The sequence below is a fragment of the Lissotriton helveticus genome, assembly GCF_964261635.1.
Source record: "Lissotriton helveticus chromosome 1_1 unlocalized genomic scaffold, aLisHel1.1 SUPER_1_unloc_1, whole genome shotgun sequence".
NCBI classification, from domain to species: Eukaryota; Metazoa; Chordata; class Amphibia; order Caudata; family Salamandridae; genus Lissotriton; species Lissotriton helveticus.
In genome coordinates this window covers 4,841,069-4,985,247 of record NW_027611648.1, presented here as the reverse complement: position 1 = coordinate 4,985,247, position 144,179 = coordinate 4,841,069, and the positions used below count along the sequence as shown (strand labels likewise).

The 144,179-nt window shown below is 45.7% G+C and overlaps 1 protein-coding gene and 1 long non-coding RNA gene across 2 annotated transcripts; both read right to left on the bottom strand.

Moving 5' to 3' along the window:
* Window positions 1–31,332: 31,332 nt before the first annotated feature.
* LOC144805426 (uncharacterized) lies at window positions 31,333–33,054 on the bottom strand. Its single transcript, XM_078671984.1, has one exon. The coding sequence runs from the start codon at window positions 33,052–33,054 to the stop codon at window positions 31,333–31,335; it is 1,722 nt and encodes a 573-aa protein (XP_078528110.1).
* An 811-nt stretch (window positions 33,055–33,865) lies between these two features.
* Window positions 33,866–97,127, bottom strand: LOC144805417 (uncharacterized). Its single transcript, XR_013605515.1, has 4 exons — window positions 97,065–97,127; window positions 63,642–63,820; window positions 34,351–34,519; window positions 33,866–34,201 (listed from the first exon to the last, which is right to left on the bottom strand). It is a non-coding gene; the product is annotated as an uncharacterized LOC144805417 (long non-coding RNA).
* Between the last annotated feature and the right edge of the window lie 47,052 nt (window positions 97,128–144,179).

The following is a 144,179-nucleotide window of genomic DNA, read 5'->3' as shown; positions in this document are numbered from 1 at the left end:
ATGTGCTGTGACGTTTAATCAATATTACGTCACTGTTTTCAGAATTCGATCTCACTGATAAACAGATCAACTTGGCACAAAGGGGAGCAGACAATACGGTGCTGAGCATTGAAAAACTAGAAAGATTGCCATTTACTGTCGCTGAAAAGCCAGTTATGGAATGGATTATACATGGAACAATCACTCTGCCTGTTACAATTTTCTATTTTCAATATTGCCTACAACATATACCAGCAAGCACATATAAAAGGTTGGGTAAAGAATACATCAAGACATCCTGGGAATTGCCGTACACATACAGATGTTGGAGTGGGGGTAGTGAAGTGTTTCTTAGCGGGGAAAATTGCGAAAATGTACCAAGCCGTTCTCTCCTATGTCAGGGTATAAACTTACACGGGGCCTGCAATAGTTCCTCTAAAAACTTATTCTGCCACCTGCAAGGTTCACCAGCCGCGGTGATTGATCCAATTTTTGGACAACTCTCAAATGGGAGTTACCTTACGTTGAATGATCGCAGCTGTTGTGGCATGTTGCCAGGCATACCATATCTAGTAACTGTGTCAGCCAGGGTCACTTGCTGTATGCAAGTATTGTTTCCTAAAACCAAGACAGCCGGGAGTCGCCACTTTGGCCTTCACTGAACATCTCTTCTATACAAATTGATACTTTAAGCAGAATGAAAGCCATTCTTTTTCAAAAAACTGTGCCACCGACCTCGGTCAAAGAAACCTATGATCTGCAAGTCGCAAGGACTTCTGCAGAGTTACATGCCCTCTTAACTACAAATTGCCCTATACATGTCTCAGAAATGTTAAGTCGTATCTTAAACATGTCTGATACAAGTGGTTTTGTACATGTATTTAAGACCGTATTTTCAGGACTGTTAGCAACTTTTGAAGCAGTCCTAGTAATATTTCCAAACTTTGTGCACTCTGTGTTTGGCGGATTACCTCTCATTTTGGGACTCACTGCAGGAATACTATTTTTGCTCCTATTGCTGCGATATGGCACGTCATTTCACAAACGACACCTAGTTCTCCATGGAGACAACTCTACTAGCAATGAAGTGTCGTGAGCGCATAGTCCAAATGTTGTCTAAGAGAATTAAATACCACATGGTTTTTGTCATTCAGACCAATTAGGCAAGATTGGATCCTACCTGTTCTACGCTGGCTGCTATGCGGAGAAGAATGAGCGTTAGACACATGTCTCACACTCCCATCAGTCATGCCAACGGATGTTGATACTTTGCTTGAACCAGTAACGGCCCATGCACTGTGTTGTCCCCAGCGGCTACCGATTCTGATGACGGCATTCATTGAGATCTCACAGACGCAAAATGCTACTACTGTAATTCATGAATTTTTATCTTGTGTTCTGATTAACTTGGACATATTATATTTATCAATATGTAACTTGGAAGATGTTTTTCTTTTATAAAACCGAATAAAGTTTGTTGATAATAATCACTAGGGGATTCATTTACAGGGTAGCATGGTATCCCTCACAATAACTCCAGGAGTCACAGTCCACACAATGTACATGCTTTGTTCCCCCTACTTCCAACCTTACATATACCCCAATCACCTGCCCAAACCTCTCCCTGCTGATGCCAATGTGGTCCTCCCTCATCCCACAGACCATATTTTTGGCCCCTTTGAAACTGCCCATACAATAAAAATGCTGCAGTTGTAAATACATATCAACTACCATTTGTTGTGTTTGAAACATTTTATTGAATAATAAAACCTAATAAACATAAGCTGATTATTAAAGCAAAACAAAACATCAGTTGCCATGCACATAAAAGACAAAAGTAGTACATAAAAATCAACATACTGTAACACAGCAAAGTTATGTAGAGCACAATTCCTAATTTCGGGCACTCTTTAAAGTTCAACAATAGAAACGTTCATAAAGAACAGGAAAGGAAACAAAGAAGGTAGGATACAGTGATTTCATTAATGTAATGCTTCCTACATATAGAAAAACAAATACTAATTATTTTGCTTATGCAATAAAGTCCTCACATTAAAATACTAAGGGAAATATATTGAACAATGAACATTTCATATGTAATTAGAATTCAATTTGAATATTGTATCCTCCTAAGCATAATTTGACTCATGATTACAACCTGAATGCTTCCTGGAAAGGAACCACCTCATGGGGTTCAAAATCACATCTTTTCCAATAATATGATTCAAATGATAACCTTGAAATGTAATTCAATTTGTTGATTTAGTCAATTTTGGAGATCAACAATTTGAATTATATACAACATCCATACACTTTTGTAAAATTGTCTCCTAAACGTGAATTCCATCCACTTTTTGATTAAACACTTCCCATTCCAGCAAGCATCACAAGACCACTTGTTGTTATCTTCCCAATAAGTGATAATGTTTCGGCTGGCAACAACAATAAATATGTTTAGGATTTTACCATGCCATTTCTGAATCATGGTGCACAATAAAATTTAGGAACAGAAGGGCATCTTTTGGTGTAGCATTCTTTAAGGCTTGAAACTAGAATTCCTGATTTTTTGGACATGTAAATGTCATATTTTTGAAAGAATTCTAACAGACCCAGCACAAGCTCACCGAAAAATAGAAGATGACTGAATTGTACTTAGAGAAAATGTGCTGATAAGTAATCTATTGATGTAAAATACAGTGGTCATGGCAATGCTTATAGATCTAATCTATTCAGATTTTAACTCCATAGTTTGTTCAATAAATTGACTGAGCATAATACTTGAAGGTCCATCTCTCAGATCAGATCAGTTCTAGTACAGTTTTAGTTGCGATAACACTAATAGAGATCATTGATAAATAGATTTTAAAAGCCATGGGTGCAATTGATCCTTGGTCTAAATCTAGATTATTGTCTGCAATAGAAACCAGTACAAACAGATCCAATCTAAAATCATTGAATATGTTTATTATAGGGGTTTGGAGTAAACCCAGAAGACACACATTGTTCCTGAAACTCAGAAAATGTATCTAAAGATTATGATTACATCCTATTTTATGTCCAGAGACTGCTTTAGCTGCTTTCCTGTTTAAGTGACATTTGCAATTATATTTAACAAAACATTAACGCTGGATGTCAGAAATTCTGTCTTTAAGTACTGTGTAATAGTTATGTGTGATGGTTTTTATTTGATCTGAAGCAACACTAACACTAAATAGGTACATGCACCGGTTATCATCCAACTAAATTATTAGCATACTTAATTTGGAGGGAATTGAGAAAAATGGCCTCATGTTTTATTGTTAAAAAAATCTACTGGTTCAGTAATTCACAGAGTTTGCAAATGCTAAACCCCTTTTTGAAATGTACTAAGCCCATTTAACAATTCAGAATTTGGAAGGGGAATGTTAATAGTGTCTCTTCTGAATATTTAATACATTGTTAAGGTATGTATTGAGTTTTGAAACCATATGTGGACTGAAAAACAGTAACAGGAGGTAGTAACCTAAGGGAACATTTGTGAATATGAAAGTAAAATGAGGTGCATTAAAAATGCCTTTATTTAAAAGCTATCACAGACAAAGTGGTGTGCTGACTCTACAAGCAACCACTTTTTACCAAATGGATTACTAGTACATGAACCTCAGTATTTCCCATATTGCTGAAATTTAGTCTCTAATATTTTTGTAATGTTGTGTAAATATTTGTTCCTGTTAGTTCACCTTTCAATATTGTCATGAAATGTACCTATTATTTTTGTCAAACATATTGAAATATCTTTATCACAATGGTTGGGGCATTCTAAAAAGTATTTTCACTCTCTAACTTGAAACTTCCTAAGAAAAATATTGACGCCAGTTCCTGGTTTCTCCTAGATCATTTAGCTTTCTCACTAAAACAAGCACAATATTGATTTGAGAGAGGTGGTTATTGTAGTCATACGCACTCGGGTTAGTTTAAAAAAGACCAATTCCTTAATCTTTAGAAATAATACTTGGAAAAGTTTATGTTCAATAATTTACTGATAAAGATCAACTAATTTCTTCTACCTTGTGGTATCAAAAATATGATAGAATTGACAGACTTCTCTTCTAGATAAATCCAGGTTTGAGAAGTTATTTAATGCGATTATCAACTTTCTGTCTTTTAAACATGTTTTGTCAGTGCACAGAGTATTTTCCCTACATAGATCACAACATTTCATGCAATTATCTGTGCTTGAACGAACAATGAAGGTGTTAAAATGCATTTCTACCACAATCAAGAAACCCTTGGGTCTATGACGATTACAGTTGCAAATGAAGACCTAGCTAAGATGAAATATCCCTTTAAAAGGATGATTTCCCTCACCCACCATAGTTGGCACGCTTCCTTATTGGGAATCTCTTTGCACCATGAAACAACCCACTCACTGAGAGGGAGGAGTTCAGGCATATTTTGTTGTAGAGAAAGGTATACTAAATATCACAATAATGAGCTCAGGGTAGTGGGGGCAGCAGAGTGAAAGTTAAAAGTTAAAACTTGCTAAAGGGTATGTGGTTTCCATTATTTGTAGGCCCCTGGGCCAGGATTAAAAACAAGGACACTGTAGGAGAAATATATATGCACTGTTAGAGTCAGTAAGAGGTCAACATGTTTCAGCCTATTAACCCTCCTAAGAGGTGTTTGCGGCATTCTTCAGGACTTAATCAAAAGTTGTGCCGCTCAATGTACTCAATCAATAACAAGCATTGTCATAGCCAATAGGTCTCGCCTTTGGGACCTTATAAGTGTTTAGCCATGCATATTCAGTAACAATGTGAAAAAATTACTATTAAAAAAAGAAGCCTATAAACTAACTAAGCTAGACGTGACTTTATAACTGGTTAATCAAACGTTTCTGGAGGTTTAGTATATATAAAAAACTCCTTTTTTCTATGGTGTGTCATATAAAATTGATGCTCTAAATTTTGGTAAGAGTACACAATGTCAAAAAATTCAATACTGCTTTTATATCAATTTACCTTTGAAAGCTTGAAGTGAAAGACAATTCTAAGTGGCATTTGGTTATGAGTAGGCGCTAATGACTATTTCTGGATGACAATGTAATTAGCATTTTTTGTATAAGATGTGTTAAAAGTATGGGTAGGGAAAATGGCTATTTTGGCCAAAGGCTCCCCTTTCTATATGCATGCTAGTTTTAATTTGTAAACTGAATCACAATTTGTTATGTGGTACACTGTAATGTTAGATGAATCTGTTTTACCCTTCTGATAAGCAAGGGATGACAATGAACTGTTTTTTCGTCCCTGGTTTTAAATGGATTCAGGTTGGAACAGACAAGCTGTTGGTTGACTTTACCTCAGAAAATGGTTGTTTCCCGCATGCTGGTTTCATGCGACTTAAATCCCTGCAGTGGAAGAGGCGGCTGCATGCCTGCATATATGGCCAGATCAGTACTTGGCTGTTTAGGTTCTCCAGTGGGGCTAGAATAGAAGCTGTTAAGGGCAGGGGCTCAGCTTCCCATTGGTGCAGCTGGTGCAGTGGCACCAGGTCCCAGATGCCTTAAAGGGCCACTGATCCCTGATAACTGCTGTTTGTCACAGTTCAAACAGAGGCCTGAGGGGCCCACAGAACAATGATTATTGCTGTTTTCCACAGTCCAAATAAACGGGAGAGGTCACATTTCCTTTCTTGCCTTGGGGCCCAGGGCACACTGGCTAGGCCACTGGTTAAGGATGCAGTGGGGAAGAGGTGGCAAGACAGGTGGATTATCTAAACAGCTCAACGATGACTTCATGCCTGGGTATTAAAGTATTCATTACAATTAAAGACTGAAGCAGGAATAGATATCATAATATAGGAAGGCCTATGTACAAATGCAACTCGATTAGCGGCTGCCTTTAACTTCTCACTTATCACCTCTCCTAATTTACAGTTTTATATTAGATGCAGACATAAATCGTGACCTATGAATATGTTTATCTATCTTTAGGTTCAAATGACCCATCTTTTCCATATGCAAGTATCAGACAGGTCGGACACGCCTAACAGCTTTGAACTTGATAAAGCCACATTAATCACTGGTCTTGAAATGCAAACGGCAGCATTAGGCACGCAGAGGTGTATTCTACGTAATCTCATTATGTTCAGGATATGGGAGAGTGTTTAGGGCATAAAGCACTTTGATGAAAACATTTCTGCAAACATAGAAATTCAATCTTCCTTGTCCTACCCTAGTATAAAAGTAGTACCACATTCTTTGTATACCTGAATGAAATAGGCACACAAAATAGTACCGTATTTAAAGGCCCAGTTCAGAATTACATGGAAGGTGCACTGTCCCAGACTACACAACGGTGCAGTTTTCAGTGGGTGCTATCATCCCACACAGGGGGAGTACACCAGATTATGATGGAAAAAACAGGTGGTGCCCCAACGTAGGCGCAGTTGTAAACCACCAGTCTGCTTACATAGTAAAGCGTCTGGCAGCTATTAAGTGAGGTGGCACGTTTTCCCTGTAGGTGGTTGGGGTCTGTCACCATCCTGTCAGGTGGGGGTATACATAAATGCGCCTCCTGACTGCTTGTTTGTCTTTTTGCCTGTGTCAATAATACATTGGAGTCCTTGGGGGAGTAGTCAATTTGTATTCATGAAAGACACTTGTGTTTCTCGGGTGTTTAATCCCCAGATGATGCCTGAACTGTTCCCCAGTGGGCTATTTGTATATCGTATTGAATTGTATGTTCTTATGAGGACTGTTAATAATAATAAAAAAGATTTAGTGAGTGTTTATTGCCCTCTATGTAACTCTACTTCTAAGCACCTTGTACAGTCATCTGCTCACTTACATTATGCTTATTATGCTTAATATAAATAGTGCACAATTTAGGCGTTTGTGTCTGCCTACAACGTGGACATGATACAAATAGCAGTACCTACAAGGTGGATGGTACAATTCAAAAAGAGTCTAAGATACTCCAGCACAGATGAATTTGCATCAACATTACGGGGCATCAGTCTTGACGGCAAGCCAACTTAAAACTTATCAGTATTGTATACATTATTATCAGAGACTATACTTGCCTTTTGGATACAACTTTACAATGGAATTTTATTAATTTGTGTACAGTTGTGTGTATACAATAAAACAGCCTCCCCACCATAATTGATCTGTCTATTCATCTTGTTGGGATCTGGAGTAGCATGCTACTCGCCGAAAAGCACTTCAACACTTCATCAGGGGTAGCAAGCGCTATATAAATGCAAAACTTTCCCTCTTCTATCCCCCCACAATCTTTTTTAACCCAACAAACAGACCAACATATCCAGCTCTCATATACATTTTATATTTCCCTATACTAATTCACCACTAATCATTTTTGGATCCTGGAGTAGTGTGCTACTTGTCGAAAAAGCGCTTCAAAGTTCGTATGGGGTAGTAAGTGTTATGTAAATCTAAATACATTACAATTACTGTTTACATCGGGCTGCACTAACACGAGGATAGAAGTAGAGTACGGATTAGAGTTTATCTGCCCAGAACAAAGCATACTACAGAAAGTGTGTGAACAGTCTATATGTTGTGCACCTGGCAGAGAAAAACACAGCAGAGGTGAGAAGAAAGTAGGTAATCTGATGGTCAGACCTATGTGGAAAGAGGCAATCACTTTGGTCAGAAAAGAGGGCTTACACGGAGGACTACTTTGTTTGGATGGACAGCAAGAAAGGGAGGTCTGAAAGATAAGCCTGAAGCTCACTCATCCTGCAAGCAGAGGTGATGGCAAGCAAAAAACTGTCTTCTAAGGAGGCGAAGAGGACAATTATGTAGGCGCTCAAAGGGAGCACACATAAGATAAGTGAGGTCAACTCCCACTAGGGTATTACGAAAGGAGAAGGAGGAAAGAGATGAGTAATGCACTTCAGAAATCTGTTAACAATAGGATCGAAGGCCATGCTCAAGAGCTCGGGGTACCAGACTTGGGACTGATCGCGTTTGATCTTCTTCAGCAATCTTGGCAGAAGTGATACAGGAGGCCGCAACTCCACTCGCAACTAAAAGGGTCGCCGAGCGAGAGCCGCTTTGGAAACTCTAACACGCAGAACTGCTGACATTGAGCGTTCTCTTCGGTGGCAAATAGATCTAACCAAGGCTCTCCCCACTACTGAAAGAGACCTAGCACGACCTTCGAGTGAGGATGCCATTTGTGATCCATCATGCACTGGTGGCTGAGTTTGTCCGTCCTTGCGTTCAGTGAACCTGTTAAGTGTTGAACTACCAGAGATATGCCCTGATGTTCCAGCCATGTCCAAAGGCGAAGAGCCTCTTGACATACGGGCCACGACCCCACCCTGCCCTGTTTGTTGCAGTACCACATGGCGGTGGTGTTGTCCTTGAACACCTGCACCACTCTTCCTTTGACAGAAAGAAGGAATGCCTTCAGTGCAAGACGAATCGCCCGGAGCTCCAGAGAGTTGATGTGGTGCCTGGACTCCGCCAGAGATTAGAGGTCTTTGATCTCCACCATTCCCATATGGCTGCCCCAACCCAGGAGTGACGCATCCGTCACTACTGTGAACTCAGGTTGGGGAAGGTAGAGGGATCTGCTGTTGACCCAATCCTGGTTCGTGAACCACCACTGCAACTGACTTGCAGTCCCCTCTGAAATCTGAACGTCATCGGAAAGATTCCCCTGGTGCTGCGCCCACTGAAACTTCAGGTCCCACTGCAGAGCACGTATATGCCATCTGGCATGATGCACCAGCAGGATGCAGGAGGCCATGAGGCCCAGCAGGCTCAGGGTCATTCTCACCGAACACCAGGATGGAGGCTGAAACATCGGTATCATAGCCCCAATATACTGGACTTGCTGCTAGGGTGGATAGACCCAAAACTGTGTTGTGTCCAGAACCGCTCCGATGAAAAGGAGCTTATCGGATGGAATCAGGTGCGACATCAGCACGTTAACTGAGAGCCCCAGGAAATGCAGGAAGTCCGTCGTAGTCTGGAGGTGGGAGCCTTCAACAGCCAGTCGTCAAGATAGGGGAAGACTGGAACCCCTGATCTGCGCAGATGAGCTGCGACCACCGCCATCACTTTCGTGAACACCCGGGGGAGGGGGGGGCTGGTAAGGTCAAAGGGAAGCATGGTAAACTGAAAATGCGTGTGGCCTACCGTGAACCGTAGGTAATGCCGGTGGGCAGGAAAGACGGGGATGTGAAAGTAAGTGTCCTGCAAGTCCAACACTACCATCAAATCTCCAGGGTCGAAGGCAGACAAGGCCTGAGCCAAGGTTAACATCTTGAACTTCTCCTATACTATAACAAAAACAAACTGCAAACATCCGGGCCCAACACTAGGTGGCCATCTATGCACAGTGTGTAATCTGCAGCTCATATGCCTCGAGCATAGTTGTTTCCCGCATGCTGCTTTCATACAACTTAAATCCCTTCAGTGGAAGAGGCGGCTGCATGCCTGCAGATATGGCCAGATCAGTACTTGGCTGTTAGGTTCTTCAGTTGGGATAGAACAGGAGCTGTTAAGGGCAGGGTCTTAGCTTCCTATTGGTGCAGCAGGTGCAGTGGCATCAGGTCCCAGATGCCTTAAAGGCCCACTGAACCCTGATAACTGCTGTTTGTCACAGTTCAAACAGAGGCCTGAGAGGCCCACAGAACAATAATTATTGCTGTTTTCTACAGTCCAAACAGAGGGCAGGGGTCACATTTCCTTTCTTGCCTTGGGGCCCAGGGCACACTGGCTAGGCCACTGGTTAAGGATGCAGCAGGGAAGAGATGGCGAGACAGGTGGATTATTTAAACAGCTCGACGATGACTTAATCGCAATTAAAGACTGAAGCAGGAATAGATCTCATAATATAGGAAGGCCCATGTACAAATGTAGCTCAATCCGACAGTTTGGGAACGCCTAATGGCTTTGAACTTCAGAAAGCCACATTAATCACTGGTCTTGAAATGCAAATGGCAGCATTAGGCACGCAGAGGTGTATTCTACGTAATCTCATTATGTTCAGGGTACGGTAGAGTATTTAGGGTATAAAGCACTTTGACAAAAACATTTCCGCCACCTTAGAAATTCAATCTTCCTTGTCCTACTCTAGTATACAAGTAGTACCACATTCTTTGTATACCTGAATTTAATAGGCACAGAAATTTTACGGTATTTAAAGACCCAGTTCTGAATTACATGGAAGGTGCACTGTCTTAGACTACACAATGGTGCAGTCTTCGGTGGGTGCTATCATCCCACACAGGGGCGAGTACACCAGATTATGCTGGAAAAAACATGTGGTGCTCCAACGTAAGCGCAGTTGTAAACCACCAGTCAGCCTACATAGTAAAGCGTCTGGCAGCTATTAAATGAGGTGGCACATTTCCCCTGCAGGTGGTTGGGGTCTGTCACCATCCTGTCAGGTGGGGGTATACAATCAATGCGCCTCCTGACTGCTTGTTTGCCTTTTCGCCTGTGTCAATAATACAGTGCAGTCCTTGGAGGAGTAGTCAATTTGTATTCATGAAAGACACTTGTGTTTCTTGGATGTGTAATTCCCAGATGATGCCTGAACTGTTTCCCAATGGGTTAATTGTACATGGTATTGAATTATATGGTCTTATGAGCACTGTTAATAATAAAAAGATTTAAAAAAAAAAAAGTACAGTGCAGTCACAAGAAAAAAGGTTTTCCCACATTTGAACGTGGCCATGCCCAATGCAAAAGAAAGCATGCCCGCTTAGAACCTCTTCTACGTGATCCACACTACATGAAGGGCTATGTAAGTGTCTGCAGCCTCTTCTGTAGAACAAAAGCCAAAAAGCCCATAGGACGCAGAAAGAGGGTGCACCCCGATGCTTCATTATGTACGAGGGCCTTTGCTGTTCATCTGTACTAAGCGAGTGAGAGCGTTAGTAGAGTGTTTATTGCCCTCTATGTCACTCTACTTCTAAGCACCTAATACAGCTTGTACAGTGGTACTGTCATCTGTGCACCTACATTATGCTCAATATAAATAGTGCACAATTTTGGCGTTTGTGTCTGCCTACAATGTGGACCTGATACAAATAGGAGTACCTACAAGGTGGATGGTACAATTCAACAAGAGTCTTTGTTTTCAAAACACAACACCTGACACTTTGCACTGAGAACTTTCCTACGACATGAGAGAGTGTGCTTTGAAACTTTCATATCTTTAACACGAATGCAACATTCTTTACGTTTTCATAACAAAACAAAAAAGAAAAGACGTGCTTTGTGCAAAAAAGATTCAAGTCAAACAAAAAGGTAGGTTCAGGGACCCATTCCTGTATACAAGGAACACGCTGCCTCGAAACAATTACAGATATAACAACCGTAGGGTCAGAGACCCATACCTGTACATGGGGAGCCAGCAATCCGTTATACCACGGCTGATGGAGGACGGTGTCCAGAGCAATTGCTGTTGCTTGTATAGAGGATCCGGGGCTCGCTAAAGCCGAATTTGGTGTGTGGCTACTCACTCAGGTTGTATAATCGCATCACTCTGATGCAGTCACGAGCCGCGAGTACTTGGGAAAGGTAGTTTCATGCCGGCAGCATGAATCTGAATGAACGCGCACTAAATGCTGAAGGCTTTCGTGCCTGTCACACACAGCCACTTCTTCCCGTGGAATAGAATCACTAAAGACGGACCTCCATCGAAGTTAAATGCAAACACCACAATGTACTGGCATGTGTTTTTAAAGGGTCAGAGGTGTATACCCAAGGGCAGAAGACCCATTAGGAAAATAAGCACACCCCCGAAAACCAGATTGCCCATAGTAGAAATGAGTGATGGGTGTGTAAACCATGTCCTTTGTACTACACATGTATCCTATTGCAAGTAGTCAGCACCTTATGTCTAAGGGTATAAAGATGTAAGTGCACCCGAATCAGAGTGCCCAATGTTGTATGGATAAGTGTAGGATGTTTGGACCATGTCCAACGGAAAGTTTGTTACAGGTATCTGGTGGTGGTAATCTTCTTCTAAGCTTATGAGAATATAATAAAAATAAAGATATATATGAAAATATAGAAAAGAACAGGCAGTGTCCCTCGCACATATTCTAAGGCACCTGGTTATCAGGAGCCATAGTTCTATATGGTTAGTCATCCGTATTCTCTTGTATGTTAGGTGACCGGTGGCACTTCGCCACACACCCTGAAAAATCGCTCACGTGGAAAAGGTCAAGTCTAATGGCGCCCCCTCCGTCAGGGAAGGGACAACTCCCTTGTTTCTATTGCAACCAATGGAGATTTGGGACTATCTTACATGGACATGGGAAAATGGTGTTTAGGCCTGTCCGATCCCAATCACTGCTTTTGCTCCCATGGTTTGTCTGTGCCAATTGGGATTGCAGTTATATGTGTGTATCAACGATATTTTGGTCATCTGGCGAGGTGAAGATCAATCTATCACTACCTTCGGGAAATCGATTTGAAAGAACTAAGAGTGTGGCATGCCAATGAGTGCTTCCACAACAACTTCAAGAAAATATTGTCTTACCTTATAGGCCCTATTAACGACCACAAACAGCATTTTCATAAAGTAAACAATTGGTTTAATAAGGAATTCAGACTTTCACGTAGATATCGGTGTAAGGCACTTTGCACAAAGGACATTTCAGAAATCAGTCTGGGTGGAGGTACAAAAGGGCCCCGGCTCAGGCTAAGAAAGAATGGGAGGAAGAAACACCAGCAGCTTACCTGAATTTCTGGCCGACGGGCATTGCCGTGAGGGAAACGGCGGGACGACAACACGCCGGGAGGCGTCCAGTGTAACCGGACCACACTACCCAGCACGCCCTGTGCCTGCAGCGCGCCCGTGACGCGCAAAGAGCGCCCGGAGGCGCCAGTTAAAGCCTGACCCCCCGGGAGCCTAGTGGGGGAACACCAGCAGCTTACCTGAATTTCTGGCCGACGGGCATTGCCGTGAGGGAAACGGCGGGACGACAACACGCCGGGAGGCGTCCAGTGTAACCGGACCACACTACCCAGCACGCCCTGTGCCTGCAGCGCGCCCGTGACGCGCAAAGAGCGCCCGGAGGCGCCAGTTAAAGCCTGACCCCCCGGGCGCCTAGTGGGTGAACACCAGCAGGTTACCTGAATTTCTGGCCGACGGGCATTGCCGTGAGGGAAACGGCGGGACGACAACACGCCGGGAGGCGTCCAGTGTAACCGGACCACACTACCCAGCACGCCCTGTGCCTGCAGCGCGCCCGTGACGCGCAAAGAGCGCCCGGAGGCGCCAGTTAAAGCCTGACACCCCCTCTCGCCCCGCGAGTCGCGCGCGGGAGCGACCGGGAGAAGCCCGGGACAAGGGCGGGGCCGTCTGTGGCCGTCAGGGGCCAGAAGAGGCCGGGCAGGGCCACCCACCTTGGTTCGAACTGTGAGTACCTGCAGGATTGGTATTGAGGAAAGACTGCTTTCTCCCATCCGTTTTATAAACTAACATTTATTGAGACTTTGTTGAGTAACCCCAAAAATGTCAGTCCAAAGTACCCTACCAGATAACTATTTATTGAAAGTAGTCTCTAGGATCAACAGTGACAGAAGGAAATCACTGGGGAAAAGTACTGTTTCTGACCTACCACTGATCCAGTCTGCTGATTCTAACAATTGTAATAATCCGGACATTAGTATCATGGAGACGGACGCCGTAGCGGAGCTTGACAATAATAGTATAAATTTTATAAATGTTGATCTAACTATGGTCCCAGATAATTCGATAAGGGGGGACGATGAAACATGTGATAAGTCTGGGGGGACTCCTCAGCAATCTGGTAGGGCTACCAAGTTTATGCGAGCCTGTAGGAAAACGGCTCCTAAACGAGGTAGCCATATTACTAGAAAGAGTAAAAAAGACCACACTCATATGGAGCTTACTGAGGAAATAGGATCTGGGGGTCAAGATAAATTTGTTTCTATCAAGCCTGACCAAATTGACCTATTATTGAGTACAATCTACAATAAATTTAATATGGTGGTAGAGCCTTTGTTAAACAAAATAGGAGACCTACAGGCAGAAGTAGCTAGGTTAAGAAGCGCGGTGGACCAGCACGCTGATAAACTGGAAAAGTCTATATTGCATATCAAAAAGCCAGCGTGCACAGCTACTGTCTCCACAAAAGATAGGGTGCAGTTATTACCTACAACTAGTGCCCCCCCCACCAACACCAGGAAACACCCTCCTAAAGAGTTAACTGTATTGTCACCTACTGTGACCCAGGAGGTGGGTAGTTCTTCAAGGCAACCAAATGTTGGGGAGACAAGTTCTACGTCGGGTAATACACATAATGATAGACCTGCATTACCAGCCCCTAAGACAGCACCGGCACCAGTGGTATCAGCACCTTCAGATGCCACAGGGGGGTCCAATGGGGTACCCATACGGACATCCAGGCGTCCAGTTGATCTTCCATCTGATTGTGTACCCTACGTTGTGGTTTTAACCAACGTCCCAATCTTAACCCAGCCCCCAAATGATTACGAGACGGCGGAGTCTTTGAGGAATAAAACAATTTCCTGGTTAAGTCGACATTGTGGCTATCCAGTTGGCTACTCTGATCAAATCATCTCTATCAGAAGAGTCAACTGGATTGGTAACACCAAAAAAACCTGTGGGGGGGATTGTGTGATTATTAATTTTAAGCACCCGCAACATGTTGCGACTGTCTTACTCAGAGCTGCCGCAATAACGCAGTCAGAGACTGAAGTAGTCGCTAGACCACTGGGCTACTTTTATAACCATTTAAGTAGGCAACCTCCAGCCAGTTGTAAGGAGAGGGTAATGAGTAATTTTACCTATCCATCTCTAGTAAATAGACCTGAGATACCTAACTTCTGCCCTGGTCTACAAAACGGCTTATTTACTCCACCTATGCAAATGGGGAATACTATGTTAGGGGGGAATAACCCGTTAATACATACCCCCAACCCATTTGTATCTTTTGGTAGTACGCCTTTGTTTGATAGTGGAATGGTCTACCAGGTCCCAACTCAGAACAGGTTTCAGTCCCTGAGTTACTTAGACCAAAACGATTGACATGAGATTGACCCGTTACGGGATGCTGTAAATAGTACTTTTGATGAAGAAGTAATTTTGTCTACAGATGTATTGGGTAACGATGTGAGCTTAGACTGTATGTCGATAGGGGGTGATGTCTCAAATTTATTACCTAACATAGAGCTTTTTAATTCAGAGAGTAACATGCCCATACTCAGTGTTGAACAGCCTATTATAAGCCAAGAGAGTGAGAAGGTAATTTGTCACATTGTCAGCTGGAATATTGCTGGATTAGCGGCTAAGGAGGACATGTTGGGATGGAAGGACTTTATGCATCTATTCAGTATTCTTTGTCTTCAGGAAACCTGGTGCAAAAACTTTAATGGCATCGATGGTTTTGTATCATATGAGCTTCCAGCAGTACCGTCAACCCATGGTAGAGCTAAAGGAGGGTTGCTGGTGTTGATCTCAGTTAAATTACCCATCACAGTGAAAAAGTTTGTTAATGTGGGGGCTCATTCACAAATTCTATGGCTTACATGTGAAGCTGGCAGAAATATACTTCTGATTAATTTTTATAATAATATATTTGATGGCACAATACATGTTGCAACTAATGAATTAGACATGACATTGAATAACCTTGTGAAGAATTTTATGTTTAAAGTATTTTATTGAAGCAGGGTGGGGTAGGAAACAACAGGGTAAGGAAAGAAACAAAATAAACCACAGGATCTGCACAATCGGTGTGTATGAGACAGCAAATACAGCAAAGCAGTTACATCTTTTCAATAAGCTTCTTTCAACTCAGGAACACAGCTTTCGCGCCTGTGGTCACATACAAATAATGAGGGGGGGGGGGGAAGGAAGGACGGGGGAGGGGAGAGGAAGAGAAAAATAGGGGGGGCAAAGAAAAAGAAAATAGGGGGGGGGGAAAGAGGGGGTGAAGGGTGGAGAAGCATCCCCGCTCCAAAAACCTACCTAACCATACAGAACCCCCCCAACTTCCATACCCCAACCCACCCCCTGTACTGTGCCATTACCATCAGCTCTTTCGTCCCTCCAGTAATCCCCGCTGTACAATGCCCGCCCCGTCCGATCAGACAGGCGGGTCCGGTGGCGGCGTCAGCCGTAGCAACCTAAGATATCTGGGACAGGTAATCTCCCGAAACTCAGAGCACAACAGGCTATGAAAGGGCGCCCACAGTTCCTCAAAAGTATCAGTGTCTCCCAGGGCTACTAAGGACATCTTCTCCATTCCAAGGACATGCCATAACCTATGCAGCCAGCCAACTACCGAGGGAAGTGTGGTAGAGCGCCAATGTATGAGAATATTTTGCACCGCTGACCCCAGAGCAATCGCAATCTGTCTACCCCTCCTGGACCTGAGTGGGTACATCAACCCATTTGGCAATCCCAGTAGAACATAGGCAGGGAACCTCGGCAGCTCTATCCCAAAACATTTGTCCACTTCACCCAGGACCTCCTCCCAATAAGGAGCCAGAAGGGGGCATTCCCACAGTATGTGTGTAAGTGTACCAATATTGCCACAGTTGCGCCAGCACGTCCCCGGTATTGCCCTGTCCATCTCGTGCAGTTTCTCCGGGGTGCGGTACCAATAGGTCGAGATTTTGGTGAAGGTCTCCGTAAGACCCATGTGATAGGCCGAGTGGCGTGCGCGGAAGGAGATGTGGTCCCATTCCTTGTGGCTCAACACTCGCCCGAGCTCCCGCTCCCAACGTTCCCGTCCAGGGTTGTGAATATGAAAGGAGGGGGGCTGCAGCATTTTATACAGATCTGAGATCAGTTTAGCGTCCGACGTGCGAGTGATTAACCAGCGCTCATACACCGTGATCTCCCGGTTTGCCGTATCGCGCACCTGGGGTTGGAGTGCCCAGTGACGCGCCTGCATGTATCGCATGCGTTCCGCCTCTGGGAGGCCGTAATCCCGCCGCAAATCCTGGAAGGGGACAACTCCCTCAGGGCTGTACAAATGATACAAGGTGCAGCAGCGGGCCGCCCGCCATCGCTCATAAGCACCGTGCTCCATCCCGGGGCCGAAGTCCGGGTTGCCAATGAGCGGCGTAAAGGGAGAGGGGAAGGTAGTAAGCTCATGCCTAACGGCCACCGAGTCCCACGTCCGAAGCGGGACCCGCGTCACCAAAGACGCGTAGAGGTTAGGGGGTCGATGGGCCCGCTTCAAGAATGGTACTTCCTGTAGCGTCCTACCCGCCACCGCCTGGTCCTGGAACAGCCAGTGCTTATCAGACTCCCACCGACTCCATTCCACCAGATAGCGGAGTTGGGCGGCCTGGAAATATTTCCGCAAGTCCGGAATCCCCAGCCCCCCAGAGTCGGGCGCGAGCGTAGCGATGCTCCTCTTAATCCGCGGCCTGCGGCCCTGCCATACAAACCGTGCGATGGCCGACTGGGTCTCCGCGAGCCACCCCGCTGGGGGCTGGAGCGGCAACGCCCTGAAGAGGTAAAGCACCTGAGGCAGGAGGGTCATCTTCACCGCGGCCACTCTGCCCAACAGCGACAACGTGCCCTTATCCCACCGGCCAAGTTCCTCTCTGATTTTCGTGCTCAAAGCCGCATAATTGGCCGTTACCATCGCCGGGAGGGAAGGCGCCAACAGGATCCCTAAATATGGAATCCGGTCCTTGGACCAGCTCAGAGGGTAAAGCCTCTGTAGTTCCGCTCTGGTGGCGCTAGCAAGCGAAAGGTCAAGGGCGGCTGACTTCCCTAAGTTCACCTTGAAGCCCGCCGCTTCGGCGAATAGGTCCAATTCCGCAATGCAAGCCGGTAGCGACCTCCGCGGGTCGTCTAATGTCAGAATGACATCATCTGCGTACAGGCTAATCGCATGATGGAATGCACCCATCTTGACTCCGACAATGTCGGGGTTCTGCCTAACCCTCTGAGCAAATGGCTCCATGTAGAGGGCAAAGAGCAAAGGGGACAGTGGGCACCCCTGTCTCGTACCCCGTTCAATGGGAAAGGGCCGAGAGCTGCCTCCGTTCACCCGGACCACCGCAGATGGGAACCGGTAACAATTGAAGATCAGATGACGGAACTTCTCACCTATCCCGAACTTGCCCAGGACCTTCTCCAGGTAGGGCCAGTGCACCCTGTCGAAGGCCTTCTCCGCGTCTATGGACAGGAGCATCCTCTCCCCTGGGATCCTGGAGGCCTTCTCAAGAATGTGGGTCACCCTCTTTGTATTGTCTACTGTTTGCCTGCCAGGCACAAAGCCCGCCTGATCCGGATCAACCATGCCCGGGAGATGCAGTGCCAGACGTGCCGCTAATATGCTGGTGAATACTTTCAAATCCGTGTTCAGCAGCGAGATAGGGCGGTAGGACCCACAGGCGGTCCTGTCCTTGCCCGGTTTCGGGATCACGGAGACCGTGGCCTGCAGAAATTCGGAGGGGATGGCGCCCGGCTCCGCAAAGGTGTTGAAAAGGCGGGTCAGCAGAGGCGCCAACTCCTGACAGAAGGTCTTATAAAACAGAGGGATAAAGCCATCCGGTCCTGGGGCCTTACCCGGTTTGAGCCGGGATATCGCCGTGACCACCTCCTCGACCCGGATGTCTCGTTCCAGATACTGAGCCTGATCTGGCGTTAACGACGGGAGCGGCACCGATTCTAGATAGTCCACCTCAGCCTGGGCAGAGGAGGTTTCTCCAGTGTAGAGGGCAGCGTAAAAGCTGCGAAAGACGTCTGCTATTTGCTCATCAGCCGTGACCAAACCTCCGGCCGAGTCAACCAGTTCCTTCACTCGGTGCTGTTGGTGCTGCACCCTGAGTTTGTTGGCCAAGAGCCTCCCGTACCGATCCCCCCCCGTGTAATACTTGTGTTTCAGGCGAAGCATCGCATACTCCGCCCGGTCCATGTCCAGGGCAGCCAAAAGTTTCCTGGCTGCCTTCAGCTGCCTCCAAACCCTGGGGGCCCCCGTCCTATGATGAACCTGTTCCAGCTCCCTCACCTGCCGGGTAAGCTCATCCCTCTTGAGCTGTCGCTCCTTATTCTCAGCCGAGGAGATAGCTATAAATTCGCCCCGGAGCACAGCCTTCAGGGCCGCCCACTGTGTCGCGCGAGAGGTGTCATCGTTATCGTTCACACTCTGGAAATCCAAAATGGCCGCGCGGATCTGGTCCACTGTCGACCGCTTATGCAATAGCGTGTCTCGGAGCCGCCAGACTCCTCTCGGCCGAACCACCGGTGGCAGAGTGAAAGCACCCTCCACCGGCGCGTGGTCGGAAAGAGAGAGGACCCCCATATCTGCGTTCGAAGCCAAAAGGAGCATTGGACCCGACACAAGTAGATGGTCCAGTCGCGCATAGGACCTGTGAGCATGTGAGAAGTAGGAGTATGCGCGGGTGGTGGGGTGAATGTGGCGCCTCATGTCATGCAGGTCCAGCTCCTCAAGTCGAGTTCGAATCGAGCCCGAAAGCTCACCCAACTGGTGGCGCCGCTGCACAGACCTGTCCATTGCCGCATCAAAGACTAGATTCAAATCACCCCCTAATACTATGTGTCTATCAGAGGTGGATGCCATGTCATCTAGTGCCCTGTGCAAGAATTGGTCCTGGTGGTCATTGGGGCTGTAGATAGTGCCAACAGTCAGTACTAAACCCCCCACCCTGATCCTATATGCCAGAAGTCTCCCCTTCTGTTCCGCTACTTTGTGCAAGACCTCTCCCCTGAACCCCCTAGAGAACAAGATCGCCACCCCTGCCGTCTTAGAAGCACCAGAGGAGAACAGCTGCGTGGGGAACTTGGGGGTACGCATCCTAGAGCAGTCCTTAGCCAGCAAATGGGTCTCCTGCAGCAGGCAGACATCCGCCCGGGAGTTCTCCAACAAAGATAGCACAGCCCGCCTTTTAACCGGGTTATTCAACCCTTTCACATTTAGAGTGATCACTTTAAGAGCCATCAAGGAGGGGAATCAGTGGAGCACACATCAAGAAGCAGAGCCCAGCAGGCAAACATGGAAGTCACCACACGAGGCCTCAACACAGTGCAACTACGAGCGTCCCCATGGCACAGTACAGTCCCCGAACCCCAACACCCCGCAACCGGAAAAGCCCCCCCCTCCCCCCGGAACCCCACACATCCAAATCCACACCACACCCAACAACAAGCCCCCCCGCTAGTCCCCAAATTCAAAACATCCCCCCGTCGGTCCCATTCCCGTACCCCACTTCTCAAACTTTGCAAAAAAGACATTGTCCCAGCCCGGTCCTCATAAGACAAGGCCGTGGTAAATCAGTCTAGTGGACGTCCAGCCACCACCTCCAGCACTCGCCATTCCTCCCCGCCCTCCCCCTGAATCCCCGCACCTGCAAGAAGAAAAAGCTAGAGCAGACTCCCCCCGGAGTAAGTTCAGGCCGTCAGGGCCACTTCGCCGTTCGCCGCCACTCTGGAGGCCTCCTGGATGGCGGACGCCATGTCCGCCCGGATCGTGGGCGAGCCCGGTCGCTCCGACGGTGGAGAGCTCCTCTCTCCCACCTGCTGCCATCCGTCACGAGTGCTTCGTCTACGACGCGGTGCCGGGGTGTCCGTATCAGATGCTGTGAGGCCCAACACCGCGCAAACATCCTGGAGGGACCGGAGCTGGTGCAAAGTACCGTTCCATCGAAAAATCAGGCGGAAAGGATGCCCCCAAGAGTACTGTGTCCCTTGCTCCCGGAGGAAGTCGGTAGCGATCTTGAACGATTTTCTCTTTTGCAGCGTGACTGTAGATAAATCCTGATACAGGGCTACAGGGTGGTCTCGGAAGCGGAAAGGCTGCTGCCCACGCGCTTCGCGGAGGATCCTCTCCTTCAGGGGGAAGTCCGGGAGGAAGGCCAGAATGTCCGGGGCGGGCGCTGTGGCTCTGCGGGGGCGACCCACCCGATGTGCCCGGTCTATACGGATCCGAAAGTCTTCCGACTCCCCCAGAATTGCACGAAAGAGGGCCACCAGGTATGCAGTCACGTCTTCACCCTCCTCGCCGGACGGCACGCCACGGACCCTGATGTTATTCCGCCTGGATCGATTTTCGAGGTCCTCGGCGTGGGCCTGCAATTCAATCTGTTGTTCCCGCAGCCGCAGGACCTCCTGCTGCAAATGGGTGATCTCCTCGTCTCTAGAGTGGCCAGCTTCCTCCACGGTGTTGACACGCTCCCCCAGGGAGTCCATCTCTCTCCGTACTTCACGAACCTCCCCGGCCACTTCACGCTTCAGCGTTTGAAAGTCCTCCCGCAGGGAACTGAAGAGCGACTCAAGAAATGATCTTGTCACCGGGGGCTCTCCGCCATCTGCACCCCTGGCCGGGGCCGGGGAGGTCGTGGTGGGCTGAGTTCCTCCACTACGCAAGGCGCCGCGCCCCAGCATGTCGGGCAAGGTCAGGTCACCCCTTCTCTGTCCTCTAGCGTTCGACATTTCAGCTGTGTAGGGGACGTCGAGGTTGTCCGTCCGGCAAAGAGGGCAGCCGCGCCGTCGCAGCTATACACCAGACGGGGGCAGCGCCACACCAAGAGCACCAGGAAGGCCGAGCCGCCAGGCCGGAGTTCACAAAATGGCCGCCCTGTAATATCAATAGGCCAACGCCCAAGAAGGAAGGCCTATCCTCTGCTCGGGTCCGGTAGCGAGAAATCCAGCCGGTAGGCAGACTCACGAGGCGATGGTCGCCGGGGTCAGCAATCCCGGGGGGAAGATCTGCTCCAGGAGCACAGTGCCACCACTCCACCTCCAACGACCGGCCGGAGCGGCCTCTCAGGACGAGCCCCTTCGATCCACGGACCAGCGTAGCAGTTCGATGCCGGCTCCGCCTCCGCCTATCTCCTCCGCTCAACTCCGCTCCCCGCATCCGCCGCTGGCCGGCTCCGCTTCGCTCGCGAAGCCGCCGTCGACTCCCACTCCGACAGCACAGGCACTTCAGCGGGCCTCGCACAGGCGGCAGAGCACTCCGTCAGGTTCTGAAGCCCGGAGGTCTCGCGGCTCCCGGCTCACACCCGGGCCGCTCAGCGGGCTCCGACCCAGGCTATTCCGGACAGGATCTCACCCCCAACGGGGCTAACAAAGCTCAACAATCGATCCACACCTCCACCGGGGGCTCCAGGCTCAGTTACCGCGTGATCCGGGGGGGAATCAGCGGTTACGAGCGGCGCAGGATTTCAGGGGTCCGAGAGCTCTCGGCGAGTGCGACCTCTCAGCCCGCCATCTTGGCCACGCCTTTGTGAAGAATTTTAATGGAGTATTTGAATTTATTTTTGTGGGGGATTTTAATGTCTCTGTGTGCCCACTATCTTCTCAGAAGGTTTGCGGTGTGTATAACCGTCTAGGGGATGCTGATGCCCATTTCCCTCATCATACTTATGGGGAAACTCTGAACAACTTTTTGATACAGTATGATATGGAAATTATGGACCATGTTAAAAATGATGTGGGTGAAAATATTCCAACTTTTAAAGGAAGAGGCGCTAATACCATCATCGATTTTATTTGCATGTCATCAACCCTTGCTTCGTTATGCCCCACGCCTAAGGTGATTGATATTATGTTAAGTGATCATAACTGTTTGGTTACAGAATTAACTTTTTGGAACAATGTTTATGCTCGTGAACAGGGTAACATTGTTAATATAGAACCCCATAGACCGAATGGGTTTAGATTGAGGTGGAAGGGAGAAAAGGCGGATATAACATCTGATTCCATCATTTCTAGTTGTCTGAGGGAAATCACGGCAATACTAGAACAGGATGACACCTCAACTGACAGTATTGACCACTTTAACAGAATTAATTCCACCATTAACAAGAAGTTTACTAAAGAGGCTGGGTCCAAGAAAAGATGTCAAAGGGGCTGGTTTGACCATGCTTGTTCTATTGCCCGGATTGATCTTAAAGAGGCTTTAGCAGCTAAACCAAGGGATAAGAACCTGGTGGTTCAACTTAGACAGGGATATAATCTGACCCTTAAACGCAGAAAAGCTGAGTTACAGCAGAAAGCGTGGGATAACCTCAGCCAAGCAGCGGATACGAAGAACTGTACCCTGTTCTGGTCCACGGTGAATAGCCCATTCATAAAAGATGATAAGGTGCCAGAACTCACATCTAATGTGAGCATGGAATCCTGGATCCTACATTTTTCTAATATTTTTGATTCTAGTAATACAACTAATTCCCATGAAGAAGGCTGGCCCATCTTTGCCCTAAGTATTACTATAGATGAAGTCATGGCTAGTATAAGCACCAGTAAAGGAGGAAAAGCCCAGGGTCCGGATGGCGTCCCCATAGACGTATATAAGACTGCACCGGAGATTTGGGGCCCAGTGTTGACCAAAATCTTTAACGCAGCCATCTGTTGCAAAATACCGTCTACCTGGGAAGAGTCAATAATCATCCCCATTTATAAAAAAGGTGACCGGGGGGATGCAAAAAATTACCGACCAATATCCTTACTGGACTCATCTATTAAAATTATGAGTAGGGTCCTCCTAGTAAGACTAGAGGAGTGGGCTGAAACCAATGAGATTTTAAGCAACTGCCAATTTGGTTTTAGAAAAGGCCGTGGTACCATTGAACAGTGCCTGAATTTAGAGCTTTTGGTAGGGAAATACACCCAGGCCAAAAAAGGGTCGCTTTATTTATGTTTCGCTGACCTAAGCAGCGCTTTTGATTTGGTAGACCACGCTATTTTATGGGTCAAATTATTAGAAATGGGGGCACCAGAAGGCATTATATATTTCCTTGCCCGCTTGTACGAAAAGCTCCGCACCAGTGTCCGTTATGGACCTAATGGGGAATGTACGACCAAGTTTAGGATAGGAAGAGGTATTAGACAGGGGTGCGTTTTAGCGCCCCTGCTTTTTACTCTCTTCATAAATGAGGATGATTCTGTCCTGCAGACAGTCGCTGCGGATGCCCCTAGAGTAAATAATTTTAATATACCTGTACTACTCTATGCGGATGACGCAGTGTTACTGTCTAGGACTCCCCTGGGTCTTCAACGTTTGATTGACCGTTTTGTACAATTTATTCAAAGCAGGAAACTGGTGATCAATAAGTCTAAAACATATGTAATGGAGTGTGGACTGGGAAAAAGTAAAACTAAAGGTAAAACCCACTATTTAATCGATGGTGAATCGGTTAAAAAAGTTGAACATTTTTGCTATTTGGGAATTACTTTTTCTAATAATGGGAGCTGGGCCACTGAACACAAAGTTATCAGAACAAAGATGATCAGGAGTGCCAATGGGGTCTTCTTGTTTGCCAAGAAGCTGGGGAATAGACGTATTAAAGACATGCTAAAAATTTACCAATCGAGATGTCTTTCTGCGGCCCTTTACGGGGCTGGCATCTGGGGTGTGTCATCCCCGAGGAGCCTTCAGGTAGAAGAAAATATCTTCCTGAAAAGGCTCCTGTGTTTGCCCAAGTCTACCTCCAACTCTTTGGTTCATAAGGAGACAGGGATCTACACCCTAACTGATATGACCATGTTAAGGCCCCTATTATTATGGCGCTCAATTTGGCTTAGCGACGGTACCTCATTGAACAGAGCAATCATCAAGGATTGTCTTTTATTAGACCAGCACTTAAGGATCCCTTGGATTAAATATATTATTGAATGTTCTCAAAAGATTTTCGGGACCAATGTGATTAATGATCCGTACAGTGTCTCGGATATCTCCAAGTCAATCATGAAAACAACTTTTATGAAATACTGTGACGAAAGGCATTCTCTGGAGGATTCTAGGTTATCCACATGTGTACTGTACAATAGCATGAATGAATTTATTGGATTTAGTCCGTATTTGTCACAAGTTACTAGAGTTTCGCATCAGTTTGTACTAACCAGAATGAGGATGGGTATAGTACATTATCTTGTTGCGTGCCCTAACATTAAAACGCGCCCTATTGGCCCATGTAAATGTGATAACAAAACGGAACAGAGCACTAAGCAATTTCTTGTAACATGCGAATTGTATAGGGAACTACGGAAATTCTACTTGAAGCCTATGCTAAACAGATTTGGAGTAAGAACTACTACGGATGCTATGAGACTGCTTTTTAACTTGATTCATCCGGACATATGCTTTTTTACTGCTACTTTTATACTTAAAGCTATTAGCGCCAGGAAAAGTATGTGTTTTTAATATATGTAAATATTTTTTAATTATTTATTCCATCCTCCACTGGATATTTTGTATCATGTGTTTTCTTTAATGAAATATGTATTTCAATATATTATGTGTATTTGCAACTGTATGTGCTTTTATGGACATGTTTTTTAAATGTTCTGAATAAAGCTTTATGAAATGAAATGGGAGGAAGAAAGACGACAGGAACTCAAATTGGCTCGCTTTCTTAAGAACTCCACCAGGTTTTGGGCACTTGTAAAGTGGAGGGGAGAGAGGACTCTGCTTCACCTCTGCAAAAAAACATTTCTCCCCAGACCTGGGTTGATCATTTCTCCAATCTTTATTCAGTCACTCCTTTTAATGAGCCGGACACTATGCTGGGGACTGTGTAAACAGACAACTCTATAGCTGTAAACAACAAAGGTACCAGAGGGTCTCAGGTAAATGTGCCCATAAACACAAAAAACCAAACAAGAACTCACCCTTACAACCAGGTTATGACACAGAGAGCTCTCCGTGGATGAGGACAAATACCCATCAGTCACCATTCGGATCCGCCCTTCATCATTTGGGATTTTATCCGTACCACCCGTCAGAGATTGTTGGTACTCTCCTAGGAGGTCAACCCGGTGGTAGGGGGTATCCTCACTGGAGTAAAGAAACGACAGTGTGGTATACCACTCGATGTAGGTGAGTGGTAGAAAAGATGGGACTGGGGTGTGCAGTGCAAAAGAAGGTGTGAAGGAAAAAAAGACCAAAAGAAGTGGGTTTAAAATTGGTTAAGAATAAGCACCAAGCCAAGATTTATTTCAGTTGTGCTTACCATACCAATGTTAAAAACAGTGCGCCCGCTGACTGTCTAATTATGTGGACAGCCTCAGGACAATATGGTCGACTAGTTTCAGCAATTAAAGGACTGATTTTGTCATTGCTTTCTTCAGGACCAGATGGCCAGGACGCCGGCCAGGAGTACCGACGGTTAGAGCGGTGCTTCATTTTTCCCCTGAGCCACTGCCAGGTGGGGTGAGGCCATCTGACCTTACATGTTAAGTGATTTGCACAGACTGTAAGGACACCCAGAACGTACAGGTGACTGTTTGCACTTGTTTTGTGTTTCTAGGGTGCAACTCTTTTCACTTGGTGTAGTAGCTTTTATTCTTAGTTTTTGGTCCCATCCCACACTGAGACTCCCATTAGGCGCTTCTGAAAATACACATACTGCGGTATTTCTCATGTTCAAAGGACACAATATTGATAATTATATATGTCTCTAGACAACTTCTTATTATAAAAGTGCCTCTAGACAACTTCTTTATAACTCCTGAAAATCACAGACTGTTTGACATTCGTGGGAGGTCCTGAGAAGTACCACCGGGATAGCTGTCCAGGACACCCATAGTCAGAAACTACATGGTCCTTTTAGACCTGGTCTGCTCTGTTGTGTTTTGAATTAATATCTGGCCAGGGCCTGCATATGTGATACAGACCTGTTAGATAATGAACTCATAGGCCTCTGTAGTTGTTCACAGTGGTGGTGAGTGGACAATGGCAGTGTCCCTGCTGCTTTTACAGCGCGAGCACTGGCGCTTTCTGTGATTCACGGGTGATGGTATTTTAAGCTGATTGAGCTCATTTTAAATAAGTGTGGGGCATTGGGAGGAGAGCGATTAGGCTCCCTCCGTGTGCTGCTATTCTTTGCACTTTAATTTTAATAACTTGTATTGGGGGCATTTCGCACGGCCGAGGTCTCCTACCTGAAGGCAGTTGCAATCACGGCACGCAGAAGGGCTGGGCTCGTCTCTCCTTCCCGCCTCGTTCTGAAGCCGGTGATTAGCACCGTTTGAGCAGGGGGCGTGGAAGGTCCGAGCCAGCCACTTCCAGTGTGCAGAGGAGGACGGGCAGCGCTCTAGTTGTTAGGACGCTGTGGGGGGATAAAAGGCGGATGTTGAATCGACAGCGCAGCGGGCGCGACGGAGGCGTGCCTAAGTCGCACCTAAGTCAAGCCCGTCTGCGCCCGTCCGCGGTCGAGTGCGGGCCAGGGCCATATCCCCTGCCCCAACGGGAAGGCCCTTAAATTGGAGTAGGTCGCAGCTGCTGTCCCTCCATAATGCCAACCCAAGCTCCTGCCTGCACAGTATGAGGGTGGAGGAGAATGCGGGTTGTGGGCACTGTCATTTTGCCTACAACTTAGAAACATAAGCTGGATGTTTACGATTTGCACACTGAGAAGCAGTGGGATCTCGTGTTTCTCACGGTGACTTGGCTTGATGATTGCTCGGCCCCTGATGTTATGGAGGCGTTACTGGAAGGCTACACTATGATTAGGCCGGATAGACCTACCGGCATAGAAGGGGGGGTAGCTATCGTAGCCAAGCAACGCTTACGATGCCACTTAGAGTACATCGCCATTATGGATAGCGAGGCGGGTATTTTTACCATTAAGGTGAATGATGGCTACACTATGAAGGGCCTCCTGATTTATAGACCCCCGGGCCCTCTTGCCAGGTTTGGGGACAGCCTAGTAGAAGGCATTATAGAGGCTGCGCTGCGCAGGGATAAGTTCCTGGTGCTAGGGGATCTTAATATTTGGACGACCCCCGGGATAGAGCCGCCATGGACCTCTGCCAAGAATTACGTGCCCTTCAGTTAGATCAGAAAGTAAAAGATCCCACCCACCAGTGAGGCCACTTACTGGACCCCATATTTGCCAACTGGGGGGAAGTAGATGCTCTGACTCCTATACCTATACCTATTCCCTGGTCGGACCATCACCTGGTACCTTTTACCATACGGATCCCAGGGGTTAGATTACCAGAGCCAGCTCCTTTGAACCACCCGAGGCGGAGATGGGCCACTTTCTCCCAAGCTAAGTTCAGTGCGGCACTTATTAGAGGGGGGAGTCCAGGGGGGGATGATGTGGAAACACCTAACACTAGCCTAAGTATGCGCATTACCGAGGCGCTAAACTGTACTGCCCGACTCTCCCTGGCAAAATTGGGTTGCCGTACTCAAAAAACGGCCCGTGGTATAGTGATGAGCTTCGGGTGGCTAAAGCCGTACTTAAGCGCCCTGAAAGGCAGTGGCGGGTGGCATTTGCCACGCATGTCAAGGAGGAATATTTAACTGGGAGGCATGCTTATCATGGGTTAATTAGGAAGGCATAGGCGCTACTGATGGCGGTGGAAACCATACGCCAGGGGGTGGATGAGGGCCAGACTATGGCTCTCATCCTTTTGGACCTAAGTGCAGCATTCAACACTGTAGCTCATACCACCTTGCTACAGTGTCCGAATGATGGAGGGATATCAGGGGCTGCGCTTGAATGGATCCAGTCTTTTTTGACAGGGAGAGGCTTTCAAGTTCGACAGGGAGACTGCTACTCGAGGGAGATTGGTTTGGGCCAGGGCGTGCCTCAGGGCTCGTCCCTGAGCCCAACCTTATTCAATCTATATGTCTCCCCGGTGGCGTCCATCGTCGAAAGCCACGGCCTGCACATAGTGCCTATGCAGATGACACGCAGCTGGTCATCTCCCTATCGCCCGCGCCCAGTCTAGCGGCAGACAGATTCAGAGCCTGCATGCAGGAGCTGGCTACCTGGATGTCCGCCAATTGCCTAAAGTTAAACGGCAGCAAGACTGAGGTGCTCGTGGTGGGGGGGGCCTGTCTGTTTGGTCATCGGCGTGGTGGCCACCCTGTCTCGGGGATGCTCCCACACCCTGCCAGGAAGCGAAAAATCTTGGGGTGTGGTTTGACGCCGATCTGTCTTTTGGACCTCAGATAGGCCGTGTGGTGGGGGTATGCTTCGGCATCCTGAAAAGCTGCAGAAAGTTATCGATCTTCTTCCAACGGCAGCCCGAAGGACGCTGGTGCACACCCTCGTCCCATCGCGCCTGGATTATGGCAACTTGCTTTATCTGGGGGCCACTGGAAAGGCCATTAACCGCCTCCGGGTGCTGCAAAATGCAGCGGCCCGCTTGGTCTTGAAGCTTCCTAAAAGATCGGCGTCTAAGGCAGCCCTCCAGGCCCTTCACTGGCTCCCAGTAAGGAGCAGGGTTGAGTTTAAGGCTCTCTGTACGTGCCACCGCATTTTGTGCGGTAAGGCACCGGCTTCGCTCCAGGGCCTGGTCACCCGGTATGCGCCTGTGCGCGCTCTGCGTTCCTCCTGTACAGGGCTAATGAAGGTCCCCAGGATAAAAAAGGCACGCATGGGGGGTAGGTCCTTTAGATATCTGGCCGCGAAAAGCTGGAATGCCCTACCACTGGAACTTCGCCTGGAGCCCTCTGAACTTGGCTTCAGGAAGAAGTTAAAGACTCACCTCTACACGCAGTAAGCCGGGCCGACTTGGTGGCTGTGACTCTGTTGATTCCACTCACTACAGCGCGGGGACACGCCGCTGCGCGTAACCAGGCGCTCTACAAACTTCCCTTATTATTATTATTATTAGTGCGCCTGGGAAGTGCTTCTTTGAGTCTCCGCTTGTCACTTCTGTAGCAGAATGACGGCGACACTGAGCTGCATGTTGTCTCCTACTCTGCTTTAAAGTTGAAGGACCCAGTCTGGTGTGTGGGAAATATTTACAAGGTGAGGAATCTGCAGGTAAAGGAGTATCGACCAGAAAGAGCGTTATCGAAGGCAAGTAACTGGTGTGTTATGTTTTCCTGCTGTTGTATATTATCTCATTTTGGGTGGTGAACTCCGCTGGTAGAGTTTTCCGTACTCCGCGGAGCTCACATAGTTCCTAAAAACTCCGCTCCGTGGAGCGTAGCAAGTTTTTTTCAACGCTCACACTCTTCAACGCTATGTGCTGGAGCGAGGAAAATCCACCTCCTGATAAGATTTTTCCTTGCTCGCGCTCGCCATGGTCTAGTTGGCGAGCAAAATCAACCTCCTGGCGAGATTTCTCAAAGCGGGTCGTCGGATTTCTCAATGCAAGTGGTCGTGGCCGGTCACACCACTCGCATTGAGAAACCTTCCTTCGCATTGACCAAGCTGCCGCTTGAGTAGAAGCAGCTGCACCCTCTTGTGCTGCACATGGTGCCTTTCGCAATTATTTTTACAGGGCGGGACAAACAACAGGAGATCAAAATCACCACGAACGGCATGACCCTTACGCACTCCGATGCTTGCGGAAATCTGAGTAGACCGCCAGAGTTTTTTTGTCACTTTGCGAAGTTCTTCATTGAGGAACTCCGCATAGGCTTAATCTTACCATGAAAATATAGATACCAGTCATATGTTAAGAAACAAGGGTTAGTAGAAACATTTTGGGTGGAGTAAAATTTAAGACATTAATATTGTGATTTTTATGGCAATTAGTTGATTTTTTCAAGCACTAACACTTCTCTGTGTTAAGTAAAGACCTTGAGAGTTTTGTAACTTTCAGATACTCAAATTGTGGATTCGTTGCAATTAAAAAATAATTCCAGGCCTGAAATTTCTTTGGAGGTTGCATGCGGGCAGCCTAAGTTATCCTGCAAGAGTTTCTTGATGAATCCTATTGCAACTACAATATGTGCTCTCTCATGTAAAGTCAGGTTGTTAGAAGCTTTTCTGCAACTCAAGATACGCCTTACTTTTCACCTGGTGTGGATGCATTTCTCATGTTTAGTGAGATCTCCTTTCTGAGTAAAACGTTTCTGGCTTTCCCCTCCTGTATATGGCTTTAGTCCAGTGGGAATTCTCTCTTGTGAAGTGACATTGTATTCGAGACTAAACCTTATCTGACATTCAGAACACACATAAGGCATTTTTCCCCCGTGTGAGTTCGCTCATGTCAAGTGAGAAGTAATTTGTGACCAAAACTTTGCTTGCATTTCGAGCACTCATAATGTTTTTCCCCAGAGTGGGATCTCTCATGAAGCATAACTCTGTCTTTCAGATTCAAGCTTTTATGGCATAAGGATTTTCTCCAGTGTGGAGATTCTCATGGTGAGATAGCGTTTTTCTCTGCAGCTTTTCTGGCATTCAGAGCACTCATAAGGTTTTTCATCAGTATGGAGTCGCTTATGGTTAGTGAGGCTGTGCCAATCAAATAGGAATTTCTGGCATTCACCGCATTCGTAATGTTTTATCCCCTGTGTGCATCTGCTCATGTAGAGTGAGATTGCGTTTAAAATTGATTCTTTTCTGGCACTTGGAGCACTGAATAATTTTAATGGTGTGTTTTCTTATGGCGCTTGTAACCATCTCTACCTCTGAATCTTTTCTGACATTTAGAGCACTGATAATTTTTTTTCTCTAGTGTGGATTCTCACATGTTCAGTGAGATGAGATTTTTGGCTGAAACATTTTAGGCATTCAGAGCACTGATAAGGTTTTTCCCCAGTGTGGATTCTTATATGCCGAGTGAGACGGCTTTTTACACTGAAACATATCTGGCATTCGGAGCACTGATAAGGTTTTTCCCCAGTGTGGATTCTTATATGCTGAATGAGACTGATTTTTTCACTGAAACATTTGTGGCATTCAGAGCACTGATAAGGTTTTTCCCGAGTATGGATTCTTATATGCTGAATGAGACTGATTTTTTCACTGAAACATTTGTGGCATTCAGAGCACTGATAAGGTTTTTCCCCAGTGTGGGTTCTTATATGCTGAATGAGATTGCTTTTTACACTGAAACATTTGTGGCATTCAGAGCAGTGATAAGGTTTTTCCCCAGTATGGATTCTTATATGCTGAGTGAGACTGTTTTTTTCACTGAAACATCTCTGGCATTCAGAGCACTGATAAGGTTTTTCCCCAGTGTGGAATCTCACATGTGCAGTTAGAAGTGATTTAAGTCTGAAATCTTTTGGGCATTCAGAGCACTGATAAGGTTTTTCCCCAGTGTGGGTTCTTATATGCTTAGTGAAACTGAATTTGTTTATGAAACATTTCTGACATTCAGAGCACTGATAAGGTTGTTCCCCTGTGTGGGTTTTTATATGCACTGTGAGAAAGTGTTTTTCACTGAAACATTTCTGGCATTCAGAGCATTGATAACGGTTTTCCCCAGTGTGGATTCTTCTGTGCAGTGTGAGACTACTTTTTGTACTGAAACATTTCCGGCATTCAGAGCACTGATAAGGTTTTTCCACAGAGTGGGTAAATGCATGTTTATATAGAGTCGATTTGAAACTAAACCTTTTCTGGCATTCAGAGCACTGATAAGGTTTTTCCCCAGTGTGGGATCTCAAATGTGCAGTTAGAGTTGATTTACGGTTGAAATGTTTTGGGCATTCAGAGCACTGATAAGGTTTTTCCCCAGTGTGGAATCTCAAATGTGCAGTTAGAAGTGATTTAAGTTTGAAATGTTTAGGGCATTCAGAGCACTGATAAGGGTTTTCCCCAGTGTGGGTCCTTGTATGTTCAGTGAGTCTGATTTTGTAACTGAAACATTTATGGCATTCAGAGCACTGAAAAGGTTTATACCCAGTGTGGGTTCTGATATGCCGAGTGAGACTGCTTTGGTCACTGAAACATTTCTGGCATTCAGAGCACTGAAAAGATTTTTCCCCAATGTGGGTTCTTACATGCCGAGTGAGACTGCTTTGGTCACTGTAACATTTCTGGCATTCAGAGCACTGATAAGGTTTTTCCACAGAGTGGGTTAATGCATGTCGAGAAAGACTTTGTTTGTTACAAAACCTTTCCTGGCATTCAGAGCACTGATAAGGTTTTTCCCCAGTGTGGGTCCTTGTATGTAGAGTGAGTCCTCCTTTGTCACTGAAACATTTCTGGCATTCAGCGCACTGATAAGGTTTTTCACCAGAGTGGGATCTCATATGTTTAGTGAGTTTAGATTTACGGCAGAATCTTTTTTGGCATTCAGCGCACTGGTAAGGTTTTTCCCCAGAGTGGGTTAATGCATGTTCATTTAGAGTCGCTTTGAAACTAAAACTTTTCTGGCATTCAGAGCACTGATAAGGTTTTTCCCCAGTGTGGATTCTCATATGCTCAGTGAGATAAGATTTACGCCTGAAACTTTTTTGGCATACTTTGCACGGAGAGTGGTTTTCCCCAGTGTGGATTCTCATATGCTCAGTGAGATAAGATTTACGCCTGAAACTTTTTTGGCATACTTTGCACTGAGAGTGGATTCCCCCAGTATGCATTCTGTCAAATTCTGTGAGATAAGATTTATGGCTGTGTCTTTTTTGGCACATGTAACTTTTTCCCCCAAATTAGGTTATTTTGCCTTCATTGAGGTGGTTTTGAACACTGAATTTGGTCTCACAGTCCGTATTTTTATAAGGTGTATACCTAGTGTTAATATCTCTGCGATTAGTTTTCTCTTACTTATATGCCACGGTAAGAGGGAACCCGAATTTAGAGTCAGGCTTGTTTAGATAATGTTCAGCATTTATCTCTAAAAGAAATTGTGTGTAATCTTCTTAACACTTGAATTGAGCAAACTATGTCTTGAAGCAGCCCTGTAACACCTGTCGAAATGTTTCTAGCAGATAATAGTCTTTAGGTTATTGCCTCTCCGGCAGCAACTTATTTTGTGACTGAAGTTTTTCTCAAATCTATTTGTATAGGTTCTTAACAATGCAGTGATAAGGTGTTAGTCTGATATTTAATGATTAAACTGAGAAGTACCTTTTTGCACTGAAGTAATGGCAGTAACTGAGGGTGTTAGAACATGCACAGTACTATTGTGGATCACCAGTTGCAGAACATCAGTTCCTTTTACCCTTTCTTTGTTTGGTGTAAGGTAAAGATTTGTAGTTCTGAAGACGAAGATGTATTTACATTACCCATAGCGCAACTGTGCTCATTTAATCCATTTTTATCTTTAACAGTTTTACATATCATTCACGCACAGCAGATAATGTTGAGGCAATTTACATAGAATTACAGAACAGTACACAATAAAAAGGAAACAATCTGAGATGGTTATGAACACAATAAAGTGGTGTATTTGTAAGGTTTTCGCAAGAGTGAGCAGAGTGTGTCATGGTTTTCTACCCAGAGGCAGATAGTCTCAAGCTTGCGTAACTGGTTAAAAACGGTTGTTGAACAAAGGTAATTTTCCAATCTTTCGGTTGTTAACGTGTCAGCTTCGGAGTCTTCTCTCAGCGTCTCTTCTTTGATGGTCTGCAGAAGAAACCTTTTGTTATAACTTTCTTTTATGCAATGTGTGTTTCCTATCTGGAATTACATGATGTTTTAGATGAACGTTATTCTGTGCACAGATATGGCTTTGCTCTGGGTTAATGAAATACTAAATTAGAGACTTCACTTACAGTATAGTACTTTCCTCAGCTCCCACTTCCTCGCCACACCTAGATTTTGGAAATTGTTTAAACGTAGAAGGCTGGATGTCCTTCAGTTTTTCAAAATAATCCTTCTTATGGCACTGACTTCAGTTGCCTGGTGCTAAATCTTGCTTTCTTCGTCAGTAATTTCAATCACCTATAATATTAAAATTAAACAGTTAATACATGAAAATTTCCAAAAATATAATTTACAAGCCAAATCAATGCAGAGTTGCAGAATTTTGAAAATGTGAGCTGTTTTTCAGACAGAGCCGAGTGTAGAGTGGTAGCCTGAGAGTACTTGGATGTAGGAGTGAGGATTTATAGAATTTTCAACATTTTATTAAGCTCACAAAGGATACATGTACCCTATGGACTTGTAACATTGAATCCCAAAGGCAGAAATTAAAGTCATATGCACAGGCACCAAAACAGATATTTAAAAAAGGATACTATTAATTAATTTTTAATCTAGATTTCTGGGACGGGAATTTCCCCTCCATGGACAACAGGCATTTTTCCCCTGCCCTGAGTTACCACCTACTTGTATCTAGTATCCTGACTTTTCAGTTTTGGCCTCTGCCGCACGCAAATCTGTTGTGTATTGCGAGGACTATGCCTAGACATATCCCTCAACTATGGTCCAGAGTATGAATCAAGGGCAATGAAATTAAGGCGTACTTTCAAGTGTTCATTGTATTCCACTTGATTAACCTTTGTTAGGTTTCTCTGCACCTGGATGTACCGGGTGCAGAAAAACAGGACACCATTTTTGTCCAGACAGGAAAATTAGACTGAAAAGACGCACAAGACTCTGGGTGCAGCAGAAGCAGCCAAGACTTATGCTGTTTTTTTACAAACTGGGGGAAACACACAATTCTTCCCTTTGTTGGACATTTCTTTACCCTTCCCTCCCCTGCTTCACCCATCGCCCAACCAACCACATGCATATAAATACCACCTGCTTAAATCAAGTGGTAAATAAAAGCCCAAAAACATTATGAAATAATGAATGGCATGCGGTTTAACAGGCAGAAGAATCTGTTCCTTGTGGCAACTCCCCAGTCAATGGCGTCAAACTGGTAATTGCACATTACTGCGATAAATCTACCACAAAACAATTACATTAGATTTTTCTGCCTCCCCAGTACTGTGCAACTTCTAACAAGGGACTATGAGGGGTCTTGGACCGGTCCTGTGACCTGGAGGGTCACACCAAGTGTGCCCTTATTTAAGGCAGACGACTGTCATGGGTTTAACAGCTAGAGCGGTGGTGGCAATGCACCCTGTTGTAAGGATCAATAGCCTGATGAGATCTTTGCATCATGGTCAGTGGAGTGGCTTCCTACTGACACACCCATATAATGCTCCATTTCTATACCTGTGCCCAGACTTTGCGCTAACATCAAGTGTGTGTTTAGGGTGTTGGTGCGCGTAGAATAAATGCAATGTGAGAGTGCGACAGAGTAAACAGCATCTCCTGCCTGCCAGTTGTGTATGCAAGTGGGACCATCTATCCCTCTTTTATACCATAGTTCAAAGTCCTCTGATACCAAGGAATAAAGTGCACTACAAAGTACTCAGGTGCCTGCTGTGACACCAGGGCTGGTGTCAGCCTATCTAAGTTGAGGGGACATCACCTGCAGGCTGAATTACTTAATGGAGAAGCTGTGTACCTGTCCTGAAAAGCCTAGAAGTCTGCCTAGAAGCCTGCCTGTCTGGTAAGAAAGGGAAGGGAGGAGAAGGCTGTCCTGGAAGAAGCAAGGTCTGACACATCCTCGTTATCTGTAGGGCGGGCCGGAAAGCCATCCAGCAGGACCAGCTAGTCTGAGGGATTTCCCGCCCCGCCAAGACTCTACCAACAGTTCAAGGAAGAAAATAAAACTCTACGACAAAGTGATTGTTGAGGCCCAGTTGGACGATTGTGTGCTGCCAACGGCGTGTTCAAGGTTGCATTTGCCAAATTCCTAACACAACAGGGTCTGAATCTACAAGATTCCTGGAGAGCATGTGCTGGGCTTTTAGCTGCTGAATTTCTGACTACTCTGTGTCAGAGGTCCATGAGGGACTACAACTATCCAAGTGTCGAACACCCTGTCTGAGCTTACGCCTGTGGTCCAGCCGGCCATAGTGTGGGCTCAATTGCTGACGGTCGGTCCTCCAGAGGGGCTGGACTTACTGACAGGCCAGGTGTGACTGCTACCTTGGGACTGCTGATCTTCAGGCAAAGGCAAAGAAAAGACAGAGTGGGTGTCCTACTGTATGCAGCCTTACATCCAGGACAAAAGCGCTCCACAAAAGCCTGCTGGTGGGTCACTGCTCTCTCAAATGTTCGGGCGTGCCATTCAAGTGCCGGGAAACAGGAAAGAGACCCAGACAAGACTGACTCATCCTGTGGAAGGACAAGACGCTTACGACAGAGCATATACACATTGGGGTGACTGGAGTGACAGAACTGCACCTAAACTATATTCATGGTACTCCTAAATGCCCCTAGAGGGGAAGAGGGTATCAGAACCGGACACACCTGTCTACAGCACATGGTAGTCTGGCATGCCTGCACCTTCCTTTCACCCAGACTGTCCATAAAGTTGATTTTAGAGCTGCTACGCACATAGCAGGGGGAATCTCAGACCATTCTCTGGTGGAGGTGCAACTCGATGGTCCGGTTGTGGACTTCATCCTACCACCAAGGGTTGATCCGTGATATTTAAAAGACAAGACGTACAAAGCTCGTATGAGAGATAGAGCAGAATTCTATTTTAAGGAGAACGGGCGGCCTGTTGAATCAGCTTGCGTGCTATAGGGTGAATTTAAGGCAGTGATTCACGGCCAGATACAAGCCTTGATTGGGTGAATGTCGAAGGAACGTAAATTGAAGTGCGAGGTTCAGGACAGGGAATGTGCTTTCCTGGAGGTTGGGTTGGCAAGTGGGGAATCAATTTCTCTCCGATTACACCATCAACTGAAGCAGCACACATTAAGAGCACTAATTGAAAATAGCGTGCAGTCTTGCGCTGGCTACCCAGCATTGTCTCTATGATGTCGTTGATAAAGCCAATGAGTTGCTTAAATGGTTAGAGAGACAAGACAAAGGACGGAACTGGATCCTGGAGGACACTGACAACAAGGGGACGGAAATACTGGGAGAGACTTCCTGAAAGACCTGACCCTGCAAATGCTAACGAATGAGGACCGAGACGCACCAGACCAAGACCTGACAATAGACTAAATATATAAGACAATAGGAACCTTGAAAACAGGGCAAGCGATGGGGCCTAATGAGCCCCCCTTAGAATTATATAAAAGCATGATGGATAAAATCAGGGAGTGCCTCCCGAGGAGGTTTCAGACTGCCTGAAAATAAGGGTGTCTCCCGGAGGACCAAAGAACGTCTGAGGTGGCGGTCATCCCAAAAAAGGATGAACCAGCAACTGAGTTTGGGTCTTATAGACCTCTCTCCCTGCTTAATTTTGAGACGAAGGTCCTTGCGTAGGCCCTGGCGATCTGCGTGCGGACAGTAATTGCAACAATGGTTCATCCTGATCAATCGGGCTTTATGCCACACCAGGGAATGCGCTTAAATCTCCAACACCTTAATGGGGTACCACATGCAATAGGGGATTCCTTTGCTGAACCAGTGGCGCTGCTGTTAAGCTCTTGTATGTGGCCCCTCTAGCGAGCATGTGCGTCAATAATACAGTCTACCGAGTCTTTGCCGTCCGACAGGGATGTTCCTTGTCTCCTATGCTCTTCACACATGTTTGGGTTCACTAGGACCTCTCTTATGGGGTATTCCAGTTGATCAGGAGTGGGATGTGAGAATCTCCGTCTGCTAAGACGTTTTGTTATATGACACATAGCCAGCCTTCCTTAGTGAACGAATCCTACACATTTTTCACATACTTGGAGATTATTCAGGAGATAATATCAACTGGAAGAAGTCCTTAATATTCCTGCTGGTGGCAGGGACCCTGCTGCTGCACTCTAGGTGCACAGTTCGGGGGGCACTACATGGCTTTAAATATTTGGTTGTGTTCATTACAAGAGAGCACAGGCAGGAACACACTCCCGAAATTAGACAGTCTTCGCTGGGATCCCCCACACTTGCGGGCGCTCCCCCTCTCCTTACTGGGCTGGGTGGCCCTATTTAAAGTGATCACCCTCCAGGGTCTCCTGTACATTGTGCAAAAAATTCCTTTAAGATCCCACCAGACATTTTTTTTCAAAAGGTAGTCTGAGAACTTCGGCTCCTGTTGTGGGATGGTGGCACGTCACGCTGAGTAAGTTGCAGAGGGGAGTTTATTAAGGTGGACTGGCGGTCCGGAGCATTCACAAGTATTACTGGGCCACGCAGATGGTGGCAGTCAACAACTGGGTTTTTGCGGACCGTGAGGAACCTGCTTACCGGGTAGATAGATAGTCCATGGGCAAGAGAGGTTACCCCACCTGGTGCTCTATCGAAGAAAGCTTGAGGGCACCCTACCTATTCGTAGCCAAACAGTGGTAAGGGTGTGGAGAGAGGCTACCAAGTATTTAGGCTGGGAAGGTAAGCTGACTGAAATTACTCCACTGTATGATGGTGATCTCTTAAGTGCAGTGGGAGGATTGCAGGGCTTCACAAAATGGGGATTGATTAGCTTAGAGCGGCCGGGCGATGTGTGGGGGGACAGGTGCTTGTGTCCTTCACGATCCTACAACAAAAGTATAAATTAGGTGACTAAAAACGGTTCTGACATTTGCAGGTGGCCACGCTCTGCAAAGTCACATCCGGGAAGGGGGGCAGTTGCCTGATGCACCCCACTGGAGGACCAGCTACTAATTGATCTCCTGACCGAAAAAGCATTCTCAACCATCTATAGGAAGTTGATCTACAATTCTCTGGATCACTTGGGGACCTGGAGAGCTGTGCGGGAGAGGGATCTAGGCACGCTTGGCGATGGCGATTGGGTTGAGGCCATTCAGGGTGTCAGAGAGTTGGCAATTAGAACTCATTTTTGTCTAATTTAACTACAGATACTGGTACTGCCAAATCAATGACCCTGTTTACATTAAAGGGCAGCTTGAACTCAGGGCTCAACAACAGACTCGATTGAATAAATGACCATCACGCTGCTTATCTTGCCAAGACACAGGTACTTTGTAAATCTCTTTTTATTGAACAAGTGCTCAATCGATGGTGTTGACACCGAAAATAAGGGGCACATTAGTGAGAGTGATGAGACCAAAAACACAAAGTCTGCAAATATAGAGTGAGTAACATAACCAAGGTTCTGGAGGTCGCTGGGCTGCAAGACGACTTGCCTTTTGGTTCTGGATCATCCAGGGATGCAGACAGGCCAGTAGGACTGGGACCAAGACAATAGTTCTCTACAGATCTTCACCAGCAGAGAAGGCTGCAGTGCCCTTAGGTCGCCAAGAACTGAAATTTCTCCTGTTGTATCTAAGGTTTCCCACCTGTCCTTGCGCCTAAAAGGGGGTGAGGACAGGAAGATCGCTTGCTCCACCTAACAGTAGTGTCTGGGGTCGAATTACAAAGGCGGCAAGGCCTTTGAAAATCCTTGCCACAGATGGCTCTTCCTGACCAGGGGGAGGTGTGAGCACCTCCACCCAGGAAAGACATCGTTATCGACCTCGAAGTGCACAGGCACTCTCCCCATGAGGACACAACACACTCTGGTGGTGGCTGGCTCAGGCCAGTCGGTGACCACAATAAGGATTGGTAGATTTTAGGGGAGCCCTCTAAGGGGTACTCTGTGTGCAATTTTTAATAAATCGGACACTGCAATCAGCGCAGGTATATTTCCTAGGACAGCGAAAACTCTACAGCAGGTCTTGCTCATAGTCCTTCTACTGTGACTTCCACTACTGAAAATTAACGTTGAATTGTTAAACCAGGGCCAGGATCTGGACAGGAGCCAATGAACAGGAGGGCAACTCACCAGATAATAGAAGTCTTCTGTCTTCACACGCACTTAGAGAGAACAATGCCATCCCATGTATTGCATGACAAAGAGACCACAACCATCAGTGAAACACTCACCTCTCAAATGTGATTCGTTAATAAGAATAAAATTAACATAATGCGTCCCTGGGGACCCCACAGATACATCGTTCCTACCAGTACCATAAATGCTTGGGGTCCCGCAGGTAAACCTAACAGTGCTACAAAGGCTTAAGCGCCCTACAGGAAACATTTTGCTAGCCCAGTGCTACAAATGCTATGTGCTCACTGCAGCAAGACTGGGCGCTCTAGGGGCGCAATTAAGTTGCTTGGCATTCATCTACACTTGGCTAAGCCACGTGATAAAGGCAGTAGATCAGGATGATTCTCCTCGATCAGAAGTAGCTCTCACTATTGAAAAGGCGAAGACCCTGGTATAACACAAACGGAGACATGCGGTTAGGCTCTACCAGGACATGCAGTAAACTATTCATTTATGTATATGTAGGATTAGATTGCTTTTTTTTAAAACATTTTTATTTAAAGGTGGCACAAGCAATTGAAGCACATACAGAGTATTTCATTTAACAAAACTTCCATCATCTGTGTAAATATTACAAGAAGCAGTTGCAGAGAAAAAAAAATAAAAATAAAAAGACGACAAAGAATAGAATCAGTAAAAAGAATTGCAAAATAGTAAGATAAAACAGGGCTTAGTTGCACATTAATTCAATTCGCAGGTAGGAAACAAGCAGCCCCATATTCTATCAATTTTGGGCCGTGCTTTTGCACCTCTTTTCCTAGCTAGCAGTAGCTCCATGTGGTGAATCTCTGTCACCAAGCACCACCATTCGTTTGCATGAGGTGGTTGTTCCGCCATCCATGCTCGAGCTATAACCAGCCTTGCACATGCTAATAAAATAAAAATTAGATCTTGAAATAATAAAGTGTTGAGTTGCAGGCCTAAGAGAATCATATCTGATGATAATGTAACCTCAATGAGGTGTTTCGATCTCAGAGTATTTTCTATACTGTCCCAAAAGGGAGCAAGAACAGGGCAAAGAACCAGCATATGTTCTAAATCGGTAGCCTGAGTATTGCACTTTGGGCATTTAGTACAATCACTGAAAGCATTGTTGGGAGCCCATTTACTTATTTGTAAAGGGGTATAGTAAAGTTGACATATCGTTTTATAAGCTTGCAGTTTTAAGCTTGAAGAGTGGACTAATGTATCGATTTTGTTTAAAAAGGAGGAAATATCATTTGAACAAATACTGGTAGTAAACCGTAAAGCCCATTTCAGTGCTATTTTGGGACAGTCATCTATCTTGCATTCAATAAAACATTTGTATCCTTGGCTAATGGTATTTTTCTTGTTCCCCGCTCCTTTATACATACATAGCCAAAAGCCTGAGTCAACAATCTCTTTAAGGTTTAGTTTCCCTATAAGGAAGTCGCGTATTTGTATGTACTTAAAATAAGTATTTGCTGGTAATTTATATAATAGCCTAAGTGTATCAAAGTCAAGGAATCCTGCTGACCCATATAGGTCCCCCAATCTTGTTATGCCTCGGTTCGCCCATATCTTACATCCTGAATCGCTAAAAATACTTGGTAATCCCGGGTTATTCCAAAGAGTTAAAAGAGAATGGTAGAATGATGCTTTATTCTGAGTCATTACTGTCTTCAATATGTTTATTATATCTTTCGCTGTCTTGAACTTAACTCTTTTAAAGTAATTCGGGTCATTATTTCTGGCCAAGAATTGTAAGGAATTTGATCCTAACATAAATTGGTGGAAAAAATATGGATCGCTAGAATTAAACAAGCTCTGTAACCGTCCCAGAAATGAGGCAAAGTAGTACAGTCTGAAATCTGGATAATTAAGCCCTCCTTTAATGAAAGGTAATTTCAGGGAAGAAAGTGCTCTACGATTCTTTTTAAAGCCCCATATAAAACTGCCCAATATGCCATCAAGTTTCCTAAAAAATATTTTATTTATCTTCAAAGGAATGCATCTAAATAAATATTAAAAAAAAAAATTGTGAAGGAAGCAAGAGTTTTGTGGAGGAAGCAAGACTTTTGTGGAGGAAGCAAGATGGCGGACTGAAGCCGCCACAGTGAGGACGCTTCTGCTGGACCTCCCGACCTTCATGCTAAGCTGAACCAAACGGCATCAAGAGAGCTAGGAGGATGGAGAGATAGAGATACGTTTCTTTTTCGTACGATTGTACGATGTATGCAGACGAGCAGATGACTTAAGAGCCTGGGACCCTAAGAAGCTTTAAACTTCTCTTCAGAAAAGTGGTTAACTCGCTAGATAAACTTTTTAAAATTACTTACTTGCTGCTGCTTGCTCGAGAGAGAGAGAAAAGACGCTGTACAGAGCCACGGCAGAGCGGAGCAGAGCGCTGCGGAGGGGAAAGCGTCAGGTAGGAGCAAGCCAGCGGTTTTCCCAGTTGAGAGCTCAGGGCGGCAGCGAGGGTTAAACGAAAGTGGCGAGGACCAGGAGTAAGAAGAGGCTTGAGAACGGTGCAGCGATGGCCCCTAAACAAGCACCCAAAAACCCCCCTCGCCCGAATAAACTGCAGAAGGAGACTAATGAGGGTAAAGAGACTGGTGTGCCGGTGGGGGTTAAACCAGCAATAGCAGCACCAGAAACTGTAACAGTAATAGCAACAGCAACAGCACTAACACCAATGGCTGTTACCAAGCATGCCTCTTCCCCAAGCGCTCTCACTCCCTGCATACAAGGAAACCAAGTCAGTAAACCAGTAGTAACCCGTCCGTTGGTATTACTGACCTCAGAGGGGAAAGATACAGCATCAAGTGCTGGAAAGAATGTAAAAGGAAAGAATGTAAATGTAACTTTTAGCAATAAGGGGCTAGCTAGTCCTCCGGTTTCTTCTACTACTGTCCCCATGGCCAATAATCATACAGACGTTGGCTTTACCACCACTAATGGCGTGCCTATAACTACAGACGACACCATTACAATTTCAGTCAACACATTCCAGACGGAGGCAGATGTGGCGCAGAGTTTCGTCGAAAACTGTCAGGGTCCTGAGGGGGCGAGCAGGGTGGCTCAGACCCCAGGATCTGACACGGATAGAGTTAAACTGATCAACGATGTTGTATCTAATCAACCTGATTCACCAGCTAACTCAGACAATGATATTGTGATTACCAATTACATAAACACAAACATAGCAAATGCCTCAAATGGGACTGCAAACGAAATTGGAAAGGGGGAAGATCTAGCCAGAATTGACCTTTCAGCAGCAGAATCTAACGAGGATGAATATGAGGATCTAGGGGTTGGAGAGGGCCTCGAGGGTGAGGAGACTGAAGAGACTGAAGATGAAGGGAAAGCTAAGACCAAGGTCAAGAAGGGCAGGGGCTTGAACTTAACACTCTGCCATCGACATTGACATCTGCCAGTGCCCGGGAAAAACTTTTGAAAGATTAGAGCCCACTGCGTAAGTGGATACAGGCAAAAGGAGGAGTTAAAACCATTTCTAAACGCCTCTCTGGCAATAATAACATAAATAACTTTAAGACTATATCTGCCAGTAATCATATACCTCCAGACTCTCTGCAGATAGCTTCACAGAATGTAATAGGTAAAGGCTCCAGTTCCGTTACTACAGTGGGTGAGAATGCTGACTCCTCGTCTTCCTTTCACGTTGGCAGTGAGTCTCAGTCTACTCAGGCCCCTCATACTGCATTAGACCTAGCACTGATACCAACGATACCAACCTCACCCCAACAACAGCCATCTCAAGCAACTGCAGCCTCCCCCACGGGAACTTCTTTGGATCTAATTTTGAAGACGCTATTAGAACATCGCCAAGAAGTTCAGCTCAGCTTCTCTCAATTAAGGGAGGACAGCTGTAAAATGCAGAGCTGTCTGCAGGAGGTTAGAGGTAAACTGCACAATGTCACTGAGGAGATTGTTGAAATACAGCAGAGGATTGTCACAGTTGAGGAAACTCTTGCTACTACTGTAGTATCTTCAGATTGCCAGGATAGAGACATTCTGGTACTTAAGAATAAGGTTGAGGACTTGGAAAATCGCCAACGGCGCAAGAACCTGCGTTTCTTTGGAATCCCCGAGGGGTCAGAAGGGGCAGACACCCGGGCATATATGGTCAAGTTTCTGCACAAAGCCTTCCCAGACCTATCCGATTGGGATTGGGATTCCCAAATACAAAGAGCTCATAGATTACCTTTGTTCACGAAGAAAAAAGATGGCAGATTTCCTAGACCTATACTCATTTATCTGGGAAATTTCTTATTAAGACAGGCTATTTCCATCAAAGCCAGGCCCAACAAACCGGTGACTGTGGATGATGTTACATTCTTTACGAAGTCAGACCTTAGCAAAGTTACAATGGACAAACAATGAGAGCTGCGAAAATTGATAGACCCTTTAAAATCTATGGGGGCAGTGGTCTATCTCCAGGAGCCCGCCAGGCTTAAAATTATAAAGGCATAGAGGGTTGGCTCTCTTAATTTTTTTTTCTGTCATTCTCTTTCCGTGTGTTTTTCACACCTTTCTATTTTCCTCTACTCTTCTAATAAGGCATTAAGGTACTCATGTATGATTTAATACGGAAGGAGGGGGTCCTTGAGGAGCTCCCACTGACTGGCTGCCCATCCAGCGGCAGCAGAAGATAGGGGTAGGCTTTCGGGTAGGTACAGCGTGTGGGGAGGGATGTAGGTTGAGGTTAGGGGGAGTTTGTGGGAGGGGTGGCAGGGACCTAGGGGAAACTGAAAAAGGTGACACAAGCAGGCACAATGGCAGGTACAAATTTACAATCTTAGAAGTGTTTTTTTTTTTTGAAGCAATTGTTCAAGACATATCTGAATTAAGACATGTGTCAAGTTAGCTGCCTTGCTTGGAATGTTTCAGGGCTTAATAATAAAAGCAAAAGACAACTTGTTTTTGAAGAATTAAAAATGTACAACCCTCACTTTGCACTATTAAATGAAACACATATACGATACCAAGATAGGAAAATATTGGAGCAAGGGGGGTATGAGCTTATAACATGCACACCATTGAATGCCTCTATCCGTGGGGTGGCTATACTCAAGAGAAAGTTATTTAAGGTTGAAGTTAATAGGGTAGCATCGGATAAAGCTGGAAGATGGGTAATTGCTCAAATTACGCTATCTAATTTTAAATATACCCTATGCGCAGTGTACGGGTCTAATCACGATGATGCAGCAATATTCGACCGATTAAAAATTGAACTACTAGGCTGGGAAGGGAGATATTACTTATGGGGGACTTTAATTGTGTTATAAACTACGCAAAAGATACTACTAAGGGCATTCCCTCACAAAGAATGCGCAAGACTAGGGCATCTATTTTAGAACTAGCCCGTATACATAAACTGAAAGATATTTGGAGGCACCTTCACCCTGTGCTTGCTGGATACACTTATCACTCTATACCACATAAAATGTACTCGCGCATAGATATGGCTTGGGCAACGACCCATATTTTGGAGTGTTGTAAAATGGAGATTTGCCCTAAGGTAACATCTGATCATAACCCCATAATGGTAATCTTCAAGATCGTATCTAAAAAGACAGAACCTAGGCTTTTCTCCTTTCCCAGACATTTGATATCTAATCCGAGGTTCACTTCTCTTTTGAAAGAACATATAAAAATTGCTTTTTGTGTCACTGAATAATTTGTATTTTAACTCACCACGCGCTAACAAGCGCCAGGGCACTCACCTGCACTGGGAATTTCAGCGAGCAGCGGACCTAGCGCTCACTCGCTGTTTAACTTTCCCCTGCCTCAAACGCCAAGCCGGCGAGAACTTAGGCCACGCCCCCTGAAGGCCACGCCCCCCTGACGCTGTATTTAAGGCGCTGCCTACAAGCGACCTTCAATCTCACGATCGCGCACTCCTGAGGCGGAAGCCGGGAGGTTTTAAAAATTGCTTTTTGTGTCACTGAATAATTTGTATTTTAACTCACCACGCGCTAACAAGCGCCAGGGCACTCACCTGCACTGGGAATTTCAGCGAGCAGCGGACCTAGCGCTCACTCGCTGTTTAACTTTCCCCTGCCTCAAACGCCAAGCCGGCGAGAACTTAGGCCACGCCCCCTGAAGGCCACGCCCCCCTGACCCCTACATCATGTGCTGCCACCGGAAGCGCAGCGGACGAGCGCAGCGGGAGCGCCGTTTGCGCGCCGAAGGCGCACCTAAGGCAAGCCCGTCTGCGCCCGTCCGCGCCCAGCCGGGCCTAGGGCCAGAACCCCTGCCGGACCAGACAGCCCTTGGGGTAAGCTATTCACGCCGTGACCTCCTTAGTCTTAGACCCCCTATTGATATTACATGTAACTATATCTATGATCCGGAAGGCCCATACAATACATGTACTCGCTGCCGCCCTGTCCAGCTCAAGCTCCCCTGCCGACATACTTTGCCCACAGCTCTCAAACTAGCCACCCTGAACTGCCGCTCTCTCCCCAGACATGCGTTGCTAATCAACCATCTCATTGAGGATCATGAGCTCGATATCCTGTTCCTCTCAGAAACATGGATTACAAACCACTCGGACTCAGACGTCATCCTGGCTACCCCCCCAGGTTTTCTGGTTCAATCCCAGCCCCGCCCTTTGGGTAGAGGAGGAGGCCTGGCGATCATCTACCGGGACCACCTTACCTGCAGAATCCACGACGCCCAGATCACGGACTCTGAAAGCCTCCAATTTTCCATCCACGTAGGTCCAACCCACACGCTTGTGGGACTCCTAATCTACCGCCCCCCCGGCAATATGAGCTCTTTCACTAGAGCGCTCCTTGAGACTATCGCATCGCAAGCCCACTCCACCCCCAACTTCTCCATAATAGGGGATCTTAACATCCATTTCGATGACCCCACAGATACAGGAGCGGCTGAATTGATTGGAGAACTGGCAACATTTGGCCTCCATCTAGCTAATTCTGGTGCCACGCACACTAAAGGCCATCTGCTGGATCCAGTATTTACGAATGACACCACTCTTCAAGTCACTAAGTCCCTTCCCCTACCATGGACGGACCATTTCATGGTCCCTTTCCGCATTCCAGGAGTAGCCAAGAAACTCCACAAACCCACCACCTACATTAAAGATAGAGCATGGGCCAGACTATCCCCTGAGGACTGGACCAAAACACTGAATTTATCGATCCCGACTCCCTCGGAAGACCCGACCACCGCGGACAGTAAATTCAGAACCTGGATTACCACCTCCCTTGACTCCATTCTCCCAATAAAAACTCGGGAAAATAAGAACCATAAACTAGGATCCGCTCCATGGTATACTCCGGAACTCCGGGTCCTTCGCAAACAATGTAAAAAAGCTGAACGGACATGGAGAAAAGACTGGCAGCACGCAAGTAAAGTGGAGTATCAACAAACGGTGAGACTATACAAAGGTTCCCTAAAAATCGCCAAAGCCTCTCATTATGATACCAGGATTAAAAACGCTACTAATTCGGCAAGGGAATCATATCTCATCGTTAAAGAGCTACTGAAAAAATCTGTCCCACTCTCATCTAACACTACGCCTGTGGACAGAAGTAATGAGCTGGCCAACTACTTCAACGCCAAAATCGACCGCATCTTAACATCTCTGCCCCCTCCCAGCCTACCCAACAACTCGAATGACGAGGGTTTCGCTAACTACGCAGTAAATAGCACGCTTCCTCAGCTCACCTCCTTCAAAGCAGTAACTAGAGACGAGGTAGAATCCACCTTAACCAAAATGAAAAGTGGATCCCCGTTAGACCCCGTCCCGATCAGATTCCTCAAAACTATTGCCCCAGTCGTAGTACCCACAATTACGGAGCTCATAAATACATCACTCTCCCAAGGCTCGGTCCCCCCCAGCTGGAAATGTGCAATTGTTAAGGCACTCCTTAAAAAACCCCAGCTTGACCCAGCCGACATGGCGAACTACAGACCTATTTCTCTCCTCCCTGGTACCAGTAAGATGGCTGAGAAACTGGTCAATGGCCAATTGTCATGTTACCTGGAAGCCAATAACATCTTACGGCAGTCCCAGACGGGTTTCCGTCCAGGTCATGGCACGGACTCCGCCCTCCTCGCTGTCATCGAGGAGGCGAGATGCATCCTGGATTCAGGAGGATCAGTGGCAGTGATCCTCCTGGACCTAAGCGCAGCCTTCGACACAGTCAACCATCGTGTCCTTCTCCATCGGCTAGCTGCTGCAGGGATTGCAAACTCAGCGCTCAAGTGGATAGAGTCCTTCCTCTCAGGGCGATCGTACCAGGTGTGGGATGGCGAATTCCACTCTGCCACCCTCCCCCTCACGAGCGGAGTCCCCCAGGGGTCCTCATTAAGTCCAACCTTATTTAATGTCTACATGGCCCCCCTTGAAGACGTTGTCACCCCCTTTGGGATTAGAATAGTAAGCTACGCCGACGACACCCAACTAGTCGTCTCACTTTCCCAATTGGACAAACACCCGGACAATCTCCAAAACTGCCTTAAAAACATACACACCTGGATGTGCGAGTCAGCACTTAAATTAAATGGGTCCAAGACTGAGGTCATGCTTCTGGGCAAGCAGTGGTCCACCATCCCTCCCTCGGTCTGGCCAGACGTTTTCGGAGAAATCCCCACCCCGAAACAGGAAATCAAAACCCTAGGAGTCTGGCTAGAGCCCGAGCTGTCACTGAAGACTCAAGCCACCAAGACAGCAGGGACCTGCTTTGGCCTAATGCGCTCCATCAGGAAGATCCTTCCACTTCTCCCGCCACTATCCAGGAAACTCCTAGTACAGGGCCTGGTACTCGCAAGGCTGGACTACTGTAACATGATATACCTCGGAGCACCAGAATCTACCCTCACCAAACTCCAGCGAACGCAGAACGCAGCCGCCCGGCTACTCTGGAATCTCCCCTCCAGAGCATCAGCCAGGCATGCAATCCAGGACCTCCACTGGCTTCCTATCCGCCAAAGGGTCGATTTCAAGACCCTCTGCACTGCACATAAGCTGCTTAACGGTTCCGGCCCAAACATCTTAAGAAACCTGGTTACCCCTTACAAAGTCTCCAGGTCCCTCCGCTCGGAAAATGAGAATCTGGCCAACGTCCCCAGGCATAGGAAGACACGCTCAGGTGGCCGCCGCTTCTCGATCAATGCCTCCACGAGATGGAACGCCCTCCCCCGTACCCTCCGACTGGAATCCAATCACCTGCGGTTCAGGAAGAAATTGAAAACGATACTGTTCCCTAAATAAAAATTTCCCCCCTGTCTGCCCTCAGGTTCGCCTTCAAGATTTTAGCGCGGGGATGCCCTCGGGTCACCATGCGCTGTACAAATCGCTAAAATAAATAAAAAATAAAATAAATAAAAGAATTTCTAGAGTTTAATATTGATACGGCCAAAATTACCTCAGTTTGGGATTGTTGTAAAGCTAGCATCAGAGGCTTTGCCCAACAGTTTATTATACAACAGAATGCCAATCGTAAGGAAGAGATCCGTTTAATCACATCAAGGATAAGGGGGTTAGAAGAACATTTGGCCGAAATTACTAGAAAAGAAGGTGCGGGGGCCTCTCATAACCTAAACAAAGCTAGCCTAGAACTCAAGCTGATAACGCTACGATGCGAGACTTAGAAATTTTTAAGAGATAAAGTCATCACTAAACTACATAAATATAAACTTTTGCAATATGAGAGCGGCGACAGAATAGGTAAAATCCTCGCTTATAAAATTGCTGAAGACAGAGCCACTTCTTTAATTAAGAGCATAGAAAGTGCAAACGGTATTAATTATACTCGCCCAGATCAGATATTGCAACAATTTGTAGAATACTATACTAAATTGTACACCCCCGAAGGTGTCCCCCCTACGGAGCTAGTGGAAAACTATATCAGAAACAATTGGCGGCTAGAGAAGGATATAGTAGATATGGAAGGACTGGAAAATGACTTTACTCAGGAAGAATTAAAATTAGCTATTTTTTCTCTTCCCTCTGGGAAGGCTGCGGGGGATGACACTTTGCCGATTGAAATTTATAAAATTTGCTGCGAGGAACTACTTCCATTATTTTGTTCAGTCATTAATTAGATAAGTACAACAGATAGGGCCCGACCTCTTGGAACACTGCAAAAAATATCCTTTTCCTAAAAAAGAACAAACCACCTACAGAGTGCGGGTCTTACCATCCAATCTCCTTGATTAATGCCAATGCCAAGGTATTTGCTAAATTAATTGCCACAAGACTTTCTCCCCTCATGCCTAAGCTGGTTAGTGAACACCAGCATGGCTTTGTATTGGGCAGAGATACAACTCAACATGTAAACACGGCTATAACCTTGTTTGACATAGCTGCCATTAATCCCTCCCCACTCGGAATACTACTCGACGCTGAAAAAGCTTTCGACCGAGTGGGGTGGGATTATCTCTGGGTAATCCTTAAAGAAATCGGGTTTAAAACTAAGTTTTTAACGAAAATTCAAGCACTTTATGAGTGTCCTAATGCTGTAATTGGGTGTGATTGTTTACTTTCTTCTAAATTTTCAATTTTGAGAGGGACCCGGCAGGGATGCCCGCTATCACCTCTATTATTTGCTCTGGCCATGGAACCTTTCATTAATGCTATACAGGCGCAGGTGATGATAAAACCATTTATATCTGGGACAAACTCGCTTAAAATTACTACTTACGCGGATGATTTGGCAGTTTATACAACTGATGTGATTGAAGCTATGGCAGGAATTATCAAAGAAGCAGATGCATTTGGCGAAGTTTCAGGATACAAGTTAAATTTAGGCAAGACTCAAATTATAGCCAATTACAAACCACAGATACAGGTAACTGGAATATGCCACGCTGCTACCTATCGAGGTATTAAGATAACATCCAATATCAAGGACATAATGGCATTGGACTATGATGCTTTACTAAAAGAAACTCAGACTCTCCTTAAAAAATGGCATAAGGTGCCTTTAAACCTTATTGGGCGAATCAATCTTATTAAAAACAACATTTTGCCAAAATGTTTATATTTATTTAGATGCATTCCTTTGAAGAAAAATGTAGGATTAGATTGCATTGCAGGTTAATTCTTATTTCACTATTTTCCGCACACAACATACAACATAGATTCCTCACGAGCGCCCCCTGATGAAGGGAGAACCCCCAAAATGAATTGGGTCAGACTGAATTTGAATTTACTTGCGGAACAGTGGGTTTTGAAAGTGATTTTATGAGAATAAATATGCTTAAACTGGAATACAGGTGGATTTTCTTCCAAGGGAAGGAGATATTGATGCACTTTTACGGGTACAGGCTGTGGAGCAGGAGACACAGACCAGATCTAGTCTGGGCGCTATATAAACTCTAGCCACACACATCTACCTTCTGGCACGCGATGAGTGGATTACATAAACACTACAATAATGAATGAAAAATACACGGCATGCATAGACGAGGTTTGCTATGTAACCTCTGGACTCCTGTAAACCTAAACAAACACCTGTAATCAGACACTAGGGACATCACCTGAAGCTCCTAAGATTCTCCTTTTGTTTGGTATCTTGTTTTTGGAAGGTGGGTTTTTAGGATAAGCTATTTTTAGGTGTCTTCTTTTATTCCAGGATGGGCACTAGTTTTAGCATTGTCAGCTGTTATACTCTGCATACCAATGCAGTACGTAAAATACAGCCTGCATACCACAATCCATGGCTGTATCCCATAGAACATCCTTACCTTTTAACAAAAAGGACCCAAGGCCTTCTGGACTTTATTCAGTTAACCAGACGCATCTCCCAATCGATTGACATTAGTTATAGGACTCAGCGTGAAGGAACAATTGGTGAAATGCCTCACAGTAGCCAACAATCTAGCACCTAAAAAAAGAGCGCAATAAATGTGTCTGGTCTCTGTCGCAAGGGTTGGTAGTTAAATGCCACTCTAGATTTTTACATAGTGACTTTTCCGGGCTCAGCTCTGTAGGATACCAAAGGGCGCGAGTCCTGTGTTTATTATTAGAATACGTTCTAAAAGGAGCAATGTTATCAAAGGCAGCATTTAAAGCCATACACTAGTCCGCCAAGGCGTGCTTTATGTCTTGTTCCTTTGAGGTTACAGAGAAATCCAATTTTTCAGCGATAGGAGTAATGCGCGGCCATTGACAAGAGACTATATTGCTCAGGTCTTGTTTCTCAGGCAACCCAGCTTTAGGTATTTGAAAAAAGAGTAATGAGTGGTCAGTCCACGTCAAGGCATGGGCTTCACAAGTTAGTGCAGTAGAGGTGGTGAAGAGTAATGAGTGGTCAGTCCACGCCAAAGGCATGGGCTTCACAAGTCAGTGCAGTAGAGGTGGTGAAGATTAATGAGTGGTCAGTCCACGTCAAGGCATGGGCTTCACAAGTCAGTGCAGTAGAGGTGGTGAAGAGTAATGAGTGGTCAGTCCACGTCAAAGGCATGGGCTTCACAAGTCAGTGCAGTAGAGGTGGTGAAGAGTAATGAGTGGTCAGTCCACGTCAAAGGCATGGGCTTCACAAGTCAGTGCAGTAGAGGTGGTGAAGATTAATGAGTGGTCAGTCCACGTCAAAGGCATGGGCTTCACAAGGCAGTGCAGTAGAGGTGGTGAAGATTAATGAGTGGTCAATCCAGGTCAAAGGCATGGGCTTCACAAGTCAGTGCAGTAGAGGTGGTGGAGAGTAATGAGTGGTCAGTCCACGTCAAAGGCATGGGCTTCACAAGTCAGTGCAGTAGAGGCGGTGAAGAGTAATGAGTGGTCAGTCCACGTCAAAGGCATGGGCTTCACAAGTTAGTGCAGTAGAGGTGGTGAAGAGTAATGAGTGGTCAGTCCACGTCAAAGGCATGGGCTTCACAAGTCAGTGCAGTAGAGGTGGTGAAGATTAATGAGTGGTCAGTCCATGTCAAAGGCATAGGCTTCACACGTTAGTGCAGTAGAGGTGGTGATGATTAATGAGTGGTCAGTCCACGTCAAAGGCATGAGCTTCACAAGTCAGTGCAGTAGAGGTGGTGAAGATTAATGAGTGGTCAGTCCATGTCAAAGGCATAGGCTTCACACGTTAGTGCAGTAGAGGTGGTGATGATTAATGAGTGGTCAGTCCACGTCAAAGGCATGAGCTTCACAAGTCAGTGCAGTAGAGGTGGTGAAGATTAATGAGTGGTCAGCCCACGTCAAAGGCATGGGCTTCACAAGTCAGTGCAGTAGAGGTGGTGAAGATTAATGAGTGGTCAGTCCACGTCAAAGGCATGGGCTTCACAAGTCAGTGCAGTAGAGGTGGTGAAGATTAATGAGTGGTCAGTCCACGTCAAAGGCATGGGCTTCACAAGTCAGTGCAGTAGAGGTGGTGAAGATTAATGAGTGGTCAGTCCACATCAAAGGCATGGGCTTCACAAGGCAGTGCAGTAGAGGTGGTGAAGATTAATGAGTGGTCAGCCCACGTCAAAGGCATGGGCTTCACAAGTCAGTGCAGTAGAGGTGGTGAAGATTAATGAGTGGTCAGTCCACGTCAAGGCATGGGCTTCACAAGTCAGTGCAGTAGAGGTGGTGAAGATTAATGAGTGGTCAGCCCACGTCAAAGGCATGGGCTTCACAAGGCAGTGCAGTAGAGGTGGTGAAGATTAATGAGTGGTCAGCCCACGTCAAAGGCATGGGCTTCACAAGTCAGTGCAGTAGAGGTGGTGAAGATTAATGAGTGGTCAGTCCACGTCAAGGCATGGGCTTCACAAGTCAGTGCAGTAGAGGTGGTGAAGATTAATGAGTGGTCAGCCCACGTCAAAGGCATGGGCTTCACAAGTCAGTGCAGTAGAGGTGGTGAAGATTAATGAGTGGTCAGTCCACGTCAAAGGCATGGGCTTCAAAAGTTAGTGCAGTAGAGGTGGAGAAGATTAAGTCCAAGATTGTGGCCCGCCGAGTGAGTAGGGCCTGTAATCTTTTGTTGCAGTCCTCAAGTCTTTAAGTCTGATAATAGTTTTGCTACTTCCATATCTAAAAAATCTTCTCCATGATAATTAAAATCCCCAAGCAGGAGAAATGTTTGTGATGACTACACATAAGTCGCTAAATAAAATAGTCAGGTTCCAAACAACTAGCCTGCTAATTTGCCCCTACAGCTCTGGATGTGGGGCTTGGAAGACTTACTCTGCTCAATCGGGGAAGTCCTGCTGCAGACCGGGATGTCAAAAAGATACAGCACAGTCTATAAAAAAAACAAAGATGGTATATACAATAAAATCAGAAGCAGCCAAGTTTTTGTCTTTAAAAGTATTAAGAAGTACTAATGCTCTATTTTCATTTGCCTGCAAGGTCCGCTGTGTATTCCTTATATATTTCTCTGAGAGAAAGCACGAGTGACTGAGCGAAAGGGCTATAGATTTGTTACCACAATTCCTGGAGGGAGATGGGGTAGTCATGTTTGGTGGCTGCCAAAACTATTTTCTACCTTTCTAGGTTTAGGGATGCTTATAGTTTTGTTGCTTGCTGTTGCATTATTTTTCTGCTTTACTGAGGGTGTTATACTCCTTTTTTTCCTGCACTTGTACTTTGAGGAGCTGTTCCTGCCCGGGTGGCCATTTTGTTCGGCTACACTCTCCCTCCGGGAAGCGCTCTAGTCGCTGCAGGCGTCCTGCCTAACCCCTACTCAATGGCCCCAGATCGGACGCGTGCACCTCGCTTAATCTTCCCAATGGCCCCAAGCGCCGGGATGCCTCCAGGTAGCTGTGCGCTTTACCAATACTGGATTTACAAGTTACTATTTATTTTACGCAATGTTTCTTACTGAAACATGGCTGCACATGAGCTCCCGCCCTGATGTAGCTGCAGCTTTACTGTTTAACTATGCTATCGTCAGGAAAGACAGGAACTCCAAGACAGGTGGTGGCATTGCTATAATTTATAAAAAGTCCTACATGTGCAAATTTGAAGACCTGCCATTTACGAGCTGTGAGGCAGCTTTATTTAAGCTTGCCCTGACCCCTAAGTTCACCTTCTCAGGCATACTAGTTTATCGTCCACCATGGCCATCCGGTCCATGGGCTTCATCCTTTCATGACCTAATAACCCCTTTTCTCTTAAATGCCACCAACTTCTACTTCTTGGGCGACCTCAACTTACGCTTGGATGACTCTGCATGTACTAATAGCGCTACTTTTATCTGGCAGCATTGAATATTGCACTTTGCAACTCCGGTCCCATTCATGTGGCCGGCCACCCTATTTTCTCCAGTTTATCCAACATTCAAAGCCCACCAGCTCTTCCCTTATGTTGGTCTGATCACTTTGCGATCGGCTTGCATTTCGAGATCTCAGTGAACTCACCTGCAGCCGCACCTAGCATCAGGAAACCAACTATGAACTGGGGAAAACTGGACATTGAAGCTCTCAATAAGATTCTGTCTTCCAATGCTCCTATCACAAAACAAATGTCTGTCACTCTTTCGGGTGGCGTCCAAAAGTGGCTTTTACATGCCATTGATACCTGTCTCCCACCCTCTATTAAGAAGGTGAACAACCACAGCCCCCTGCCCCTTGGTTCACTGAGAATTTAAAAACAGAGAAAGCCAAATGCAAAGCTTTGGAAGGATGCTGAAGGAGGAACTATGCGCCTGACAACAAACTTGCATATAAAAGGGAAAAAAGAGAATACCACACTCTCTGTAAGTCAGCTCGTGCTGAATATGTCTCCTCGACCATCTCTAGTGCGCTGAATTGTTCCAAGACATTATTTAAAATGGTCAAAGAACTTTCTGGATCTGAAACTCAATCTACTCCCCCTTCCCTGAATGGTTTACAATGTGAAGACGTGGAGAAATTCTTCCTCCATAAAGTGGAGAAAATATACTCTGAAATGAAGGGCATAAAACCAGGTACCCCCCCATCAGCAAGCACCTACATCCCCTCAAGCAGCCAGAACCATCTCTCACAGAGACAACAGGATCGCTGAATCCACGAATAAACTGGAAATGTGGGCTCCATTAGATATGAACTCCCTTATACGACTCATAGCCAATATTAAATCTGGCTCACCCTGTGACCCTCTTCCGATCTCGGTGCTCCAGCAGATTGAGTCGCTTTCACTCACAATAATCATGGAACTCTTGAATGCCACCTTACAGGAGGCAATGGTTCCACCTGAGTGGAAACCCGCAATGGTGCTTCCTCTTCTGAAGAAGGCTAACTACCGGCCTCTTTCATTGCTCCCTGCAAAAAGAACAATGGATGGACAGAATGCAGAACAATGTCATATATTCACCCCAGTACAGCGATCTGGCCTTAAATCCATCGTTTTATTCCTCACTATCCCATTCCAGTTTGGACCCAGCCGTATGGAAATCAGTCTTGAACCTGCACCCAATGGGAAAAGTCGAGCCCGAACTGCCAGGACAGGTCCTCCCTGGAATGGTAACAAGCATCCTAGGACCGGTGTCCAGCTTTCAGCCCCCCTCAGCCAGGATAGCTTGACTCCAGTGGCATGGAGAGCACGGGACCAACGTCTCGGTATACCTGTCACACTCGGGGTGACAAATGCAAAAAGAACAATTGATGGACAGAATGCACAACAATGTCATACATTCACCCCAGTACAGCGATCTGGGCCTAAATCCATAGTTTTTTTGCTCACCATGCCATTCCAGTTTGGACCCAGCCATATGTAAATTTGTCTGACCCTGCAACCAATGGGAACAGTCCAGCCCGAACTGCCAGGCCGGTCCTCCCTGTACTGGAAAAAAGCATCCATCAGCCAGGATAGCTTGACTCCAGTGGCATGGAGAGCAAGGGACCAATGTTTGGGCATACCCGTCCCACTTGGGGTGACAAATGCAAAAAGAACAATTGATGGACAGAATGCATAACAATGTCTTACATTCACCCCAGTACAGCGATCTGTGCCTAAATCCATCGTTTTTTTTGCTCACCATCCCATTCCAGTTTAGATCCAGCCATATGCAAATCAGTCTTGACTAAGCATGGGCGGATTTTGCGGATCCACGATTCACGAATTTGCGGATTCACAGATCGTGGATCCGCAAAATCCGCGGATTTTGCGGATCGGCGGATTTGGGGGCGGGGCTTCCTCGAGTGTGTGGGCGGGGCCAAACGGACGGGGCTTCCATGCGAGCGCGCATGCCTCTTGTGTATACAAAAGGTCAGAGACCGATCAGAGCAGCAGATTAAGAGACAGAAGCCCCTGGTCACAGGAAAGGCACGGGGATTGCGCTCGTGAAAGTCAAAGATGCAAATGTCTCTGGCCAGCATCACGATTTTTTTTGACCTGATGAATGAGTCACTGCATTTGCGCTTCAACTAGTTCCAGCGACCAAGTGTGTGTTGCTATGCAATCGTGCCGAAGTGAGCAGGGGTCCCTTGATTGAAATGTCCATCATAGTGGGTAAATGGCGGGAAGACGGTGCACACCTCGAGTGTGTGGGCGGGGCCAAACGGACGGGGATTCCATGCGAGCGCACAAGGCACACCTGCCCAGCCTCCACAACGCTCACGATTATTTTTTGGCTGATGAATGAGTCACTGAATTTAAGCTGCAACTAGGGCACATGCGTCGTGCCAGAATGAACCCTGCCCTTCAGACACCATGTAAATAATTTACGATGGCGCCGGCAAGCTGCCAGCGCCATCCTGCAAAAGTTACTTAATTAGCTTCACCAGGAAGCTCCAACTGATAAAATAAAGCAGGCGCTCGAGCCCCTGCTTTATCTTATCTGTTAGAGCTTCCTGTCGAAGCTAATTAAGTAACCATTTGAGGATGGCGCTGGCAGCTTGCCGGCGCCATCGTAAATTATGCAGGCTTGAACTTTTGACCGCAAAATCCGCTCCGATCGCGGATTGCGGATTCTCGGTAAATCCGCGAGAGTTCGCGGATCGCGGATTTACCGAAAATCCGCAAAATCCGCGATCGGAGCGGATTTTGCGCTCATGCTTAGTCTTGACCCTGGACACAATGGGAACAGTCCCGTTCTGAATTCCATCAATTGTGTGTCTTTTGCTTTCTCACCCTAAGTGCGCCGGGTATGCCCAGAAGCGGTTCCAGGCTCACTGTGCCACTGGAATCAAGCTATCCTGGCTGATGGGGGTTGAAAGCCCAAAACCGGTCCTAGGATGCTTGTTTCTGGTCCAGGGAGGACATGACTTGGCCTCCCATGAGGCACAGGGTCAAGACTGATTTGCATATGGCCAGGTCTAAACTGGGGTGGCATGGTGAGCAAAAGAATGATGGATTTAACCCAGAACTCTTGACCGGGGGGTGAATGTTTTGATTTGTTCTGCATTCCGTCCATCAATTGTGTGTCTTTTGCTTTCTCGCCCTAAGTGCGCTGGTAGTATGCCTATGCCTAGACATGGGTCCCAGGCTCAATGTGGCAGTGGAATCAAGCTATCCTGGCTGATGGGGGTTGAAAGTCCAAAACCGGTCCTAGGATGCTTGTTTCCGGTCCAGGGAGGACCTGGTTTGGCAGTTCAGACTGGACTGTTCCCATGAGGCACAGGGTCAAGACTGATTTGCATATGGCCAGGTCTAAACTGGGGTGGCATGGTGAGCAAAAGAATGATGGATTTAACCCAGATCTCTTGACTGGGGGTGAACGTTTTGATTTGTTCTGCATTCCGTCCATCAATTGTGTGTCTTTGTTTTTTATTTCATTGCTCCTGGCCTTCTTGAAAATCCCAGAAAGACACATTAATTCACAGCTATCTCAGTCTGTCGAGTCACAACATTTTGTACACTCATCTCAGTCGGGCTTTAGAGCCAGCTTTTCAACTGAAACTACCCTTCTTGGAGTTACGGAAAGGCTGCAACATCGTTTAGGATCTGGAGAAACGATGGCCCTCATATTACTTGATTTGAGAGCAGCTTTCGGCACGGTGTCTGACACCGTGTTAGTGAAAGCCTTACGATCTTTGGGTGTTACCAGGCCGGCACTCAACTGGCTTATCTCTTTTCTCACCGACTGAACGTTCCAGGTCTTCGCCCCAACGGCCAGTTCTGTTACTCATTCCTCTCCCTGCGGGGAACCCTATGGCTCCATTCTTAGCCCTTTGTTATTTAACATGAGTGTCAGACCTCTGGCTGACATTGCAGAGGAGGCGGGCTGACCCTGTTCTCCTATGCTGACGACACCCAGATAGTCTTCTCTCTCTCTATGGAGAGGGTGTCTGAGACATCTGCTCTCCAGATGGGGTTGAGTAAAATTGCATACTGGTTGCAGGCCAATTTTCTCAAACTCAGTGGAGAGAAAACTAAGGTCCTGATTCTGGGGAAGAATAAAGAACTTTGGGGTCCCTAAAACTAGCCTACTGAAAAACTTCTTTTTACATAATTATATTTTCATTTTATATAATGAAAACGTAGCTGAAATAACACCTGTACTTCACTTGATAACTTATCCCCGATTCTCCTGCACTTAGAAGCATGATCACAGTGCACGCACTCTTCAGCAATCACCATCACTGGGAAGAGATCGGCTCAACCAATCAGCACGTGCTCTTCAGTCATCACTGTGAATAGATCGGCTCAACCAATCAGCACGTGCTCTTCAGTCATCACTGTGAAGAGATCGGCTCAACCAATCAGCACGTGCTCTTCAGTCATCACTGTGAAGAGATCGGCTCAACCAATCAGCACGTGCTCTTCAGCCATCACTGTGAAGAGATCGGCTCAACCAATCAGCATGCTTAGAATGCTGCCACTAATACTGTCATTTGTCTGCATTATAGGCCCTGTGAGAGTGAGAAGTATGGACATCGACCGGAAAGTAAGAGTGTGCCTATCTGGGTGTGGTATGATGAGGGAGAAAGGATATAAACTTGTTTTTAACATGCCATCTGGCATTAACAGTTGTTAATTGTCTGTCCCCTCGTTGCATTCCCTCGCCTTTGGCTCTTTCACTTAACAGCAGATAACATCCTTTGCAGGGCGTTAATCTTGTTTGTTAATGCCCTCAGAAGCAGGCGATAAGGCTTAAGGGATAAACTGTGATAAAAGCAAATCGAAAGTCCTCCCAAGAGGCTTGATACTATAGTCAGTTCTTTTCAGCCGTAAGGCACACTCATTCACACATTCAATGTACACTTATGTCACTCATGCCTTCAGTCATTCCAAGGGGCCCTCGAAGGTAAGCTTTGTATCGCTTCTACATGGTAAAGGAAGGTATGCCAATAATTTCTTGGGTATTTAAAAGAGACAAAGTTTCAGAGGGTTAGGTGATTCTGGTCACACCTACACACCCATATCTAGGTGCTTCCAGGCGCTACAGCAGGGTCCAGTTATTTTATGTAGCCCTTAATACTGGCCTTCAGACAACAGTTCTCTGCATTCAGACAAATAAAGAAGCTAACGCACAGGGAATAAACACCAAGGACGTCCAAAAATATATAAAAGCCTGCCCAGTGTGCGCACGACAAAAGTCCTCCCATTCATCCCCTAAAAGTCTTCTACAACCATTGCCCATACCTCTGCTTCCCTGGCATACTATCAGTTTGGACTTCATCACAGATTTGCCTAAATCCCACAACTTCACTGCAATTTTAGTAGTTGTGGATCTTTTGTCTAAAATGGGGCACTTTATTCCCTTACAAAAACTACCAACAGCTACAGAATTTAGTGAAGTGTTCTGAAACCATATTGGAAAACTACATGGCCTTCCCAGTAAAATAATTTTCGACAGGGGCCCTCAATTTGTTTCAAAATTCTGGAGTCAGTTGTGCACACATTTAGGAATTGAAATAGCATTATCCTCCGCTTTTCACCCACAGACTGACGGCCAGACAGAAAAAGTTAATCAATACCTTGAACAAAGTCTACGGTGCCTAACCTCCATTATATCGGCTCATTGGGATGAGGTCCTACCATTGGCAGAGTTTTCATACAACAATAGCTATCATGCAGCTTTAGGCTGTTCCCCTTTCTTTTTTATAACTGGCTTACATCCACAATCTATTCCTGCCATCCTTCCAGATTTATGCCTGCTGTGACCAAAAGATTAACAGAATTGCGGGAATTTCAAGAACAAGCCAAGCGTAGTTTAGCCAACAATAAACAAAAAGGTCAAATTATCAGTCGATAAACACAAAACACCAGCATCACCCTATAAAGTAGGGGATCTCGTCTGGTTATCAACCAGAAATATCCAGATTGAAGGCCCCAAGAAACTAAAACCTAGGTTCATTGGCCCCTTTCCCATAAATAACATTTTGAATCCAGTTTCAATGAGATTAACTTTGCCCTCGGAATATGCCAATCACCCAGTTTTTCGTGTATCTTTGCTCAAACCACATGATCCGGTGTAGTGACTGAGGTATTGGTGCTTTTTTGGCTCGGTTATGACCGTTGCCCACCACCATCTCAATATATGCTGCTGTCAATCGAACATGTATGGTGTTTTGTCCATTCCCGACCTTTATTTCACCTAGTTGGTAGGGCTTGCCTATAGACTTTGACAGCTTTATGTCCCCTTATATGCTGCTTTTTGCTCTTTTTTGGGCCTAAAGGCCTATGCTCGAGCGATGCTATGTTCTTTTCTGACACCATCCTGCTAAGCCTCTTTAGGTGAAAGGCAATGTTTTAGTTTCAATGTGTTGTTCGCTAGTAGTGAACCAGCAAGCACCGGTTCTTGTCGGAGAAATGTACTCTCTTCGCGCTGGAGCCATAACAAAAGCTTGGCCAGCTGCTGTTGTGTGCCAGGTACGGAAAGGTACAGGAATCTCATGAGAACGGTAGGCGGGTTCTTCTAGAAGCTTCGAGAGAGAGCTACATTCTATATTAGTGAAAGCGGGTCCAAGTGAGGGTGAGAGGATTGTCTGGTGGTTTTGGCGGTCTGGTGAAGCATCACGGTGCAGACGTGCAGTCGTGTTTGTGGAACAGAGAGTCCTGACCCAACCGAAGAGGGAAAGAGAGACCGACCTGTCTTCAGATTGCAGATGTCTAATATTATGGTGAGGTGTTCCATGTATGACTCATTTGATCTAATTATTCCTTTATTTTCAGGTTCTATATGTGTGTATGTATATTAATAAGTCATTTCTTTCTATGTCCTTTCATCATTGTGTAATAAAAGACCCCAATTTGCATTAATTCCATTTGTTTGTTGTCACTAAGAGAGAGTGTGGGTTCTTCTTAACCAGGTGCTGTAGTATAGAAGGAGGGGTGATTCCCTTCTTACAGGTAACTGATGATGGGAAGGTGTGCTGCTCATGATTAGGGATGACTACATGGGAGAATATATAATTTGTCCTTATTCTCTGTGGAGGAAGGTCGGGCCCCTTTTTTACCAAGTGCTTACAGAGGGATGTGCTAGTTCCCCTCTAATGAGTACTTGTAGATACGGAAGGGAAATCGGCTCCTAAGCAGGAATACCTAAATTGCTGGTAGACCAACCCAACATAGCGTAAGAGGTATGTACTGATTTTCACCGGAAGGTGTTGCTGATTCACACCAGGGTGCGTTGCTCGCATAAGTGCGCGTTGAACGTCGGAAGACGTTGCTGACTTGATTTGATATTTGATTCGTCGGAAGACGTTGCTGATTTGATACTGATTCGTCGGAGGACGTTGCTGATTTGATATTGATTCGTCGGAAGACGTTGCTGATTTGATATCGATTCACACCAGGGTGCGTTGCTCGCGTAAGTGCGCGTTGATCGTCGGAAGACGTTGCTGACCTGATTTGATATTTGATTCTGATTCGTCGGAGGACGTTGCTATACATACCCTCTGAGCGTTGATCTATAGTATCTTTAGTTATTTATGTTACTCCTTTCTCAGATAGGTAGTCTGAATGTGGTGTTTTGTTGTTAGGCATTCTGGGAAGGGACTGTGATGAGTAATTACTTTATAGCTAACTAGCTGAAACACCAGAAAAGTAGGAAAATATCAGTCATTACATCAGTCCACATGAAAAGACAACCCTCCTCCACCTGTTGTAGTTGGAGACAATATTGCATATGAAGAAAATCGCATTATAGATGCAAAACGTAAACATGGTCGATTACAGTATTTAATTAACTGGAAGGGTTATGATGCGTCAGAAAGATCCTGGAAACAGGAACACATGTACATACTACAAGATTGGTCAGATCTTTCCATGCCTTGCATCCGGAAAAACCCTGTCACATACGAAGACCCTTGGGGGGGCAGGAGGCATTTCCTGCATGTGTAAACGTTCTTGGCATGTACACGTGAATTACTTGGGAAAGATCTAAGGCCCAAATCACCTTCACATGCACACGTGAGAAAACCTGAGACCCAAAGCAATTTAAACCCCACCCACTTGGTTCCCGATGCTTCGCTTCGTGCCTAAACACTCACCTGACTCCGGACCTTGGTGGCAGATCATCCGAAGCTCTTTAGCGCTCCACCCTGCTTCCTTCCCTGTCTTCACTCAGTGTCTTCGGCTGTGTTCTTGCTCCCCGGAGCACATTTCAGACATTCCTTCCTGTTTCTGAATTTCCGGCTCCAGATCCTCTCCCGGCACAGTTTCCGATTTCCTGCAAAAGAGAAAAGAAAAGAGAGTCAACAAAGGGATGCCAAGCAACACCACGCTCTGAATGGTAAAGCGTTAGCATGCTTGAACACATACCAGTAAGAATTTAAACTTTATGAAAACTGTGGCAGACCTCTTGACCTTCTATAAATCAAGAGAACGTTTTGAAACTCTTCCTGAAACAATCCAAGGACTTTAAGGACATTGAGTAAGTGAAGAATGTTAAAGTAAAACAGACATTTGTGTAAATACCTTGAGTCTGATTAGAAGACTGAAAGGAAACAGAGAGCTCGATTGTTGTTATTATTTATATATATTTAATGTGAAATTACGGAGCAAATATTGTAAAGGAAATCAGTAACTCTTGAGATAATTTGAGCAATCACAGATTATTAGTGCACCTGTAGTGTTTTTTTTGTTTATTCTTTCTTTTAGTTTCAAGAATCCTTTTGAGAAAAGGTCAAGGGTAATTCAGGTATACCTAATTAATAGTTCCAAAGCAGATGTTTGAAAGTGATTTAGAGTGTTCAGATTAATCGGGTACATTTATCAGATTATACACGAGCTGAAAACTGAAGCCCAGTAACACTTTGCCTTTCTCGAGAGACATTCTACACGACTGAATTGTCAAGTCGGTCTACAAGAATCCAGTGTGTCTTCTCTTTTCTCTCGTCCCTATTCCCCCCTCCCCCGGTGTTCGATCAGGGCAGCAAGTGAATCCTATCCTTGCCTCTCTGGTGGAGTTCAGAGTGAGTTGGGTAATAGAAGCATCAAGGAAGGAACAAACCGGAGCACAGGCGGGTGAACTCATGACACCATGGGCCCCAGGGACCACCACCTCCAAGGGGCTTTGTACTCGTTGGGAGGGGGGGCCACGCAGCCCCCATTCTAGAGCCCTTGATGGCCTGGGGAATATCACCCCCTAGGGCCAGCTGCAATGTCTCCTGCCATGCCATAGAAAACTCTGCTTTGCTTCTTGGAAGCGAGAGCAGGAAACCTGCTCTCGCTTCCAAGAAGCAAAGCAGAATTGCTTTTGGGCAAGGGGAGCTCCATGTTAGCAGCTCCCCTTACCCAAAAGCAATTATGGCTCCCGCAGGAGGCGAGGAGCCAGCAGGGACCGTGGGGGCATTGGGGCTCCCCCTAAATTGAGGGTCGGCCCCCGGGGTGCTGGTTTCCTTCACAGCGGGCTCTTCCCTCAAGGCAGATTGGTATCGTAGCACTGCTGCGCCAGACACTGATCACATTTAAAATTGTGACGATTTATTTTGGTATTACTGCGCAGAACTGTGTAAATTGCCTGCATACATAGTGAGCATTTTGTTATCATAGCACTGCGCTGGTCAGCTTCATTAGTAGCATTTAAAGTGTGCCACATCGTAGCGCTATATCGTAGCGCTACATCGCATTGCCTTAGTCACTCGCCTGGTTTCGCTTTTGTCTCAGCCATTTTGTTGTTTGTTTGCCCCCCAGCCCGCCCCTCCACCCCGCCCCGCCTCCCAGCTGATCCTCCCTCACAGATAGTATAGGAATCACCCTGCCTGCACTCGCGCTGTGACCATCCTGACTCCTGTTGAGGAGGTCGCTCCCCACGATCCCCGCCATCGCAGTGCTGGTTTCCTTCACAGCGGGCTCTTCCCTCAAGCAGATTGGTATCGTAGCGCTGCTGCGCCAGACACTGATCACATTTAAAATTGTGACGATTTATTTTAGTATTACTGCGCAGAACTGTGTAAATTGCCTGCATACATAGTGAGCATTTTGTTATTGTAGCACTGCGCTGGTCAGCTTCATTAGTAGCATTTAAAGTGTGCCACATCGTAGCGCTATATCGTAGCGCTACATCGCATTGCCTTGGTCACTCGCCTGGTTTCGCTTTTGTCTCAGCCATTTTGTTGTTTGTTTGCCCCCCAGCCCGCCCCTCCACCCCGCACCCGCCTCCCAGCTGATCCTCCCCCGCCCCACCCCCCCTCCACTATTCACTTATGACAGATGCTTTTGCGCACAGCGTTTACGCGCAGCGATCGCGCCCCATGCGCGCCGAAGGCGCGCCAAAGGTAAGCCCGTCTACGCCCGTCCGTGCCTGGACCGCGCCCAGCGCCATACCCCCTGGTCCTCGCAAAACCCACTCCTCCCGCATTACGTACGATTCCGCATCCCTCTCAGCACTCAATCCCGGCCGACTCCACGACTGCTACCAAGCCGCCCCTGGAATCACCCATGGACCCTTCACCTGCCACTCCTGCAAACTCGACTGCATCAGGACCAACCCTAAATCCACATCCTCCAAACAGAGCTCCAACACTAACCACCTGAAGTGCATCCTACTCAACACCTGCTCGGTCCACAGACACGCCATTGAACTCTGGAACCTACTCGACACCACTTCGCCGGACGTCGCCTTCCTTACAGAAACCTGGATGAACGCCTCTTCAGCGCCCGACATCGCCATAGCCATCCCGGACACTTACAAGATCATCCGAAAAGACCGCACCAACCAAACAGGAGGAGGCATCGCCATCGTCCATAAGAACACCATCCAAATCACGACCAGCTCTAACGACAAGCTCGCGACCGCCGAACACCTTCACTTCCAGATCCACCCCGACCCCAGGACCACACTTAGAGGCACCCTCATATACAGACCACCAGGAACATGCACGCAATTCAGCAAAGACATCATTGACTTCATCAGCCCACATGCCCTTGCCTCCGAGAACTACATACTACTGGGAGACCTCAACTTCCACCTGGAAAAGAATAACGACAGAAACACCACCAACCTTCTGGACAATCTCGCCAATCTCGGACTCAAACAACTCGTTGACACCCCCACCCACCTGGCCGGACACACGCTCGACCCCATCTTCACCTCCAGCAAGCACATCTCCTTCGATCTCACCACAGCTCTCCATTGGACGGACCACAGCTGCGTTCACTTCAGCTACAAAAAGACCACGTCCCACAATCCCCCACAACCTATTCCTCGAAGAAACTGGAACAAAATCACCACCGACCAACTCTTCACATCACTTAACCAAAACCCTCCTACCATATCATCGGACCCAAACCTAGCTGCTAACAAACTCACACATTGGATCGCCCACAGCGCTGACGAACTAGCACCCTTGAAAAACCTCCAGATCAAACAAGGCAGCAAAAAGGCCCCCTGGTTCAATGATGACCTTAAGAAATCCAAGAAATTATGTCGTACTCTCGAGAAAAGCTGGAGAAAAAACCCAACCACTGATAACATGACCACCTTCAAGGACGCCACCCGCAAACACCACCAATTGATCCGATCCACAAAGAAATCAGCATTCAAGGATCGACTCAACAACAACGCCCACAACAGCAAGGAACTATTCAACATCATCAATGAATTTACCAACCCCACCGCCAGCACCAACGACATCACTCCCTCCCAAGACCTCTGCGACTCTTTAGCCTCTTTCTTCCACAACAAAATCGCCGACATACATAACAGCTTTGAAAACCATTCCGAAGAAAAGTCTATTCCACCCACCTCCGAACCAAAAGAGCACTCTCACAACCTCTGCGCCTGGAACCCAATCACTACCGAAGACACCATCCGCCTGATGAACTCCATCCACCCTGGCTCACCAACCGACCCATGTCCCCACCACATCTTCAACAAAGCAGATTCCATCATCGCACCCCATCTCCGCGATGTCATCAACTGTTCCTTCAACTCCGCAACCTTCCCGGAAAGCTGGAAACATGCCGAACTCAGCGCCCTTCTGAAGAAACCCACAGCAGACCCCTCTGAACTTAAGAACTACCGCCCCATCTCACTCCTTCCATTCCCTGCTAAAGTCATTGAGAAAGCCGTCAATAACCAGCTCACCACCTTCCTTGAATCCAACAACTCCCTCGACCCCTCTCAGTCTAGCTTCCGAGCCAAACACAGCACCGAAACCGCCCTCATCGCTGCTACAGACGACATCAGAACGCTACTGGACAACGGAGAAACAGTTGCCCTTATCCTACTTGACCTCTCCGCCGCCTTCGACACAGTCTGCCATAGCACCCTCATACAACGCCTCAGCAACGTCGGAATACAAGGAAAAGCTTTGGACTGGATCATCTTGTTCCTTGATGGAAGAACCCAGAGAGTCCGCCTCCCCCTTTTAGATCAGAAGCCACCAAAGTCATCTGCGGCGTACCACAAGGATCATCACTCAGCCCCACCCTCTTCAACGTCTACATGAGTCCCCTCGCATCCATCGCGCGACAACACAACCTCAACATCATCTCCTACGCAGACGACACCCAGCTGATCCTCTCCCTCACCAAAGACCCAAACACCGCCAAAACAAACCTACACGAAGGAATGAAAGAAGTAGCCGAATGGATGAAGAACAGTTGTCTAAAACTAAACTCTGACAAAACAGAAGTCCTTATCTTAGGATCATCCCCCTCTGCTTGGGACGACTCATGGTGGCCACCGGCCCTGGGTACAGCACCCTTACCTACAGACCACCACGCAACCTGGGCTTCATCCTAGACTCCTCCCTCTCAATGACCAGACAAGTCAACGCTGTCTCATCTTCTTGCTTCAACACCCTACGCATGCTCAAAAAAATCTTCCGTTGGATCCCCACCGATACAAGAAAGACAGTCACCCACGCACTGGTCACTAGCCGACTGGATTATGGAAATACCCTTTACGCCGGAACCACAGCCAAACTAAAAAAAACAACTCCAACGCATACAAAACGCCTCAGCCAGACTCATACTGGACATCCCCCGTCAAGCTCACATCTCCAGTCACCTGAAAGACCTCCACTGGCTCCCCGTCAACAAGAGAATAACGTTCCGCCTCCTCACCCACGCACACAAAGCCCTCTACGACCTAGGACCCGAATGCCTCAACACACGTCTGTCCTTCTACACACCCACCCGCCAACTACGATCGTCCAATCAAGCCCTCGCCGTAATTCCGCGCATCCATAGATCCACCATGGGAGGAAGATCATTCTCCTACTTAGCGGCCAAAACCTGGAATTCCCTCCCCAATCACCTCCGCCTTACACAGAACCACCTCTCCTTCAGAAAGCAGCTCAAAACCTGGCTTTTCGATAAGTAATGCACCCACCCTCCCTTAAGCGCCTTGAGACCCCCTGGGTGAGTAGTGCGCTATATAAATTACTGAACTTGAACTTTAACAAATGGCATGGGAGGGGGGCCACAAAGCCGCCTCCCCTTTAGTTTATTGCTTTTTTTTAATGGAAGGGCAGCCCTGGGGGATGTGGTCCCCGGGGGCTAGAGGTGGCCCAGGGGAGTGAGGCCACGCTGCCCCCCTACCGGCAACATTTTTTCCCACAAGGCCAGGTCTGGGGGATTGGGTCCCCGGGGTCAGAAATGACCCAGGGGCATGGGGACCCCCTCCCTGCAAAAAAATAAATTAAACAACACCAGGCCCCGGGGATGGGGTCGCCGAGGCCAATAGTGGCCCAGGGATTATGGATTTCCTCTCCAAGGTACATAAACTCTTTAATAATTTTATTTGGCAGGATAAGAAACCGAGAATTTCCCTGAAAAAACTTCAACTGCCAAAAGACAAAGGGGGTGTAGGTCTACCTAACTTTAGATGCTACCGAACGGCATTCTTGTGCAAACAAGGAGCAAATTGGTTCCTTAACCAACAAAAATACACTCCTGTGTGGGTTCATGTTGAAAAATCCATCATTCACAACCTGCCTCTCTCCGCTATAATGACTATGGACTCTTCAGCCTTTACTCAATCAAAATATATATTTCTCAACACTAGGCGGGCTCTACTTAGCCTTAAGAGACACTGTAAAGCTAAAATAAAATTCTCCAAATCAAACCTAGCATCGTTCTGGTTTAACCCGGCTATAAAGGATGAGTGCGGAATTCTCTTTTGGGAGGACTGGGCTAACAAGGGTCTGAATTTGATGCGGGACCTTTACGACAGAACTTCCCTGCTACCTTTTGCCACCTTACAATCGCAATTTGATCTCCAACCGCTCGACTTTTACAGGTTTCTACGCCTTAAAGCACTTGTCTCTGCCAGAGCCATTGTCCCGCAGCAACCCACTCTATGCACCAAGCTAGCTCATCTTATGTCACAAGGCCACATGGTATCAAAAATATGTAAACTCATATCACCGTCACCACAGAAAATACATAGAAAGTGTGAGAGGGATTGGGAAAAGGAAACAAACTCCTGTAACCTTTTTGATTGGGACAAGATTCCTCTCACCCCTTTCTACAATAAAATATCCCCGATATTATCCCAGACCAAACTTATGTTGATAAATAGATCCTACTGGACACCTGAGAAACTCTTCAAGCTCAAACTTCTGGACAGTCCCCTTTGCTGGCACTGTAAAGCCACGCGGGTAACATGGCGCATGTGATCTTTTATTGTCCGTCGCTCCAAACATTCTGGGATAAGATCTATGCCTACACCCATCGCACCTTCCACTTCAGTCCACCTAGGGACTTCTCATATATTCTCCTAGGCGCGATTGATCCGAACATTACTAGGGAACATGACAGATACCTCCTAGACCTTATGCTAAAGCTGGCTTGCAAAATTATACTGAGCAAGTGGAAGAACGCTTCTGACCTCTCCTTTGTGCACTGGCAAGAATGGCTAGCTTCATTGAGGGGTGCGGATAACGACGTTTTACATTCCTCCCCCTGGCAAAAGCTTCACGCCAAACTCTGGAGTTTGCTTGACTCCTTGGAACTCTGTTATGACCCACCTTAGATGCACTGACAAAGGGCTTGCTATGTCTCTACATGACCGCTGCTGCTACATTGGGCATTACTCCCGACAGGTATGACGGATGTCCGGACACAAGCAATTTCTACAAACCTTGTTGCTGTCATTCCTTTCTCCTTGTCTAACCTCTCTCCCTCTTCTTCCCTCTTTGTCTTCTTTGTCTTCTTAGTTCCTTCCGCTCCAAGAGACGGAGAGGTATGTTTGGATATCTGAAACAATGCTTCCTCTGCTTGACAATTATATGACTCGATGGTGTATTTCCCACGGATGTGTTATGTTACTGGCATCTTCTTATTTCCTGCTGACCACATTGAATGTAATTATCCAGGCATTGTTCATTGTACCTATCTTGCGAGCTAATTATTGTATGACGTCCTTCCTTTTCTTTGTACTGTTCTGTTTTTGTACTTTAATAAAAAAGATTTGAAATAAAAAAAATATATATTAAGAGAAGGCGGGCCACACAGCCCCCTCCTAAAAAACGAAAAAGAAAACCGAAGCTGGATCTCGCCATAGGCCCGCCCCCTCCCTGTACCACTTGAAAAAACGCCTTCTGGCGCGTTTTGGGTTGGGGGATGAAGTCCCCTCGCATCTTATGGGTCCTTAGGGGCCAACTAGCCCACTAGGTACCTGCAGCAAGCACCACACAGTGGGATTGCTGAGAGGTGGTCCGAGGCCACTTCCTTTTTTACACCACTTTGCAAACGCGCTTTGTGGCGCATTGCTGATGGGGCAATGAGGTCCTGTTGTGCCCTGAGGCCCTCAGGACTAAAGTGAACTTCATCCCCTGAGCAGCAGTGCGCCAGGAGTCGCGTTTGCAGAATGGTGTAAAAAGGTGGCGTGGCCTTTGAACACTCTCAGCAGTCCAGCTGTATGGGGCTTACTGGAGGTAACAGGAGGGCTAGTTGGCCCTGAGGGACAGGGCACTGTCGCAATTAAAACTCACATGTGATCAATGGCAGTGGTCTGCATTTTCTGAGACTCTGGCTCTACTGCCTCACTGATGAGTGATCCTATCCACTTTCGGGTACTCACTGACACCCAATGTGCTCCTCAGCCCTTACCTCTGAGAAGTGTGGCTCAATGATTGGAGCGCCAGACCCTGATGCAGAGGTCTAGCCCGGGACCAGGGTTCAATTCCCCGCCTCGGCGGGACTTGGGCTCAAAATTCCACTGACCTGATAATTCTCGCCTCGGTGCCTATTCCAATCATGGAGTCCCACTCTGCAACTCTGGGCAATAGCTTGCGTAATCTCCACAACGGCCCCCACAACGCTAAGGATGCCTGGCCTCCACCTTGGGGGTGCCCAGGAGTGGACGCCTCACAAGGAAAGCCAGGATGGGTTCCCCAGCGGTTTTCGTACAAGCGCCTTGAGACCCTTGCAGGTGAGTAGTGCGCTATACAAGTATCAATTTACATTTTAATTTACATTTACCTCTACGCTCAAAGATATCAATTTATAATAGTATCTTCCAGTTAAGCCGTAGGCTAGTTAGTAAATTCTCTTTCTCTCAATCTATGCAGCCTCCATTTGTAACTGCTTCGACTGCCTACTCTTTGGAGTGCAGCACGTTGGCAATCAAAGTCTTGTATAGATCATGATTACTGGACTATTTATACTTCACAGATGTGCCTGCGATTACTCTCTGGCATACTTTTTCCCTAAAACAGCAGTCTTCAGATAGTATTTCCTTGTGAGAACTAGTTGGCACTGAAAGTCTATGTACTATTCTATTGTGAGGTAACTTCAAAACTGTTTATCCTGAATTTTTTTAATGGATCAATATTGCTGATTTTTCTTTATTCCCACCACCTACAAGTAATGTAATTGTTTTGATTTTGATTAGTAAATCCCCGTGCAAAAGACATTGCTACCTGCGCCTGGTTATAGTTTTTATGAAAAGTACGTCCAGTTATGAGAAAAAAACCTTTAACATCACAAATTCCTTCACTGAGCCTTTCTTCTCAGTCCACTTTACTTTCTCTCCTAACATGTCTCTCACAAATGTGGTCCCTCTTCTATCCTTTTCAGCCTCTCATTCCCTCACTCAAGTGGACCTTCATGGTCTTAATTTATCTCTTACTTTCTCTTTCTAGCTTCTCACTTTCTTTTTCCCGTATTATCTCACTGTTTTCTTTTAACGCTCTTCCTCTTTTTCAACACCCTTTTTTTCTTTCAATCTTGTTTTTTTCTCACTTTTTTTCTTGCTTTTACTTTTTATGTCTCACTGTCTGTTGTATTTTCGCTCTCTTGATCTTGTTCTCTTCTAGCTCTGCTGCTCTTTTTATCCCTCTGTTCTTCTCTCATCCTCATCTTTGTCTCCTTTTATCTCTCTCTTTATTTTTGCCTTATTTGCTCTTCTTCTCAACCATTGTCTGCATCACCCTCTTTCTTTCCTCTTTTTCACTCTGTTCTCTGATACCTTTGGGTTTCCTCTTGCTCTCCATTCTCATCTTTCTCTCTCTCCACCCTACTTGCAGAGTGTGCACCTTTAAGCACTCTGAATAAGGACATCATATCTGACAATCTCTGGCTGATATCCATCATCTCACAAATTCTAAATGATAACCTTTGACTTTTTCACTCTATTCTATAATTCCCTTGATTTTGCAGTCACTTTCATGTTAATTTGTTTCTCTTTTGCTCTGGTTCTTACCCTATTTCATTCTCTCATGCTATTTCTCATCTAAATGGTACATTGACGGCTCCCTTCTCACTTTCACGCGGAATGAGACAGGGCGGCCCGTTGTCGCCTCTGTTGTTCATTTTAGCCACGGACCCACTAATACGGCACTTCCAAGAGAAACACCTTCATAGGTGTTTACACTTCACCACCGGCCCATTGTTAGTATCATTTTATGCAGATGACACGATTTTATATGTATGCAACCCCCAGACTAATTTGGATCCCCTGGGAGACCGACTTGGGTATTCCGATCACAGACGAACAGTGGGCTGCCTGCTGTGCAGTTACAAAAAATGTCTCCCTTAATAGCCGACACAAACTAATACACTTTAAGTTTCTTCGTAGGATATACATTACCCCCTCCAGACTCCACAGGATAGACCCTGCCAGACTGCACCATTGTGCAAGATGCAACGCTCCAAATGCAGACTTCGCCCACCTTGCCTGGACCTGTCCACGCAAACACTCATACTGGGTAGGAATACATAAGATAGTGAGTGGCTTGGTTAAGGTACCGATGACCCCTTGCCCGAGATTGCTCTGTTGGGATATGTAAAGCAGTTCCCACCGGCAATTCGCAGGTTTGTTGCCATAAGCTTACTAATGGCCAAAAGGGAGGTATCCATTCATTGGGGTGGCAGAACAGCACCATCGATGAAGGGATGTCTGAAGAGCATGGCGTCCTGTTCCACAAACAGCGACCTATACGCAATAACGGTCCCCCCCACCTCCAGGCCCAAAGATATCTGGGGACCTTTCAGAACATACCTAGAGGCGCAGCGACAAGACCCCCTACCCAGAAAGAACAGGGCATAGTCCCAACAGGGGTGGGTTAGACTGTCCCGAGATACATGTCAATAATCAACTACACCGGATGCTAAACTCCTTTTTTGATGTCGGTACAGTTGATGTATCCCTATGTCAGGTTTGTAAACACCGTTTATGTGAATTAGAGTCAAGAACGATTGTAACAGAAAATATGTTAGCAGCCGAGGGACTTGCTTTATGTAACATGTGATCACTCTGCGGCATTGATTGAACCCTTGACAGTGTGTATTATGTCTACCTGTACTTGCCAAAGGATTTTACTTGTCCTAGTGTGCTTCTTTACTCACACCTAAACGCAAAATAAAGTTTTAAAAAAAATAAGGGGTAAGAGCTCACTGAAGCCTACCCTACGCCCACACAGGAGCAGCAATCATTAGTGAAGCAGGTGCAAGGAAGCTCACCAAGGTGCAATTTCTGTAATCAGATGTAGGATAGATATATAGCCAATCACCGCTGCATGCAAGACCGTCTGTCTATCAGATCGGATAGATGGCTTTGCATACCCGACGAGACTACATGCTAGGACTTATGAAAGGCAATAATCCTTTCATGATTTTATCTGACTGGATGCGATGGTGATTACCAGCTTATTGATATTGCATCTCTTAATAAGAATAAGCGACTTGGTGTTCTTCAATAAAACTATTTCAATATGGATCGAAGGAATTAAATCAATCATGAATGATACGGTGATTGCCTATATATCTATACTACATCTGATTACAGAAATAGCACCTTGGTGAGCTTCTATAAAAGACTATTCCAACCCTGATGAAGTCCATGTTGGACGAAACACGTTGGCTGGGCTGATGCATTTGAGTACAAATAAAGAATACATTGAAAAAAAGAAATCTCAAGACTCTGCGCTGTATTTTCTGATTTGGTGGAACTTATAATATTTTGTATAGTTTGCAAAGGAAATGAGGTTTAATTACAATTCAATTCAAAAGTGCTTTATTAGAGTATTACTCATAAAAGCAGACATACAAACACATAATAAAATGCAATTAAATTACAAAGATCGAATATGACATAAGCACATTGAACATAAAAGAAAAATACAATTACATTTCAGCATACTTCATACAATCACAGGTGCAAAGTTCATTTGATAAAAATCAGGTTAAAAAACAATCCAGTATCACTATTAAAAGTCAGTAACATTTTTAAAATTATTCATCCGAGAAGACACCTCACGTGGGACGGAACAGAGAATAGATAATCTAGCAGTCTCTGTTCAACTAAGCAGAGAGTAGTTTCCCTACTAGCATTCTCTGCCTAATTACCCACGCCCACCCCAAGTACTTTGCAGTCGCTATTATAATCCAGGTTAGGGAGGTTGATTTTACAATACGCAAGGCTACCATACTACTTTTAGTACCCAGATTTCTACACATAGGAGCCAACCAAACACGTCTAGGAGCGGAATATACATGACATGAGAACAAGAAATGACCTAGCGTTTCCTTTCCTTCCCCACATACTGGGCAAGTGGCTGGATCTCCATCTCTCCACTTTGATGTTAAGTTGCGTAGAGGTAGAGAACCAGCCCTCATTTGGAAAAACAGTTTCCTATCCATGGGTTTCGTTATACAATCCCAGTACATTTCATACGTAGGAAACAGCTTAACTTCAAGGAAAGCAGTAGTCATAGACCCATTGTTAGTACTAAGCAAACTCCTGTTTTCAACCCGTTCCCAAAAAAGATTTTTTATGAATAACTTAGATGGGAAGGATGACCCGGCTGGATCGGACCACAGTACATTTAGTCCTAGTTCACATAATGCTAATTTTAGTGATTTAAACCATCTAATTTTGTTAAATCGGTCCGCTTTGATAACATCAGCAAACCCTTCTGCATAATGTGACAACTCAGGGGTGGTCCAGATTTAACGCCAATATAATATCGGACGAAGTTTACACATTGCCGAGATTTCTTTCCTGCCAAGGTCATATCTAAGAGGCAAAAGGGGACTGCTCTGTGGGGTGCCTGTCAGTTTACGAAGGAAGTTATTCTCCGATGTCTGTAACTCCTGGAGGTTTTCTTGCCCCCACAACTCAGCCCCATACAATGCAGACCCTATTGCCTTAGCCTCGTATATGATCAAGGGAGGTTTGATCGGTTTGGTCAATGATTTACTGTGCTCCTTAATGATGGTACCAGCCAATTGCTTATGTCTTAATACTGCAATATTTAAATGTTGGTTCCATCTATTGTCATTAGAAATGTGAATCCCCAGGTAAGTAAAAGAATTGACTACTTCAAGGTAACGCCCACTCATGGATATTTTAGATTTAAAATTTCTATAAGGATTAAAAACCATGAGTTTTGTTTTAGCAGCGTTTACCTCCAAGCCGTGGTCACTACAAAACTTGTCAAAAATTACCAGTGCCTTTTGCAGACCGCTAGGGGATTTCGATAAAATTAAGGTGTCATCGGCGAACATTAAAATAGGAACTTTCACACCTGCGAGAGAGGGAGCATCCACAGCCTGAGATTGCATGCGGGAAACAATGCCGTTAATAAAAAGGGTAAACAATGTTGGTGCCATTGAACAACCCTGTCGAACCCCACGCTCAACAGGAAAGTCGACAGTGTCATTTCCATAGCCACCCCATTGGATGTTAGCGTAAGTACCCTCATGGAGTCTCATGATCAAGGTCAACAGGGTCATTGGGACCCCCAGAGCTGCCAGCACCTCCCACGATGTTGCCCTTGGCACCAGGTCGAATGCAGCCCGTAGGTCAACGAATGCTGCGTAAAGACTACCGCCACCCAGTACCACAGTCCTCCACTGGATCAATTGAAAACGGAAGACCTGGTCCACAGTGCTGGTTGCTCTGCGAAACCCAGCCTGAAAAGGAGATAGAACATTCTGGTCCTCTGCCCAATCGAGCAAATTGTTAATAATTACACGCCCTACAACCTTTTGAACAGTGTCAATTAAGCTGATAGGGCGGTAATTACAAGGTTGGGCACGATCTCCCTTTTTATATACCGGAATAATGACAGCACCCCGCCAGGATACCGGGATTTCAGCACCCCTGGCAATGTGATTTAGTAATAAGCAGATGTATTTGCTCCACCTATCGGTATCATTTAAAAAAACATCCGCAGGGACTCCGTCAATGCCCGGTGCTCGGCCACTGTGAACGGATTTCAGGGCAAACAGTACTTCACTCTGAGCAAAGATGTCATCATCTGCGAACAGGTAAGTAGGGCAGGAACTGTTACCGAATTGGTCCCTGGAAGAGTACTGTTCACTAAAAAATTTGACCCATGCATCATGAGAGACATTGTTATTGGGAGCTTCTGGAGACCTTTCGTGACCCCATTTGACAATGTGCCAAAATAGTCTAGAGTGTTTGCGATCACTTGCACACTTCAACTTCTGCCAGTGGGCTTCGTCCCATTCTCTTTTTGCCCTAGCAATACAATTTTTATAGTGCTTCCTAGCAGATCGAATCTCACCCAGGTTGTTGCTCTTAATGGCAACTCCTAGGTTGGATCTTGCCGCCCTACAGTCATGGTTATACCACTTTGCAGCTTTATAAGGACAGACCCTCTTGTTATGTACAGGTTTTAGGAAGTAACTTTTAACTTCATTAAAGAGAGTCGTATGTGCTTTAGTTATGTCTTCATATCCCTGTGAGGTCCCAGCTACGCTCTCCAGGGCCGCAATGGCCTTGTCTGTCGCTGCTCCTATTTTTTCGAGGACCTGCTGGTCTGTCCTGACACCTGACCACCTTAACCTGCGCATATCGTTAGTTGGAACAATCGTCGGGAGCAAAAGTTGGTCACAAGGGGTCGGTGCTATTACTTTAAACGACCACCAATTGTGAGAGACACATAGAGGGTCATGGTCGCTTTCTGGCCTTACTGTTACCACCATGTCCCTAACAGATGACCATATAGATATGCTACAGATGACATAATCAATGCGACTTTTGTTTCGCCCGTTGTTAAAAGTCATGGCAGGGACTCGATCTGACTTGGTTCGACCATTCAAGGCTCGTAGCCCGTACTCCAGGCACATTGCATTTAAGCCTAGTATGTCAGCCGTCCAGCGAGTTATCGGAGGAGTGTTTAATGTGGGGATATCCCATAGCTTATCTTCCTCTACCCCGAGAGGGGAGTCACCAGTGATGAGAGGTTCAAAAGTGCGATTTAAATCGCCTGCAATTAGTATGTTTTTCCCTGCAGAGTGTATCTCTAGGAGATTAAAGAGGCTCAAAAGAACCTCAGATTTACCTTTGTTTCCACCTCTAGCATAGATGTTATAAATATCTATGGAGATGGGTAGATCACTAGTGAGTCTGATGAGCTGGATATCTTTTTGGTCAAGCTCCACACATTTTACAACAGTTTTTAAAGACTGCCTGATCCATATAGTAAGACCCCCCATCGGACGCCCTTTAGGGCCCTTAGAAGCAGGAACATGAAAATTTATGTACCCCAAAGCAAAAACAGGGTCACACGCCCAAGTCTCTTGGAAGATGCAAAGATCGTACTTGTTAATAAATCCAAACCAGTCAGCACAATCCAACTTGGAACATAGTCCAGCCACATTCCAAGACAAAAGATTCCCCGTGTTAGTTATCATGACAGAACTAGGGCTTGTAATAGTCTCATGCATCATCTTTCCACCAGTATCATTACAATTAATATTTTCATTGGATGGGCCTGCTGGATCCTCAAAGGGGGACCCCTTAGTTCGATCTTTAGTTAAGTAGCTGGCCTCTCCAATAATGCTTTCATCACAGACAATTAGTGGCATAGAGTTACAAATAGGTGGTTGTCAGTCACAAGCATTCAAGTTTGATAATGCAGAGAAACGATTTTCCAACCCCAAGCCCCAGTCCACCGAGGCAACATCCTTCCTCCCCCTCTTGGTCACAATGTTCCATTTGGTTCTCAGAATACTTGAATTCGGACCACTTCCCTTCCTTGGGTAGAAGAAGTCCAGAGTCAGTGGAACTATTGAAGTTGATCTCCGCTGTGGTGGTAAAATGTTGGGCAAGATATTAGGCAAGACCCCAGGGTCAGAAAAGTGAAGGACAACACACTCCCCCTTAAACTTTTTGACCCTGTCCCCAATCCACTGAACCCTTCTCGCATTTACGAGCTCTTCCGAGAGTTGCTGCTTTCCCCATGGAGAAATTACCATGTTGTTGGTCAGCCATGATAAAGATTTATTTATTAAGGAAGATGTTGTTTCGTGTTCTCCTTGGGCCAAGGGAGGGACGTTAGCAAGGACAAGAACCAATGGGGAAGCTTCAACTACAAGCTCCAAAGTCCCTTTCTCAGTGATTGGGTCAACAACAACGGGAACTGGAATCGAAACATTAGGAGCATCACCAGGGAAGTTAATCTTGGGTGCCATTGGAGGATTTGATGCAGGGATAGGGATAAGTCCACTATTAACTACAGTGGCTGGTTTGCTCAGAGTAGACTCGATCCTAGAAAAAACAATTTCCGGGAGTTTACCTACTTCGCCCAGAGTTTTTTCTAATAAACCTTCTAATCGGTTAACCTCGGAGGTTAACTTATCTATTTTACTGACCAGAGGTTTAACTACACCTTTGATTTTTGTTTCCATCAACGACAGTAATTTGTTAAATTGGGCATTTGAAAGTGTAACATAAGCCTCACTAGTCAGATCAGCCTCCTCTTCCTCTGAAAATTTCCTCGGAAGGTTTGCTACTTTATTCTTGGCTGACCTTAAGCCCTCCCGTTTTGTCGTAGCCTTTTGGTTTTCCCCATTAATCCTCGGGACTAAAATGGGTGCTGCAGGGGAGATTGGGGACTCATTACTAGTGGATATCTCAATCAAAGCTTCATTAACACTAATGTCTTCAATACCAGCGACAATACCACTAGGCTGGATGATGATAGTATCAGGAAGAGAATCAAGTATTTCACCATTTAAACTACTGTTTGTCTGAAGCGCAAAAGGATCATCTGACTCAATATCAATGAGGGGAGATTGGGTAGGTGAATCTATTCCCAAGGAAGATCTCCTATCACTATTGATTCTGTCTACAACATGTACAAGATAGTTGTCAATAGTGTTATTAGGAGTAGCTTGCTTTTTTGGAGGCATATTTCTCTAAGCACAACAGTTACAATTGGATGCACAAAATAATGATAACCGAAGTGAGCTACAAACTGCAACTCAGTATATATCACATCAAACAAGGAAACCGGGCCCAACCCAACCTTGGCCAACCTCGGACGGCCTTTGTCCGGGCTTCGTCCGGCGCGTCCCGCGCGCGTCCCGCGCGCGTCCCGCGATGCGGGAGGAGTGTCGAGATTTTAAAGGCCTCCTGGCGCCTTGTGGGCATGCGCAGAATAGAGGCTCCTGGGAGATGTAGTCTCCGTTCCCCCTCTCGGCGGCCGCGCCTGATCCCAAATGGCGGCGGCAGCGGGGGAAACGGCAGCGGGAGTCACAAGCAGCAGTCAGGGCACAAGACAAGGTGAGCACACACCAAAACGCCAAGGTCCGTAGTAGATTATGGGTTTAATTACATGCTTGAGCATAATTGATTTAGGAATCTAGTAATAACTGTATGCTCCTTTTCAGAATTTGACAATCCTAGTCAGTATAAGGCACAAGCAAACCCCATATTTAAACTGTGGTCAACCCCCTGGTAGCTTGGCACAGAGCAGTCAGGCTTAATTTAGAGGCAATGTGTAAATATTTGTGCAACACTTCAAACAGTAAAACAGCGTAAACAGCACACAAAATCAACACCAGGTTAGAAAAATAGAGCTCAATTTAATCAACAAATCGGAACCCAAAGACAAAAATCCAATCAGTATAACCGGAGATATGAATTTTTAAAGTATAAACTTCTATACAGCACCTAAAAACATAAAGCGTCAACCGAGGCAATCTGGTCATGCTGGACCAGGTTAAAGTAAAAAGTTCAAGCTAATCATGATGGAGCGCGAATTAGATAGAGCCCCAGATTAGTTCAGCTGAAGGTTTTACCCTCTCAAGTTTTGAGCCAAGAGCCCCGTTCGCATTGGAGAGGGTTGCAGGGAGTAAGGAGAGAGTTGATGGCGGTGGTGGACATGGCACAAAGAGCAGGCCAGGTGTCGCAGAAGGTCGGGCTGGAGCTTTACGTTGTTGGTCTTTGTAGGAGAGTAGGGTCTGCTATCCTATGGTCACCCCAAATTTTTGCTTTTTGCTTCACTGGATTTCGACTACTGAGGCTGTGGGCCTGCTGATCAGACCCCCAGCCTGCTGTTCTCTCACTAAATTACTGACACATGTGCTATAGGCACATACCACAATTGGAAATGGACTCCTTGTCAGCCCCTGTATAATGCACTATAGGTGCCCAGGGCATAGGGGCCACCAAGGCCTACCAGGGGCTGCAGCATATCTTTTGCCACCCCTGGCTGGTTCTTAAATTGACACAACTGGCTGATCACTCAGCTGGGGTAAGGTGGTGTAATCACCCCTTGCTTAGATATAGTATACCTATATCTAAACCTATATCTGGACACATATAAACCTGTGAGCCACTCCTATGGAAGGCCTCATCAATCCTGGAGGCAGAGTGCGTGGTTTTATGTGAGATGGAGCTCTAGCATGAGCTGAGCCTGTCTGCAGCTGTCGGGAACAACTCCCTAAGCTGTTTCAGGATAATGCCATACCATATACTCTTAAGTGCCTTATAATCCTCGCGGTTATATAGCAACTTTGGTTTGGCTTTATCAAAACATGTCGTGTAAGGTGTCATACGATTTGGAATACTATCCCCTCGCCAGTTCTGGCGACGGGGATAGCATTCCACCCCTCTAGAGGGGTAGGACATGTTGCTTTACTTAAATGCGGTTAATTTCTACAAAGACCTTAGATCCACAAAATGGATGCCTCTGCCACAGACAAGAGTCTGGACCCCTGCAGCTGACCGAAACTCAGCCAAATGGGGCCTGGACAAAGGGTTTCCTGTCACAGGAGGGTGTCACCGCCCTCCAGACAGGAGATAGTGGATTGTAGCAGGGAGGTTTGAAAGAAACCAGACACTGCTTGGGGCGCACAAGGCTGCCCCTTGCATAATCCGGCCAAACCGGTTCTGGGGCACTCCAGCCCTCGTGCCAGGGAGGCCTGGATCAAAGGAAGGGGGTGTATCCACCCACTTCCTGGGTCCCACCCATAGGGGGGGACCTAGCAGGTAATCACGCCCCCCAGATTCGAATAAGAGTGGGAGCAGTGCCAATGCACTTCAGATTTCCTGAAAGAAACATAAGAAATTAAACTCTGGACCCTTGGACCTCCTACTCAACGTGGAAGCCCGAAGAATCTCCCTTGTGGCCAAGGAGTGACCACCCTGCACCAGCAGGCACCATCCAGCCCTCGACGTCTACTTTGTTGCAGTTCCCGCCGGAACTCGAGCGACAGAGATAGACGAGATCAAGCTTGCCTGCCTTCCAACAGCCCGATCCACAGTCCCTGCAGAGCTGAGACCCGTGGAGGCGACCGGAAGCGTGGGGCACGCCATCTTGAATTGACCACGAGACGCTGACCGTGCAGCCCACGAGTGACCCTCGAAGCTGTGCACCGGGGTTTGAGAAGCCCCCACCCTGAGCCACTCTTGCAACGAAGTTCAGCCCTCCACACTCGACGAGTGCTGCGTGGGGCCCTTCTGCTCCATTTGGCTCAACGCGTTGGCCCGGTCACTTGCCAGCTGGCTAGTGGTCCCTGTGCCGACGAAACTACAAAGACGACTTGTGAATCTGGTTGCTCCAGATCTACACCAGCTCCCCTGAAAAGGAGCACCCACTCTGACCTTCCTGGTTCGAGTGAGAAGCAATCTCCCGGTTCCGCGTGGATTGCTTTTGCCAAGTGTTGTTTGCTCCAATCTTGAAGCCGACAGCGCCGACGGCGAGAGCCTGCGTGGGACAGATCGTGACCTGCTCCTGGACGTCGCAGATGCCCCAGAGCCCACGTGACAGCGGAGAGAAGCTCCTCGACGACCACCTGATTGCGCCCGACATTGCCTGGTTCCGTCCTGGTTCCACCCTGGTCACTGCTGAGTGACCCAGACTCTGTCCCCTCTGCTTTCAGGTACTCTTCGACTTGAGTCCACCCTTGGACTCCACCGGACACTTCACTTTCACCCCGCCTGCAGCCCTTTCAGCTTCAAGCACCAAGAGCCTGCGTGACGAAACCCGACTCAACTTCGACCCTGTGCACCCGCTTCCTGTGGGTGAGGTAACTTTGCTCCGCCGGTGTTCCCACACTGGTACACATCTCTAGGGTCTGTGTCTTAAGTTTTGTTCCTCTAGGTTCAGCGGAAGTGTCCTTAAACTCTAACTTTACACTTTTTACGCACCATTGGTTAACATTGGTGCATGCGTGCGCTTTCCGCACTGCTCCCGAATCCCGTGGGCCGTTCCCGACTTCAGCATTGCTTGTCCCGACTGCTCCCAGCGATGCCCTAGGCCTAACCACTGCTCGAGTGGCATCTCTTATACCACTTGTTTAGTATATGGTTTGAGTGGCCACCCGCCCTCATCCATAATTGTGCAACTTTGTATGTTTAAACAGTGCTTTTGATTTAACGCTTGTGCCCCTTTATTCATAAAGAATACTGGGGATTGTTTTTAGTAATAAACACATATATTTTTATAATATATACTTGTGTGGTGTCCTTTCATTTGATATTACAGGATTGTATGTGGTAAAACAGCTCGCTTAACACGACCTCTTAAGTTTAGTCCATGCTACCCCTAGGATAGCTTGTCTAATAAGGTTGACTTACAACCAGACACCATAAGGGATTGTTTGGTCTGATAATAGGTGGTTCCAGAATTGGAAACATCACCTATCAGGCCAACTTCTCACATTGGTGAGCAGCGGTGCGGATTTGAGCTTGCTGTTGTCTTACCATTGCAATCTTTGTATCAAATTGAAAGATCACATCAAGTACCTCTAGGTACATATAAATCAAAAGCTTAGCATATTAAGTACTACTGAACTTAGTAGTTGTAGATTAAAGGGATTAGCACACCCTGACTACAACTCACTAGCAAGGTACAGTAGGAAAACACTTAGTGTAGGTAAGTGCACCACTTACACCTCACTAGCAGTCATGTCTGACACAGGAAAAGCCTCAGGGTCTGCTCCTGTGACAGTTGACCTTACCAAGGCAACTTCCAGCTATGACAAGTTAACCCGAAAGGACTTGATTGCCTTGTGCATTTCAAGAGGGTTAAAAAGGGGCAGAAGTCCCACCTGCCAGATCCTGATAGACATTCTAGAACAGGATGACTTAGAGAGGGCGAAGGAAGCTTCCCTAGAGTCAGGAGATGGAGTGAACCCCCCTGTAACTGATCCCCCTCAAGAGGAAGGAGAAGAGGAAGAAGAAGAGGAGGAGGGGGACTCAGAAGTAGAGGACCCAGAAGATCAGGATCAGAGGGGTAGCCAGGTCCAAGTTGCCAGGCTTAACCAGGCCAACTTAGACCTACTGGGAAATGGAGAGGGCCAGCACCTCCCCAGATCCCACCATGTCATTCTCCCAGGCAACAGAAGAGTGAGATCTCCCTCAGGGGACTCTCATATTTCTAGTGCCTCCAGAGAATCTCAGAGAGGCATGACTGCTTCTCAAAAGCTAGAGCATAGGGCCAGAATGAGGGCTGTCAAACTCCAGATAGAGAGGGAGGAGGTAGCCTTGGCTCAAGCTAGACTTGCCTTGGCAAGAGAGCAGAAATTAAGTGGCTTAGATGCCACTGGTGGCAGCAATTTTCCAAGAGAAAAAGACAGGGGCTATGATAATAGAAACCTGACAAAAATTGTGCCCCCCTACAAAGAAGGGGATGACATCCACAAATGGATGACTGCTCTGGAGAGAGCCTGCATGGTACAGCAGGTTCCTCAGGATCAGTGGGCTGTAATTTTATGGTACTCCTTTTCTGAGAAAGGGAGGGACAGGCTCCTCACAGTTAGACCTGAGGATGCCAAAAACTACTCTGTTTTGAAGAGTGCTCTTATTGAAGGGTTTGGCCTAACCACTGAGCAATACAGGTTGTTGTTCAGAGACACCCAAAAAGCACAGACTCAAGACTGGACTGATTTCGTTGAGTGTGCCACTAAGGCTTTGGAGGGTTGGTTGCAGGGAAGTAAAGTTTCAGACTATACAGGATTGTACAATCTTATAATGAGAGAGCAGATCCTTAATAACTGTACAAACCAGCTGTTGCATCAATACCTTATTGACTCTGATCTGACCTCTCCCCAAGAATTGGGAAAGAAGGCGTACAAATGGGTCAGAACAAGGATTAAGCAGAAACCCCAGAACCAAGGTGGTGACCAGAAGAAAACAGACCAGAAGGGTGGAAATCAGAAAGATAAAGAAAAAGACCAGAAGTCTTCAGGCCCCCAAACTAATAGTAAGGAGGGTGGTTCCCAAAATGGAAACAAGAAGAAGAAGAACAAAGGTCCAAAGACACCTTGGTGTAATACCTGCAAATCAGTTTCACACTGGGGCAGTGAATGCACTAAGACAAATCCAGTCCCCACCACTCCAGCTCCTAAAGCAACTGCAACCCCTAGTACAGTAAGCAGTGGTGGAACACAGTCCAAGGGTGTAGCTGGGTTGACCCTGGGTATTGAAGTAGGATCTGGCCTAGTCAGAACCCCTACACAGGCAGTTCTCCTATATGATGTGGACATAGATTTGCCCACTGCAGTAAGTCCCAGTAACCTGGGAAAATATAGGCAGACGCCTTTAATTAATGAGAAACTGGCTCAGGCCTACAGGGACACATGTGCCAGTGTCACAATGGTGACACCTGACTTTGTGGACCCTGGACAGATTGTACTAGGTGAGAGTTACCTAGTGACCAATGCAAGCAACTGCACTACTTCCCATAGTGTGGCAGTTGTGAACTTCTCCTGGGGAGGGGTAAATGGCCTAAAGAAAGTTGTTGTGAGTGCAGACCTTCCAGTAGACTGTCTGTTAGGCAATGATCTTGAAAGCTCAGCGTGGTCAGAAGTGGAGTACAGGACTCATGCAGAAATGCTAGGGATTTCAGAGCATGTCCTTGCAGTGACAAGGTCTCAGGCTAAGAAGTGCCTTCCTGAACCAGTGGTGGATCTTGGAACAATAGACCAACCACAACCCAAGAGAAGGAGCAAGAGAGGAAAGGCTGAGCCTTCCACCTTGCCCCAGGTTGAGGATCAAGTTTCACAGGAAACTGATTCTGCAGTCCAAGAGGAGACTGTCTCTGAGGAGCTTGAACCTGACCAGGTTGAGTTTCTGGGGACAGGGGGACCCTCAAGGGCAGACCTGAGGCAGGCTCAATTAGATTGCCCTTCCCTTGAACCCCTCAGACAGCAGGCTGCTGCTGAGGCTGCTGGGGATGCCCAAGGTACCCATACTGTGTATTGGGATGATGGACTCCTTTACTCAGAGGCTAGAGACCCCAAGCCTGGCATGACCAGGAGGTTGGTTATACCTCTGCAGTTTAGGGGGTTCCTTCTTACCTTGGCCCATGATATTCCCCTTGCAGGACACTTAGGCCAGAACAAGACGTGGGACAGGCTTGTTTCACACTTTCACTGGCCTCATATGTCAGAAAATGTCAAGGAGTTTTGTCGCTCCTGTGTCACTTGCCAAGCCAGTGGTAAGTCAGGTGGCACAACAAAGGCCCCCTAATACCACTACCTGTGGTGGGGGTTCCCTTTGAAAGAGTTGGAATTGATATTGTGGGTCCAATGGACCCCCAAACAGCATCTGGGAATAGATTTATACTGGTGGTAGTGGATCATGCCACCAGGTATCCAGAGGCTATTCCCCTGAGGACCACCACAGCACCTGTGGTGGCAAAAGCCCTCATTGCAGTTTTCTCAAGAGTGGGCTTCCCAAAGGAGGTACTATCAGATAGAGGCACGAACTTTATGTCTAGCTATCTGAAAGCAATGTGGAAGGAGTGTGGAGTAAACTATAAGTTTACCACCCCCTATCATCCACAGTGCAATGGGCTTGTGGAGAGATTTAACAAGACCCTTAAAGGCATGATAAAAGGATTACCAGAGAAGCTCAGGCGGAAATGGGACATTCTTTTACCTTGCCTGCTCTTTGCTTACAGAGAGGTCCCACAGAAGGGGGTTGGCTACAGCCCTTTTGAACTTTTGTTTGGCCACCCTGTGAGAGGTCCATTGTGTTTGGTGAAGGAAGGATGGGAGTTGCCTCTCAAAAAGCCCAAACTAGACATAGTGGACTATGTACTTGGTCTCCGCTCCAGGATGGCTGAATACATGGAGAGAGCATCCAAAAACCTGGAGGCCAGCCAAGAATTACAAAAAGCTTGGCATGACCAAAAGGCTGTACTGGTAGAGTTCCAACCAGGACAGAAGGTGTGGGTACTGGAGCCAGTGGCCCCAGCAGCACTCCAGGACAAATGGAGTGGACCCTATCCTATCGTTGAAAAGAAGGGAGAAGTCACCTACTTGGTTGACTTTGGAACACCCAGGAGCCCTCACAGGGTAATCCATGTGAATCGCTTGAAAGCATTTGTGGACAGGGAGGACATGAGCTTGCTCATGGCCACAGATGGGGATCAGGAGGAAGAGACTGACCCTCTCCCAGACCTGCTTTCTCAGAACCCTGATGATGGTTCAGTTGATGGAGTAGCCTTGGCGGGCAGCCTCACTGACCAGCAACAGATGGACTGCAGACAAGTTTTGCAGGCCCACAGGCATTTGTTTTCACTCACACCCAGCCAGACTGACTGGTGTACCCATGTGGTGGACACTGGTGACAATCTGCCTGTGAAGAATAAGATCTACAGGCAACCTGACCATGTCAGGGATTGCATCAAGGCTGAGGTGCAAAAGATGTTGGAGCTTGGAGTGATTGAGCAATCAGAGAGCCCATGGGCCAGTCCAGTAGTCCTGGTGCCAAAACCTCATACCCAAGATGGAAAGAGAGAAATGAGATTTTGCGTGGACTACAGGGGTCTCAATGCTGTCACTAGGACAGATGCTCATCCCATTCCAAGAGCAGATGAGCTCATTGACAGATTGGCTTCTGCCAAGTTTCTGAGCACATTTGATTTGACAGCTGGCTACTGGCAAATCAGACTAGCTGAAGAGTCAAAAGCCAAAACAGCATTCTCTACCCCTAGTGGACATTATCAGTTTGTGGTAATGCCCTTTGGTTTGAAGAATGCACCTGCCACTTTCCAAAGGTTGGTGAACCAAGTCCTTACTGGGTTGGATGACTTTTGCGCAGCATATCTAGATGATACTGCTGTCTTTAGCTCCACCTGGGAGGATCACCTGATCCACCTGAAGAAAGTTTTGGAGGCCCTGCAAAAGGCAGGCCTAACTATCAAGGTTACTAAGTGCCAGATAGGGCAGAGTAAGGTTGTATACCTGGGCCACCTAGTAGGTGGAGGCCAGGTTCAGCCACTGGAGAGCAAAATCCAGGCCATACAGGACTGGGCTCCTCCAGTTACCCAGACACAAGTCAGAGCCTTCTTGGGCCTGACTGGGTATTACAGAAAGTTTGTGAAAAACTATGGGTCTATAGTGACACCATTAAATGACTTGACATCCAAGAAGATGCCAAAAAAGGTTCAGTGGACAGTTAGCTGTCAAAAGGCATTTGATGACCTGAAGAAGGCCATGTGCTCTGCACCTATCCTGAAGAGTCCTGACTACTCCAAACAGTTCATTGTACAGACAGATGCTTCTGAGTTGGGGGTGGGAGCTGTGCTCTCACAACTTAATCATGATGGTCAAGACCAGCCCATTGCTTTCATTAGCAGAAGGCTGACCCCTAGAGAGAAACGTTGGTCAGCCATTGAGAGGGAGGCCTTTGCTGTGGTTTGGGCCCTGAAGAAGTTGAGCTCCTACTTGTTTGGAACTCACTTCCTAGCTCAGACAGACCATAAGCCCCTCTTGTGGCTTAATCAGATGAAGGGTGAAAATCCCAAACTGCTCAGGTGGTCCATTTCCCTACAGGGGATGGACTTTACAGTGGAGCACCGCCCAGGGACTGACCATGGTAATGCAGATGGTCTCTCCAGGTACTTCCACTTAGAACATGAAGACTTATCTGGTCAAGGTTAGTTTAATGTCCCTGCGTTTGGGGGGGGGGGTTGTGTAGGAGAGTAGGGTCTGCTATCCTATGGTCACCCCAAATATTTGCTTTTTGCTTCACTGGTTTTCGACTACTGAGGCTGTGGGCCTGCTGATCAGACCCCCAGCCTGCTGTTCTCTCACTAAATTACTGACACATGTGCTATAGGCACATACCACAATTGGAAATGGACTCCTTGTCAGCCCCTGTATAATGCACTATAGGTGCCCAGGGCATAGGGGCCACCAAGGCCTACCAGGGGCTGCAGCATATCTTTTGCCACCCCTGGCTGGTTCTTAAATTGACACAACTGGCTGATCACTCAGCTGGGGTAAGGTGGTGTAATCACCCCTTGCTTAGATATAGTATACCTATATCTAAACCTATATCTGGACACATATAAACCTGTGAGCCACTCCTATGGAAGGCCTCATCAATCCTGGAGGCAGAGTGCGTGGTTTTATGTGAGATGGAGCTCTAGCATGAGCTGAGCCTGTCTGCAGCTGTCGGGAACAACTCCCTAAGCTGTTTCAGGATAATGCCATACCATATACTCTTAAGTGCCTTATAATCCTCGCGGTTATATAGCAACTTTGGTTTGGCTTTATCAAAACATGTTGTGTAAGGTGTCATACGATTTGGAATACTATCCCCTCGCCAGTTCTGGCGACGGGGATAGCATTCCACCCCTCTAGAGGGGTAGGACATGTTGCTTTACTTAAATGCGGTTAATTTCTACAAAGACCTTAGATCCACAAAATGGATGCCTCTGCCACAGACAAGAGTCTGGACCCCTGCAGCTGACCGAAACTCAGCCAAATGGGGCCTGGACAAAGGGTTTCCTGTCACAGGAGGGTGTCACCGCCCTCCAGACAGGAGATAGTGGATTGTAGCAGGGAGGTTTGAAAGAAACCAGACACTGCTTGGGGCGCACAAGGCTGCCCCTTGCATAATCCGGCCAAACCGGTTCTGGGGCACTCCAGCCCTCGTGCCAGGGCGGCCTGGATCAAAGGAAGGGGGTGTATCCACCCACTTCCTGGGTCCCACCCATAGGGGGGGACCTAGCAGGTAATCACGCCCCCCAGATTCGAATAAGAGTGGGAGCAGTGCCAATGCAGTTCAGATTTCCTGAAAGAAACATAAGAAACGAAACTCTGGACCCTTGGACCTCCTACTCAACGTGGAAGCCCGAAGAATCTCCCTTGTGGTCAAGGAGTGACCACCCTGCACCAGCAGGCACCATCCAGCCCTCGATGTCTACTTTGTTGCAGTTCCCGCCGGAACTCGAGCGACAGAGATCGACGAGATCAAGCTTGCCTGCCTTCCAACAGCCTGATCCACAGTCCCTGCAGAGCTGAGACCCGTGGAGGCGACCGGAAGCGTGGGGCACGCCATCTTGAATTGACCACGAGACGCTGACCGTGCAGCCCACGAGTGACCCTCGAAGCTGTGCACCGGGGTTTGAGAAGCCCCCACCCTGAGCCACTCTTGCAACGAAGTTCAGCCCTCCACACTCGACGAGTGCTGCGTGGGGCCCTTCTGCTCCATTTGGCTCAACGCATTGGCCCGGTCACTTGCCAGCTGGCTAGTGGTCCCTGTGCCGACGAAACTACGAAGACGACTTGTGAATCTGGTTGCTCCAGATCTACACCAGCTCCCCTGAAAAGGAGCACCCACTCTGACCTTCCTGGTTCGAGTGAGAAGCAATCTCCCGGTTCCGCGTGGATTGCTTTTGCCAAGTGTTGTTTGCTCCAATCTTGAAGCCGACAGCGCCGACGGCGAGAGCCTGCGTGGGACAGATCGTGACCTGCTCCTGGACGTCGCAGATGCCCCAGAGCCCACGTGACAGCGGAGAGAAGCTCCTCGACGACCACCTGATTGCGCCCGACATTGCCTGGTTCCGTCCTGGTTCCACCCTGGTCACTGCTGAGTGACCCAGACTCTGTCCCCTCTGCTTTCAGGTACTCTTCGACTTGAGTCCACCCTTGGACTCCACCGGACACTTCACTTTCACCCCGCCTGCAGCCCTTTCAGCTTCAAGCACCAAGAGCCTGCGTGACGAAACCCGACTCAACTTCGACCCTGTGCACCCGCTTCCTGTGGGTGAGGTAACTTTGCTCCGCCGGTGTTCCCACACTGGTACACATCTCTAGGGTCTGTGTCTTAAGTTTTGTTCCTCTAGGTTCAGCGGAAGTGTCCTTAAACTCTAACTTTACACTTTTTACGCACCATTGGTTAACATTGGTGCATGCGTGCGCTTTCCGCACTGCTCCCGAATCCCGTGGGCCGTTCCCGACTTCAGCATTGCTTGTCCCGACTGCTCCCAGCGATTCCCTAGGCCCTAGGCCTAACCACTGCTCGAGTGGCATCTCTTATACCACTTGTTTAGTATATGGTTTGAGTGGCCACCCGCCCTCATCCATAATTGTGCAACTTTGTATGTTTAAACAGTGCTTTTGATTTAACGCTTGTGCCCCTTTATTCATAAAGAATACTGGGGATTGTTTTTAGTAATAAACACATATATTTTTATAATATATACTTGTGTGGTGTCCTTTCATTTGATATTACAGGATTGTATGTGGTAAAACAGCTCTCTTAACACGACCTCTTAAGTTAAGCCTTTAGGCTGCTTAGTCCATGCTACCCCTAGGATAGCTTGTCTAATAAGGTTGACTTACAACCAGACACCATAAGGGATTGTTTGGTCTGATAATAGGTGGTTCCAGAATTGGAAACATCACCTATCAGGCCAACTTCTCACAGTCTTCCAGATCGATTGATGCTTTCCGTGCAAGGGGATAGGCGGCAGGGGCTTGTGCTGAAGTTCCGTGCGAGCAGTGGGATTCCGGTGCGAATGGGCTCGTTTCCACTCATGAAGAGTTCAAAAGCTTGATTTAGGAGCCCACTGAACCAAAAGATGCTTATGTGGACACACTTGTGTCAAAAACTTATTTTATAGATGCGGTCAGCAAGTGGGTAAAGTCTGTGGTTGCGGTGGCTCAGGAGAAAGGTAAGAATGTGCAACTTGAGATTCGCGGACTACGGCGGCACTCAGAATCATGCCTGAAGCCTCCAAAAGCAGCCCGCCGGAGCCTGAGGAGTTGCCAGTTCTGAGTTGCAAGCTGCAACAGTCTTTAGTCTACAGACCTGAGGACATGTGACTGGGAGCCCCAAGGCCACGACGAGCCTCCAACAGCCGGGTCGCAGGGCATTGGATTTATTTAGGCATTTTTTATAGCGCATACTTTACCCAGCGGAGTCAGAGCGCTTTACAATAGAGCGAAGTATATAGGATTAGATATTATGGTAACATATTTACAGAGTATAAATCCACCAAAAATTACACAATACAAACTAAAGTTGGAGCGATTAGGGTTCCAAAAAAACACATTCCAGAGTTGAAGCGTAAGGACAAACTAGTCTCCAGTGAGGAACACGAAACAGTCAATGCCTCCAGGCTGTGTAGGTGTATTGTTTTGACCCCGCCCCCAGCCACTGACCACGCCCACGTGCCCTCCCCCAACGCACAGACCCCCGCCCCCACTGCCACAGGCCCCGCCCCCACACACACCACACACACAAGCCCCGCCCCCACATTCACTGCCCCCGCCCGAGTAGGAGCATTCACAACCACAGGCCCCGCCCTCACATTCACTGACCCCGCCCCCGGCAGAGGAGGAGCATCCACACCCACAGGCCCCGCCCCCACAGGCCCCACCTTGACACCCACAGGCCCCGCCCCCTCTCAGGAATCATACGTTAATGCTCTTCCACCACTGCCTCGAGTCCTTGTCTCCCCTTACCTCTCTTGTGGTTTCGAGGGGGCAGTGTCGGCCTGGTGGAGGGGACACACCGAGGGCCCCACGTGACAACAAAGCGCGCGCTGGACAAGGGCCGCCCTGATCTGTAGCTGCGCATGCGCAGGACACTCAGTTTGTCACAAGTGCGCATGCGCAGGATGTCTGCTTGTTGTGGCCGCGCATGCGCTGAGAATAGCGGAGCCCATGAAACATAAAGAGTGTGTAATTGAGCAGCCCGCAGGGAAGCACAGCCTGGAGAGTCCAACCGAGAGGGGACGCAACTGGGAACGTCCACACTGTCTTCCATTCAGAAAAACTGAAAACCCCAGGACTTAACTAAGAGCGCGGGTTAAAGAGGTCTTGATGGGTTAACAACTGCGCATGCGCTGGTGACAGACACTGCGTCCCGCAGCGGAGCACGAGCTAAGAAGGGCCTTGGATTAACAACTGCGCATGCGCTGAGGACAGACACCTTCAAGAGGGCCTTGTATTAACAGCTGCGCATGCGCTGAGGACAGACACTGCTCCCGGGCCTTGGATTACCATGAGCTCCTCACTGCCATGCCAGGGACACTGCAGCAGCAGCTCCAAGCAGCAGGGAGAGGGAGCACAGAGGGGTGAGACTCTGAGACACACATGCAAACAATCAATCAATAAAATCTGTATTCGATCTCTTAAATACAGATCATAAAAGCACAATTTAAATCAGTGATCAACAACCAGCCCCAGTTCATAACAAGTTAAAATCCTATAGCAAGTAGAATTATCTAAAAAGAACATCAGATAATTTTTACAGGACATTTTATCCCATAAAGTGCATCACGTGCCTCATAGACTGAATCCAGTTAGTTTACATCAAATTACTCATTTCTGCATATAATTATTAGTTAAAACCAACCTCGCGCCTTTCTACTTTTCATACAGGCCCACAAAAAGGTGGCTACCACAGACAAAGGGATCAGGCAGAGATTTAAAGAAGTAACGTGCCACCTGGCATTGTTTAAAATTGTGGCGCTTTAACATCGAAAGGATAAATTCTTCTCTTCCTGTATTATAAAACACACAGAACAAGACTAGGTGCAGGTCACATTGGGGGGGATGGTTGTGGGTGGGCACCGGCCTCCAGCAACAAAGCGCTCCCAGCGCTAGAGGTAAAATAAAGCGCTCCCAGCGCTATAACCAGAAAATAAAGCGCGTCCAGGCGCAAATAACGCGCTTCCAAGCGCTAGGAGGCAATTCCAGCGCTCCCAGCGCTAGAGGACAGCACAAGTCCAGAGAAAGTCCTTGGAATGCAGCAAGATGGGGGGGCAAGGCTGGGCCAGGGCCCAGCTCACTGGGCCCTCCAGGCAGGAAGGCAGTCCCAAGTGGCGGTTCCTCCTGGTCCCAGCAGCAGCAGCAGCCCCCCTCAGTAAGATCAGGAAAGAACAACTTGCAAGGGGACACAAACCCTTTTTATACTAATAAATCCTTTGTCTGTGTGCAGAGTGGGGGAAGAACCAGTCGCAGCTGGTCTGGGAGCACCCTTGTTGTGCTCAGCCCCTCACTCTATTCACTAGGCAGGCTAGGGTCGTTAGACGCACCACAGGGGGCGGAGCCAGCATTGTGTGGGGAAAGCCCAGCCCTATTCAGGACCCAGGTGCACTCCTCCCCAGCCATCAGCACGCTAATCTCCACACTCACCACCGGGCAGACCCATCATGACTCATGGAGCCTGGCATCCCAGCCAGCTCCAGCCAATCACACGCCAGCACCTTTATAGCACACACACAGCCATGTCTAGAAGTGGCACTTCCACACTAGACACATACACGCCGCATACATCATTTCGCAGCATTGAATCACACGAGTCCGCACATACCAGACTCGAGCCTATACACCCCACGCATCAGGAACTACCAGGGACACATACATTCCCCATGCATTCCTATGGGAGGGCAGGCCAACCTTACTCCACGCACTCAGAGTGCGCACGCACTTTCCACTGGGACACAGTGAAAGTGCGCAGAACACAAAAATCACCATCACTAGGTCACCATTAAAAGCAAAAAGTTTAGGGGTGAACCTGCTAGAAGGGCCAAGTCCAACACTAACCATGAAGAAAATGCTAACCACCGAAGGGAAAGAATGGGACATGTTGTTGCCACTCGCCCTCTTTGTTATTTGAAGCCAGGTTCAGAGAAGCTTGGGTTGTTCTCCCTTTGAACTTCTTTACGGGAGACAGCCACAAACCTTGCTAGAAATGACAAGAGAAGCGTGGGACCAAGAGAAACAAGAAGAGACACAACACCATCTAGAATACACCCAAAGCCTAAGAAACCGCATACAGAAATTGTGAGATTTTGCTCACAAAAACCTAGAAAAGGCTCAAAGAAGCCAGCAGATGTCTTACAATAAAGGAAAGAGGTGACAACAGTTACAGGTCCATGACTGGGTGCTCCTATTCCTACCTTCCTCTATACGCCAAAAACGGGCAGAATGGAAGGGACCCTATGACGGTGCTGAAAGGGTAGGCCTCACTACTTACCGGTTACGGCTTTCCTCAACCAAAACCCAGATATACCACATAAATCTACTAAAGAAATGGTTGGGACCCCTCCCCAAAGACACCCATTACGTTTTGCCTGACTCAAAACCCATTCCTTCAACATTGAATAAATTGCCCATAAACGAACATCTAACAGAGGAACAAAAAGTGTCTCTTCAGACCCTCTTAGAGTCCTTCTCCTCCATCTTTTCCGACCTCCTGGGAAAATCAACAATACTCGAGCATGCCATTGTTACCCCACCAAATAAAGTAATAAAACAAAACCCCTACAGAATACCAGGCGTTAGGCGGGACTCGGTTCCTGACGAAATAGAGAGCATGTTACAACTAGGAGTCATAAAACCTTCCAGCAGTAACTGGTCTCCCCCATTGTCATAGTTCTGAAACCTGATGGTTCCATCCGTTTTTGAATAAACGTCCGAGCAGTCAATACCATCTCGAAATTTCACTCATACCCGTCGATGAATCGAGAAATTAGGCTTAGCCCAATATATAACCACATTCGATCTTACAAAAGACTATTAGCAGGAAGACCAAGAAAAATCGCCTTTAGCACCTCTAATGGGCTATACGAGTTTACTGCACTGCCTTTTGGGTTACACAGAGCACCAGCGACGTTCCAAAGACTTATGAACAAAGTTTGCTCCCAACATCAAGAGTACTCCTTAGCCTTCATAATATTTAGCCCTAACATGGAACTACATCTCGTCGATTGTGGGAAGATATTCCAAGCACTTAGGACTGCAGGGCTCCACGTGAACTCCAAAAAGACCAGGATAAACTTCACCAAAGTCAAATATTTGGGCTATTTATTGGGAGATGGGGCTATCGCTCTGCAACAAGAGAAATTGAGAGCAGTCTTAGACACCCCCTTCCCTCCCACCAAAAAAGGCATTAGATCCTTTTTGGGCTTACAAGGCTACTACCGCTGGTTTATACCCAATTATTCTGAAATAGCAGCACCACTAACCGACCTACTCAAGCAAGAGAAAAGGAACTAAGACTTGGTAAATCCTCCCCAAGCTGCCAGAAAGGCATTCCACGAGCTCAAGTGAGCCATAACCTAAGGCGGAGAAACCAGCAGGGAAGACCGGAAAAACGGAGAACACCGAACAGCCTTCCGAGAGAGAGAACTGGAGCCTTGGGGAGGTCACAGCTTGTTGGCGAGGAGGGAAAGTCGAAACAGAAGGAGACCAGACCTCCCTGAAGGACGTGGAGTTACCACGCCATGGCCCCGGAGTGACGTGGCTCTTACATGTGAGTGGGCGTCTACGGGGCTTTTGGAAAGGGGCTGAGTCAGAGAGGGATGGGAGGGGAGGCCGAGGGGTGAAAGGGACTCAGGGAAAAGGAAATAAGTGAGACGGAAACAAAGACAAGAGCAGAAATCATTGGCTACTCTTTTTCTTTTGGTTACTCCAACCTCTACCCCCTTCCTTCACATTTATGCATAGCTATTATTTATCCCTCACATCCTCCCTTGACTAAACCATAAAGCAAAAACACTTACCTGAGCCTTTTCCTTCTGTCTGAGGGACGACGGCGGCCGAGGCTCACCTAAGGGACTGAAGTGGTAGACCCTGTGGGAAAGAAGAATACAAAAGAGACAATCAATCATTGTGATTTCCTGTAATAATAATAAAAAGTGCATACCAAGAAATTATTCAATGCAGTGTGCTCCTTCTTGACTGACTCTTCTACAACGGGGAGCTACATACTCTCCCTACAGGGAATGGGAGACAGACACACAGAGACCAACAGACACACACAGACAGACACACACACACAGACACACACAGACAGACACACAGACACACACACACACACACACACAGAGACCAACAGACACACACACACAGACACACACAGACAGACACACACACACACACACACAGAGACCAACAGACAGACACAGACAGACAAACACACACACACACAGACACACAGAGACCAACAGACACACACAGACACAGACAGACACACACAGACACACACACACACACACAGAGACACACACACACACACAGAGACACACACAGACAGACAGACACACACAGACACACACACAGACAGACACACACACACAGAGACCAACAGACACACAGAGACCAACAGACACACACAGACAGACAGACACACACACAGACAGACACACACACACAGAGACCAACAGACACACAGAGACCAACAGACACACACAGACACACACACAGACACACACAGACACACAGAGACCAACAGACACACACACACACAGACACACACACACACACACACACACAGAGACCAACAGACACACACACACACAGACACACACAGACAGACAGACACACACAGACACACACACAGACAGACACACACACACAGAGACCAACAGACACACAGAGACCAACAGACACACACAGACACACACACACAGACACACAGAGACCAACAGACACACACAGACAGACAGACACACACACACACACACAGACACACAGAGACCAACAGACACACACACACACAGACACACACACACACACACACAGACACACACACACAGACACACACACACACACACACACACACAGACACACACACAGACACACACACGGGAAAGCAAAGTAGGAAAACGCTACATACAGTTGTTCTATGCTGGCATATGTAGATTGTTTTATAAAGATGGTGGAACTATTGATTTGAATGCACTTTCTTTTCTTAAGTCACACATGTATGACACAGTTCAGAGTCTGGAGAGCTCTGCAGCCCCTGCCCTGAATGTTGCCTCTCAGTGTCCTGAAGATGCCCCCGCGCTCGAGAGTCACCCTGGGGTCAGAGGTCTCCCTCACCTCTGCTGGAGCCCCGCTCAGTGGGGGCTGCAGGGTCTGGGGGAGGGAGGGGGCACCGGGGGCCCGGCTGCCTGTGAGGAGTGGGGCCCGGTGTGTTATTCCCCCTCCGAGTGACGAGCGCGCTCAACACAACAAAACATGGCGTCTCACTGCTGGGCACGCGCAGGACCGCGCGTCACAGCTGCGCATGTGCGGAGCGAAGACACAACGTCCTATCGCCGAGTTAGGACCTTGCACTGCCCTGGACAGAGGACGCGAAGCCTCACTGCGCCTGCGCAGAGAGACACTTCCCGCTCATACGCCTGCGCAGAGGAAAGACACGTCTCCCAGAGGAGGGACCGAGGAGCTTTGCATTTACATACCTCTCACCCTGTGCTGTGGCGCGAGGCGCCTCGTGCTCTGCAGCGGGAGGCAGTTGTTGAATCTCATTCATTGTGTCCCCGCGCGGACACTGGAATTCTTGTACTTCTTTGAGTCCCACCTGTGCTGGCTCTGAGCTGTCGCCCTTTACTGCGCTCCGTGCTGTGAACTAAATGAAATCTTTCTTGCATCGACTTCTGGAGTTGGATTGTAGTAACATCGGTGTCTGTCCTCCGCGCTTGCGCAGTTGTTCATTTAAGGCCCTCTTTAACCCTCGCTCGGCAGCGGGAGGCAGTGTCTGTACTCCGCGCATGCGCACATAATCCAATGCCTCTTAAGCCCGCGCTGTGGCAAGCAGTGTCTGTCCTTGGCGCATGCGCAGTTGTTTATCCAAAGGCCCTCTGTTAACCCGACCCACAACAGAGAGCACAGGACCCACATGAAACCCCAGGTGAGGTCATTTATTTAATGCATTCTTATAAAGCGGGGACCTTACCCGAAGGTGTCAGAGCACCGTACAATAGAACCAATAGAACCAGTGAGGTTACATGAGAGAACTGTTACAGGATGGAACAAATAAAAATAGCAGCAAGCACAGGATGTACAAGAACGTAGAAATTGGGAGGACTCTGGTTGGGAAGACTTGCTAGCCGCAGCAAGGGCATGAGATCAATCACTTTTTTTGCGGATTGTTGCAAACGGCAATAAGTCAAGCAAGCCAGCCCAGGACTACCATCTAGATCCTAAAACATGGTTCAGACACTTTGCACATTTATATGCATGTCCGGGTTCCCCTTCAAGCGAGAACTTATGCATAATTAAAGAGCTGACAATGCCCAAGGAGTTTGAACCACTATATTTTAGTATCTTAGATACTAAGCAGGCTATAGCCGCCATTAAGCCGTCCAAAGCGCCAGCCCCAGATATTATCCCGGGAGACCTCTTTAGACATGACCCAGAGGTATGGGCACTGTATATCAACTTACTGTGCAATGCAATTAGCAGAGGGAAGCCTATCCCTATATCATGGAAGGGCGCGGAGATCGTCCCTATATACAAAAAGGGCAGTAGGGACGATCCCGCTAATTATAGACCTATCAGCTTGATAGACATTACCCAAACGGTCTATTCAAAGCAGATACTGGACAGGCTAAACAACTGGCTAGTTGACAACAACATATTATCCCCATGCCAGGCAGGGTTCAGAAAAAGAATCAGCACCATAGATCAGGTGTTTAGGCTGCTAACCATTGCCTGGAAGTATACTAAACTAAGATCCGGCAACTTGTATATGGCCTTTATTGACCTAAAGGCCGCTTTCGATTCAATTCCAAGAGATCTGCTGTGGATAAATCTGCTAAATCAAGGGGTTCCAAAAAACTTACTGGTGCAACTCATAAAATTACATGAAGATAATTTTGCAAAAGTGCGCTGGGGTATGGGCGGGGAGTTGACAGAGGAGATACCGGTGAGGAGAGGGTCCGCCAGGGCTGTGTCCTGGCGCCTACCCTGTTTCTCCTCTATGTTAATGATATGGTGGATTTCCTATTGGACACAAACCACGATTCCCCAAAGTTAGGTGGCTCTCATGTATGTGCTCTGACATTTGCGGATTATACCATCCTCCTCTCACAGACCCCAATGGGACTGCAAAATCTTCTGAAGAAGTTGGTGGTGTACTGTAAACAAAAAGGATTGGAAATAAACCCATCAAAAACAAAATACATGTCAATCAGGCCGCACAAAAGTTTTAAGAAAAAGATGATGCTGAATGACGTAGCGATAGAGAGGGTTCACACTTTTGTTTACTTAGGGGTGATCCTAGATTCTAAGCTCTCATGGTGCCCGCATGTCAGAAAATCTGGGACTATTTTAATGCAAAATTCAGTGCCCATCTTGAAAAAGCTCCATGCAACTAGTACCAAGTCCATCACCCCAGCATTGGAGGTATATGAATCTAGGGCCCAAACCGCTTCTCTCTATGGCTCGGAGCTGTGGAGCGGAGAGCAAATCTCCACCTTAACCCTGGGAGAAAACAGGGTTTTAAGAGCGATGGTCCCCCTCCCCCAAAATACACCGGTGATCCCCTACATGTACGATCTGGGGTTAAAAAGCATCGAGCATAGGGCTGTGTGGATGACTTTGTCATATTGATTTAGGTTATGGGCCACTGACGAACTCCATATCTACAGGCAGGCACTAAGTGAACTTATCGCACTAGATACCCATGTTACTTTCCCATGGCTGGCTAATATACGTAGATGGCTTTTGACCTTGGGGCTTAGTGAGTTCTGGGACCACCCAGAAAGGTTGACCGCAGAATCAAAAAGGGAACTCAGAAGGGTGTATTGGAACTTCACTGTGCACAAAGTTTTACAAAATTGTGGAGTTGGCTCACTCACAAACAATATTCTGATGGTTAAACCAACACCCCGCTTTGAGGCATTTTTAGACCAAATCGAACCCCAATTGGCGAAAATATTGTACTTGAAATTCAGGTATGGGACCCTCCGTGTTAAGTCCTTTACAACCAAATGGGAAAATTGCCGAAATGGGGGGAAAGATAGTGAGTGTAAAATGTGCCAGCTGGGAATGCAGGAAAATATAGCACATGTTTTGTTATTCTGCCCCACTTACCTGAGAGCTAGACAAGAATGGATTGTGCCGTTGGGCAGGAATATGGGTGTCAGAAGATATAATGATATGTTACGCATTTTAAAAACAGATAACACCCAGCTTACTGTATTTGGAGTTTCTAGATTTTTATTGGCTATCAACTATATAAGAATGAAGAAGGGTTTGAAATTTTATCTAGGATTCTGCAATAGAGGATAACAGAACATTAATTGAGTATTGCAGGACTGAATCGCCGAAACGTTTCATTGTATATAGTATTTCATATTTTACAATGTATTTTGTTTGTAGTAGTTCTTATTATTTCTTTTTTTAATTGTTACTGTGATAAACATATAAGGGGCACAAGTACCTTTGGGAATACAACTATGATACATATGCACTGTACTTTACTATTGTAATTGTCTATTGCACCGAGAACCTAATGGCCATGTTATTTGCACTGATTCTACTAACTGCACCTTATCTTGGAATTGCGTATTTGCACAAATTTAATGATACCCAAAAATCTGCAATTTACTTTCTCAAGGATTATGGCATTGGACGGAAATGATGTATCTATAAATATTGCATTGTTTTTCTTTTATGATTCCACAAATCGAATAAAGATGTTTTGAATGAAATAGATAGCAATATCCAATCCATAATGTAGCAAAATACAGTAAACCTAGGTAAAGTGCATATTGTGAATAGTACAATATAAATGACTTCATAGATCGCACATAGATTTCCGTGCACCTGTAGGTACTCTCAAAAAGGTGCCAATGCTCAAGATCAATTCAACATTGTCCAATTTAAATTTGCAGTCAAGAGCGTCTGTTAAATTAATAGGTGACAATTTTTTAAAATACAGAATTAGCAACCATAGTGCATATTTCATATAGTATCTACTAAAGAATAAAAAGTGTAAAAGTGTTTGACCGCTGTGACCATCACATGGACATGGCAGGGAGTCACGTTTTGCTTTATAGCTATAGGGAAAACAAAGCAAATATCTTACTGTCCCAGCTCTTAACAGAATAGGAGGCCTCTCTCCCATTAGGACATGGGTGGTGCAATATAACTTGGAAGACAATGCTCAGGGTACGCAATGGATATACATTTTGCAACAGTTTGTTTATTCAATTCCCTTTCTAGTCTTTCCGCGCTATGAAGTGCGTACAATGCTGTCTTTAAAACTTTTTTGTCCATTGTTCCATCTGTGTTCGAATTGGCAAACAGTCTACCAATGTTAACGCTTTCCAGACTCTTGACTACCCCAGGAAGCCATGGAATATCCATCCCTTTCTCACAGCGAAGACTATCATCTATTATGTCCCTTGTGAGAGAAGCCTCGGGATTCTTCATTATGGATAGCCAAAATAGTGTGGGGCGGGCCCTTATGATGTCTTCAATGTATCCTAATTTCAGTCCGTCTTGACATATGTACAGAGGGGTGGAGATTGGAGCGCCAAGAGTTTTCTACAAAATCTATTTTCCTCTGATTAGACGCAAGACCATTTGGCAACACTCCATACCTCTGCCTCATAGGTAGCTATTGGTACACTCTGGATCATAAAAATCTTTAAAAAGGCTGAAATTGTTCTCGATCTTTTAGGGCGGAGGAGACTGAGGATTGATTTAAAATCCCTCAAGAACTTACTTTTACAATATGCCAAGTGTTCACACCAGGTGCCGTTCGCAGCGAAGACCATTCCCAGATAAGGTAAAGTAGCAGTGCAAGTTAATTTTTGGTCACCCACAGAGATAAAATTTAAAGGACATTTCCTTGGCCCACAAGGCATTATAAAAGATTTCTTAAAATTTGTTCAAAAATCTAAGCCGGACATAAAATCTGTGAAACCTCGAACTAAAGTGCGTAGTGCATTTGGTGTGCGACCAATTAAAACCGCATCATCTGTGTATAAAAGCACTGGGAGAGGTTTGCCTTGAATTCTGGGAATATCATTAGTTAGTGTGATCAGTGATTTATCTAAATTGTTTATATATATGATAAATAGAAAAGGGGCCAGAACACACCCCTGTGTGACCACTCTGTCTACACTGATGTAAGTGGAAACCTCTCCCCCACCAACAATCCTGACCCACGCTTTCAGGTCCCTATGGAGATAGGCCAAAAAATGAACAAGGGCCTCATCCAGTTCATATTCTAAAAGGATGGACCATAGACGGGACCTATTGACAAAATCAAAAGCTGAGGACAGGTCCATAAAAGCTAAGTAAAGTGGCGAGTGCTGTGCAATAGTGTACTTCCCTATGATCAAATTAAGATTAGGACTTTGCTCGTTTGTGCCAACTTTACCCCTGAAGCCTAGTTGGCATTGTTCTAAAATCTGATTGTCCTCTGTCCAGGTTAAAATGTTTGTATATAAAACTCTGCTAAAATTTTAAGGGTGTTATCTATGAGGGAGCTCGGTCTACAGCAACAAGGTTGTGTGCAATCGCCCTTTTTAAAAAAAATAGGAACGATCGTGCTAGTACACCATGTCTTAGGCAGTGGGGCATTGGTTAGAATATTAAAATTTTTTAACAACAGTGGGGCCAACAAATCTGGTTTATATTTAATAAGATCGATGGGCAACCCATCAGGGCCTGGAGTTGTATTGCCCGCACTCTGACGTATAGCTTCCTCAACCTCGTTTATTGATAATGAGACACCAGGTGGCACCCTTTTCATAAAAGGGTCGGATTCAAAAGCAGGCTCTTGGTAAATAGTGAAAAAGTGACTTTCCCAGGTAGCGCTCATTATGTTGCAGCTGATGGGAGTTAACGGTTGTCCCATTGATCTTAACTCTTTAATGGTAGTCCAAAATATATTCCCATTATTTAAGCTGGCAGCATTAATGAGCGCATCCCAGTGCTCACCTAATAATTGTTCCTTCCTATTAGCAATAGCCTGCCTATATGTCAACCTTAAGGACTTGACCAAATCATTACACCTAGGGCTTTGAGATAGGGCCTTGCGGAGCTTCCTGTTGACAATTGAGCACTCCTGATTGAACCATCTAGGTTCGCGCAGTACTGTACAAATGGGGTTAGACAGCAAGGATTTAATGGCTGCACTGAATTCGGTAAAGGCACTGATCGCCACTGGGTGTGGAACAGGGCCTCTAAACAGATGTTACTAAGATTCATGTTTCCCCTAACCATAGAACTGAATCGGTCTGCGTTATTAATGCCTCGCCATACCAGCCTGCGGTTATCTGTGGATGGTGATAGATCTCCAGCACCACATTCTGTCTGAGGCGTTGGAACTGGAGACATCCGTAACATTATTTATATTGGGTTATGTTAGTGCTATTAGGTGTTATGAATTTGCAACCCCTTAGTAGGTGTCTCACCAAAGAAGGTCTGCGAAAGTTAATTAGAATACTGTCCCCTTCGATATTTTTTTGTAGATGCACTGACTCACCCAACTCTGCGTGCCATAATAATATCCTTTAATTCGGATACATGGAAGCTTCTATGCCTTGATAGCCAGTCCGCACATTTCATGCGTAGCTGGCTCCATGACTCATGCTGATCCCTCTTTAAAGTGGGTACCCCTGCCAGTACCAACACATAGGGCAAGCAGCGGGCGGCAGACTCAGGACATCCTGATTATCCATTCATACTTGGGGCGGCAGGAACATTAATGCACAAGGTACTAGGCAACCTGTTCTGATTCGAGCCCCTGGGCCTGTTTAACCTATTAGCACCATCCCTGGTGGGGTTGGTATTTGAAATGGTTATTGGTATAGGGGGTTGGGGGAGGACCCGTTTCTATCTATAGGCAATTGACGCAGCCCCTGGATTGATCGTATATCGGGTGAAGGGTGATTGCAGGAGCAGTATCTGCCAGTTTGCGACACAATTTCGGCATCTAAAATACTCATACCAACACCTACGCTATCGATGGCCCTGCTCCCATCAACCTCTTTGATTTCGGCCACCTTTTCCCCCACTGTCCCCTTAAAACGCTTGGCTACTAAAATTGCCACCCGCCTTCTTATCCAGGGTAGATGAAAAGAACTGCTGGGGAAAGAGTCGTGACCTCATTCTATGCCAATCTATGGAGAGGAGCTGTGTCTCCTGGAGGAGGCACACATTGAGACCTCTCGCGTTGAGAGTGAGAATTTTCAGTGTGGGCTGGGAAATAGCGTGTCATAGTGAGTGCACCAGCTTTGGCCTGTATTTGGGTCCCTGTGATCCCTTTTCCCCCTGAGCCCCCAACGTCTGCCCGGCCTTCATTGCCCTTTGATCCTCTCTTCAACGTCTTTAACCTGCATACCAGTTCTCCACCCTCCCCTCCCTAACTCCAACTTAGAAACCCATTAACCTCAAATTGTCCAGGGCCCGCCTTTCGTGCGTGCGCGTCCATGGAAGTCGGAATAGTTGGGCACGTGTGTTTCCTGTTCCCCATGTCTCTACACTCCCCGTGTCTCTACGCTCCCAGCAGATTTGTTCGCCGCCCACCCAGCCTTGCAAATGTCACTTATCTGTCCCTCAGTCGTTCACGGTGTCATCATAGAGGAATGTCTCTTTCGCCAATGTCTCCAGCACTGCCAGAATTTCTCGTGCCATGGTGTTGGGGTTCGGTCTCGTTGCTCGCTCTGTGCTACGCCTCCCGTAGACCTTATGCCATCTTTCTCGAGGAGTTTTGGTCTGTGGGCCCTCTGTCTCCTCCTGGATTGGATTCTCAATGCCCAGCACCTGGCAAGTGTCCTGCATGGATCTGAGCTGGAGGAGTATGCCCTGCCATATGAAAATCAGCCAGAAAGGGTGACCCAAAGAATACGGTATTCCTTGATTTCGAAGACGCAGAGTTGCCACTCGGAACTCTCTACACTTTTGAAGGGGTATAAGAGCCAGGTCATGGTGCAAAGCTATGGAGTGGTCCTGATATCTTAGTGGTTGCTTGTCCCTGGCAGCACGTAGCATACACTCATTTAGTTGAAAGTCTGAAATGTAAGCCAAAATATCCGGTGGGGCGCCCAGTATGCTCCTGAAGAGACCCTGCAGGTATTGTGTGATGTCTGGCCCTTCTTCTTTAGGTGGAACTCCCTTAACACGGATGTTGTTTTGCCGAGACCGATTCTCCAGGTCTTCTCTGTGTGTCTGGAGATCGATCTGTTGAGCCTTGAGCCGGACTATCTCTTGCTGTAGATGCTCCACCTCCTTTTCCTGGGCTTGCTCCTGATCCTCGATGGAGGCCATACGGTCCCCAACGGTATCGACGTCCCGCCTTATCAAAAGGCGGGACGTTGATGCCGTTTGGGAACGTGTGGCCTCCATCGGTTATCTCCTTCATCTCCCCGCTATTTCCCTTTTCAGCGTCTGCAAGTCGCCTTGTAATGCACCGAATAGAGACTCTAAAAAGGCGTGGGTAACTGGGGCTTCAGAGGTGTCCACATCTTGGTTGATTTGTGTCGTTGGGGAGAGCATCCCTTCTCCGCTGCTGTCATCGGGAGCTTGGTCAGCATCTTTTTTAGATTCTGATCCTACTTGCTTCTCGCTGAGGACATGGCTGCTATATCTCTTACCACATCACCAGACCGGCATGCCTTGTCGTGGGGGTCCCAGCCCCAGTGGGTGGCAGTCACCGGGTTGTCCTCCCGCTGAGCTCCACTACGCTGTTGCTTGATGGTGAGGGCCCTAGGTGTCACTCCCTTTCAGTCTTGTCCGGGCCATGCTGTCTTCGACCGTCTGCTATTGCCCTGCTGGGCATCTGCTGCTTGTTCTCAATACTCTAAGCAATTTGCGCCCGAACCTGCTGTGAATCCCCCTGTAGGCCAGCAGCCCTATCTGAGCCTGGAGCACTAGATGTCTTCTAGTACCACTGCGGCTAATTCCTGCATTATGTGCTTGCAGGCCGTGGCTTCCGGTTTCCTCTGACTTGGCAGTCAGCTCCAGAGAGACTAATCCATGCCCAGGCCTCTCACCCATTGGCACCTTGTGATTCTTACAGAGTTACAGTTTATATCTCATTCCCCTTATTGGATTTTGTCATTTTAGTGTCATGTTGTTCAATACACTTTACTTTATTTTTCTATTTCTTTTTTTGTTTTTTTTTGTTTTGCATTTTGACTTTTACTTTTTTGGTTTCTGCATACATATTTTTCATATTACCTTAAGTTAAGCCTGCCTGTTCGGTAATTAGGTACCAGGGGGTTGATCCTAGGTTAATTGAATGGCTTTGAAAGTTCACTCTGACAACGGTTGTGATTGTTCCACATCTACCGCAAATAATAATTCAGTTTCTTACAGAAACTATCTAACATTATCTGCAAAACAGGCAGTTGATAACCTACCAGGGTTGAAGCACCATGTGGACAGATTGAAATATGGGACGAGTATTGTGTGGCAATAGAATCTCTAAAAAACTTCAGTTTGCAGACGAACCAAGAATTACGCTTGAATGTCATAACTTTTTAAAACAAGGTAGTCAGGAAAGTGTGGCGAATATATGGCAGCATTTTGACAGCCCCAAGCAAATTTGAGAACAGAGTTGATGTATGTTGCAGAGACGAGTCTGTTCACCCAATGTGAGTTGTGATATCCGCTTTGCTGATCTGCCTGAAGTTATGATGCTGCTGACAGTAGCGTGTCTGCTAAAAGCGATGGCGTGACTGGTGGAACTATAAAGCCAAATAAGAGAAAGTTATCTTCTGACACCGCAGTCTTCGTGACTGAGACCAGTAATGCTGAAGACTCTGAGACTCACAGCAGTAATTTCTCCTTTCAGACCGTTATTGCTGCAGATGGAGCGAAGCCAAAAAGTAAGCACATTACTAAGGTACCAACAAAGTTTAATATTATTAATTGTATTAACTTTTTCTCTTTTACAGCATTTGGAAATGCATTTTCTAATTGTGTTGCTTTTTGGTTAGTTTTTTTTATTGTAGGCTATTATCTTCGTTTTAAAGGGAAGGATGTTGTAGTGTGTGACCTTAATGCTGCAGTTTGCATTTCATTACCATCATTTGCTTACCCAGGAGAATCTCCAGGGTGGAGGAGGTTTGCTGTTCCAGAGTTCTTTCTTCAGCTTCTGGGCAGTTGTCGCTCTGTGGCGATCTGTGGTCCTGTTTCTCTGCTCTCCTTGTAGTAGCTCTTATCAGAGATTCATCCATCCGCCAACGATAATAAGATGCCAGGCATCACCCAGCACACAACACAGACTATGATGTGCTACGTCTATCTGCTCGGCGCAGTTAAAGCGCGGATAAAGTTCTCCGGACCCATCAGGCTGTGAATGTAACCTAAGGGCTTAAGATGAAATGAAGAGCTTACCTCCTTCCTGAGTGGCTCCAGACTGCTGTGTGCAGACCCGATAGCTGTCAGTACCCTGGACTATGTATGTATAAATCAGATTATGTTGGAAGTAACCTGCAATATATTGTGGCAGGCAGCACCCTGCCATAGAGTAGGATTTCCTGGGTGTGAAGCGCGGCTGATTCCGATTGGTTGCTTGATAGTTTTCCAGAAACTCATGTACTTGATTGTTCATGTAGTTAATGAAACATGCCTAGGCGTTTTATCTCTTCAGTTGACAGAAGCTGCAATAAAAGTTTCTTTGTCGTTGCAAAAAAATATGAACGGCCGACGAGCCTCTGTCTGTCAAAGAATGGAAGGGCTGGGGAACTGTCAGTCATCTCACTGCTAAGCAGAGCAGTGTCATGCTTCATCCTCCGTCAGGCCTCTGATTTTGACCAACATCGCTTAGAACACTGGGACTTTAGAGCCCATCCTTTTAATGAGAAAAACAAAACTACAAGTCCCATAAGCAATAGTGGTGGAGGGTGTCACACATGACCTGGGGCAACATCTGAATCAGCACATCCAGTTCCATTTTTTAAGTATTTGACACAATATTGAATTTATAACCTTTGTTTTTTATGGTCATGAGTCACCAGAATACTAAAAACGTGTCTTTTATTTTGAAGGTCAATTAAGTAATGGTCACCAGCTTGGAAGCTCTGTTAATTCTTCAGTATTTGTCATTGATCTCCACATGTGGATGGTTTGGGTCTGCCTCCTGCATCGTTCCCGATAACTCACACAGGTAAGGAGCTTGTAGCAGCAACATGATAACCCTGTACTCGTCTGTAGGAAGTGCGCTCCGAGGCAGGTATCCGATCATTTTTGTGAAACAAGCAAGCGCCAATATCTGCTATGTACATTTGTTAAAATAAAACAGTCAAATCACAGTATACTGTTCCGGAGATTCAGTCCCAGAGACATTATCTGTAACTGAACACAGACACCCTAGGAAGCATGTGCTTTTAAGACAAGTTGCGTTCACTCACCTGAAGGTGACATGCTTCATCATTGGGCTATACTCCTCACCAGGCCGGCGCTACAATGCCTGGCGGGCACCACAAGAGGCCACTTTGTCGGAGATCTTTTAATAAGTACGCCGGGTGAGCATAGTAGGACAGAGGATGTTGTGTCATAAGATGTGAGATTGGTGAAGTCTGAATATAAGATCAACCATTGACCAGTTGCCACAATATAGTTAATGTGATCATCCTCGTCCATGTTGAGATTAAAAACAGTGGCAGAGAAATTGAGGAACTAATGGCCCCTATCACTGTGTGAAAGTGTCGATCACCTGTGGACCTGCTGGTAAGCTGGGGTCTATACTTCAGGTCAACGTTTTTCATGCCTTGTGTAGTCATGGAGCAATCTGTTGGCATTTCATCAGGACCAAATATGGGAAAATGGGTAAATGTGACCTAATCTTCTCCACAGCGTGAGGAGCTCTGTAGCTAAAAGCCCTGCACCATGCATAGGTGATAAGGTGCCTATTACTATCTTACTACCACAGGTGAGCACTGTCTAACAGAGTGCACTAGATACGGTAACCCTCCTAAAATTCAGGACAAACAGACTTATCCAATAGCGAGGACGCCGCATCAGAGGGCAACTGGTTTGAAAAGTACATGCTTCCTAGGGTGCCTGCGTTCAGTTAGAGATAATGTCTGTGGGACTGAACCTCCAGAACAGTATTCTGTGAGTTGAATATATGAAAAATGTGTATACTGGACTGCCATTTTCCTTGTCATCTCTTATGATATGTAAAATAAAACACAACACACCGGGAGGCCAACACATCTATCATACATTTAATGCAAAAATAGTAAAAGGCCAAGCAAACTAACAAGTGACAATTGTCTTTGCAATGGACGAGAGCATCCACCCTAAAGCAAGTTGGAGTATATAATGCTAATGCTACACAATTTTTTTTATACACTTTTCTCCTAATACAAGTCAATGAAACATGAACACATGATAGAAACAGTTACTGAAACAACACAAATGAGTCGGAGGCAGGATCTTCTCTCGAGAGGAATGTGAGGAGTCCGTGAGGTGCAGATAAAAGATACACAGACAAGCTGCAGAATTCACTGTTTCTGGAAATAACACTTCTGTTTGTCAATATTCAATTTACTGCAAGATGCAGGAAAGTGTGCAGATGGACATCACTAAATAAAATGGTCTTGGCCCCAATAGAATCATGTAACTTTGCAGGCATATTAAGGCGAACAGACACATCAAATTAATATAAGAATATTGTACTTTGGTATTGTAATATATCAATGCAGGTTGTGGCATTGATGTGTATGATGTGTAAACAATTACCGGTATTAAAGAAACCAGTATATCCAGTTATGCTTTCTCAATTCCTTCTTCCTAGAGGCCACCACTGCTGCTATCCAGCTGTATTCAGCAGTGCCTCCTGTGACCTCTAATCCTGCATTTAATCAATACCAATAGTTTGTCAATGGTTATAGCCAACTCCGGTCACTGGTGCCACTCGCACCCCCACCACCCTTGGGCCTGTTATTCTTTTAGCCGGCTCCAGTCAGTAGTGGCCCCTTGGACCTGTTTGTAAGCCTACTAGTCAGCTCCTGTTAGTACTGGCCCCTGGGACCTGTTATCATTCTAGCCAACTTGAGTCATTAGTAGCACCTTGGGACTAGTGATCATACTAACCAGCTTCAGTCAGTATTGGCTCCCTGAGACCTATTATCCTGCTAAGTAACTCCAGTCAGTAGTGACCCCTGTACCTTAAATCCTGCAAATATTCAAAACCAGAGGTTAACTCTACTGCCAACCAGTTCCAGTCACTATTGACATGCATTGTTACCCTGCTTGTCATGAATACCAGAGGCTAGCGTTGTTGCTAGCCAGCTCCAGTCACCAGTGGCCCATCACATATTATCCTCAATAGGATCAATGCCCAAGGCCTGTGCAGCTGCTAACCTGCCCTAGTCAGTAGTGACCCCCCAGACCTGTTATTCTGCATATAATCAGCAAAACTTCGGCCCTAATAACACTCACCCCACATCCTTATGGAAAATCAAAATTTGCCCAACCGTTCAGCACTCCACCTTGTCAAAAATGACCAAATCACACCAAGCACTATAGCCTGCCACATCACATGGCACACTCAGCCATAACATGACAAGATACCACGGCAGGGATTTGGGGCCATTAATCCTCAGGCATGTATGCTGTAGATGCACATGCTTTGCATACTCCTGCCATCTTGTGTTGGGTCCGGATGTTTGCAAGTTGTTTCATTATTACCCCTAGATTTATATTCCATCGCAAACATTACCTGCACCACTCCTTCTTTTTGATCGGGGTTATTTAATTTAATTTGTTGCAGGCTATTTTCACCTTGAGCATGCTCAATTAACCTTCCATTATGATTACTAACAGTTTGAGACAATGATTGTCGATGTTTATGTAACTGCTTCGTTTCGGTTTCCAGATCTTGTGGTAATTTAATATCCTTCCAGGTTTTTAACAAATCTCTATTCGTTTCATCCCCTCTGATACTCTCCCTCTTTGCTCTATTTGTTTCCAATTGTGATGGCTTATTTCCACTTGCAGCATTTCTAAGGACTGAATTTTCCCATTCTCTATCATTTTTATATTAGCAGCTTGATTGTTTAAGCAATTATTTTTCATAACTGCTTGTACCTCCGATAGATCCTTATTAAATAGAGGGTAAAAGGGTTTTGTTGGAGATATTTGTTTACCCTCACCTTCACAATATGATATTTGGTCATGGTTGTTTCCAGTGTTCAATCTCACTATACCTGATGCATTTGTATTTTTTATACTTTTAGAAGCTTTATTTCTTGTTTTCCGTAGTTTTTTCCTCTATCTTTTTGATAGATGATCCCTCATATCCATTGTTGATGAAAATCAACATTGGATATGGCAAAATTACTTATGGAATTTACCATAAGTACTTTTGCCATTGTATTTCAACATCTCTATCGTAAGACCATAGCATATTCATGTTATAATCACCGGTAATAATAATCTCAGGTTGAATGTCATTGTCCAGTTGCTGCAATATCATAATTATCAAATTGGTCGCCATTGTTCTTCGTAATTATATACGTTGATTACTACAAGAGATTTAATTATATTTTGTTCTTTGTATCATATTTTGACAATTAGATAATCCTTTTGACTTGGGACGTCCATTTCACTTTCCATTTTTAGCTCAGTTGATATAAAAATAGCCAAACCCCCACAAGGTCTGCCATAGTTACTTGTTCACTTAGCTAATGAGTAATAACACTATATGTTGTATTCTCTGCACCTATGCTTTGTTATATCCCTTTAAGTCTAGCATTCTATTCTTTTGATGTCGTCTGTTAATGTGTTCTCTGTTGTCAGTTAGCTCCCTGCTATCTGATGGGATCACCAGCTTATTCTCTGTAGTGCATAATAAATGCCTTATATCCTTTTACCAGCCTCTCTACTTCATTTATAACACATGGCGACGATGAGCAGGAAGAGCTAAACAACTACAGAGGGAGAAAGAAAAAACTCCACTGGTGAAGAAAAGAACCACGCGAATATCTACTTAAGAAATCTGCATCGTGAGGGAAAATGTCATGCAGACAGCTACGCTGAAGATTAATATCAAGAAACATTTCTGAACATACAACTTCAAACAAAAAAAGAAACGAATCCGAAGTAATTTTACTTAAGAATACCTCAAGAAACAGCGTATCAGCTTAAACTGCAGGTGCACTTTTACTACCATCAAAGAACTGTGGCAAGGCAAACAACAATTGTCTGGAAATCGACGTCTTACTCGAATTTTCGGTGAGTTTCAGAGACTAATTTTTTTTGTTGTTTTATAAGCACCCCAATACTACGTGGAAATGAAGAGGGAAGCTTGTTTAACCAACCGCCTCAGTAATTTAAAGTAAACTAGTCGATTACAATAGCCTTGCGTTGGGTTTATGTGCACTTCGAGCTAAAAAAAAAAAAAAAGCTAAAAAAGAAAAGGATTTTATCGACTTGTCACATATTTTAAATTAGAATGCATTTTTTGAAAAGCTGCGCATGCCGAATATGATAGAGAAAGAACACTTACTCTCGAATTCCTATCGGCGTGCCAACTGCACTCCGTCATACGAGGAAGCACACCGACGTCACACAGGAAGAGAGAATGTACCGCGCTCCAGCATCAAGCAGCGTCAAGCGGAGATGAAGTATTGACGCTACGCAGACGCCATCTTCTCTGAACTCCGGTAACTAAGCAACCCCAGTAACGCGTTGTTGCCACACCGCGACTGCTTGTCAGGTAAACAGCGAGTCGCGGAGGAGCGGTGTACTCAGAGAGTTCAGCTCTTGTGTTTAACGTGAGAGAAGAGCAGTATACTTGAGGAGTTCAGTAAACTTAATCAAGCGCAATTGAATGAAAACGCTGCATCTGATAAGGTAAATTAAAAAGACTTCAACAGCTGACTTCAATTCGACGCAAACTACAACTAACTGATATCTTTATATACTAATAATATGTCGAAGTAATGCAGCACGATGTGTGTTGAGGTATAAAAAAAAAAAAAAAAAAAAAGGAAAAGCTGCGATATAGCGAGGATTCTGATACCTTATTAACTATTTAGACGAATCTACACACCTAAGAATATTAACTACTTGTACTATTGTGTAGTAAGATGGAAAATCTCAATGTTATTGTACCCCCTATGTTTCTACAAACAACCGGAGATCCACCTATTGAGTGGGATGAATGGATAGACATTTTTGAAAATTATATTGAAGCGCTTGATGGGAAAGATTTTAGTGCAACTAGAAAAAAAGCACTCTTGCTAAGTGCGTTAGGGAAAGAAGGCCAACGTTCTTTTAAATATCTTCCAGTCGGACTAAACCAGGATGGAAGAGCAATTACCAATGTGTATACAGAAGCAAAAGCCCGTATGAAAAAACAATATGCAAAGGAAGTGAATATTGTCATGGCGAGACATAAATTTTACACTCAGCCCCAAAGGAATGAGGAATCAGTAGACCAATTTGTAGCTAGGTTACGTGAGCTGTCCATTAGATGTAATTTCGGAGAAATAAGAGACGAAATGATACGTGATCAGTTAATAGTACAATGTCGCAACAAGAAAATGCAGGAAAAACTGTGGGCGGCGAAAAACCCTACCTTACAAATGGCCATCGACATAGCGAAGGTTGTTGAAGAATCTAACGCATGCATGAGAGAGATGGAAAGAAAGGATAATACGAAAGAGAATGTACAAGGGAATGGAGTTTCTTGTGTTGAGCATGATGAAGTTGCTGCCGTGAACAAGAAAAGTCTAGATCTAGGTGACAGAGGTCCGAGGAAATTTAACAATGGGTTTTCGAGCAATGACAGGAATAGATTCCAAGGGAGGATGTGCAGTAAGTGCGGGAGTACTTTCCATAGCTCTGATTACAAGAGATGCTTTGCCATTGACCAAGTGTGTAGAAAGTGTGGGAGGAAAGGACATTTCGCAAAAATGTGTAGGAGTGCGAATGCTGTTAAAGTAGCTGTTGTAGAAAACAAGGAAGTAGTAAGAAGTATTAGTAGTGTTGAAGGTGTCAACAAAATATTGTGTTTGGGTGAAGATAGCATGAACGAGGATGAGCCTGGTAGAAGAAATAGACCTAAGGCCAAATTCCTTATTGATGAAGTAGAAGTCCAATTGATGGTTGATCCAGGATCATTATGGACTATTATTCCCAGAAATATGTACTTGGAAAATTGGAAGGACGTACACTTATCAGCTAGTGATATTAGTCCCTGTGGATATCAGGGTGAGAGTATAGATGTGATTGGATTTATGGTATGTGTAATATCATTTAAAGATCGTTCTGCCAGAGGAAAAGTACATGTAGCTAAATCGGGCCCTGCAATTTTGGGGTGGGGGCAACAGTATGACCTCGGTATAATTATTAATCCCAGAGCAACACAGCAAGTGATGGTTGTGGATAATATAACCACGGGTTCGATTGTTGATGGAATGAATGGTTTGTTTGATGAGCACATTGGAGAGTTGAAAGGTTATGTGCATAAAATTATACTGCGTAGTGATGCTGTACCGATGCAACATAGAGTGAGGAAAGTTCCATTCATTGCACGGGAAGAGGTGAAGAAAATGCTGAAGGAGATGCTAGATCAAGGAGTAATAGAACAGATTGAGACATCACCCTGGATTTCCCCTGTAGTTATCACGACCAAATCGGACGGAAAATTCCGTTTTTGTGTGGACCTTCGTACCTTAAACCAGAACATTGTAGTAGACAATTTCCCATTACCAAACATCAACGAGTTGGTTTTGTCACTTAAAGGGGGAAAGTACTTTTCTAAGCTGGATCTCCGCAGCGCGTATCACCAAATTAAACTACATCAAGACTCCAAATCATTGACGGCTTTCATAACAACGGAGGGTATATTTCAATTCACACGTATGCCTTTTGGTCTGGCTTCTGCAGCAGGAGTATTTCAAAGGATGATGGGGGCAGTACTGAAGGGTGTAGACAACGTGGTGTATTTCCAGGATGATGTTTTGATATTTGGAGAGACTGTTGAAGAACACAATTTAATCTTAAAAACTGTGTTGGAAAGGATGGAACAAGCTGGATTGACTCTGAAGAAAGAGAAGTGTAAATTTGCGGTAGAAGAGGTTGAATACCTTGGTTATACCTTGTCTGTTGACGGGGTCAAACCCAAGAGAGACTTGTTAGACTCCATCAGGAACGCACCAGCTCCGAGTGACAAGGATCAGTTGAGGTCTTTCCTCGGCCCCATCGAGTATTATGCCAAGTTTGTGAGAGACTTTGCAGAGAAAACCGAAAAGATCAAGGTGTTGTTGAGAAAAGGATGCAAGTTTGTGTGGGGTGTGGAGCAAGAAGAGTGTTTTAAGAAAATCAAAATTGAAATTTGTGAAGCAGGCATCTTAACACCGTTTGACACAAACCGCAAATCTGTCTTGACAGTGGATGCGAGTGCTGTGGGGGTTGGTGCGGTTTTAGCTCAGATACATGAATCTGGACTTAAGACAGTAGCTTTTGCTTCAAGGACACTCACGACGGCAGAGAGGAATTACTCTATAATCGAGCGTGAAGCTCTAGCTGCAGCATGGGGTTGTGAGTATTACAGAATGTACTTGTGGGGGTTTAAGTTTACGCTATTAACAGATCACAAACCCTTAGTTAAAATTCTTTCACCTGGCGGGGCTGGCAAAGGCTCAGCGAGGTTAGCTAGACTTGCTGCTAGAATTCAAGAATACTTGTATACTGTTGAGTATATTCCAGGTTGGAAGAACTGCCAAGCTGATGGGCTTTCTAGACTTCCACTACCTTGGGAAATTGTGGACAAGTTTGGAGTAGAATCACTTAATTCTGAAGGATCGGTGACTGCTGTAGATGAGTTAGTGGATATGTGTGCTGGAGCAATTAGCAGAAGTCAGTGGAACTCTTCCATGACTAATGATGTGGTGTTGAGCGAAGTGAAAGATTTGATTGTGAAGGGTGCAAGGAGAGAGAGCTGCTTGTCCCCTGCACTTCGCCCATATTTGAAAGTTTTAGAACAATTTTCTGTTTTAGACAATGATGGTTTTATGATTTTGATGGAAGACAAGTTTGTTCCTCCACAGGAAGTGAGGTTTACCCTATTTAAGTTAGCCCACGAAGGTCACCTAGGACAGTCCCTCACTAAGAGGAGAGTTAGAGAGAATTTTTGGTGGCCCGGGATGGACTTGGAAATTTCGCAGTGGGTAGAAAAATGTACCGACTGTTTAGAGAGTGAGAAAAGACTTAAAGTCGGCAGTCATACTAGTTGTGGCTCAATAGTAGATCCAGGGAGTCCATGGCACACCATATGCCTTGATTTCATTGGCCCGTTTTATCAGTTGGGTCATGATATGAGGTTTGGGTTGGTGGTAGTTGATGTTTCATCAAAGTGGTTGGTAGTTAAGTTCATGAGAGAGATCACTACCAACAGTACCATTACTGTGTTAAGCGATATTTTTAGAGAGGAAGGTTTTCCTTCAAGGATTATCACCGATAATGGGACGCAATTGACTTCCATGGAGATGGCTAATTTCTTAGGAAAGTGTGGCATTGCACATTCCAGGACTTCACTTTACAATCCCCAGGGGAACGGAATAGTTTAGAGGGCGAACCGGATGGTTAAGGGTGCAATTCAGATGGCGATCTCTTCTAGGACGGATGTGAGAGGTTTGGGTAATGATCTAGTTTGGGCCTACAGGACTACTGAAAATAGTGTGACTGGTATGATTCCTTTTAGTGTCATGAGGGGGCGTTCAGCTGGTACCAAGCTTGTCGCAGCATGGATGAAGGAGTATCTAAACGCTGACATGTCTGTTAACCCTGCCAATCCTGATGATGTAAATAAACCGGATGGAGAATGTAAATTAGCAGTGAATGATTGGGTGAAAGTCAAACCTGGTCGGGTGGGCGTTGGGTTAACGAAGTTCAGAGGGCCATTTAAGATCAAGTCTGTCCATAAAAGGTTTGTGACCCTATTTAACGGTGAGAGTTGGAATTTGAGGCGTGTGGCACTGTATAAGAGGGCTGAGTGTGAGAGTAATGTGCCTCCCAGTGAGGTAAAAGCCGATAGAGCCCAAAGAGTGAGAAGACCTCCGGGTTACTTAAGTGATTTTGTTTGCAAATAAGCTCTCTCCCTCCATAATGTAGAGAATGTGCTTGTTTTATCTTCTCTTTTACTGTTTTTTTTTTATACGAAGGGAAGAGGATATGTTGTATTCTCTGCACCTATGCTTTGTTATATGCCTTTAAGTCTAGCATTCTATTCTCTTGATGTCATCTGTTAATGTGTTCTCTGTTGTCAGTTAGCTCCCTGCTATCTGATGGGATCACCAGCTTATTCTCTGTAGTGCATAATAAATGCCTTATATCCTTTTACCAGCCTCTCTACTTCATTTATAACACTATACCCTTCCAATCTAAATGGAACTAAAGCCCAAGTCTCTTGTAAACAAATGATTTGAAAACAGCACAAAGTAGCTAGTTGGTTATTCTGAATCTTTGCTTGAACCCCATTTATATTCCACGAACATAATCTGAGCCTTTCATTCATAATTGTTGGCCCCCTTAAAGGAACTTCAGATTGTAGATGTCAATCCTGCCTGACATTATGGAGGGCTGCTGTTAGCCAACCTAATTTGACAGTGTCAAATAATAGGTCTCCTATTTTTTCCTCTAATGATTTTAAAAGATGCCCGTTGGTCATACCTATGTTTTTTTTAATATTGAGTATTTCTTATTATTCTCGGTTCTCATTTGGTTATGATTTTTTAATTTTGTTGAAACAAAAGGACGTTGCAGGGGAGTTGTTATTTTTATTCCCAAGTCCTGAAAGCGATTATGTTCTTGCATAATAAGGCTGTGCGGCAGTAGAAGATGTCCAAATTACTAATATCGATTCGCGATTATTCTTGATTGTGAGGAATTCAATTGATTCTATGTCGGTACATTTAATTTCCTTTAATGAGGGTACTGCATTACACAATTTTAATATGTTCCCACGAGCATGCTCAATTAACCTTCCATTATGATTACTAACAGTTTGAGACCATGATTGTCGATGTTTATGTAACTGCTTCGTTTCGGTTCCCAGATCTTGTGGTAATTTAATATCCTTCCAGGTTTTTAACAAATCTCTATTCGTTTCATCCCCTCTGATACTCTCACTCTTTGCTCTATTTGTTTCCAATTGTGATGGCTTATTCTCCACCTGTTTATTACATTCCTCCACTTGCAGCTTTTCTAAGGACTGAATGTTGCCCATTCTCTCTCATTTTTATACTATCAGCTTGCTTGTTTAAGCATTTATTTTTCATAACTGCTTGTACCTCCGATAGATCCTTATTAAATAGAGGGTAGAAGGGTTTTGTTGGAGACATTTGTTTACCCTTACCTTCACAATATGATGTTTAGTCATGGTTGTTTCCAGTGTTCAATCTCACTATATCTGATGCATTAGTTTTTTAAAATACTTTTAGAAGCTTTATTTCTTGCTTTCTGTTGTTTTTTCCTCTGTCTTTTTGATAAATGAACTTCCGGAGCTGCGTCTGTCATTGTTGATTGTGTCGAGCATAGGTTTATCACTTCTTGATCTTTTGTTTTATCATCTATTTTTTCTTTAACAACAACTTGTTTTTACATTTTATTGTATCTTTAGAGGGGCAGTCGGTCTTGATGGGTTGAATTCCCGCATCAGGAAAATTCCCTTTTACATCGTCAATTATTGTTTTTAAAATATCCGGAATGGTATCCAGTTTAATTAGTGGGGCACAACTACACTCTGCATATGTAGATATTGGCTGAGGTTGTGCCCTTACTATTAGATTATTTTGTGGTGTTATCTTCTGCTCAGTTCCGGCAACAGAGGATGCCGTAGCGCTCAAGAGATCTATTTGGACCTCCTTTTTGTTGGACTGATATGTTAAAGCTTCCAGAGTTAATTGCGAGGTTTTGAAGAATAAATCCCAAATTGCTCCCGCGTTCCCACTTCCTGGTACCTAAGTACCTAGGCAATGGTGTTGCCCATTTATGAATGGTAGGTCCTTATACTCCTCTTTTAGCGGTCCTTGAAAATCATGTTCCTCGTCATGAAAGAATTGTGGACTACTATTCAAACCGTCTTTTTGATACGGAGTACTCCAACGCTGCAGAGTTTCTGGGTTGCTGGTGTATTCATCCTTATTAATTTGAGATCCGTTATTTTGATTACATTTCGGCTGGTGCTGTTTTTGAACTGAATTTATTTTAGACAGAGTAAGATCCGATTTCAGTGGGGTATTGGCTTCCCTTATGATTTTCACCCCACTATTTAGTTCATTTGCAGTTTCTTGGTCTGATTGATTTATTTGGCCCAAATTAGATGGTTCCCCTATACCGTTAGCTTTTCTGATTTTTACTTGCACTTCTATTGGCATTGGCTGCCTAAGTTGGTAGTAATTGCTGAGTATCTCCCAATGTTAGATTTGTGCATTTTGGGTCCTTTTGTTGTGAACGACCAGTAAGTGGAATAGTTAACACCTCTATGTCCGTTATTTGACCCCAATGGTTGACTTGGTCCTTAGTTCAATTTGACATTCGTTCGACTTCAGCTTTAGACTCAGGGTGGCCTGGTTCACTTACTCCTTGCTTAGGGGATATAATATTTGTTCTACTCAGTGGTTTAATTGGAGTTTGAAGATCACATGAGTTAGTTAGCAATGTTAGCATAGCATCAGTTGGATCTTTCATAAAATCAAACTTTGACAGCTACTTTCCCAGTTTCTCAAATGTATGGACCTTAGATGATTTAAAGGACTATATGTCACCTGCCTGTTTTATTTTAAACGTAACAAATATTGGTGTTTGTTGTATTTTTCTTTTCCTTTTGATAGGAGGGAAAGGTGGCTGCTCCTTTCCTGAGCTCATAATACACCCTCTAAGGTGAAAAAGTCTTGCTCCTTTCAGAGAATCAAACGGGCCAGTGACAAGACCATAGGACAAAAACACCACCAAACACCTCCAGGGGAAAACACCCAAAAAGCACACCTCCGTACAGAATCTGCCGGTACTGCTGGTTACTTAATTAATTAATTAATTAACCGATTGTTTAACATCCGGGCACCGGGTAGGGCTGTAGTCTAGGCATGCGGAGTAATTCAGGGGCCGAGGGGTGCTTCAAGAGGGTCTAAGTCTATTGTTACTTTCCTCTTTCCATAATTTCTCAGATTTTGTATTACAGACTTATTACAGACTCCAATGGCTCAGCGACTTAGGGACCGATCAATCTTAGCTACTCGCCACACGCCACACACCTCTTGCCACTTGTCACTCACCACTCACTGTTCATTGCTTGTTCGTTGCTATTCATCGCTGACAAGAGTACAAGGTAGAATGCTGGCAATCGTTCAGGAGCAAGAGCGGGATCCTGAGCCAGTCCCACTACAGACGGCAGATGTGGGCACTTCCCTCCACTCCTCGGCTCAGCTCTGTCTGCTCTGCTCAATTCTTAGTAAATACGTAAAATCAGGCGGCAGGCCAAGGCTCCTCTGTGCTCCTCTGTTCTCCTCTGTGCCCTGCTACAGCCGCCGCACCAGCAGCACCGCAGGCAAAGGCTCCTTTGACCTCTGCAGCGGCCGCGGTGCCGGCAGCGGCCGTTCCTGCCCCCACAGCAGATCCGTAGAACTTAAAGCGCCCGTATAACAGGACGCAGATGAAGCGGAAGAAACCTTCGGGAGCGGGAACGGGTCATAAAACAAACGCGGGCAGTCGTCCCAGGCTCCGCTCCGCTTGCTCGTCAACTCCTCCTCAGCTCGGCCCCTCAGCTCTACTCTGTACGCTTTGCACTCAATGGCGAATCACAGGCCGATAATGACTGTGAACACCAACAGAGGGAAGAATTGTGTGTTTACCCCAGTTAGTAAAAAAACCACAGCATAAGTCTTGGCTGCTTCTGCTGCACCCAGAGTCTTATGCGTCTTTGCAGTCTAATTTTTGCTGTCTGGAAAAAAATTGTGTCCTGGTTTTCTGCACCCAGTAAATCCAGGTGCAGAAAAACCTAACAACTGATAATCAGGTGGAATAAAATGAACACATGAAAGTACGCCTTAATTTCATTGCCCTTGATTCATACTCTGGACCATATTTGAGGGATTGGTCTAGGCATAGTCCTCGCAGCACACAATAGATTTGCTCAAGTCAGGATACCCGATACAAGTAGGTGGTAACTCAGGGCAGGGGAATACACCTGTTGTCCGTGGGGGAGTCATTCCCGTCCCAGAAATCTGCATTACAAATTAATTAATAGTATATATTTTTATATTATCTGTTTGGTACCATTCCATATGACTTTAATATCTGCCTTTGGGATTCTATGTTACAACTCCATAGGGTACATGTATCCTTTGTGAGCTTAATAAAATGTTGAAAATTCTACAAATCCTCCCTCCTACATCCAAGTACTCTCATGCTACCATTATACGCTCTGTCTGGAAAAACAGCTCAACATATTTCAAATTCTGCATTAATTTGGCTAGTAAATTATATTTTTGGAAATGTACATGTATTAACTATTTCATTTTAATACTATAGGTGATTGAAATTACGGACGAAGAAAGCAAGATTTAGCAATAAGCAACTGAATGTCAGTGCCATAAGAAGGATTATTTTGAAAAACTGAAGAACATCCAGCATTCTACGTTTAAACAATTTCCAAAAATCTAGGTTTGGCGAGGAAAGTACTATACCTGTAAGTGAAGTCTCTAATTTTGCATTTCATTAACCCAGAGCAAAACCATATCTGTGCACACAGCATCAGAAATAATGTAGAAAGACCACTTCAGCATCCTCATCTGAAATATTATCAGAAAGACAAATTGCCTCATCATGACAGAAAAACATTCATCTAAAGCATCATGTAATTCCAGAGAGGAAGCACACACTGCATAAAAGAAAGTTATAACAAAAGGTATCTTCTGCATACCATCAAAGAAAAGACACATTGGCAAGCAAAAGATTGAAAAATCACCTTTGTTCAACAACCATTTTTAACCAGTTACACAAGTTTGAGACTATCTGCCTCTGGATAGAACACCACGGCCCACTCTGCTCACTCTGGCGAAAAATCTTAAAAATCCACCACTTTATTGTGTTCATGACCATCTCAGATTGTTTCCTTTTTATTGTGTACTGTTCTGTAATTCTATGTAAATCGCCTCAACATTATCTGCTGTGTGTGAATGATATGTAAAACTGTTAATTATAAAAATGGATTAGATGAGCACCGTTGCGCTATAGGTAATGTAAATAAATCCTCGCCTTCGGAACTACAAACCTTAACCTTACACCAAACATAGAAAGGATAAAAGGAACTGATGTTCTGCGACTGGTGAGCCACAATAGTACTGTGCATGTTCTAACACCCTCAGTTACTGCCTTTACGTCAGTGCAAAAAGGTACTTATCAGTTTAATCATTAAATATCAGACCAAAACCTCATTACTGCAGTGCTAAGAACCTATATAAATAGATTGGAGAAAAACGTCAGTCACAAAATAATTTTCTGCCGGAGAGGCTATTACCTAAAGACTATTATCTGCTTGAAACATTTCGACAGGTGTTACAGGACTGCTTCCAGACATATTTTTCTCAATTCAAGTGTTAAGAAGATTACACACAATTTCTTTTAGAGATAAATGCTGAACAATATCTAAACAAGCCAGACTCTAATATCAGGTTCACTCTTACCGTGGCATAATAGCAAGAGAAAACTAAACATAGAGATATTAACCCTAGGAATACACCTTATAAAAACACGGACTGTGAGAACAAATTCAGTGTTCAAACCCACCTCAATCAAGGCAAACTAACTGAAATTGGGGAAAAAAGTTACTTGTGCCAAAAAAGATACAGCTATAAATCTTATCTCACAGAATTTGACAGAATGCACACTGGGCGAAACCACTCTCAGTGCAAAGTATGCCAAAAAAGTTTCAGGCGTAAATCTTATCTCACTGAGCATATGAGAATCCACACTGGGGGAAACCACTCTCCGTGCAAAGTATGCCATAAAAGTTTCAGGCGTAAATCTTATCTCACTGAGCATATGAGAATCCACACTGGGGAAAAACCTTATCAGTGCTCTGAATGCCAGAAAAGCTTTAGAGTCAAACCGAGTCTATATCAACATGCATTAACCCACTCTGTGGAAAAACTTTACCAGTGCGCTGAATGCCAAAAAAGTTTCAACCGTAAATCTCATCTCACTGTTCATATGAGAATCCACACTGGGGAAAAACCTTATCAGTGCTCTGAATGCGACAAATGTTTCAGTCTAAAACCCAGTCTCATTCATCATATAAGAACCCACACTGGGGAAAAACCTTATCAGTGCTCTGAATGCCAGAAAAGGTTTTGGAACAAACCAAGTCTTTCTCGACATGTAATAACCCACTCTGGGAAAAACCCTTACCAGTGCTCTGAATGCCAGAAATGTTTTAGTCAAAAAATCATTCTCACTCAGCATAGAAGAGCCCACACTGGGGATAAACCTTACCAGTGCTCTGAATGCCAGAAATCTTTCATTTACAAACACAATCTCACTCTGCATAGAAGAATCCACTCTGGTGAAAACCCTTATCAGTGCTCTGAATGCCCAAAACATTTCAAGTGCAAATCACTTCTAACTGAACATTTGAGATTCCACACTGGGGAAACACCTTATCAGTGCTCTGAATGCCACAAATGTTTCAGTACAAAAAGGAGTCTCACACAGCATATAAAGATCCACACTGGGGAAAACCGTTATCAGTGCACAGAATGCCACAAATGTTTCAGTGAAAAAAAGAGTCTCACACATCATATAAAGATCCACACTGGGGAAAACCGTTATCAGTGCACTGAATGCCACAAATGTTTCAGTGAAAAAAGCAATCTCACTCAGCATATAAGAACCCACACTGGGGAAAAACCTTATCAGTGCACTGAATGCCACAAATGTTTCAGTGAAAAAAGGAGTCTCACACATCATATGAAGATCCACACTGGGGAAAACCGTTATCAGTGCTCTGAATGCCAAAAATATTTCCGAGACAAAAGAAGTCTTTCTCAACATATAATAACCCACACTGGGGAAAAACCTTATCACTGCCCTGAATGCCTAAAAGATTTCAAACTTAAAACACTTCTAACTGCACATGTCAGATTCCACACTAGGGTAAAACGTTATCAGTGCTCTGAATGTGACAAATGTTTCAGTGTAAAAATCAATCTCACTCAGCATATAAGAACCCACACTGGGGAAAAACCTTATCAGTGCTCTGAATGCCACAAATGTTTCAGTACAAAACACAGTCTCATTCATCATATAAGAACCCACACGGGGGAAAAACCTTATCAGTGCTCTGAATGCCAGATATGTTTCATTGAAAAAAGCCGTCTCACTCATCACATAAGAACCCACACTGGGGAAAAACCTTATCAGTGCTCTGAATGCCAGAAATGTTTCAGTGAAAGAAAGAATCTCGCTCGGCATATAAGAACCCACACTGGGGAAAAACCTTATCAGTGCTCTGAATGCCACAAATTTTTCACTGGAAAAAACAGTCTCACTCATCATATGAGAATCCACACTGGGGAAAAACCTTATCAGTGCTCCGAATGTCAAAAATGTTTCAGCCGTAAATCTCATCTCACTGAACATGTGAGAATCCACACTGGAGAATTTTTTCTATCAGTGCTCTAAATGTCGGAAAAGATTCAGAGGTAGAGATGGTTACAAGCGCCATAAGAAAACAAACCATCAAAATAATTCAGTGCTCCGAATGCCAGAAAAGCATCAATTTTAAACTCAATCTCACTCTACATGAGCAGACGCACACAGGGGAAAAACATTACCAATGCGGTAAATGCCAGAAATTCCTATTTGATAGGCACAGCCTCACTCCATACGATGAAAAACCTCATGAGTGTTCTGAATGCCAGAAAAGCTGCAGAGAAAAACGCTATCTCACCATGAGAAACTCCACACTGGAGAAAATCCTTATGCCATAAAAGCTTGAATCTGAAAGACAGTGTTATGCTTTATGAGCGATCTCACTCTGGGGAAAAACTTTATGAGTGCTCAAAATGCAAGCAAAGTTTTGGGTACAAATTACTTCTCACTTGACATGAGCGAACTCACACGGGACAAAACTCCTTAGTCTTGAATACAATGTAATTTCACATGAGAGAATTCACACTGGACTAAATAAAGCCTTATACAGGAGGGGAAAGCCAGAAACGTTATACTCAGAAAAGAGATCTCAGTGTAGCCATGTAGTGTTTTGAGGGTAGGGGTCAGTGTGGAGGAGTATTTTAGGGCAAGCAGAAATGGCCAGTGTTTTGTGGGAACGGATGATGGCAGTGTTTTGGGGAAAGGGCCTATGGTTTTCAAGGCTATTGGGGGGGGGGGGTTGGTGGCAGTGCTGTGGGGTAGGGTGACATGGAAAAGGGCTAGGCTATTCTAACTCCTTTTTGTTCTTGTGTAGAGTCTTGGAAGGTAGATTCTGATTGTTCTAAAGCTCTTGTGCTGTCTGATAACTACAATATACTCTTGCTGCTTCAAGGCTCCGGTCGGTCTGGGGTTCAGTACACTTCTGGAAACTCAGAACCTTGTGGGCTGGATCCATATTTTTGAACTCCCACTTGAAAAGGGTGGAGGTAACATGTGTGCCCATCTCACTTTCACAATTTGCATCATGCCTGTCCTATCTATCCTAGACAATTATTGCAAGTGTAAATCAATCAATCAATCAGTACATTTATAGAGCGCACTACTCACCCGTGAGGGTTTCAAGGCGCCGAGGGTGGGGGGGGGGTGGTGCTGCTACTGCTCGAACAGCCAGGTCTTGAGGTGTCTCCTGAAGGTGAGAAGGTTGTGGGTCCGTCGGAGGTGGGTGGGGAGGGAGTTCCACGTCTTGGCAGCGAGGTAGAAGAAAGATTTGCGGACTGTGGTTGTTCTTCTGGTGCGTGGTACGGTGGCGAGGGTGAGGCTGGCTGAGTGGAGTTGGCGAGTCGGGGCGTAGAACGAGAGGCGTTTGTTGAGCCCCCTTTCACAGGACTGGCCCAATGGAAACTCTTTGTTTTTTAGCACATTTCTGGGTTTTTCTGTGTGCATTTTTCAAAGTATTTGATTTTGGGGATATTAAGTGTTTACAACAAGGATCTTCAACCTCTTTTCTGTAGTGAGTGGCACTTCTAATCAGTGAAAATCTTGAGCTACATAAGGCTAAACATCTCGCGCATTGTTACCAGACAGTTTGTCAAGTACGGCCTATTAGATTGAAGTCTAATGATCTGCCTGCGCCTTCCGCGCCATGGTACTCCTATGATCTCAAGAAATGTAAAAGAAAATGTAGGCACCAATAACAATTTGGGACGAAGACTTACAGTCTATTGTTCAACACAATTAAATCACTTTCATCCTTTGATTATAAAAATGTAGCAACTCCCAGCCGAAAAGCTTTGATGAACTAACCGAATTCTTTTTTCCAAAGTAAAAAAAATATTCCTGAATTTTAAGATAACACCTGGTAATGTGTACATTCACCCCACTCTCTGAAGAGAAAGTCTCTAATCTTATCAACACTATGAAATTTGGACTCTGCAGATTCTTGCCCTCCATTCAGTTTCAGCTACCATTTCTGCTCATCTCAGTTTGTTATTACAATGGTGCTCAAGTCCGGCTTTTTTCCAGACGCTTGGAAAAAGGCTTTGATTTTGCCCCTTCTAAAGACTCTTTCCCTCGATCCCTCAGATGTAAAGAACTACAGATCCAAATTGGTCCTTCCTCTTCCTGATGAAATTTTAGAAAAGGCCATGAATCAGGAGATCACCATCTTTTTTGAAAATACGGACTGTCTGGATCCTGCTCAACATGGGTTTAGACCCTACTACCGTACAGAGTCAACCTTATCGGCAGTAACTGAAGAGATCAGATCCATTGTGGATAGAGGAGATTAATGCAGCCTTGATCCTATAGGATCTTTCGGCCACATTTGATACGGTTAACCATTTCTCTTTGGTAAGCCGTTTAGAAAGTATAAGCATCAACGGTACTGCTCTCAAACTGATCAGGTTATTTTCATCAAACAGAGAACAAATGGTATCTTTGGAAGATTTTACCTCTGCTCCATTTTCATTTCCTTGTGTGGTTTCGGGGATCTTCAATAAGTCTGACTTTGTCTAATGCCTACAGCACTCCATTAATTGGACTAGTTCAAACCTGTTGCTCCTCTACATTATTTTATGCCAGTGATACCCAAATAGTGGTATCGGTTACTGCAGAACCTGAAAAGTGGCAAAAGATTTTAGAACGAGTATGACGAGTATGACTAGCATCGCTAATCGATGCAGAAGAATTTCTTAAAATTAGATGCGGAAAAAACAGAGTTAGTGCTATTTTGTAAGGATTCCTCCTTCTTGAACACCTTTTGGTGGCCACACAGTCTCGAGCCCCTTCCACTCCCAGCCCGGAAGGCTAGAAATTTGGGTATTCGTCGTTGACTCAAAACTCACTTTCATTGACCACTCCAATCAGGTAACCTCTTCCTGTTTCCTTATGTTAAAAGATTCAAAGAAAATCTTGGCCTTCCTTCCCATGGAGCTTAGGAAAAGTGTCATCCTGACTCTTCTCGAATCAAAAATGGATTATTTTATTGAACTTGATATGGGCTCCCAGTTGTCTTCTCAATAAGTGGCAAACAGTCCAAAATGTGGCAGCAAGACTGCTGAAGAACCTCCCCAAATTCTGCTCAGCCTTTGAATCCATTTAAGACCTCTATCGGCTGTTTATTAGGGAAATAATTACATTCAAAGCCTCATGCTGTGCCCATTAAGGCACTGCATCAGGTTGGCCCTCGCTTCCTACAAGATGTTCAAATGATATGCCCCTTCTCGTACTCTATGGTCCAGCAATACAAGGCATGTATGTGTACCCAGAATAAAAAGTGTCCATTGGGGAGGGTGACGTTTCTCCTACTCCGCCTCCAAATGGTGGAACTCTATCCAATCATTTGAGGTCAGCCTAAACTATTGAAGTTCAGGAAGGAACTTAAGTCTTTTCTTTTCAGCCCATAGTTTAATGTTCTCATCTAACTGCTAGGCCAATGTTTAGGTATTTTATATCCCGTACTGTCAGGTTTCAACTAGTGCCAGGACGCCTTTTTGGTAATTGTGCGCTTGATTTAAAATTTATTTAAAATTGCTGATCTCCAAAAAGGCCTAAATCAATAAATTGAATTGAAATTCATGTTTATCATTGTAATCCTATTGTTGGAAAATATGTGATTTTTAACCCCATGAGGCGGTTCCTTTCCAGAAAGCATTCAGGTTGTAATCATGAGTCAAATAATGCTGAGGAGGTTAAAATATTCAAATTGAATTCTAATTACACCCGAAATGTTCATTGTTCAATATATTTCTCTTAGTATTTTAATGTGAGGACTTTATTGCTTAAGCAAAATAATTAGTATTTGTTTTTCTATATGTAGGAAGCATTACATTAATGAAACCACTGTATCCCACCTTCTTTGTTTCCTTTCCTGTTCTTTATGAACGTTTCTATTGTTGAACTTTAAAGATTGCCCGAAATTAAGAATTGTGCTCTACATAACTTTGCTGTGTTACAGTTTGTTGACTTCTATGTACAACGTTTGTCTCTTATGTGTATGGCAACTGATGTTTTGTTTTGCTTTAATAATCAGCTTATGTTTATTAGGTTTTATTATTCAATAAAATGTTTCAAACACAACAAATGGTAGTTGATATGTATTTACAACTGCAGCATTTTTATAGTATGGGTCAGTTTCAAAGGGGCCAAAAATATGGTCTGCGGGTTGACGGAGGACCACATTGGCATCAGCAGGGAGAGGTTTGGGCAGGTGATTGGGGGTATATGTAAGGTTGGAGTAGGGGGAACAACGCATGTACATTGTGTGGACTCTGACTCCTGGAGTTATTGTGAGGGATACTATGCTACCCTGTCAATGATTTCCCTAGTGATTATTATCACGGTGAAGATCCCTCAGAAATAAAATGATGTTACTGTCAATGCCAATGGAGGACATCAGCTGCCACAGCTTGGACCTATTGACCCAGTCGAATGCTGAGGACAGGGGCATGAAGGCTAGGTATATGGGGCTGGAACGAGCCACAGTGTATTTGTTCAGAACCATGTACAGGCTTAATCACAGTGGAACGACCTGGGCGAATGCCGTTTTGGATATCGGATAAAAAGTTGTTTTCCTCAACCCATTTATTTATTTATTTATTTTTAAAATTTATAAAGCGCAACATATGCCCTTGGGCGTCTTGGCGCTAAAAACTCATAGGTGCCTCAATATGCTCGATTACAGTTCCAATCGTGGGATTTAATAGCAGGATAAGGTTATTGGTCAAACAGCCATGTCTTCACCAGTTTTCTAAACTGTAGCAGCATGGGGTAGATCTTATCACTAGTGGAAGAGTATTCCAGAGTCTAGCTGCTGCGATGGTAAAAGATCTATCTCCCCAAGTAACTGTCCTCGTTCTTGGTACCAGCAGATGAAAGGAATACATGATACAATGGGCTTTTTAAATGCCGGGATTATAATCGATAAAGCCCAAGAATTTGTGCGGCCAATCTGGACTGCAGCATTGATGACCGCTGTGAGGACAGGCACCCAAGTTTTTAAGTGGGCGATGTAGAGATCTGGTGGGATCCCATCTGGCGCGGGGCCTTGTTTTTAGATAGACCCAGAATACCGGCACTCACCTCTTGCGTGGTGAAAATAAGTTTCGACTAGCCTTCCACCCTTTCCTCCCCTTCAGTTGGCATGGTATCCGACTGGAAGATACCCTCGAAATGATGTACCCAATTGTCCTCTGTGATTTGGGCATCCAGTAAATTAGCATTATTTCCATATAGAAATGGGCTGTTATTCATGCCCCAGAACTTTGAGCTATTACGCAGTGTACTAGCCTCCACTAAATCGATCCAGGCCTCCTCCTTCAGGACAGACTCGCGAGTTGCTAGAGCAGCCTTATATGCTCTTTGTAAGCCTTTGTCTCGGGGCTTTACACCCAAGGCCTGTCTTAGGTTCATGGAAGCCTGGGAGCACGCCAAGCCAAACCATTGTGGACCTGGTTACTAATGGCCACTACCCGGGTCCCGTAGTAACTTCCTTATGACAGTAGACATGGATCCAAATGCACCCATGATGACCGGAGCACTTGCCTCATCGTCGAGACAGGTGGCAAACTTGCTGCGACACTGAGTTAAAATGGACTCGTGGAGTAGCTCTGGGACAATACACCCCCACTTTATGCTCCTTCCCGCTTCCACTGCTTTAAGAGGGACACCAGCCCCCCGCCCACCTTGGTATGTCCGAGTGTTCGGGTCCAGCCTGTTAAGACACAAATGGGGTTGTGGTCACTGCATTCACTCGCCTGCACAGAAAAATCGGTAACCAGAGAGTAAAAGGGAGTACAATACAAAGGTGAATTCAATAACGGTCTCACACCCTCTCCCAATAAAGGTGGGAGTAATGTCTGTTTTCCCCGGCGGCAGCTTATTCATTACAGATGTTAGATCAAATGCAAGCAAAATTGAGTTAAGCTCAATACCCTGGGGAGTATGTTCCATGTCAGGGGTGGGGAATTTGTATCGCCCGACGCCCGGAACATATAGATTTTTGTCAGAGACAAGAAGTTTTAAACTCTATTTTGTCCGATGGACAAGCAGAGATTCTTTCTAACCCCCTACATCTACTATAACCTTACTGTCAATTATTTTTAACAAGCCGCATAAAAATCCTTGGGCCTTATTTATGAAGGCCTTGCGCCACCGGTGCGTCACTTTTAACATGGGAAAAAGTGACGCACCGGTGGCGCAAGGTCTTCATAAATAAGGTCCCTTGTCTCTAACTGTTTCCACCCGTAAATACAGTAAACAGAACCTGCACTGTGGCGACTGATTACAATCGATGAGAAACGTGGAGGCAAATCTCGCCAGTGGAAGGAAACGTTTTACAGGCTCTGATTGGCTGAAAGCCCGAGTCTGTTCTCCGGCTGAGATCGGCTGCTGAGTTTAGTAAGCTTTTCGACCTTTAGCCCTTCTTTTCGATGGAGAAGTTGGTTAGGAAATTATAATATGGTTTTTTTCTTTGCCGTGGTGCAGTTGTCCCATTTTGTTTACAAATATTGGTCCTTGTTAGCGAAAAGTGTCTGCGAGCCCAGGGCGCCTCCGGCACACAAGATCAATGGAGAAACGCAAGGACCTTACTTACACAGGAAACAGTTGACTCTTCTCAGATTCAAAGAAACACATACATCTGAGCCAGCGTAAAGCAGTTCTTTATTGCACACCTTCACGTTGGAAGTATGCAAGGTTTCTGGAGGTCGTGAAGTGCTTTGGCACAAGAAAGAACTTCATTGAAAAAATACAACATTGGTGCAGCAAAAAAAATGAAATTAGTTCAGACAGCATAAAAGATTTGTTTATATAATGCAGAGTAAATCGAGATTGTTCTAGGGCTGAAAGGAACGGACTGTGTCAGTCTTCAAGTGCCACCGTCACTGCTCAGTCATTAGCTAACCAAGTGTGCCATGGGAAACCACATGTCTGCTTTGCGATTGTTTGCAGCATTGCCGAGTGAGATTCCATATGGACTACAGCCTCCTGACCCCCATATTGCCTTACACTGTAAACACAGACGATGCAATAAGCAAAGACTCGCAAAAGTATGTGTGTTACATCTTCACAATGCAGGGTGAATTTCAGGTCGACCTGTGGAATCGCATCTGAAAAGGAAGTACATTTTTGTACAGGGCCATTTAAAAGAGTATGCCAATTCGTGTTACAATTAAATATGCACAAAACAAAATCTAATGCACGGTTTCCAATTTCTAACCTGGCACAGAGTGGAGTGTCCTTTCTCAGTGGTTAATCTACATTAGTGTGTCATGACTGATGGCGGGAGTTGTGACAATCAGAAAATGTCATAGCCGCAACATCTGCATGCCCATTCCATTTTCAACTGCAGTCAGGATAACATGACCTTTATTTCTTTAGGAAAATAAAATCCTGCACCTACAGCTTCATCCAACTTTTCGTTTGAACTGCATCAGCAACTACCATGGACCACTTTTCTCAACCCCATGCTGTCGGAAAAAAATTTAGTACAGTCTGGTATATGTTTATTAAGTCCCAGAAACCAGAGCACAGTCCCCTCAGTTCCCATTTATTCTAGTGTAAAAAAACAGAGCAACTTATATTTTTTAGCATTGCCATGGTGGCTATTGGTTTTTCAAATGACTATTAAAAAACACTTTTTGTCGGACTTTCCAGAGCAATAATAGGTGGTTGGGTGCAAGTGTTTTCCCTTCTTACTGCATTTCCACTTTGTAAAGAAGTCGCACCACTGGCAAGCACAGCTCAATTTACAAGTTGAAAAAGGAGTTGTAACTAGCCTAAGGTATGTGAGTAGGTGGCAAGGGAGTAGGAGCAGTTATCACGAAACAAAGGGGCTTTCGAGCCAGTGTGCTGGAGAATGAATGGGAATGAGCCTCTGGTGTGATGTGGAAAGGAAATGGAGTCTGCAGTGACGGGGAGGAGGTGAAGCGGAATGGAGCGTTGGTTAAAAGAGTAGAGGAAAATGGATCATGTAGAGTATGATAGGAGAATAGCTGTGCAGACAGAACAGCCTGCTGATGGTTATAAACCTGAGGTAAAATAGGTATGTAGCTAAAGGTGGGTGACTGAGATAGCAAGAGTTCTGGAGCTGGCCTGTGGTGAAAGATCGGAAGCAAAAGGGAATGGCGTTGCTGGTGACAGAGTGGATACCATAAGGCAAGCTTGGACCAATTCCTATTAAATTACTAAAACCCCGCAACACCGATTGCGCCCGAAGACCCCACCTAACCTAGTCTGCCTCTACTGCAATGCAAGATCAATGGCCAAGCATTCCCTACAAATCTGGGCGCTCCTGGATTCTGTCAAACCAGACGCACTGTTTGTCAGAGAAACCTGGTTACAGAAGTCGTCCGCGCCAGACATTGCAATAGCCCTGCCCCCAGCCTATACAATACATAGACTTGATCGCCCTGGCAATAAAAAGGGGGGGGGGGCGGCTATAATCCATAAATCATCTATAACAATCTATATAAATGACTCTTACCTCGAATGCTGGGGTGAAATGCTCATTGCCACCATGACTGTGAATAACAAAGAATCATGGAAGTTAGCCCTCATTTACAGGCCCCCCGGTTCGAAGGCTAACTTCTCTGAGAAATTAGTGGAAGCGATAGCGCCCTATGACCTTGCTACGGAGAACTTCCTTCTCCTAGGAGATGTCAATTACCATCTCGAACACACCACTGACCCTTGCACTATAGACCTAACTACCAGCCTGGAGGCCTTACAATTGTGTTTTCTCCCCACAGGTCCAACCCACGTAGCCGGCCACACTCTTGACCTTATATGCACCAACTCCCCTAAGGTAACGATCATACAGACCGACCCAGTCTTTTGGACAGACCATTTTATCATAAAATTTGCCATAAATGGATCTCAGACCCCGGCAACTCGCCCGGCCAAGCTGAAAAAAAGCAGACCATGGAATAAAATCACCATGTCTGCCTTTGCCGAGTCTTTCTTCCCTCCCACCATTTCCCAATGCACCAATCCTAGCCTAGCTGCCATGAAACTTGAATCGGCTATCACTGTTGCATTAGATGACATAGCACCCATGCGTGAATCTAAACTTCCGAAAAATAATTCACCCTGGTTCACGCCAGAGCTGAAGCAAACAAAATATTCTACTAGGATGGCAGAATGGAAATGGCGACACACAAAAAGTGCCCAAGATAGGGAACTATATAAAACTGCACATCGGCAGTACATGAAGGACATCGCCGAGGCCAAAAAAGTCTATCTAGGCAACAGGATTACTCTAGCAACAAACTCACAAAGAGAACTGTTTAATATTGTCAAGGAGTTCACCACTCCACCAGGAACACAGAAGGCGCCCCCCGATACTAAGAACTGGGTGGAATCTGTAGCCTTCTACTTTCATGAGAAAGTTAATGAAATTCACAAACGGTTCCCCCAGCCAACGACAAATGATGAAACCACCACCCCTTACACCAAAAGGCAAAACACCCCCAATACCCACTCTGCCACACTAAAACAGTTCTCACCCCTGATCGAAAAAGATGTGAACCAAATTTTGTTGAAAATGAAATCTGGAGCACCGGGAGATCCTGCCTCGCCGCAATTTATATCTAAAATCTCCCCAGTTCTGATCCCCATCTTGACTAACATTTTCAATCAATCACTTCAGCACTGTGTTGTCCCTGATCACTGGAAGGAAGCAGTAATCAGGCCTATTCTGAAAAAACCTACGGCTGACCCGGATCAATTTGTAAATTACCGGCCCATTTCCCTTTTAGCACTCTTTGGGAAAGTCATGGAGGCCCTAATTAACAAACAGCTCATCGCCCATCTGGAGTCTAACAAACTCCTCGATCCATCTCAATCCGGCTTCAGGGCGTTCCACAGCACTGAAACAGCTCTGCTGGAGGTCCTGGACAACATAAGACTGTCCTTGGACTCAAAAAAGTCAGCCATATTGGTCCTGTTGGACCTGTCTGCGGCCTTCGACACCATCTGGCTCTGTTAGAGCGTCTTGCTGAGACTGGTGTCGAGGGCGACGCTCTCCAATGGCTATCGAGCTACCTTGGCAACAGACGGTCCAGGGTCCAACTAGGCTCCCATACTTCCATCTTTTACGAAAATGATAAAGGTGTCCCACAGGGATCCATTTTGAGCCCGACCCTTTTTAACGTTTATGTCTCCCCCTTGGCGAAGATCATCAGAGAACATGGTTTTGGAACCGTATCCTTTGCTGACGATACTCTAATTCTCGTCACTATTAACCAAAACCCTGATGACATAAAAAATAGGTTCAAAAACTGTATAACTAGTATACAAGAATGGATGACCAGAAACTATCTTATGATGAACGCTGGAAAGACTGAAGTCATGCTTTTCGGCAAAGCCGACCAAATCTGGTCATCAGACTGGTGGCCAGACTCCCTCGGTCCCTGCCCTCCCCCAAGCCTTTTGTCAGGAACCTGGGAGTAATACTAGACAACAAGCTGACCATGTCTGAACACATCAAGAAAACAGTGGGAAACAGCTATGGCCAGATGCGAAGTCTGAGGTAGATCTTTAAATGGATCCCACTCTCAGCACGCATGCTCCTAGTCCAGGGACTCATTGTTAACAGGATGGACTATGCGAATGCCCTGTTCTCAGCCATCAACCTAACACTACTGAATCGACTGCAGGTCCTTCAAAACACCGCTGCCAGGCTAGTACTAGATCTACCTCCTCGCACCCCCTCAGCAGCCTGTCTCAGGACACTGCACTGGCTCCCCATACAAACGCGCATAAAGTTTCAAACTCTGTTGCCTAGTCCATAAGGCAGTAAATGGCCATGGACCTGTCTATCTCGAACAGAAGCTCAAGGCCCACGTCCCAAGCAGGACGTTACGCTCCTCCTGTAAAGCCCTTCTCTCCGTTCCCAGAGTTCGAACAGTGAGAAACGGAGATAGAGCCTTCAGCAAAACCGCCCCAGAAGCATGGAACTCCCTCCCCATTCAATTGAGAGTAGAGCCAGATCATATGAAATTCCGAAAACAACTAAAAACTCTTTTAGTCAGCTGAGCTCTCCTACTTCCTGGATCAGTTGGTCATAAGGATCCTTGCTATCTGCCAGTGCTCTGAGTCATTCGGGTGATTTATGCGCGATACAAATGAAATAAAATGGAAAATGGAAATGGAAATGGACCTGTGATGAGAAAATGGCAATGAAAGGAATTGGGGAAATAGTGAAACAAAATGGAAGACGGCATTGTGAGAATATATGAAAGGGAACATGTAGGCTGTGATGGGAGAGCAGGGGTTAAGCATCGAGAGTTTAAGAAATAGAGGATAAAGGGAATTTATGCTATACTGTAAGAGTTTAGAGAAGGAACTCATAACTCTGTGTGATGTGTATGGGGATATGCAAGCCTATGGTATGCGATAATAAAGGAACCAATAGGTTTAGCACCCATAGGCCAGCACATTCAATTAGGCAACAGCTGGGACAAGTTGATCTCTTTACAGGACAAGTAGATTTCTGTTGCTTTTAGTCCTTGGACAAGTAGACTGTTTTAAAAATCCCACACCCCTGCCATGTGTAAGCCTGCTTGTCGTGCACAGCCCATAGCTTCCACTCCTCCTTGCCTGATGTCCCCACACATGAGTGTTAAAATCCCCTGTTAGAAAAATGTAGTGATAACTCTGACCCTTCAAGATGCTATGCTGAAGTACAGACCCCCGCAGAGTTATATTTCCCTCATCCGGGTGTGTAACTTCAGCGTTGCAAAAGTTTACCAGAAATAACTTGCACTGGACAACAACATCACATGCAAATTGGGAGAGACATATAGTGAGGTAGTGTTGGAACCGGAGGTCTCTGGTTGGCACAGGTATGCACTTGTGACAAGCAGGGACCCTCACTTCCAGTCAGGGCAAGGGAACTACTCCTTCGAATAACCCCTGCTCACCCTCTAGGAAGTGTGGCTCAAGCAGACAAGGCTAATCCTCAGGGCGATAGTAAGTTAAGCATTTATGATCACACACAGTAAACCCACTGACCCACCACAAATGGACACCAGTCGTATGGTTGTATCAAAAATACGCATACTTTATATAAAAGATAGATTCAAGCAGGATTATCACAAGACCAAATAACGTTTAGCGATTTGAGGCCACCAGATTACACTAGGCAAGATTAGTCTTTAAATGTTCGTTGCTCCGCAAGGTACGATGACAGGGAAATAATAACGTTGCGGACCCTGGATCCGATATGAACTCGGGACGGAGTTCAAGTGTACCTTGCTTGTGGAAGTCCGAGGCGTTTCAGGCGCGGCTACTGGTGAGGGCAGGCTCAGGACGAGGCCAACGGTTCTCCAGAGGATCTCTCCGGCTCGGGCCCCCTCGAGGTGCGAGGCGGGGGAGCAGGACTGTGGAGGGTTGTGGCGATCCGGGGACGATGCAGCTCACGGGGCGAGGCGCCGTCAGGCCTGCGGGACGTACTACTTCTTAGCACGCCGGGTCGTACTCGTGGATCTGTGAGGGGTGTCACGTTCTATGGCAGACGGGTGCAACACCAGGCTTCCGGTACCATGGTACGGGGAGGCCTTTCTTGAGGTGCGGCGCGGGTCTTAGTATGCAGGAGGTCAAAGCGAGACAGTCGGGTACGTTACGACGTACGGACCGTCCGAGGCTATGGAATGCACTCCGTGCAGATTCCGGCGGGAGAAGATGAGAGGTGCACAACGCGCTCCGTTAGCGGCGAGGTGACAAGAAAGCGGGCGGCCTTGGCACTGGAGCGGAGAGCGACTCAGGGATGAGCGTGGCTCTCTGCGGTGGGGCGACCAGGCTCCGAGCTGTCACGACCTGGGAGGGGGCGAAGGCACCCGAGTCACAACTCTGGCGAGGGAATAAGAACTAAGGCCCAACAGCAGACGGGCACAAGCAGATAGAACCCAATGGTCCTGGGGTTCCGTTCAGGGGGCAAGCTCTCGATCAAGCCCTTGGAGATCGTTTCAGGCACAAGTCTACAAAGTCCTCTCTGGTCTTTTCCTCTCCGTTCTCAGCAAGGCACCACTGCAAGCCAGTCTTATAGGATGCAGAATGGTTTCCGTCCTTCAGCTTCTCTTGGTCCTTCTAGTCAGGCAGAGGTTTGTCGTGGTCAAAACTGGATCTGATTTGTAAGGAGCGGAGCTCCTATATTTATACTGCGTTTCTTTTGTCTTTGCAGGCCAGGGGGCCTGAGCTTAGTTCAACCCGGTTTTGGAGCACTCTGTTGACAGAAAGCTGCCATCTTCTTTCAGGGTGCAGGGCAGAGACCTCAGACGCTCCGCAGGAGGTGGAGCCAGCATTGTGGTGGTGGAGCACAACCCTACTCAGAGTCAAGGACTACTCCGCCCACCCATCCTGGTGTAAGCACCCTATTCACCACCTGGAGCCCCCGACTGTCCCCGGGAATCTCCCAGCCCTGTCACTCATACAAACCAGACAACAGATACACATCCTGGCAGAGGTGGGCTAAATAGTTAGGCGAGCAAAGGCTAACCTTCTAAAAGTAGCGTTTGCAAACACAGGATATTAAAATAAACCTTACTAAAGGAAGTATTTTATTATTCTGAGCTCAGGCATACTAAACTCGACGTGCTACCGTGCTCCCTGAGTCTGCCGGGACTATAGCGTGTAATAGTTCCGACAGCTCATCTTGGCCTAAGAGAACCCGTAGCCCTTCCATAGTGAAGAACGAAAAGGGTGGTAATTCACTACTAGGACATGCCACACTCTAGGCTTGTCCTACCTTACGCTTCAATGCACCCTGCCTGTAGGCCTACCAAAGGGGTGACTGATATGAGGGTTAGGGTAGGTTCAGGGACTGGCAAGTGTGGGCACTTGTGCAGTCAGCGTGACAGTACGGGACTGTATGCGGGGTCTGCAATGGCGGACCCGAGACATATCTTACGAAGCCGCTTCTGTGGGTGGCGCAACCAGTGCTGCAGGTCCACTAGCAGCATATGTATCTACAAGCCCCGGCACTCCTCGTGCACTTTACTGGGGGACTGATAGTAAACCAAGTAAGCCTATCGTGGAAATCAATTACATATACACTTTTACATTGGGAGCACTTGCACTGCGGCACGGATTGGCCGTGGCGCAGTGCCCTGAGCATCGAACACCAGCAAAACATCTGAGGCACATCAGCAAAAAGTGGAAGGGAGACTCACGTCAAGGTGCCAGGTCTAACAGGTAGTGTAAGAAACTGGCTCTGTATACTGCACCTAAGTGAGGTACAGTGTGTATAGAGTCCAAGAGTCTCCAGGGGTAGGCAGAGGTTAAAGTTAGATAGAACTTTACTCTCTAAAGTGGTAGCTTGGTCGAGCAGTAAGGCAGTATCAGAGGACAGTGTTAAGCATTTGATGTACACACTCTGTCAGCAAATGAATTCACACACTCAAGAACAGAACTCTAGGCCAATTGTTTTTGTATAAAAACATATACTGTTGTTTTATTTCTAGAACTAAGCAAGCCTGACACAGGTAAGCATAAAAATACTTAGCAGTAATAATTTACTTGTATGAACACAGTTAAAGTAGGCAGTATAAATTGTACTTTGTTTGATTTACAGGGGAGCAGTAGTATGCAACACTTAGCAAATACAATACCTAGATTCAGCACTGGTACATTTCCTAGAAATAGGTAAGTAATTACGTTTTGGTTATTCGCATGATTTCTAAAGAATATTTTCAGTTTTCAAAAGTCCACACTTGGAAACTTTTTGGAGCAGGTAAGGTAAGGTAAAGTTTATTATTTGTACATGGTTAATTAAAACCTTTACAAAATTGTAAAAACACCAATATATACATTTTAAAAGACGTGTGTACTTAGGCATATCAAGTTAAATTAGATTAAAAAAGAAGAATTAATTGAGATCAGTTCATGCTTATCCTCGGAGCCGTGTAATTTTCGTCAAGCACTGTTTAGTCTTTTCTTTGTCGAATCAAAGAACCTCACGACCTGTCAGTTCAATTTAGTGTTATTGGTGTTAAAACACAGTTTGACTGCCTGCCTGCAGGACCGAACGGCATGTAGTTTAAAGAATAGTTGTAAAAAGTTATGCCTCAGGTCCTTTAGTCTAGGACAGATGCAGATTACATGGACAATGTCCTCCTTGGCGGGAAAGAAAGTTATTTTATTTCCCAGGGTGGGAGGTGGGGGAGTATGGGGATCACCCCTAGGCAAAGTTTTAGCAGCTTTTCTTTGAGTTCCGTTTTCATACCAGTGTTAAGGTATGCTTGCGGTTATATTTTCCCATCGACACCCAACGTTATCCAGCCGTTCGCCCTGTTTGCTAGATCATGCTTGTCTTCGATCGCAGAGACAATACGCGCCAATTTTTTGGCGATTTTCTTTAAGGACAAAAGGTCTATTGATGTTTCCCAGATGTCGGTCAGGCCAAGAACTTGAAGTGATTCAAATAGGTAGTCTCAAGGCAAGGATTTGCGGTGCCGAAGTAGCTCTTCCCATACGCTGAAGCTTAAGGAGCCCGTCTCTGCTATGCGGACCTTGTGCCAGCTGGCTATGCACACACTCCGCCTTTCTAGGGTTTGTTTGAGGATGACAAACTCTAGTTGAATTTGGGCTGGAAAGACATATTTTGGAATATTGAAAAGAGCCCTGTATATGTTGGCTATGACTGTGTCCAGTAATGCGGCATCCTTCCCGTAGAGCGATTCACTGCTGTATGTGAGAGTAGGCTGTGGTTTTGCACGCAAGATTTCAAGGAGAGGTTTAAAGGTGAGATTAGGTAGTTTGGCCTTTAATGGTTTTAATGCCAGGTAGATTGTCGTTGCCTTGCCTCGTTAGGAGTCAAGTTGTGCCCTAGACGTGTTTTTGGAGTCCCGGATAACTCCCAGATATTTATAAGAGGTCACCCGATCAAGCTGCTCTCCATTCAGATGCCAACAGAGATTCCTTTTTTCCTGTAATTCATGGCCATGACCTTTGATTTACTGAAGTTAATTTGGAGGGAGTTTTTTACTGAAAAAGTGTGGGTTACGTTCAAGAGGTGCTGGAGGCCCATTGGTGTCCGACTTATCAGCACCAGGTTGTCCGCGAACAGGAGGTGAGAGAGGACGATTTTCCCCAATTTGGGTGCGTGGTTAGGGCATTTGTCGAGGACCCAAGGTAGGTCGGCTAGAAAAAGATTAAATAGTAGTGGTGCTAATACGCACCCCGGTTGTAGCCCTTTTGTTGTCCTGATGGCGTTAGAAAGGTGCGTGCCTGCCCCAAGTTTAATTTTGATCTAGGTTTTTGAATGGAGCATTATTAGCGCTTCTAGGAGGCGTTTCAGTATTCCCCAGTGGTCCAGTTTCTGCCATAGTTTGTTGTGGTCCACATGGTCGAATGCCACGGTATAGTCGATAAACGAGAGGTATGAAGATGACATGATCTCTTTTGCTGCTCCCATCAGCAAGAACAATGCCATGATGTTGGTTGTGGTCCCTTGGCCTTTGGAAAAACCTTTTTGATTAATTGGGATAATTGAGTTTTCGGATACCCATGAAGTTAGTTCCTCTATGATGACTCCAGCGAAGTATTTAGCCTCCACGTCTAGTAGGGCAATGAGCCGGTAGCTGCTGGGATGCTTCTTGCTAACGCGTTTGTAAATCGGGCTGATGACTGACCCGTGCCAAGACTCTGGGACAGTCTGAGTGTGTTCAATATTATTAAATATTGGTGCCAACGATTCACTCCAGAACTCCACGTCTGTTTTATACAATACCGGTGGTATGCCATTCGGCCCTGGTGCCCCAGAGGGTCGCCCCCTCGATATTTTTTGTTTGATGTCTACTGGCAGGATTTCGTACAATGGGCCAAGCTCGATAGCCTTTGCAGGGCCTTCATCCGTATTGGGTTTAGAAAATATTATTGAGATAGTGGCTCCGTGGGCACACTTTCCCTTGATTTCTATGCCCGTGCGGTTCGAATTTCCTTTTGTTTTTGACCTTATGGCTTTTGGACAAGAATTGCATATAGCCACGTCCTCCATGGTGTCGTCATTATTAAAATGCGTCGATAGGTAATTTGTCCATACCTCCTCTGAGATATTTGAGTTTTGACCTAAGTGATCAGCGTTCTGTAGTCTTTTGATCATTTGCCAAAACTTGGAGCTGTTTTTCTATTTCCCTTCGTAGAGGAGTTTTACCAACAGGTCTTCATTTATTAGTTTCTGCCTTTCCCATTTCAACTGTTTGAGTTGGCTTTTTGCTGCCCGTAGATCACTTTGTAGGCACTGGTTTGTCTGATCCTTCAGCAATTGCCCCAGTTTTTGATTTATTAGTCGTTTTTGTATTTTCATTGTTGAAGTTAGTTTATTCGAATTTCCCTTCCCTCGACGTGGGCTTTTAGGCATAATTTCTTCCATTTTCCCTCTTATGGCATGAATAAAGTTTTGCCAAACATCCAACACCTTGGTTGAGGAGCTATCAATTTCATTGAAGAGGGTTTTCGCTTTGCAGTTTACGGAGTCAATATTGCTGGAGTTGCACCATAGCCGCTTTAAGTTGGAGCTGACTTCTGTGTCAGGGCCTATAAATGGTGCTGTTACCAGTTGACAGTTTGATCTTAATTTGGCTTCTAGAGGCAGGTGGTCACTGAGGTCGCTCGTCCCTATTCTAAAGGTTGTTACCCAGAAAAACATGTTTAAAGATATAAACATGTAATCGAGATGAGTAGATTGTTTGTTGGAGTCGAAGGTAGCTACTGGTGGATCATCCTCAGCGTAGCGACCGTTTAAGGCCCTCAAATTAAGTTGCTCCAAAGATTGTAGTAAGTCTTTTGAGTGCTTTGTTGATTTCTGTTTTTTTGTTGGGCCTTGTATTGGTATGCCACATGCTGCATTCAAATCTTGGATTAGGTCATTGTCTTCGTCTTTGTTAATGAGGTGCATATTAAAGACGCCGGCCAAGATGAATGAGTCGAACTCCCTTGCTTCCATTATTTTTTCCAGCGTTTTTGCCAAGTCTTCCACCGCTTTTTGTTTCTGCTTGGGGTGGATGTATGTGTTAATTACGATTACTCCCTTGACCTGCTTTTTTAACCGGAACAGGATCTATACCACCTGTATAGCACTTGGGGGAGTTATGTGGAAATCCATTATCTCAAATTCGCCTATTGTAGGTATTGAGGCGAAGAACATTTACGCCTCCTGACCTTCGCCCAAAGATGGCGTTTTTGTTTGCCGGAATGCAGCACAAAGTAAACCCTTGGAGCTCGAATGCTTTCTCTTCCCAAGTTTCTTGGAGCAATAGAAGGTC

What these genes read in the sequence shown, in the direction of transcription:
- LOC144805426 (XM_078671984.1), bottom strand. Translation starts at nt 33,054, where the DNA reads ATGAGAATCCACACTGGGGAAAAACCTTATCAGTGCTCTGAATGCCAG.